Raw genomic sequence first — 144,179 nt, 5'->3', positions numbered from 1 at the left:
GAAGATCCGATGACGAGATGGCGACAGTGCGGTGTCCATGACACTAGCTCTGTAAGACTGAGAAGGTTAAACTCCACTGCTGTTTTGGGAGAGAGTTAGTTGAGAGTATGAGACACTGTGTTGAGAAGGGAATTAGAATTCAAAGGGGTAAGGGAAGGGGAATTAGGGTTCAGAAAGGAGGATTTTGGATTGAGGAGGGGGGAAGTGCATTGGGGATGGGAGATTAGGGGGAGGGAAGGATTAGGGTTGGGGAGGGGGGAGAGTGCATTCAGGAAAGGGGAGGGGGAAGGAGAAGGAGAAGTGCGTTGGAAAGGAAGAAAGGAAGAAAGGAAGTAGGGTGGAGGGGGGTTTGCCATGTCATCAAAATGTAGTGGCCATGTCAGCACTGTACTTGCCGGAGATGTGCTCCGACGAACTCGTGGGTATGCTTGTCAAATTTTAAAATCTTTTAAGGACCATTTTGTCAATAACAATAGTGAGGTAACAAAATGTCAGCGTTTGAATCTTTCGAGTACTGATTTGGTCATTACCTCTTTCTTTTTTGTTTTGAGAGCTGAAGTTCTTGAGATAATTTTATTCTTATCTGCCTATAATATACATTTGCAAATTCTGTCCAGAGATATTTATTGATGAGCAGAGACATTTAATTCAAACTTTCTGGGGCTATATGCATCAAGCCAAGTCTACTTTGGTCGATCCTTCAGCTTCTGCCTCAGCCTTATGATAAGAAACATGTTGGTTGATGTTCTTTCTCCATTCTCAGCATTAGGAGTAGTTTAATCAAGTGTCTGTTTGTCAGTCTTTAGACAATCATAACCACTGAAGTCTTTTATTTCTGATGAGCTTTCAACCAAGCTGAAAAGTTTTCCTTCAGCAGCATCTTTTGTTTTCGAATCTGATGAGCTTTCAACCAGGCTAGGACCTTTTCCTTCAGCAACATCTTTTATTTCTGGTTCATGTCCATCCTATTTTTTAGTGACAGGGAAAGAGTAAAAAGTATCCCAATCATCTTTGCCAAATTGTTATGAGAATTATTTGCAAACATGAATATATGTATTTGAAACGCTACCTAAACTTAATTAGTAGAATTTTATTATTTATTAAGGTTTTGTCTTTTTTTTTTTATTGTGCACAAATTTATTTAATCTATATATATACACACAAAAGTAACTCTATTGTGAATTTTCATGCCAAAAGCAACCCTTTTAAGTGTTTTATATTTTTCCAAAAAAACAACGCTTTCAATGGTTGCATAGTTAGACCAAGAGGCAACACCTTTTATGGGTTGCATATTTCGAAGAATAGCCAACACTTTAACAGGTTGAAGACTTAAATTAATAGGCAACACTTCAACATGTTGCATATTCAAAACTATAGTCAACACTTTAATGGGGTTGCGAAATCAAAAGAAGAGGCAACATTTTTTTGCTAGTGCGCGGCTGAATCATTGTCTGTTTTTAAGAAAAGGCAACGCTTCCAAAGGGTAGCTTTCAAAAGCATTACTTTTAAAACAAAAAAGCGTGGTTTCTTATCAAAAGCATTGCTTTAGGTTTTAAAGTGTTATTAGGATCAAGGCAACTTTTTATCAAATTTTAAGTAACACTTTTTAAATGTTGTCTCTGTTTAAAAATTTTATACTGTGATTCTTAATATTAATTTGATTTATACTCTATCATGGATATGTGTAAGTTTCACAAGTATCTCAATTTTGACTATTAATAAATTTACTCAAAATGTCAATCCACTTTAGAAGTAATATTGTTTTACCTACTGTCAGTATAATATGAAGTCACCTTAGAAGGAAAAACATAGATATAAACAAAACACAATTGTTTTCTATATTTATTTTAGAGTTTGTTTGGATATATTTAACTTATTAAAAAAAATAATGAATTTTTTTTAGTATGTGTTTGATAAATTTTTAATAATAAAAATAAAATACTAGAAATATTAGATTTGATATTAAAATAAAAAATAGAAACAATGAATAAAAATATGAAATTTAAAATCAAAATATTTAAGATCCAAAATGAAATGAAGAGTAATTTTTAGTAAACAACGACTCAAACATTAATATGATAATAAATTTAAATTAATTAAATTAAATAACTGAAATAATAAATTAATTATACTTATTTGGCTCAATAAAATAAGTTAAATAAATAAAATCATCTTATAAATATGTCAGGCAAAAACTATAACACTTTTAAAAACTATTATCAAAATACATAAGACAAAAAAATTAACACAAATTAAAATAAAATAATTTATTTATTTCAGTCAAATTAAATAATTAATATAATTGATTAATTATAATTAATTTAGTCAAACAAAATATTATATATTTAATATTTATCTCAATCAAATCAAATAAATAATTATTATAATACTTTTAAAAATTATTAATCAAAAGATATAAGACAAAAAATTAATGCAAATTAAAAAAATTAATTCATTTATTTCAGTCAAATCAAATAATTAATGTAATTTATTAGTTATAATTAATATAATCCAAAAAATATTAAATAATTTGATATTTATCTCAATCAAATTAAATAATTAATTAACATATTTAAATAAATCAAATAAAAAAATCAAAAAATACATTTAAGAACATATTTAAAAAAAAGTGAGCCATTAGATGAAATCTCACACCAATCTTATATCATTAAAACCATTATTGATGGCTATTTGATAGTTACAAATCACAAAAATTGCTGGCCTAGCATTTTTCTTATTTTAGTTTAGATTTGATTAGATTGAATTGGATCGGCCCATTTGTGATTTTGATCTTGGATTGAAGCCGGGTCAAAGATCCATCAAGATGTTAATTATGATATTGAAACATGAAAAACCTAAATAGAATAGAACAGTGGAATAGATGGACACACACATGCAGATCATGAATAAGGAAGCGAAGAGGAATGCGTGGAGAGGGCTGGAACTGGTCAGTTGCTCCAGGGCAAGAACGCGGCAGCTGGCAGACCTTTCGGAGGAGATGATAATGGAAATCTTGCTGAGGCTTCCGACAAGGACGCTTGCTTCCCTAAAGAGCGTGTGCAGGTCATGGAGAAACCTCATTTCAACCCCTGACTTCACCCGCAACCACCTTCGTCGTTCATGCTTACGCGATTCAAGCCTGACTCCGCCACGGATTGTTTATTGCACTCACGATGGTTGGTATGGTGGTATCGAATCTTTCTACGAGCAGTCAATGTTGGACAATAATCCTTCGGAACCTACTAAAGTCGCTCGCTTCAGTAGGGGAGGCTACAGAATCGTTGGTTCTTGCCATGGACTGTTATGCTTCTTTGATAGGAATGCTAATGACCACATGCATGCCATCTTGTGGAACCCCTGTACCGGATTCATATTCGAATCACCGAAAATCAACGGCAAAGCCTGCTTTTCTGGCTTTGGTTACGACCATCTCAGTGACACCTATAAATTTTATGCAACGATAACGAAGAAAGTGCCATCTGGTGTTGAATATAGTGCCAGAATTTATACATTTGGACCAACTTCGTCTTGGAGAAGAATTGATGACACTCCATCTATCCTACTTTGTTCCCGAACAGCTTACGGTCCTTGTATGGCTGATAATTTGAAAGGGGTATTTTTAAGTAGTGGCAAAGCATGCACTATTAATTGGTGTGTTTATGATGTGGTTCTTTATTTTGACTTGGGTAAGGAGACTTATGGTAGTTTTACCCTGCCTGATAGGGATTCAAATGGTTATCCTTGGACTCACTGCACCAGCTTATATGTCTTGAGAGACTGCCTTTCTGCTTGTTATAAGCATAGGAAAAAACAACGTTGGATTGTGTGGCAGATGAAGGAATACGGAGAAGCTAAATCTTGGACTACATTGGTAACGATTCCCTTTCATCCGCAACAGTATGATCCTTTACAACCTCTCTACATCTCAGAAAGCAATGTGCTTTTTGTCATGTCTCGATCTTTTAAATTAGTCTTCTTGTGTAACTTAAACGATGACAGCAGAGATTTTTCCATGATTGACAGCTGCTCTAATGGCATGGAGTACTGTCTTTATCTTTCTCAATATTCAAGTTCTAGAATAATGGCTTATATTTTCCATGAAAGCTTAGTTTCACCCAATGGTCTTCAAAGTAACTCATCCAAAATGGTGCTGCACTTCATCAAGTCTAAACCCAAAGCCAAACCCAATCTTAGTTTCACTTGATGAAGCCTTTCTCGCACTACCAAATTTGTTATTAATGTTATCAAATTTATTTATCTCAGTACTATGTTTATGTTTCAATTGGAATTTACTGCTTTAAGATAATTGGTTTGATCTTTTTCCTTTTCTAGTTAAATAATTTTCTGAACACTTTGTGCACTGATGAGAAATTGTATTTGCTCTTGCTTGTTATCATTATTTATCCTTGAAAACCATCGATCATAATAATTTTACATCAATATACCACTGTTTTGTGGAGAAATAGGGATGCCCAAGATGGATTTCCAGAAATCACCATCATTTACTGGCCTGGTTTCAGTTTGTTAATTTAAGGGGAAAAAGAATAGTTCCTTAAGTATTATGGTAAAAACTAGTATAAAGTTGCACCTTGATGATTTCTAATAACAAATCCAAACTATCTTTACTGTACTACTAGTATAAAGTTGCCACTGAATTTTTCCGGAGAAATTAGCACTTTCCATAATACTAGAGAGAGCCTTGGAGAAATTGCGCAATCCACACAATTTGCCTCTCAAGCGTATCCACCTTGTCGTTCACCATTGATGGCAAAAGATCAACTTGCATTTGAAGGACAAAATAGTATTTAAAATGCTAAAGCACATTATAGTACCTGAAATACATCATTGCATTGAGGCGTGTTTCCCCTTCCTCATTAAAGATGAGCTCAAGAGCATGCTGCCTGCAGAAACTGTCTCTGAGGCGATCAACTTCCCGCTGGAGTCTCTTCTTCAATTCGCGCTGTTCAGGAAGCCTTTGTTGCACCTTTGTTGCTGTGTGAAAGCTTCACAACGGCACGAGGGATTAATTCATCTGCTAGCAATATTGCATTGGCTAGCACTGCTATCTGTTGTGCTTCAGTCTCAGCAATCTTCACAATTTTATGAACTGATGTACCTTCCAGGTTCTCAGTTTCTACCGAACCTGGTAATGCATTTATCAGCACCCGTAGAAGGCCTTCATATGCAAGACCATCTAACTATAAGATTTCAAGAGGTTCTACATCTTCAAAAACTTCCTACACAAACAATCAAACGAAAGAGTTATTCATTTAGATATAAACGACCAGCTCAATTTAGGAATCTACCTTTCCAAGTACTAACACAAGTCTTAACCTGGTCAATGTTGTTACGATTATGCTAGCTAACCAATGATTTTTTTGAACAACATGAATAATTATTAATCAAATAAAAACACACTATATCTCAAAATTACCCACCTAAATTTTAATATTAGAATAACTATTAGCAAAATGTTTATTTATGATCATTTTCCCCTCCCTGATATGGATTTAGATGACTATCTTCACTGTACTACTTGTGGTGATCGATTAAGTAATTTAATTAATGTCCGAAATATTTGTTGTTAAGACAATGATATCAAAGCAGCAGAATGATATATGGCCTGTTCCCTATTATGTGTCCTGTCTTATTCAATTTACCTAATGACATTCAGCTCAATATTCAGGTGATGAGATCTTTTGGGACTTGGCTTTGGGTTAAGTTGGTAAAAACATTAATTCATAGTTGGTAATGTTATGCTCATGCATTCAAGATTCTTAGGTTTTAGAATAAAAACACTCCATTATGTTAAATTGTTTCTGACTGATTGTATTCAGGATTATTGTTGTTTGGAATAAAAGAAAGGAATAGATTAATGTATTATGTCTTCATCCTTTTAAACTTGTCTATTTTTTTCCATTCATGTCCGGCCAACATTTATTAAGTTCGCTTATTAAACTCAGTATAAGTAACATCTACAAAATTGGTGACAAGGCTGTTTAGACTTTAGAGAATGGTCTGTGTGCCAGAATAATTAATGATCATTCATTCATGGGAAACAATGACATGTAAATATGGAATCTTCAAGTTGCCAAAGTCTCATGAGGTTTCGAAGCATTATACTGTTCAGATACTGCATTTCAAGTTGTAAGTGCTTATGTTATAGTTAGATTCTGAGTAATAATAGTAAAAGAAGACAAGATGGCATTTGATTTCATTAAAGCTTGGACTATAAACATATGCAAATTTAAGCATGGGAACCAACATGTTGTTTCGATTTTTCATTTTATTAAAGAGATTAAGGACTACTGATTTGACCCGTTATTCTTTTGTAACACATGATTCGGATTTTTTGCATTTAGTATGTTGCAAGGTCCTTGTGTAGAGTCCAAACGTGGCGAATGCCACTCCCTCTAGGTGTGTGGCTTAACATTTATTCATTCATTGTTCAATGATTAAGAAAGTGCAATTGTTCTGACTTCTCCGATTATTTATGTATTTATTTGTTTTGACTTCTCAGTTATTGCTTTGTTGAATAGCTGAAGAGTCAAGGGAATTTTTTTTTACATGGTGGTTATATCTACTAGTTGTTCTTCTTCTTCCTATACAAGGGTTCCAATTAGTATTTCTTTTGGCGGTTTTCATGGAAAGCAGTTTTTATTTTTATGCTTTTTCCTTCATCCTTCTATGCTTTTTCAGACCTGGTCTAAATTATTAGAGTTAATTAGGGGGTTGAAGAACATATCTCCGTTTATGTTAGTTGGTGTGTGTAAGAACTCTTTCTATAAATATATTTAACAAAATTGTACAGTTACTATTACCAGACTATTTTCATCCTTATTTTCACTAGTATTTTTTGTATTTAGATTTTGTATTTTGTTATTCTGTTTTGTGTTTGTTGTGTTTCGGAGTGTTTAGTTGCCAATTTTTGAACACACGCATCTTATGTCTCTCTTTTTCTAGAGTTTATTGTAATTAACTAACAAATACATCAAATCTCACTAGTTTTTGTAGTTTGTACTCTCTCCATAACTATCAAATTTCTCAAACAATTCATCCAAACTACTTCTTCATCAAAATTATTCTTACTATTCTTGCTACAATATTCAAGTCCATATACTAAACCAACTTCTAACTATTTTATAAAACTAGAGTAAAGTATTGTTTTTGTCCCCAACATTTGGAATAAATTCTATTTGTGTCCCTAACGTTTAAATTGTCCTATTTGTATCCCTAACGTTTGTAAAAGTGATTCAATGTTATCCTACCGTCAATTATATATCATGAGCGCTTTAGTTTGAGTTTTAAAAATCTCTTCTTGAAGTTAGAATACAAATATCTGGGATTGAATCGATGATCTACTCAAAAAAATAGCTCATCAAATGTTGAAACTAATTCTTACAACATTTACATAATTCACTTTTCTAGAGACATAATTGAATCTAAACACAAATAATGGGTATAATATTAAAATTGACCACATCCAAGTGAGACCTAATTGAGAATGAATACATCCAAGTGAGAATAATTGAAAAATATAATCTGATTTGTTAGTATAATTGATAGTATGATAACATTGAATCACTTTTATAAACGTTAAGGATATAAATAGGACGATTTAAACGTTAGGGACACAAATAGGACTTACCCCAAACATTGGAGACAAAAACGATACTTTACTCATAAAACTAACAGTGGTACCAGAGTTACGTTCGATCATCTACTTAGCGTAGAATCTTTCTTCCTAATCTAACAACTATACATATCCACCACATTATAACCCACTCAAACAAATTTTTTCATAACTATGATTATTTTAACTATAAATATTTCCATGCTCATATTGGCAGAAAACAATTATGACTGGCATTCTCAAATAAAAATTTTTCTGCAAGCACAAGATATGTGGGATGTTGTCTACAAAGGGTTCACCATGCCAGAAAATCAAGCAACACTTTTCGCTACAGAAAAGAAGAAATTGAAAGAAGAGCAACAAAGAAATTACATTGCTATATGCTTCCTCCAACAAGTTGTAATGAAGACAATTTTCTCAAAGATAAGAGGAATATCATCAGCTAAGGAAGTATGGAAAAATTTGAAGCAAGAATTCAGAGGCGACACAAAGGTACACACAATCCTCCTCTAATCTCTAAGGAAGTAATATACAAATATGAAAATAAAAGATTTTGAGAAAATAAAAAATTATGATACAATATTAGTGAGCTTAGTAACTCAAATGAAAGCTTATAAAGAGGACTTATGCCCTGATAAAAACATAGTGAAAAATTAAGTGAGTAAAGAATATAATTTAAATATTGAGAAGACTCAATATGTGAAGAATTGTGGTAAATTAACTTGTATAAAATAAAAATGATAAAATTTATAATAAAAAATTATAAAAACTTAAATAATAGGAACAAAATAAAAAATATAAGAAGTATAGTACAATAATGAAAAATAATATTTTATAGTTTATAAAAAAATCAAAGAGTAAAAATAATACACCATGGAAGAAAAAAAGTACTATAGAATGAAAGATAAATTTATAAAAAAAAAATGAGATTCTCTTTTAGCATATATAACTTTTTACGGTGAATAAGTTATAAAATACAAGAATAGGTAAAATAAAAAAGAAAGAAATGAATTTATGTTTTTTTTAATAAATTGAAAAAATATTCACAACTAAATAATTAATGGTAGAAATATAACTACTAGACAATAAAATTACAATGACACATTAATAGAAATATTAGATTTGATATTAAAATAAAAATATAAACAATAAATATAAATTTGAAATTAAAATATTTTTTATCAATGAATGAAATGTAGAAAAACTTCTGATAAATAATAACTCAAGCATTAACGTGATATGTAATATCCTACCACACAGAGCTTTATGCTTAAGCCGTAAAACATAGGTGGTATGATATTACGACCTCTAAAATAAACTAGGAGCTTTGAAGAACAGGTGAAATAAAAGTCGCGAAATAAAAGCACAGAAAACGAGTTAACTTGCGTGCTAAGAAAGTCATAGCTAACAAGTATAAGATAACAAAAAAATAGGAATAGAGGGCCAAAGATACAAAATACCAAGCTCCTACCTCAGCCTACGAAGTCAAGACTGGCCGAGAATATTTACACATATATATACATATCCAAAACCCAAATTTACAAAAACAAAACCCTGCTCAGAGCGCGGGCACATGGGTGTGCGTGCGGACACATACCGAAAATTCTGGTTCTGCCAGAACTTAAAAAAAATAGCTTTTTGTTCAATTTTTCGATGCCTATAATTTTTTTGTTTTAAAACATTTTTCATCTGTTTTTCGAACGGCATAAACTTCACGAACCCAATTTTCATTTAAAATAAGTTTGAGACAATTTGAGAGTTCGGAAATCAAATTATAGCTCGCTAAATTTCGGCCAAAAACCAATTTTTTACCAAACTCTTAAACCTCCATTTTTTTACCAAAATCAATTCCAATCAACATTTTAAGATCTCCAACCATTCATCAGCACATCACATCATATCCATACTATCTCTACAACTTACTATAATCAATTATGGCCCAATTTGGATAAACAACTTAAATAAGTTATTTTGGAAAAAGAGCTTAACGTATAAGGACTTTTATTAATAGCAGCTTATAAATAAGTTATATTGTATTTGGATTTTTAGTTATAAAAGTACTTATTTTAAAGCTGTAGCGTTTGGATAAATAACTCAAGAACTTGTTATAACTAACTATAAAAATAATAACAAGCTATATAAAAATAAAATCACATGTAAAAAAGTAAAATTAAAACTAAGATTTCATATCACACACAATGTTAAATACAAATTTAATAATAAAAATAGAGTGGTAAAATGATAAAAAAATAACTGAAAAAATATATTAAATAGGTGATTCAGATGCAATATTGTTTTAAAATGGTGTTGGAAGGTCAATACTTTCAGCAGATGAATCATTACGTAAAATGGTAGTGGATGGCCAATACTTCCAGCAGATGAAACATTGAGTGAAAATAATGATGGAAGGTTCGTGCTTCTAACAGATGGAACTTTGCGTAAAAATAGTGGTGCAGAAACAGGAAACATTTTCAAAGAGCCAAAGATAAGAGTGGATTTTTTTTGTTTTAAAGTTAATTTTTGTAGAAAAATGATAGAATGACTTATCGAAAAGAAGAAGTCATATATATTTCTATTTCTTCAAAAAACTGTGAATTAACTTTTCGAAAAGTTAAAAGCTTTTTTTAAATGATGCCAAACACTCGTATTGTGACTTTTCATAATTCAAAAGTAAAAAAAAGTAGCTTTCGCTGTTTCCAAACGGGCTCTATATCTCATTCTTACATAAATCCCAAACATAAACTTCACAACTATAACGACAATTCATCAATAATTCTTCACTTAAACATAATCATCTTTTTCAACATATCAAACACCATTAATCCATCACAAACACCCATCTACCCTCAAACCTTATCAAACATTATCAATTCATCATCAACATCAACATCAACAACAAATTCAAACTCAACCTCATTCATCATATTTCACTAAACAATTTCACATACATATGCATTCAAATCCTATCCTATGGTCATCTAACCTAAATTTTCACAGAATATTATGTATTAAATGCAAAAAACCTAAATCATACCTTAGCCGATTTCAACGTATTAACCAAGACAATTCACAAAGCAAAGAGGGCAAAGCTTCAATCACCAAAACTCAACTCTAATCCCCCACCAAGTTCTTAAGTCAAGCTTCCAATTGTTCCAAGGACTCCATATCATTCATATATACATGCCTAACATATACATAACACATATATACCCAAAATTTAATTCTCAATACACTAAATCAAGGAATTAGATAGGATTAATGATACTTGCCGCATCCTAAGACCGAATAAACCAAACTCAATGAGTTTCGCGAGCTAAAACGAACCTAGAATACCAAAATCAATAAAATCTCAATGTGAATTCTCACCAATTTTCGAAATTTAAGGAGTAGAGAAACTGAGGTGAGTTTGTGGCTTAACTATGAAATTGTTCCGGTAGAATCGTAAAGCTCGACGCGGTGGTCGCGTGGCCGCAAACGGTTGAGTTCTTCTTCTCCCCTTCCCTGTCTATTTCAGCGTTATGCTGAATGGGGAGGAAGAAGATGAGCTTATGCTCATTTAAGTGTTGAGCGGTTGGGCTCATGGGCCCAGTTTAATCGGTTCGGTCCGTTCGGTCTAATCTTAGGTCGAATTCTTTGAAATTAGTGTCAAAATTCTCATTTTGATGAGCTTTATCCTAATTTAATATAATATTCATATTTCTAATTTTTTTTATTAAAATTTAATTTATTAACTAATTATTTACTAATTTAACGGAGTTTACATGATAATAAAATTGAATCAAATAACATATATTTAAACTAATTAAATTAAATAATTAATATAATAAATTAATTATGATTGTTTGGATCAATAAAATAAGTTAAATAAATAAAAAATATATACCATGTAAAAATTATAACACTTTTAAAAATTATTAATCAAAATACATAAAATAAAAAAAGTTAATGCAAATTAAAAACATATTTATTTATTCTAGTCAAGTCAAATAATTAATATAATTAATTCATTATAGTTATTTTGGTCAAATAAAATATTAAATATTTGATATTTATCTCAATTAAATTAAATAATTAATTAATTATATCGCTTTTAAAAATCAGTAATCAACATATATAAGATGAAAAATCAATGCAAATTAAAATAAAATTAATTTATTTATTTTAATTAAATTAAATAATTAATATAATTAATTAGTCATAATTAATATGGTCCAAAAAATATTAAGTAATTTAGTATTTATCTCAATCAAATTAATGAATATATTTAAATAAATCAGATAAAATAAATAAAAAAATACATTGCAACTTAAACATTTGTTAAAAAATTGAAATTTCAAATCCTTTTAGTTTCAAATTTCGAAACTAATTTCAAATTTTAAAATCGAGATTGTTTTAGGTGATATTAAAAAAATAAATTAAATACGTAAAATATAAAATTATAATATAAGATTTAAATTATAAAATTATTTAATTTAATAAAATTTTATTAAATTAATTAATTTATTTAAAATTATAATATTAAAATATTCTAAAAATTAAATCAAGATCAAGCCAAAATTTTCAATCAATTTTTGCTATAAATTTGTTCATTTTTAATGTTTGTCTAATTATATATATTTAGATAGCGTTTGGTGGAAAGACAAAGACGAAAAGACTGAAACTGAGAAATAGAGACTAACAGACAGAGATTGAAATAAATTTCAGTATTCTGTGTAAAATGGGAGACAGAAATTGAAACAAGAATGAAACTCTAATTTAATTTGCACAAAAGATAAAATTGGAATTAATTAATTAAAATGATGGTATTTTAAGTATAAAATGTTATTAAAATTTCAGTCTCCATCTCTATAAATTTTTAGGCTATAGAATAACAATACCACATTATGTTAAATTGTTTATCATTGATTGTATTCAAGATTGTTGTTTGGAATAAAAGAAAGGAATAGATTAATGTATTATGTCTCCATCCTTTTAAACTAGTCTATTATTTTCCATTCATGTCCCGCCAACATTTATTAAATCCGCTTATTAGTTGTCTTTAGTTTCTACTTTCTATACTTGTTTGATATTTTTTGTAACATTAAAAAATAAAACTGTTTACATATTTGTTGTTGATGCAATTAGCATTTTTTAGCTTTCCAATTTCTTCCTCGGTAATTCGGTATAATTTAGATATTACCCCACCCCCAATTCTTCTTAAACTCATTTATGTATACAGAATAATTAATGACCATCTTCAAGTTGCGAAAATTTCATGAGAATGTGAAGCATTATATAGAGGCTATTGAATGCTGATCACGATTTCTCTTTTGTTCAAATACTGCATTTCAAGTTATAGGTGCTTATGTTATAGTTAGATTCTGAGTTGCTGTATAAAAATAATAATAAAAGAAGACAAGATTGCACTTGATTTAATTAAAGCTTCTACAATAAATACATAGAAGTTTAAGAATAGTTTCCAACGTTCTGTTTTGTAGTTAGATTCATCCTTTTGTCTTTAAATTTATGTTTCAACACTGGTTTTCTAATTATGGTATTCTCATGTCTGTAGAGCCAGTAGAGTGAGGTAGTAATTCGAATTAAATTGTATAGAATTTAGATTATACAAGGATGTCTCACATACATAAACTTTTTAGAGACTTTATTCTTGATAAATGTGAGACTTGTAAAAATTTGAATATTAAGGTATGTGTGGTTCAAATATTACTTTGTTACTCAGATTTTATTTCTATAGAAATCAAATATACTTAAGAAAAAATGGTGATATTTTGATTCCCTGAAATTAAATTTTTTGAGAATAACTTTTTAAATTTGAACCAAACATAAAAATATGATAGTTCCATCTTAAAGTTTTAAAAAATTATTTATAATTTTCTAACCACACACACTCTTAGGGTGCACTCATATTTTACATATGATTCTTTTTTTTTTTTGTCTTTTTTAAGTCGAGCTTTATTTACAAAATTATCAAAATCAAGATTTTTGTCGTTCATGCCTTTGTTAATTTTACTGCTTTTTTTTATTTATATTTTGTTTTAAAGCTACTTTTTATATGTTTTCTTGATTCCTTTTGTACTTGATCTTTTTTGTTGTCTATTTGTTTCTAAGGTTAACTCAGTTTTGATTTTAAATTTTTGTCTCTCTCAATTGCTTTTGTGATTTGTGTGGAGAATGGGAAGCAACGTGGTGCTTCAATTTTTCATTTTTATTAAAAAGAGATTAAGGACTACTGATGATTTGAATCCATTATTCTATTGTAACACATGGTTCAAATGTACCCTGACAAAAAAATCCGGTGGGATCTTTGCTTTTGTGAATTGAAAGAGTAATGTTACATAACTAGTAAATATTATTATTATTATTAGCCAACAATAATTTATACATATATTTACAGATATTTTGTATACAAAAAATATATAATTTATATTTATATTTATTAAAATATTATATACATAAAGCAATATAATTTGTATCTACGTTTTTTTCAGAATTTAAATATATAAATTAATAAAATTTATTTGTTAAAGATAATTTAGTGTTTATGTTAGTTAAATAATGACAAAAAATACTAAAAGTTGTTAGCCTTCAAAAATTTTTCATATTGAAAAGCCATTTGCTTCCCTCAAAATGCTTTTCCCTCGTTTACATTTATGCATGGCAACGATTTAGGCACATATGAATTGTTGTTTAATCTTGATAAAAAATAAAGAATAAAATTTTTTTCTTTGGATACATTTAGGCACACCTAAAAATTATTACGTGTTAACGTGTCCAGTATTATTGTTAACATATATTCTTAAAATGAATTTAAAAATAATATATATTATTTTTTAAAACAAAAAATATTTTAAATATTATATATATATATAATAGAGTGAAATTAATTAAGATAATAAATGACTTATATTTTAACTAAGAAGTCTTGATTTAAATTTTAAACATATCATAAAAGAGAGCTACTCAAATAAAGACGTCTAAAACGTTTTTTTTTAAAGATATTTTTTAATAATTAAAATTCAATATATATAACTGATTAAACTGTGTTATTTTTACCTATATTAGATCAAATAAATTAATTTGGCCAAAAAAATCAGTGAATCAAATCTTAAACCGGTCTAAAGTAATATTTTTTTATAGAAAATGACTACAATACCCTTATTATAGAAAATAACTAAAATATATATATTTTGATAACCCTAAATCCTAACCCTTCTATTCTTTCTACATCGTCATGAGGTTAAGATTTAAAGTTTTTAAATATATATATATAAAATATGAGTATTTTAGTCTTTTTTCTATAATAGAAATATTATAGTTATTTTTTATAAAAAAAATATTAATTTAGATCGGTTTAAGATTTGGTTCATTAATTTTTCGACCAAATCAGTTTGTCCGATCTAATTACGACAGAAATAATATAATTTAATTGATCACATATATTAAATTTTATTTATTAAAAAAACATCTTAAAAAAAAAAAGACGTTTTAGATATCTTCATTTAAGTGGCTCCCATCATAAAAAAAAAAAAATGTAACTTTATAAATTTAAAAATTATACCATTTGAACTATAATTAATGAAATATAACCTATCATCTAAAAGAAAAAGCTACTTTTAAAGAAAATTTACTCTATGCCCAAGAAGCTAAGATAGATGAATTCAGATAAGAAGTACGAGCATGTCTCAAACTAGTTTGATTGTACAGGAAATTCGAAAGCCGGCCTAATAGGCCCGTCAATATGCTAATGACGTTACTGATCGTAATAATGATGCGGAGTGGAAGGCCGCGAGAGGGCTGGAACTGGTCAGTCGTCCCACGGCAAGAACGCGGCCTCTGGCAGAGCTTTCGGAAGAGATGATTATGGAAATCTTACTGAGGCTTCCGGCAAGGACGCTTCTTTTCCCTAAGGAGCGTCTGCACTTCATGGAGAAATCTAATCTCTTCCCCTGACTTCACCTGCAACCACTCTCGCCGTTCATGCTTACGCGATCCAATCTTGACTCCGCTACGAATTGCTTACTACAACAGTTCCTTCAGACACTGTGGTGTCGGTGTCGGACACGACAGTATTGGAGTTGTCTCCGTACAGTCAATAATAGACAACTCTTCTGAACCTACTAAAGTCGATTACTTCAGTGGACAACATTTGGTTTTAGTACCAGAATTTATACATTTGGACCAACTTTGTCCTGGAAAAGAATTGATGATATCCCATTTAGCCCACTTGGTGTCTCAATTTACGGCTCTTTTATGGCTGACAATAAGAAAGGGGTATTTTTTGGTAGTAACAGAGCATGTACTATAAATCTTGTTTTCATCCTGTGGTTGTTTATTTTGACTTTGGGTAAAGAAATTTTTTTTTGAAACAAAGAAGCTCAACACAAACGTGGAGCGAGTAAGCAAGAAAACAACAAAACAACACCTGTTGTACATCCTATATAGAATCTAAAATAATAATTTATCCCAGTGTTATCTCCGACATTGCTATCAACAACTAAAGGGATCTTCACACCTCCACTCCCTGTAATTGATGATGTCGACAAGTTGGGTAAAGAAATTTTTTGTCAGTTTCCCCTGCCTGCTAGGAATTCAGATGATGATGATCCGTGGAATCTGACCATTCACTTATGTGTCTTGAGGAACTGCCTTTCCTGTCTGTTATGAGCATAGAAAAATACAACATTGGATTCTGTGGTAGATGAAGGAATACGGAAATGCTCAATCTTGGGCTCAAATTTTGGCTATTTCTCCGTCTTTCAAAATAGCTTTGTGTAACTTAATCGATGGCAGCGTAGATTTTTCTGTGATTGACAGCTCCGGTGATAGCATGGAGTATTGTCTTTCTCTTTCTCAATATTCAGGTTCTAGGGTGGCTTATATCTACTATGAAAGCTTAGTTTCACCAAATGGTCTTCAAAGCAACTCATCTGAAATGCATTATCTCTTAAAGCATGTGTGTACCTTGTCTTGGTGATGCCCTTCTAGCAGACTAGCACTACCAATTAACTTTGTTATTAATGTTATTAAATTTATTTATCTGAGGACTTTGTTTATGTTTCCATTGGAATTTATTGCTTTAAGATTGTACTTGCTCTTGGTACCATTGTTCCTCCCTGCAAATCATCGATTATAATAATTTTACATCAATATGCGGAGAAATAGGGATGCCCAGGATAGATTTGCAGTAATGAAAACGGATATATGCGGAAATTATCCTACAAGAAATGAGAATAGAGATTTTTGCCTAGTCCCACGAGAATGGGGATCCCACCAACAACAGCGCTCATTGTAACTTGGTATGTCTGTGTGTCATACTGTCATATGCCATAAACAGTGCCTACCATGGTGTAGTGAATATGTTCATGTGTCCAACTCATCTTTTTCCTAAAGCAATATTTTAATTCAGAAATAAAAATGAAAAATTGCAAGACAATGCAATTAATCATACTGATAAATGATATGTTAATCTTATTCAGCATACTTATTTTCTTTTCTGTTTTATAATTTTATCATTTTTCTAAAGTTTAGGTTTAATGATAATCAAAAATCATTTTATTCATTTCGAAAGATATTTTAATAATATATCACAAAGGTTTAAAGTGAGTCAAATTGAGATAAGTTTGGCTAAGTTCAAACTTATCTCATGAAAATTGAAATCGTTCATAGTTTAACTAATTAACTGTCAAAACATATTTATAAAACTTAAACTCAAATTATCAAAAAGTTACTAGCTGGTTCAAATAGTATGAATATAAGTTATATATAACTTTTTATAACCTACATATAAAAAAAGGGTCACTCTATGATATAGATATTAATTGATACAGATTTATAGGTGCCATCTACTGTAAAGATGCATCTTTACAGATTTTTGTCTTTTATGGCAAAAAAGCGTGTCACTAAAAAGTGTTGCTTAAAGAAAAAGTGTTACCCTTAATCGTTAACTTGGCTCTGATACCAATTTTTACCATTTCTATCTAATTTTTTACTAGTCCTTGATGTATATTGTGATTTCATTTTTATAGTTTTCAATCTTGTTTTAGTTTATAATATTCTTTTTTGCATGGATTATTGTATATAAAATCTTTTATCTGTTTGTCTTTTTCTTTAATATAATTTCTCAAATCCTCAAAAACTTCTTTTATTTCTACACTTTCTGTTGTTTCTAAATACCTTCTTAATTTTTCGACTTCATTCTCCATTTTTTTCTTTCAACAGTTTTAATTCTTTTAAGTCATAATATGGTTTTCCAGACATTTATAAATTTTTTAAATTTAATTCTAACTTGTTTATATTTATTCTTATTTCTATCCTTTTTATTATAAGGTCATTAATTTCGATCTGAAGGTTATTTAATTCCCTTTTATACTCTTTTATTTTATTTTTTAATTTTTCCGCCCTTTTTCTTTTTATTTTATTTTCTGGTTTTTCAATCTTTTTATGCTTCATTTAAAATTTCTGCAAACTCTATCATCGATTCATCACTATTTTCTAGAGATTCTATTAATTTTTCTAGCTCTTCAACTTCTCTTCTTAACTTGTCATAGATTATTTTTAGAGCTTCAAATGCTCTTTGATTTATTTCAGAAAACTGTAAATAATTCAAACGATTTTCTCTTTCAAAGAGCTCTTGTTTTTTGTCTTGATAAGTTACATATATTTCTTCTTTATTTATTGTCATAATTTAGTGTTTAGGGTTTCATTTAATTTTTCGACCTTTTTTGTTAATTCTTTTATTTCAGAATTTTCTTCTTTAATCTTTAACTTAGATAAACTTAAAGGGCTATTAATTTTAGATTCTCTTATTTGAAAATTCGATGAAAATAATTTTCCTGATGGTTCTTTTAATAATAGAACTGGGTTTTCAATAGCTTTATATTTTGGTATTTCTGTTTTTACAATTTTTTGAAATAATTCATCGACATAAATTCTTTCTCTGTTTTTAAATATTATACTATGATGGCTATTTGTTAAAGCATAATTTATTGCATATGTAATTGAAAATGGTTCATCGTCTTGTTCCATTAGATTCTTTCTGTGAAATTTATAAGCCAAACTTATAGATCTTCCAAGATTTTCAGTTGATAAAGGTATAGCATATCCAAGATGGGCATTGAATTTAACATTTACGTTTGCCAAGTTTCCATGAACAATTCCAAGTAATTCTCTTGTCACAGATTGCTAAGCTTATTGGTGAATTAATTCCTTTCATATATGTAGATTTGATTAAGACTTGTATAGTACTAATATGAATCTATCCAATTTTAGATCTTTTTTGTTGATCCTTAATTTTTTCAATCTATTTACTTAATTCTTCATCATTTATCAAAGCTATTTCAAGTTCTCCATTGGCAGATTTTATCTTTATAGGGGCTTCAAGTTGAATTTTTCCATAGTATGTTATATTTTTTTTATTAAAAACTTCTTTTAAAAGGTTCTGTTTATTAAAATTTTCATTTGATTTGAGATTTAATTCTGTTTTTAGAACAGCCTGTTTTTCATTATCTAATAAAGCAGTTAATCTATAATAATCAGATTCTTCTGTTAATTCTAAACTTTCTAAATAATTCATAAATGAAAGACTAGGATGAAGATGTACCTTTCTAGAGAAAAACTTCCTTTATTTAGTATATTTTACATAAGGTGTTCTTATCTCCAGAGGGGAGATTGTAAATACTAACTCCAGAGGGGAGTTTAGAACTATTTTTCCTAAAGGAATTCTTCCTCAGACCATAGAATCGCCTCGGCAGCTTCCTCCTTGCTCTCCTAGCATGTGAGTATTCTTTGCCTCCTGCTTTCTATTTTCTGATGATCTTTACAATTGCCTAAGCAACCTATTTATAATAGTTGGGTTTGATGGACAATTTTCATCCTTACCCTTCTTATGACGTCATTGCTTACGTCATTGTTTGTTCTCTTGCACCAGCTACATTGTTGGTGCTCTATGACCTAAGTGCTTACGTCACTATGCAATAATGTTGAGAGATGCTTCAGATGCACTGTCCTCCTCTTTTATCATGTGACCCTCTGATGCATTGTCTCCTTCCTTCATCATGTGAGTTGATTCCGTTTCATTATTGCTTTCTTCAGATATCTCTGAGGCACATAGCTGGCACTTGTGGTCTTCTCTGTCTTTTATCAAATAGCAAAGATTCCTCTTTATCCCTTCAGGGAGCTTTTCTAAAAGTCCAGATAAGTTGTAGAATACTGATTCAAATTCCACCAAGAGTCTCATCTCTCTTTCTTCAATTTCATTTCTTTTACTAGACACAAGCAGAGTATTTCTACTTTTATAATTAATCCTTGTGTGGGATTCCTTCGTTATTTTTTGAGTTCTTTCAAAGACCCTTGCTAATGTGCTGGCTAACCTTCCTTCATGACTGTAAATTGTTAAGTCTTGAATCTGATCAATTAGTTAAAAATTTCCTGGGAAGACGGACATGAATATTACTTGGTGTGCTGGAACCAAGCATTCTTCTTCTTCATTAAAAATAGGTTGACTGTTTGTAAATTTTAGGGATATATCCCTTGGATTTACATTGTCAATCATATTTTTAAATCTCTTGACTGCATCAACGAATCCTGCAGGAAACTCACTAATAATTTTTAGATCATTAAAAATTAAAATTGTATCAATTAATCCATATTGGAAAAACTGATAGGTGTCAGATGGGGAAGCATCTGGAAATATAACCAGTTTTGTTAGCTGTTCTTTGGCAATAGGATAATATCCCAAAATTGCCCTTTTTTCTTCAGTCCAATTCAGGACTATGTTAAGGGTTTCTCTGAGATTTGATCTACAGACCCTTTTCTTTTCCTTGATTTCAGCCCTTGTAGGAATGTTTCTTATTATCCCTGTTCTCTAGGTTTGAATTGGAGCTTTATCTGCTCTTTTTAGAGTTTGCTCTGGATGGAGAGCTTCATATTCCCTGAAGGATTCCTTTGCCTCTTCCAGTGTTAGAAACCCTCCTTTATGAATTATCCTTGATTGATGCGTAAATGGTGCTGCTTTTTCCCAGGCATCATATACTCCTTTCATGGGGTCGTTATAAATTACATAATATTTTTTATCTTGGGTGGATTTTTTAATGATTTCAGCAATTGTTTTATTTTCTAAAATTTTTTCTTCACCTGATTTGTCTTCTGAAATTTTTTCTTCACCTGATTTGTCCACCATGCTTAGCTTGCTAAACTCTGATGGTTTTGCTTGTTGTGTTGATTTCATTGCTTCAATAGCCTTCTTGAGAGATTGGATCTGTGTCCTTATTTGCTGACAATGCTCGCATTTTTCGAGCTCTTGCTCATATTTTTGAATTTCTTGATCTAATGCGTTGTAGACGAACTCCATTCTCTTGTTAATGTCTCTGCAATAACATTTTTGTCACCCTTAATATATTCAATTTTTATTGGATATTGTAACAAAAATAATTGCCATCTTACCAATCGTCCATGATTATAATCAACTTTTAAATTATATCGTATGAAACCTGTTAGGTAACTTGAATCTGTCCTTAAAGTAAATTCTCTGGGTAGTAAATCAATTTTCCATTTCTTAAGAGATTTAATTGCTGCTAGAGTTTTCTTTTCATGAGTGGTATATCTCTGTTCTGTTGGAGTAAAAGTCCCTGAAATATACCTGCAAAGTAATTCCTTTGGGGAATCTTTAGAATCTAGTGATTCTTTTTCTTGTTCCAAACTTTTTATAGCTTTCTTAGCTTTTAGACATCCTGACCAGGTTATGTCTGAAGCATCTGTTTCTACTATTAAGTAGTCATTTTCTTCTGGAATATAAAGTTCTGGAAGTTTTTCACGTAATTCTTTAATCTTTTGAATATGCATACTATCTTTTTCATCCCATTTCCATTCTTTTTTAGTACTTATTTTTGGAAATAAGCTTTTAGTGTATTCTGTTATATTCTTTAAAAATCCTTGATCAGAAATATAATTTATACACCCTAAAAATCTTTGTAATTATTTTCTATCTTCTATTTTATTAGGAAATAAATTTACCTTTTCTAGGACATTTGGCTGAAGTTTTAGCTTTCCTTGAGTGGATAGAATTAATCCAAGAAACTCTATTTCTTGTTTTGCTATTCTTGCTTTCTTTTTGCTAAGAACTAATCCTTTTTCTTTACATCTTTCTAAAACTATTAATAGTTTTTAAAGATGATCTTTTCTGTCCTGTTTTGTAAAAATTAGTATATCATCAATGTACACTAAAACAAATTCATTTAAATCTTTTAGATTTTCTTCCATAAATCTTTGATAAATACCTGGGGCTTGTTTTAATCCGAATGGTAATACATTCCATTCATAGAGCAACACACTTGTTGATTCTTTTGTTGGGCAAGTAAAAGCAGTTAATTTCTTTGTTTCTTCGTCTAAACGAAGTTGCCAATATCCTGATTTTGCATCAAGAGATGAAAACCAAGTTGCTCCTTTGATTTTTTCTAAAATAGAATCTTTTCTTGGAAGTTTATGAGCATCACCAATAGTTGCTTCATTCATCTTCTTATAGTTAATAACCATTCTTCGTTTTCCCCTTTTAATTTCATTATTGTTTTCGACATAAAAGGCTGGAGCCGCATGAGGACTTTTACTTAATCTTATAATTCCTTTTTTCAAAAGATCTCTACATTCTAGTGAAAACTCTTCTCTATCTCTTGCGGAATAAGGAATTTTATTTGGAACATTTATCTCTTTTATAGGATCTTTTAATTTAATACTTACTAATTCGTTATTTGTATTTTTAATATCTAAAGAATTTTCAGCACAAATTTCATCCAAGAGTTGTTCTATCTTTATTTCAAGATTATTTTTTGGGATATTTATCTGAAAGTATAAATTTAAATAACATGTCTCTAATATAGAAAATATTTTGAATTTTAAGATCTTATCTATAGTAGTAGTTGGTATTTTTATACGTTTTGATTTTTGATTTATTGAAGAATCGTGTGGAGCTTTTAAAACTATATATGTTAATTCTTGAATGAATGGATGATATAGCTTTAAAAAATTATTTCCTATGATAAAATCCATTCCAGAATCTAACATATATATAGATGGAACAATGAACCTATAATTTTGAATAAAAATTTCAACCATTTCTGCTTTTTGGTCAATTTTATGTATTGATTTGTCAGCTATTCTAACTCTTAATAGTTTCTTTAATTTTTTCCAATCAAGTTTTATATTTGAACTAGCAAAGCATTGTGTTGCTCCAGAATCTATGAAAACATTTATAAACTTTTCTGTTATTTTTATAGTAATAAATGTAGCATTATTACTCAGTCTCTGAGTCTGTTTCCGAGACATATTCAAAAATATAATCTAAGTTATCATCAGATTCCTCTAAGGGTTCCATGAAACAAGACTTAGCAATTTCTATTTGTTTAGTAAGATCCTTTTTATCCTTCTTTTTCGGACATTCATTTGCATAGTGTCCTTCTTCTTGGCAATACCAACATTTACAATTTTCTTTTTTATTCGGGCAATAGTTATTTCTTTGTCTTTTATTTTTATTATTATTTTCCTTTCTAAAATATCTCTTTTTTCTCCAATTTGGATAGTATTTTCTTTTTCTAAATTGATATTTTCTTTTTCTTTGAAAAATTTTTATTAAGACCATATTTTTGAGGTATCTCTTCATTATCTTGACAGCAAATTCTAATTATATTTGCAAATCTTTTTTGAGTTGCTTCTTGCATACAACGTTCTTTTATTTCCTCTCTTATTGCGGAGGTTGCTCCACCAAAATTATTTTCAATTGTCCCTCTGTTTATTTCTCTTATAAATCTTCCCATTATAAATTCATTAGCAGGATATGGAAGTTTTGTTATATACATACTAAGATAATGATTTTTATCTTCTTCTTTTAATTTGTAATAATGTATTCTATATTCACATATATAGGATTCCACATTACATAGATCATATATCTGAATATTAGCTAAATGGTTTTTTGCTTCTTGATATTCTTTATTATAGACTTCTTGTCTATGATCTATAATATTTTTTCCAAAAAATTCTTTATATAGAATCATCATTATATATAATATCTTATCATAAACTGTTGTTTTTGTTGTTAAATCTTCTATTATTTGATTTTCTACTGATGTTATATAATCTCTTATAGTTCCTTTAGTATGAAACCCTATGTAATTCCAAATATCTCTTCCAGACAATTCACTAAGCTTTGGATTAGTAAAAGCTTCTAATAAAAAGGAATTCAACCAATTTTCGAAAATTTCTTTTTCATTCTTTTTACAGTCTAAATCGAGCATTCTATCTCCTTCCATTTCCTGGATTTTAGGAACGTATTTTGATGGTATTTTTGTATATTTTGAATCTTTATTTATAAACCCTTTTTTAAAAGCATAATTGTCAAAACCTGTTTCCATTTAAATTGAGATTGATTATCCTTAGATGTTCCAGCTTCATTTTTTACTTGTATTGGAATTGCTGGTTCTTCGTCACTTGAATAATCTAGGATGTGTTCTTCATTTTCTATATTTTCAGGGTTTACTAATTCGTCTTCTATTTGAAATCATTGTTCCATAATATTATTTTCTTGAGCCATCTTTAATTGTTTAAAAAGCATTGTAACTTCTTCTAATTTTTCTTCAATATTCATAATTTTAGTGGTGGTTTTACTTTTAAATCTGTTATGTTGATTATATTGTGAAATTTTTCTTCTTTGGGATTCTCTTTTTCCTTATTTCTTTGAAATTTTATAGATACTAATATTTCTTCAAGCATGTCTACTATAGAATTTAATTGTGGGTTAAAGGTATGATAAAAATGTGGTGAATCATTTCCATGGTAACATTTTTTAGAAATTCCATGTGAAAAATAAGTTTTTTCAGGTTTTTGAAGTCCTTCAATAAAACTTATAGTAAAATAGAGATTTTGAGAAAAATAATTTTGTATTGATTTTAAGAATTCAGTGTCATTACAGTTAACATTAGTTAAAATCATTAATTTTTGATCTATTAATTTTGATAACTTAATTATTTCTTCTCTTAAATCTTCTAATTTACTTTTTTCCATTAAGTGACGCTTTTGTGAAGAGTTACGATTTTAAGTAAAAAAGTGTGGTTTTAGAATGTGTGGTTTAAATTTTACCACCTAAGCACATCTTTAAATTTTGCTCTTTACCTTATATTTCACTAAATTTATAAAGATTATTTTTTGTTTGACACGTGTTATAACTGGGTGCAAAATTTGAGGAATGAGAAAAGTGGAATTATGACTTGGTTGTGGCTTAGGCTACTCTTAGTCTCTTACAAAAAATAATAAAAATTGGCATAGTTGGGTTCCCTTTATAAGATCGGGGTATTATGAACTTTATTAGAGAGTACGCGGATCTTAATCTTTTTAATTCATTTATTTTGCATTATAATTTATAAGCTGAGTAAATGTGAAGTCCAAAAAAAAAAATTTGTATCATATGCTGAAGAAATTTGACTCAAAAAAAAAAAAACAACGTATGTTTAAAATCACACAATATACTAGGCAAACACCTACCATTACATAAAACGTGACAAGTTGAACGTATATGATTAGTATTAACTATCAATTAAAAATATATCCAAGTATATGGAATAAGAATAATAATAATAATAATAATAATAATAATAATAATAATAATAATAATAATAATAATAATAATATACAAACTGGTAGTAGTAGTAATAATAATAAAAAAATAAAAATTATTATTTAAAATGTTAAAGAATTGGAAGTAATTTTAAAAAGGCTAAAATATTTTTTTAAAATTAATTTTGTTTACTTGTACTAAAAATTGAAAATTTTGAAATTCAATTTTATAATTTGGAATGACTATGATATATTAATAATAGAATAGAATTAAATTTAAAAAGTGTGTGAATAAATTTGGAAATTAGATTTTTTTTGCTCTAATTTATAAATGAAGAAAAAATAAAAATTAGAATTCTCAAAAGAATTCAACTCTTGAGTGAATTATAGTTCCTAATATTTCAAATAAGTTCTAATACTTTTGCACATTTAATTAGCATTAAATAAGTATTTTAACATTAAAAAAAACTCTAATTTTATGTCAACTTGACAATGAATATATAGTAATTTTTTAAAAAACGAGTCTTTGTTAAGAACAATCTTCCACCATTAATAAGTGAAATAGATATATTGGTAATAAATTAGTCACAATATTAATGTAAATTTATCTATAACCGTATATTATTTTTGATAAAATTTAATTATGAAAAATATGCTACAAATTGACAATCATTATTTATCAATGTTTCTAAAACTTGTGTTAAATATATTCTACTTCAAGACTTGTTCTTATTTGCTAATTTTAAACCTATGTTACATATAGCTACTCATTTCTAGCGAAAATCTTGAAAAAATATTTTGGGAGGCAAATATCATATAATGCCATCTAAATTAAAACTACAAAGAAAATTTGCACAAAATTAATTTTTTTTATACTTTTTTAATATAATTTTAGATGTGACAAATGTAATGTGGAAAAAATCAATGAGATTCACAATTTAGTTTGATCAAAATAAGAGAGGGTAAGAGTTGGTGTCTAAATAATTTTTTTAATATGTAAAAGGTAATGTTAATGGGGGTATGGTTCGCCAAATTTTTTATAAAAAAATTAGTAGTAATTTTTTAAAAAATAAAAAATAATTTAATTAGTTTAAATATTTTATTATGATTTAAGATACTCAGATTCAATCTTTGTCATAGTTTTTAGTTTTAAACATTAAAAATGTTGAATTCACTATTTTTGTTAGCAGCTTCTCTATTCAACAAGTTTAAATATAAAAAATTAGATATTTTTTATTTATTTAATTTAATATTATTTTATAATTTACTGTTTATTTAATTTAATTTTTTATATGATAAAAAATATTAGAATATTTAATAAATATTGATATTATTATATTTGTATAAATTGATAAAAAAATTCAATAAATATTATAAATTGCTGAAAAATTTAGTTCTGATTCAATTATTGAAGATTTTAAGTCACTAAAAACTCGAAAAATACCATTATAAACTATTTTATATTTGTAAAATTATTTATTTATTATTTTATTAGTAACAAACTTAAAAAAATAATTATATATATAAATTTTATTTTAATATAAATATTATTATTAAATTTTTACGTTAAATTTTTTCTCCAAAATTTTGTTTCGACCTCCACCACTAGTCATGTGGTTGTTTGCATAAATATAATTTCTTTAAAGTAATTAGTTCAAGATTATATTGGTCTTTTTTATTTTTGTCGTGTCCCATAAAATTAAAAAAGGAATCCCTTCTTTTTGTCTTTAAAATATTAGTTCCATCAGTATAGTTATTGGGTTATATGAAACGAAGCCTAACAGGTTGGCAGCTACTCACATCAGTTTGAATGCGACTCGGCTGGATAATACATGCTGCGCTTGTGCGCCAGACTCTACCAAGATGTTGTCTATCAAACAGTATACTACCAGATATCTTCATGGCCTTCATCCATTGAAAATATCTCTATGAGGATATCTGTACGCTATAACTGGCCATAAAAAAACTATCACTTATGTATATTATCTATCTATCAATTATGATATATCTCTTATATTCTATATAAATTTTATATGCGAATGTAAAAATTATATATTATTACTATAAATTAAAAATATAAAATTTACAATATATTATTTATATAAATAATTATAATAAATAATATATAATTAAATTAATTCGATCTCAACTCATTTAGCTCATGAGTTTAGCTTTAAATTTGACTCACAAGTTCATTTATTTAATTATTAACAAATTAAATTCGAACTAATACACAAGTTGATTTAACTCATTTTTAACTTTAGTTACAACCAAAGTTTAAAATAAATACATTAGAGACATAAATTTTTTATATTTTTAATAAAAAATATTTAAATTTGTAAACTTAATATGGTCTTTAAGACACAAAATAAATAAATCTATTTTTTAAACATTATTTTTAATTTTTTTGAAAGTAAAATAACAAATGTTCAGGTATTCTCTATATAAATGCTACAGTTACCTATCAGCGATTCAGCGTACCAAATTATTAAATGCATATTTATGATCTTTCCAATTTTCAAACCCTAAACAATTGTTAATAATTTAAAATTTCAAAATCGTATCAGTTTTAAAATTGATTTCTATTAACAATTAATTACCAATGATGAGTGATGACACATGTTTTCATTAATCGTGAAAATAGAAAATAAGAAAAATAAACACATTACCAATAATTATAAAATGGTAAAAAAGGGTTTCTTTGCAAAATACTGAAAAATTCAGATTTTAGGTGACCTTAAAAAAATAAATTAAATATGTAAAATATAAAATATAAAATTATGATAAAATTTAAGTTGTAAAATTAATTGTCATAATAAAATTTTTATCAAATCAGTTCATTTATTTAAAAATGTAATATTAAAAGATTGTAAAAATTAAATCAAGATTCTAAACAGATTTTTTAAAATCGTTCCTTATCATAAATTTTTCCACTTTAATGTTTGTGTAGTTATATATTTATTGTCTATTAAGTATATCGGCATTATAAAACTTTTGACATATAAATAAATATAAATTATTTGATATTATTCTATTGTATTGCATGAGTATGAAACTCCAGTCCTTTGAGATTTAAATTTAATTGGATCAATTTAAAAAATTAATCCAAAACCCTGTCAAATCCATGCCCTTCAATTGTGTAGAAACTAGAAAAAGTATATAAAAAATGGGATCCAATTTATATAATTTATTTGAAACAGATTCAACTCAAATCTTTTATGATTATGATCAATATATTATTTTAATTTAGAAGATTTGATTAGATTCAATTAATTGGCCGTTTGTGATTTTGAACTTATATTGAAAGTTTGAAACCGTCTATACCATTGAGATGCTAACGATAATATTGAAACATGAAAACCTTCCTATAAATAGAATACATATACTTTCCCTATTAGAATAGATGGTAGATCGATCTAGTATAGTCATCTAGCAACGCAAACTCAAACTGAAACGATGACGTTACTGATCGTAATTATGAATGACGCGGAGAAGAACGCGTCGAGAGGGCTGGTACTGCTCCGTCGTTACGCGGCCACCGCAAGAACGCCGCCGCTGACAGACCTTCCGGAGGAGTTGATCATGGAAATCTTGCTGAGGCTTCCGGCAAGGAAGCTTGTTTCCCTAAGGAGCGTGTGCAGTTCATGGAGAAACCTAATTTCCGCCCCTGATTTCATCCGCAACCACCTTCGTCGTTCATGCTTACGCGATCCAAGCCTGACTTCGCTACGAATTGCTTGTTACAACAGTTTGCCCCTCAGCGGCAATGGTGTCAGATACGACAGTTTTGGAATTCTGTCCGTACGGTCAATAATGGAGAAACCTTTTGAACTTCCTAGAGTCGATTACTTCAGTGGACAACGCTACAACAGAATCGTTGGTTCTTGCCATGGATTGTTATGCTTTTTTCATGAAGATGGCGACCAGAATACGCATGGCATGTTGTGGAATCCCTGTACCGGATTCACATTCCAGTCACCGGAAATCAGCGGTCAAGCCAGCCTTTGTGGCTTTGGTTACGATCATCTCAGTGATAGCTACAAGCTCTTTGGAATTTTAAGGAAGAAAGGGCCATCTGGTTTGGAATTTAGTACCAGAATTTATACTTTTGGTCCAACTTCTTCCTGGAGAAGAATTGATGATATCCCATTATTTGTCCCAACTGACGACCCTTTTATGCCTGATAATATGGAAGGGGTATTTTTTGGCAGTAGCCGGGCATGCACTATTAATTGGAGTGTTAATCATCAGGTGGTTGTTTATTTTGATTTGGGTAAAGAGACTTATGGTCATTTTTCTCTGCCTTATATCGATTCAGATGATTATTTCCAGAGGATGGGCACTTATTTATGTATCTTGGGAAACTGTCTTTCTGTTTGTTATGAGCATTTGAACGCACAATGCTGGTTTGTGTGGCAGATGAAGGAATATGGAGATGCTCAATCTTGGACTAAATTGGCAATTATTCCCTTCCATTCCCAACTCGTCAATTTGGGTTCTCCTTTACAATCTCTTTACATCTCAGAAAGTGGTGAACTTTTGGCCATTTCTCCATCTTTAAGAATATTTTTGTATGATTTAAAGAATGGTAGCATAAATTTACCTGACAGCATAAATTTAAAGGAGAACTATCCTAATCTTTCTCAAAGTATAGGTTTTAGAATGGCTTATATCTACCATGAAAGCTTGGTTTCACCAAATGGTCTTCAAAGCAACTCATCCAAAATGCTGCTGCAAAAATCCAAGTTTATTGTCTCTTAAAAGCCTGTATCCACTTTCATTTGGTGAAGCCTTTGTAGCACTAGTCCACTACTAACTTTGTAATTAATAATGTTACCAAATTTATTTAAGGTTTCGCAAAGTTACCAACAATATTTCTGTTAATTAACTTCTGCCAATTCTTATTTATAATTGTGTTTAATGGAAAGTGGATGTATCTAATAAAAATGTCTTTTCTATGACTGTGTTTAATAGAAGTATCTTTATAGATATATTTTCTAGATGTGTCTTTTTATATATGTGTTTAAAATATAATAATTAATTATTATTGGCAATAAGTTGGTAGCTTATACTTTTCTATTTATTTATCCCAGTACTATATTTATTTGTGTACTGATGAGGAATTGTACTTGTTTGGTATCATGCTTTCATTTGACAATTTTGCATTTAATTAAAAAAAATCCTAAAAAAATAATTCTCCACTCCATTAGAAAAACTTCATACTACCCTATACTCTCAACTTAATACTTGCATATTTATTTGTTAAACATGTTTAGGAAACTTTGATATTATCTTAACAATATGATTCGATTATATCTATTTAAGATGATGATGTTTTATCTTTTATGTTTCTGTAAGTGAATATGTTCCTATAAAAAAATTAAATTTCTACTCATAGAATATTTTAAACTAATAATGTACATTAAAATAAATTCAATTCAATTTAATTGTATTTTTTTCATTTTAAAATTTATTTAAATTTTGGATTAAATTAAATGTTGCAAGCATAATCTTCGTTACTATTTATTGTTAAATATAACCAAAGAGAGAAATTTAGGATCAAATTTGTTTGTGTTATTTAAAACTTTAACATTGAGAGTAAAAATTTTAAGTACACATTAGAAGTTTAGGAAAATTAACACTCTTCTTTAATTTTTTAATTCCAAGTTTACTCGTAATTTCTATATTTATCTTAAATCAAACATAATATTGAGATATAATTCAATTCAATATAAATACAATACAAAAATTTAATTTAGTTTTTGTCTTTCGATTTTAGTCTCTCTTTCAAACACAACCTTTAAATTTTAGTAACTCACTGATTTCTCAAAAAATACTTGACATCCTAACTTTTTTCTACTTTTAGAACTGCTCATAATGAATTTTTTTTTTAACAAAACTTGTAAACAGCATTAAAAAGAGAGAACACAGTGGGGGAGATAAACTTGTAAATATCATTAGAAAAATAGAACACATTAGTGGTAGAAATTAGATGCAAATGTATATAGTAGAATACATTAGTGATCCTAAGCATGTAAATTCTGTTGAAGCAATTGGATTTTCAACCAGTAATTGTGTGAATACATTAGTGAGTAATTAATTCATATATAATTTAATTAATGTAAAAATAAATTATATTAGATAGACATATAATATTACTATTTTTGTTTTGAGTATTACCTATCCACACTTTTTAGATTCAATACATATACACATATATAAATATATGCGGTTAATGTAAAAAAAATATAGTACTATATATTTATCTAATAAATTCATTAGTTGTTCAAATGCACAATAATAAAATATTGCTGGATATATTTATTTATTGAATATTATTATAATTTTTAGTACTTTTATTTTTATTTTATTTTTCCGTTGTTTAATTAAGTATATTAATAATATTTAATATGTTTTATTGAAATAATTATAATTAAATTAGATTAAATATAGAAAAGGATCAACTACCAATTTAATACCAAAAAACTCAGCCGCTAAAAATTTTTTTTAAATGATTTAAAAATGCAACAAAAATAATTAATAATTATTATATTTTTATAAGTGACAAAAAAATTTTATATTTAACAAATACCTTATCCATTTGATCTGAATTTTTATAATAATATTTGAACAAATATTTAAAATATACACAAAAGAATTCAAAACAAAATTTGATCTTTAGATTTTTTTATTTTTCAAAAAAATGTGATAATTCACAATAAAAAATTAAAAATTCAAGTGACATAAAATTTTTAATTTTTAAAATTTTAAAGATAAAAAATTTTATTTTCTAATAATAATTGTCAAAATTTGTATCACTTAAATATATATATTTAATATCTAATTCTTTGATCATGTTTTTAAATATTTCAAAAATTTATTTATAATTATCATTTTTTTATCACGTTTTTAAATATGTCATGATATTCCTAATAAAAAACACGAACGTTTGGAAGATTTGGCAGCACATTTGATCAGATCCTTCTATGCCATGATGGTAAAAATATAAACAATATGTAAAGCAGCTTGGTTTGGACTCTTCAACAAGGCTTCATAAGAATTCAGACAACCTGATCAGAATTTCTAATCATCTGCTACACGTGTCCTTCAACTATGTACTGTAAATCTATACCAGAGTGACCCAAACAATAATAATAAGGCTGTGTTTGTTTTTGGAGACAGGATAAAACATGACATTAAAACAGAAACAATAAAACGAAGATACTAAAAATTATTTTTTGTATATTATTTTTAGATACGATAGACAAGACACTAATGTAATGTCCTGTATTATATTTGGATATAAATGGACAAAACTAAGATATTATGCGAAATGACTAAAATAGTCATGTGATTCCAAATTTTTTACATCAAGTACAAATTAATTTAATAAAAAATAAGAGTATGTAGGAATACAGAAAATTACAAGAAAAATTGATCTATAAACCAATAAGATAAAAATGGTATTAAAATAACAAAATTAAGAATAAATAAAATAACATAAAGTAGAAAAGTGAATTAAGTTTCTATTAATACAACATGCCATAGAGAAGAGAATGAACGATAAAAAGAAATAAATTAATTATCCAGTCAAGTAAGAAATTCTACCAAAAAGAGAGTATCTGAAAAAAAAAGAACGGAGAGAAAGAAGAACTACTAGGATGCAGAGAAGAAGCTAAAATTAGGAGAAATAAAGAGATAATAGTAGAATAATAAAAAATATTTATGAATAGAAAGGAAAAAAATTTTAATAAAAAAGTTCGTGTCCATCATTGTCCTTAGTAAAAGAGTGGATACAAAAATATAAAACAGTGTCTAGAGACAATATGTTTCGTGTCCATGTCTCGGCTTCCAAACACGTTTTAAACATTCGTTATCCATATGTCTGTGTCCTGTCTCCGAAAACAAACGCTACCTAAGGTATCATATTATAACAGTACATTAAAAAGAAAAGACAAGCGTTAACTCTATTATTATATTTGTAGATTGAGAACATTGTCTTTTCATACTTATTTAGAAGTCACGAGTTCGAGTCTTTCTATCTTTAAAAACAAAAAAAAAAAAAGATCAAGAACATTGTCTCTGCAATTCAAGCTCTACATCAATTAAAATTGGACTTGGTACATTAAAATGTTCAAGGCTTAACATAACAAGTGTAAAGTGCAACTTACCTTTCTAAAATTTTCAGTAAACATGTCTAAAATTTTTATTTTGTTTTCTTTTGCATAAGCAGCAAGTAATGTGCTTCTTCTATTGAAACAGATACATGGATATTCCTGAAATTAAAATCACAATTCACAACTTAAATACTTTTCTAAATTTCTTAGGATCCTCTAGCTTCTCAAGACACATAAGTGAGTGTACTGCCTCCGGGGATAATCATCGGAATCCATATCAGGCAGGGGAAAATGACCATGTCTCTTTGTCCAAATCAAAATAAAGAATCACATGATAAACACTCCAATTAATAGAAGGCATGACCACTGATTTGCAGTGATTGGAATGTGAATCCGGTATAGGATTTCCACAACATGACATGCTTCTTCTAGTAGGCATGTTCTTCAAACAAGCATCACAATTTATGGTGCACTAATTTAGGCTCATTAAGAAAGTACACTTCACCTCAACTTATAAATCCAAACCACTCCTTTTAAATCTGTCTGCATGCCTTTATATATATAATAGTTTATGAAATTCGAAAAATCTTAGGGGCAGCAATTTTTACCAATTTTGGCGAAGACAAATACCAAATTTTTTTTAATATTGACTTATGTGTGTAAACTTTAGTAAATATTAATGTAAATTGTATTAACTTATGTATGTAAATTTTGGTAAATATAAATGCAAATTATGTATTTTATGTGTAAAATAATAATATTTATTGACCTTGTAGTACTGCTGAAAAAAGAAAATCATATATAAAAAATCAGTGAATATTATACTAACATACAGTTTAATTCGAATTACCACCTCACTCCACGTACATGGGAATACTATAGAAAATTAGGGATGAAAACATAAATTAAAAGACAAAGGTTGAATCAAACTATAAAACAGAACATTGAAAACATCTTTCTATTATTAAACTTTCATATATTTATAGTCCAACTTAAGCTTTAATGAAATCAAGTGCAATCTTGTCTTTCATTATTATTTGTATACAACCACCCAGAATTTAACAATAACATAAGTACCTACAACTTGAAATGCAGTATTTGAACAGCTCATGATCAACATTCAGATCACCTCTATTTAATAGTTTTGTTACCTTGGCATGTTTATATTCGAATCAATAGTCTCTGTATAATACTTGAAGATTCCATTTTTTACGTGTCGTAATTTCCCATGAATTGAATAGTCATTAATTATTTTAACAAAGAGACCTTTCTCTAAACAGCCTTGTCATAAATTTTTTTATACATTACCTATAATGAGTTTAAAAAGAATGGGAGTGGGGTAATCACTATATTATATTGAGGAAGAAATTGGAAAGCTAAAAAATGCTAATTGTTATATCAACAACCAAATTTCCATGAATTTTTTTTTAAATTCAGCTTTGCTATCTTAAACCCAGTACAATTTGTCATCAGTGCAAAAAAAGTGTTAAAAGAAATATTTTACGAGAACAGGAAGAAGATAAAATAAAAAGAAGGTGAAATTGGAATTGAAAATAAACATAGTACTGAGATAAATAATTGATAGCATTAATAACAAAGTTGGCAGTGTTAGAAAGACTTCACCAAGAGAAGGTGGAAACATGCTTTTAAGAGTCAATAGGCTTGGGTTTTAAAGTAGAACCTGCTCTAAATACCTAGAAGCTTCAGCAGCGGTTCAACAGGTAAAGGAGGCTTGGAGTGCGGAGGTGAGAGCTACCTGAATAGGATGCAGAACAGAACAAAAAGAAAATTCAAATCAAAAGGCAACCAAACCTGAACCAAATCAAAACAAACCAAACCATCCATGAAACCAACATTACTGAACGTTCTAAGAAGCTTCTCAAACCTCTCGGTCAATGACACACATAAATTGATACAGGCCCATTAACAACAGCTGCTATTTTCGACCCAATACAAGAAGCTGAAAGCGATGAAGAGGTAATTGGGCCAGATAAAATGTTAGCAAAGCAAAGAAACAAGCTTGTGAAAAAGCAACCAACTTGGATGAAGGACTACTAGCTATGAAATAGAGGTGCTATAGAGTAATAAAATTAGAGGTAGTATCAAGTTAGTTACTTAACAACTTAGAAAGAGAAAAAGCTTAAAAAGGAAGGCAAAGAACCAGAAAATGGTAAAATATGAATTGTTATCATTGAGGAGTGCTTCTCTCACTCGAAAGGAGAAATTATTGTTCATTCCATTTCAGATTATATACGCACACTCATATTTGATTTTACTCAATTCATCGCTGCATGATCTTCTTCTTATTTTGTGGTTGTTATACCTTTGCTTGAGCTTGAATTATTGAACAGGCTATCAATTAGTGCTCTTGTTGAGAGAAGTCCATGATGACTGATGAATTTATATTTGATGATAATTTTTTTGCTTGAAATGAGTGAATTTTATCATATAAACTTGCATTTATTCATTGCAATAACATGATTTTGTGAATTCTCTCTTAATTATGCTCAATTGTTAAAAACATCTTTTTTGTATTGTCAAATTAATTTCACCTTTATTATATTCAATGCCTTGATATATTTGTTGAGTGTTTTCAAGACTAATAGGCAAGGATGACTTGAAAAAGTAGAAGAAAAAACATGCAAAGTGGAAGAATTCATGAAGAAACAAAGAAGAAGGACATTCGGATTTATGCGTATGCACAAGTGAAAAATTGGCTAGTGTGCGTACGTACAAGTCTGGATGCATGTCTCATTTAAAAAGTCACGTGATTCGCGAATTGGAGGTTGTCTTGGCATATTTTTTATGTCTTGAAGTCATATTGAAGCTCAATTTTTGGAGGGGACACACCACACACCATCAAATCATCATATTACATTTTTTTTTGCTAAGTTTTTTATAGTTTTTTTTAGAGAGAGAAACCCTCACTTCTCTCTAGGTTTTATTAGGGTTTAAGCAATTTATGCCTTAGTTTGGATTATAACTTGTTTTAACTGTAAGTTGCTCTTAATTGTCTTATCCTTTACACTATCCTTGTTTTATCCCTTGGATTAGTGATTGAGGAACTAGGATCCTAGAATCATTAATGTCCAACATTGAATGGTAGCTTTGGGTTGTTAATTGATCTTATTTCTACTAACACTAGCCTTTTATTAAACTTAATTAGTAAGTTGGCTAGAATTTGTGGATTAAGACCAATTATACCTACTTGGCTTTCTCCATTATTTAGGGATTAACTAAATGGAATTAACTCATTGCAATTGCCATGGTTGTGGTTATGACAAGGATATGAATCCTTTAACTCTCAATCACTAATCAAGACCCTTTTTATACATTTGAATTACATTCTTCATTAGTTTATTGCTTTGATCTTTCATAGTTTAATTTAATTGTCTTTTAATATAGTTTTAGTCCAATCATTGCTCTTAATTCATGCTTTCTTAGTTAATTGTTTTGCTTGCCTATTAATTCTATTTCTTTGCCATTTAATTGTTGTTGACTCATTTAACTTCTAGTCTCTTTAATTTCCATTTTTATGCGTGAAAACCCCCGAATTTATAACTATTGATGTGCACTTAATTGCTAGTTCAAGGGAGAACGACCTGAAATTAACATTCTCGGTTATTTGTTTGTAACTTTGTGACGCTCTTGTTTAAACTTTGATTCGAGTTGATTATTGGTTTGGAGCTATACTTATAACGAATCCACTCTTTCAATTAGCAAATTTCTAAACCGACATTTGCCTCGCATCAATGACCGAAGGAACTTGATTAACTCGATTAGAAGAATTAACACTCTCCAATAAGCATGAGGTAGCGACATTGAGCCGTGGTTTAGTGGATGCGAACGAACGTATAGCATAGACGCATGCAACAGCAGCTTACAATCACTACAAGAAAAAAGGCCTATCGGCACCTTTTTTCTTGCCACGCTTTTGTGAGAGTGGCCACTGATTTGTGATTTGGCCACGCTTTTTTTTGCCACGCTTGAAAAACGTGGCCATAGAAAGAAATCGGCACGCTTTTACGAGAGTGGCTACTAATTTGTGATTTGGCCACGCTTTTTTTTATCACACTTTAAAAGCGTGCCCATAGAAAGAAATCGGCACGCTTTAAAAGCGCAGCTAATTTGTCTTCTAACTGTTACATTTTTAAAGCGTACCCATATGCTGAGTTTATTTAGACACCTTACAAAAGCGTGCCCAAAATTTAATTTCCCTCCCTTTTTTTCCACACTTAACTTTTTTTTCTAAGTTAACTTTCCTATAGAAGCCCAAACAAGCCCTACTTCACTTTTATTTCCAAATTCACTTTTAATTAACCTAGAAGATAACCTAGAAGCCGTGCACCCAGCAAGCCTTCACATCACTGCCGATCACCAAGACCGTCGCACCACCCAGCTCGCCGTCGTGTTCATCTAACCCTCATACCCAGCCCTTCATCTAACCCTCACACCCAGCCCTCTCTCTGTCGCACCCAACCCTCGTACCATCAAACGGTCTCTCGCACGCACCAGCTGTTTTTCAACGGTCATTCGCACCCAACCCTCGCACCATCAACGCAACACTCGTTGGATTCGGAACCCTCCAGCGTTGCTGCTCCGTCCATGCACCCTCAGTGGTCTCTGTGTAGGTGTGCCCTACTACTCCCTCAGTGGTCTCTGTCTCGCAAACCCTCGTTGGATTTGAAACCCTCAATCGTTGCTGTCTCTCCCTCAATCGGCACTGTAAACATTGGTAAGTCTTTCTTCCCTCTGTTTCTCTGTTCCTCTATTTCTTCTCTATTCTGGACTAATTAACAAAAAGAAAACATTGAAGAAATAAATGATTTTTTATTAGTTTTATCTACTCGATTGTCTCTGCTCTCTATTTGCTCTATTTTATTGTGTTGTGTTTTTTTTTTTTCTGTGAAAAGTAAATAAATAAACACAGAAAAGATTCAAACTGGTCCACATTTTGAAGGGGGGTTAAAATGATGGATCCCAACATGCTCTTAAAAGAAGAATCAATGGACTTTGCTTTTATCTTTGTTCACGTTAAAGTGAAAGAGAATGATATAAATAACTGATAAGGCTATAAGTTTAGAGCACTGTGCTATTATTCTTATGATGAAATTGTAACTAAGCATCACTCCTTTGCATTTAGTATGTCAATCTGGTGACAGTGAAGAAAACATCACAGTTTTATTTGACTTGCTTGTAACCTGTCCAGATTCTATTGAAGATGTTAATGTGAGAAATGAGACTGCTGGCTGCCCAGCATTGACGGAGTCTGCCCACGTATGTAAGATTGTTTATTTGTCTCTTTTCTGTTTTCTTAATTTATAGAATGCCAATTAATTTTTGTCAAAAAGATGCTGTACTGTTATCTTCATTGTGGAATCAGCCCAAGTATTAATGGCTAATCATGGTTTCAATGTTTTGTAGTGCTGGTTATTCAATAATGTAGGGATAGGAACATGTATGGATCAGATTTCTTTTGTTTTGAGTTTTGACACTTAGTTTACCTTTGCTGAAAGTTTTTTTCTTGTATCAAGATGAGTGTGATTATTAGTTCAACTTGCGTGAGATATTTTGATTTTTTTCCCTCTCAATTGTGCTTTTTACTGCTTTGTAGAAACATCATTGCTACTGATTAATTTTTCAAATCATTGCATTGCTCTCTGTATTGAAAAACAAGTGTGAAGAATCTTTACTTTACACAAGCTTCCATCTAAGTGTTGGTGTTTTCCTTTTCCATCTTTTGAAGCCAGAAAATGAGCATAAAGCTGAGCCTTTTCATATTTGTTTTCATGATCATTGGAGCAATGTTCTTTGGTGCTGAGGCTGAACCATTGGAAGATGAACAAGCTTTCCTTGATTTCTTTCACAAAATTGATCACTCAGAGCATCTCAATTGGGGTTACAAGACTTCTCTATGCAATGCAAGAGCTGGACAGTAGTAAAATTGGTCACTGGTTCAATTCCTCATGTCATCTTCTTACAATGGATATGACACCTCCAACTTGCAATAAGTAAACAACTAAACTATTCCTGGTTTTACCATTCTTGTGACTGTTGCTCTAGAATATTACATTACAATTTGCAATTCAGTGTAGTACCACTAACCTTTAGCTCAAGGAATTATCTTTTGTAGGTAAAAAAGTTCACAAATGTTCCAGAAACAATTATGTATGATCTAAGGGAAGAAGTTTAAGAGGGCTAGAGGAAGGAGGAACAGCAAAGGAAATAGAATTTAAGTTGTATTGTTTCTGTATTTTTTTCAGTTTAGTTTTGAAATTCGAACTCGAGATTTATTTTCACTAATTATTGTTTGATTTATCTTGTATGAAAAATTTCATACTATATTTGTACGTTTGGTAATAAAAAAGGATTGAAAATTTAACTTTGCAGCGGTTAAGGTAAAAATAAGAAAAAGGTTTTTTTTTTTTTTTTTTAATTTTACAAGCCTATTGCCACGCTTTTAAAGCATGGCCGTATCACTGGTTATCGCCACGTTTTAAAAAGTGTAGCCATATCTTTTCTTATCGGCACGCTTTTAAAGAGTACCTCAAACAAACATTCTGGGACGTTTTAAAAGCGTGGCGACATGTGCACCTTTCGGTACGCTTTTTAAGTGTACCTATAGGTTAAGACCTATGGCCACGCTTTTAAAGCGTGGCAAGAGATGAAAGCGTGCCAACAAAAAAAGCGTGCCGATAGCTCCAAAAAACCGTGCTGATAGAGCAACCGGCACGCTCGCAAATGTGGTGAATGATGGATTCATCACTGCGTGCTATTTTAAAGCTGCTTCGTGAGGGTCTAAATCACAAGGCAGCTAGTGGCGATCCCAGTTTTACGATAGATGATGTGGTGGAAGGATCTAGATCGGGGTCTGTGAATTTGAATGGAGAACCACAATGGCCATGGAAATTGAAGGTGGCTAACCTTCCCATGTTCAAAGGAGATGGAGTAGAGGATTGGGTTTTTCGGGCAAGGCAATACTTGGAGACATTCAACATTCCAATTAAATAAAGGATTCGAGTATTATCCTTCCATCTTATGGGTGTAGCCTATGCCTGGTACCGCTGGAGAGTCAACAACAATATTACTTACACCTAGGACTCATTCCTTGATGCTTTGAATGTTTGTTTTGGCAAGAACATGTTCTATGATCCATGAACAACTCTCAAGAAATTGAAGTAGGGTGGTTCCATAGAAGAGTATCAGTGTCAATTCGAAGAACTGAACAACTGTGTGACAGGGCTGAGTTAAGAGTGGATTGTGGCCCTATTTATAGCTGGGCTCCAAGAGCACCTGAAGTGTGAGCTGCTATTGGCTCGCCCCAATTCCTATATCTAAGCTGTCTCTCTTGCCAAACTGCATGAGCAGTAACATTGGGCCTCACCAAAAACAATGGCAACAAACCAAGCTCCTCATTTGGGCAGCCGAATCGGTTTGCACCCAACTAGACCCTACACCCAGTTTTCCAACTTCAGAAACTCATCACTCACACCAACACCTCCTCAACCCATTCTTCTCCCCCCACCTCTTCAACCCATTCTTCCTCACTCGCACAACCATCGCCGGTCAAGAAACTCACCAGCACCGATATACGTGCGCATCGGGAAAAGGGACTTTGTTATTACTACGACGACAAGTATACCCCTGGTTAGCATTGCAAGTCGTCATTGCAACTCTTAGTAGGAAAAGAGGAATTACGAAAATTGATGCAAGAGCCTCAAACGGCAGTCGTTGAACCAGAGTCCAATTCCGATGACACTGGGAAAGGGGATGAACAACCACCCAAGATTATCTTGAATGCACTCGAAGGGGAGTTTCACCCAGAAATGCTTAGAGTTCGTGGTACCCACTTTAATCGACAAGTGATGATCCTCGTTGATGGTGGGAGTACTCATAATTTTGTGAAAGGGTATGTGGCTAGCTTAACCTTAAATTTAGCACATGAATTTAACCTTAAATTTGACTCACAAGCTTATCTTATTAAATTGTTAACAAATTAAACTCGAACTAATTTACAAGCTGATTTAATTCACTTTAAACTTTAGTTAGAACCAAACTTTTAACAAATATGCCAATGAGTAATAGCTCAAATAGTATAGTCTCCCCATACTCAATTAAGAGGTTGCGAGTTTGAGTCTCCTATCTTTGGTAAAAAAAAAAATGTTTAAAACAAATATATTAGAGACTTAAAATTTTTATATTTTTAATGAATTTTTTTTTATTTGTAAACTTAATATAGTCTTTAAAACACAAAATAGATAAATTTATTTTTTTAAAGCATTATTTTTAATTTTTTTGAAAGTAAAATATCAAATGTTCAGGTATTCTCTATATAAATGCTACGGTTACCTATCAGCGTACTATACCAAATTATTAAATGCATATTTATGATCTTTCCAATTTTCAAACCCTAAACAATCGTTAATAATTTAAAATTTCAAAACCTTATCAGTTTCAAAATTGATTTCTATTAACAATTAATTACCAATGATGACACATTTTTTCATTAATCCTGAAAATAGAAAATAAGAAAAATAAACACATTACCAATAATTATAAAATGGTAAAAAAAGGGTTTCTTTGCAAAATACTGAAAAATTGAGATTTTAGGTGACCTTAAAAAATAAATTAAATATGTAAAATATAAAATATAAAATTATGATAAAATTTAAATTGTAAAATTGATTGTCATAATAAATCTTTTATCAAATCAGTTCATTTCTTTAAAAATGTAATATTAAAAGATTGTAAAAATTAAATCAAGATTCTAATCAGATTTTTTAAAAGGGGAATGCTAGGTTCCACTTTAATGTTTGTGTAGTTATATATTTATTGTCTATTAAGCATAGTAGCTAGAATCTCGATTTAACTCTTAAAATCTTTCGATATTACGATTTTAAATAAGTTTATCGATTTTACGAAATTTGTACTAAGTCTGACGATTTTACGATTTAAATCTTATTAAGATTTTACGTTTTACGTTTTTTATTTACTTTTTCGATTTCACGTAAAATCTCGATTTTCTCTACCTTATTAAGTATATCAGCATTATAAAATTTTTGACATATAAATATAAATATAAATTATTTGATATTATTATGAAACTCCAGTCCTTTGAGATTTAAATTTAATTTAATTGGATCAATTTAAAAAATTTATCCAAAACCCTGTCAAATTCATGCCCTTCAATTATGATCCAATTTATATAATTTATTTGAAACAAATTCAACTCAAATCTTTTATGATTATGATCAATATATTATTTTAATAATTTAATTTAGAAGATTTGATTAGATTCAATTGGATCGGTTTGTGATTTTGATCTCATATTGAAACCGTCCCTAGATCCATTGAGATGATATTGAAACATGAAAACCCTAATATTCAAAAACTGAAACGATGACGTTACTGATCGTAATTATGAATGACGCGGAGAAGAACGCGTCGAGAGGACTGGTACTGCGCCGTCGTCACACGGCCACCGCAAGAACGCCGCCGCTGACAGACCTTCCGGAGGAGTTGATCATGGAAATCTTGCTGAGGCTTCCGGCAAGGACGCTTGTTTCCCTAAGGAGCGTGTGCAGGTTATGGAGAAACCTAATTTCCGCCCCTGATTTCACCCGCAACCACCTTCGTCGTCGTTCATGCTTACGCGATCCAAGCCTGACTTCGCTACGGATTGCTTGTTACAACAGTTTGCCCCTCGGAGGCAATGGTGTCAGATACGACAGTTTTGGAATTCTGTCCGTACGGTCAATAATGGAGAAACCTTTTGAACCTCCTAAAGTCGATTACTTCAGTGGACAACGCTACAACAGAATCGTTGGTTCTTGCCATGGATTGTTATGCTTTTTTTATGAAGATGGCGACCAGAATACGCATGGCATGTTGTGGAATCCCTGTACTGGATTCACATTCCAGTCACCGGAAATCAGCGGTCAAGCCAGCCTTTGTGGCTTTGGTTACGATCATCTCAGTGACAGCTACAAACTCTTTGGAATTTTAAGGAAGAAAGGGCCTTCTGGTTTGGAATTTAGTACCAGAATTTATACTTTTGGACCAACTTCTTCCTGGAGAAGAATTGATGATATCCCATTATTTGTCCCAACTGACGACCCTTTCATGCCTGATAACATGGAAGGGGTATTTTTTGGCAGTAGCCGAGCATGCACTATTAATTGGAGTGTGAATCAACAGGTGGTTGTTTATTTTGATTTGGATAAAGAGACTTATGGCCATTTTTCTCTGCCTTATACCGATTCAGATGATTATTTTCAGAGGATGGGCACTTATTTATGTATCTTGGGAAACTGTCTTTCTGTTTGTTATGAGCATTTGAACGCACAATGCTGGTTTGTGTGGCAGATGAAGGAATACGGAGATGCTCAATCTTGGACTAAATTGGCAATTATTCCCTTCCATCCCCAACTCGTCAATTTGGGTTCTCCTTTACAATCTCTTTACATCTCGGAAAGTGGTGAACTTTTAGCCATTTCTCCATCTTTAAGAATAGTTTTGTATGATTTAAAGAATGGTAGCATAAATTCACCTGACAGCATAAATTTAAAGGAGAACTATCCTAATCTTTCTCAAAGTATAGGTTTTAGAATGGCTTATATCTACCATGAAAGCTTAGTTTCACCAAAGGGCCTTCAAAGCAACTCATCCAAAATGCTGCTGCAAAAACCTAAGTCTATTGTTTCTTAAAGCCTGTATGCACCTTCATTTGGTGAAGCCTTTTTAGCACTAGTCCACTACCAACTTTGTAATTAATAATGTTATCAAATTTATTTATCCAAGTACTATGTTTATTTGTGTACTGATGAGGAATTGTACTTACTTAGTATCATCCTTTCATTTGGCAATTTTGCATTGGAAAAACTTCATTCTACCCTACTCTCAACTTAATACTTGCATATTTATTTGCTAAACATGCTTAGGAAACTTTGATATTATCTTAACAATATGGTTCGATTATATCTATTTAAGATGATGATGTTTTATCTTTTATGTTTCTGTAATTGAATATGTTCCTATCAAAAAATTAAATTTCTACTCATAAAATATTTTAAACTAGTAATGTACATTAAAATAAATTCAATTCAATTTAATTATATTTTTTATTTTAAAATTTATTTAAATTTTGGATTAAATAAATGTTGCCAGCATAACGTTCGTTACTATTTATTGTTAAATATAACCAAAGAGAGAAATTTAGGATCACATTTGTTTGTGTTATTTAAAACTTTAACGTTAAGAGTAAAAATTTTAAGTACACATCAGAAGTTTAGGATTAACACTCTCTTTTAATTTTTTAACTTCAAAGTTTATTCTTGGTTTCTATATTTATCTTAAATCAAACATGATATTGAGACATAATTCAGTTCAATATAAATACAATACAAAAATTTAATTTAATTTTTGTCTTTCGATTTTAGTTAATCTTTCAAACGCAACCTTTAAATATTAGTAACTCACTAATTTCTCAAAAAATTCTTAACATCCTAACTTTTTTTCTATTTTTAGAACTGTTCATAATGAGTATTTTTTTTTTTTTAACAAAACTTGTAAACATACATCATTAAAAAGAGAGAACACAGTGGGGGAGATAAACTTGTAAATATCATTAGAAAAATAGAACACATTAGTGGTAGAAATTAGATGCAAATGTATATAGTAGAATACATTAGTGATCCTAAGCATGTAAATTCTGTTGAAGCAATTGGATTTTCAACCAGTAATTGTGTGAATACATTAGTGAGTAATTAATTCATATATAATTTAATTAATATAAAAATAAATTATATTAGATAGACATATAATATTACTATTTTTGTTTTGAGTATTATCTATCTACACTTTTTAGATTCAATACATATACACATGTATAAATATACGTGGTTAATGTAAAAAAAATATAGTACAATATATTTATCTAATAAATTCATTAGTTGTTCAAATGCACAATAATAAAATATTGCTGGATATATTTATTTATTGGATATTATTATAATTTTTAGTACTTTTATTTTTATTTTATTTTTTTTATTGTTTAATTAAGTATATTAATAATATTTAATATGTTTTATTGAAATAATTATAATTAAATTAGATTAAATATAGAAAAGGGATCAACTACCAATTTAATACCAAAATATTCAGCCGCTGAGAAAAAAAATCTCTGAATGATTTAAAAATACAACAAAAATAATTAATAATTATTATATTTTTATAAGTGACAAAAAAATTATATATTTAACAAATAATTTAGAGTAATTCTTGGCATACTTATACAAGCGATTAAGGCTTGTAAGCCTTACAAGTTCAATTAAAACTAACGCTCAAAACACGCTTCGAACCATTCTTCTTCCTCTTCGTCTTCTTCTTCTTTCTTGCCTTCTCTTTCTCCTTCTTCTTCTTCTTCTTGCTGCACGTTCTTCTTCCTCTTACTCTTCTTCTTCTTCTCCTTTTCTTTCGTTTCTGCACGTTCTTCTTCATCGTCTTCCTCTTCTTCTTCATTTACGTTCTTTCTCTCTGTTTTATCTTTTTTTTTTTCTATTTTTCATGGTGAAATCGTTTTTGAAGAAGAAGAAGCAGTAGAAGATGAGGAGGAGAAAGAGAAAGAGTTCTGAATTATGCATAAAATGTATTTTAACAAATTTTAGGTGTATTTCTTTAAATCCTTTGGGTGTATTTTCTGTAATCCTTTGGGTGTATTTCTATAATCGTTTGGGTAAATTCTTGTAACCGTTTGGGTGTATTTTTGTAATCATTTTGGGTGTACTTCTGTAATCGTTTGGGTGTATTTCTGAAGTTCCATTATCTTCAAAAGGATTACAGAAATACACTCAAAGGATTACAAAAAATACACCCAAAATTCGTTGCATAATTCAGAACTCTTTCTCTTTCTTCTCATCTTCTGCTGCTTCTTCTTCTTCAAAACGATTTCAAAGCTTGATTTCAGAAACTATGAAAATCGAAAAAAAAAAAACGAAGAGGAAGAGGAAGAGGAAGAGGAAGAGGAAGAGAAGAAGAGGAAGAGGAAGAGGAAGAAGAAGAGGAAGAAGAAGAAGAACCGTTCTGAGTGTAGTGCTTTGAAAATAGGAAACGTTGAATAACGCATTAAAAGGTCTAGTAACTTGTAAGACTTGTAAGTCAAAAAGACTTGTATGTGTAGCACTCCTCAATAATTTATTCATTTGATCTGAATTTTTGTAACAATATTTGAATAAATATTTAAAATATACACAAAAAAATTCAGAATAAAATTTGATTTCTAGATTTTTTTATTTTTTAAAAAATGTGGTAATTCACAATAAAAAAATAAAAAATTTAAGTGATATGAAATTTTTAATTTTTTAAATTTTAAAAATTAAAAATCTTATTTTTTTAATAATGATTATCAAAATTTGTATCACTTAGTATATATATTTAATATCTAATTCTTTTATCACGTTTTTAAATATTTCAAAAACTTATTTATATTTATCATTCTTTTGGTCATGTTTTTAAATATGTCATAATATTCCTAATAAAAAACACGAACGTTTGGAAGATTTGGCAGCACATTTGATCAGACCCTTTTATGCCATGATGGTAAAAATATAAACAATATGTAAAGCGGCTTGGCTTGGACTCTTCAACAAGGCTTCATAAAAATTCAGACAATCTGATCAGAATTCCTAATCATTTGCTACACGTGTCCTTCAATTATGTAAATCTGTAAATCGGTATGAAATTGTATTTGTACACTGAGTGACCCAAACAACAATAATAAAGTATATGTTATAACTTATAACAGTACATTAAAAAGAAAAGATAAACCTTAACTCTATTATTATATTCATAATACACCAGAATATTTTATAAATTACGAGAATATTGTCTCTCCATATTCACCTAGAGATCACGAGTTCGAGTCTTTCTATCTTTAAAAAAAAAATCAAAAACATTGTTTCTGCAATTCAAGCTATACATCAATTAAAATTGGACTTGGTACATTAAAATGTGCAAGGCTTAACATAAGTGTAAAGTGCAACTTACCTTTCTAAAATTTCCGGTAAACGTGTCTAAAATTTTTATTTTGTTTTCTTTTGCATAAGCAGCAAGTAATGTGCTTCTTCTATTGAAACAGATACATGGATATTCCTGAAATTAAAATCACAATTCACAACTTAAATACTTTTCTAAATTTCTTAGGATCCTCTAGCTTCTCAAGACACATAAGTGAGTGTACTGCCTCCGGGGATAATCATCGGAATCCATATCAGGCAGGGGAAAATGACCATGTCTCTTTGTCCAAATCAAAATAAAGAATCACATGATAAACACTCCAATTAATAGAAGGCATGACCGCTGATTTACAGTGATTGGAATGTGAATCCGGTATAGGATTTCCACAACATGGCATGCTTCTTCTAGTAGGCATGTTCTTCAAACAAGCATCACAATTTATGGTGCACTAATTTAGGCTCACTAAGAAAGTACACTTCACCTCAACTTATAAATCCAAACCACTCCTTTTAAATCTGTCTGCATGTCTTTATATATATAATAGTTTATGAAATTCGAAAAATCTTAGGGGCAGCAATTTTTACCAATTTTGGCGAAGATAAATACCAAATTTTCTTTAATATTGACTTATGTATGTAAACTTTAGTAAATATTAATGTAAATTGTATTATCTTATGTATGTAATTTTTGGTAAATATAAGTGCAAATTATGTATTTTATGTGTAAAATAATAATATTTATTGACCTTATAGTACTACTGAAAAAAGAAAATCATATATAAAAAATCAGTGAATATTATACTAACATACAGTTTAATTCGAATTACCACCTCACTCCACATACATGGGAATACTATAGAAAATTAGGGATGAAAACATAAATTAAAAGACAAAGGTTGAATCAAACTATAAAACAGAACGTTAAAAACATCTTTTTATTATTAAACTTTCATATATTTGTAGTCCAACTTAAGCTTTAATGAAATCAAGTGCAATCTTGTTTTTCATTAATTATTATTTTTATACAACCACCCAGAATTTAACAATAACATAAGCACCTACAACTTGAAATGCAGTATTTGAACAGCTCATGATCAACATTCAGATCACCTCTATTTAATAGTTTTGTTACCTTGGCATGTTTATATTCGAATCAATAGTCTCTGTATAATACTTGAAGATTCCATTTTTTACGTGCCGTAATTTCCCATGAATTGAATAGTCATTAATTATTTTAACAAAGAGACCTTTCTCTAAACAGCCTTGTCATAAATTTTTTTATACATTACCTATAATGAGTTTAAAAAGAATGGGAGTGGGGTAATCACTATATTATATTGAGGAAGAAATTGGAAAGCTAAAAAATGCTAATTGTTATATCAACAACCAAATTTCCATGAATTTTTTTTTAAATTCAGCTTTGCTATCTTAAACCCAGTACAATTTGTCATCAGTGCAAAAAAAGTGTTAAAAGAAATATTTTACGAGAACAGGAAGAAGATAAAACAAAAAGAAGGTGGAATTGGAATTGAAAATAAACATAGTACTGAGATAAATAATTGATAGCATTAATAACAAAGTTGGCAGTGTTAGAAAGACTTCACCAAGAGAAGGTGGAAACATGCTTTTAAGAGTCAATAGGCTTGGGTTTTAAAGTAGAACCTGCTCTAAATACCTAGAAGCTTCAGCAGCGGTTCAACAGGTAAAGGAGGCTTGGAGTGCGGAGGTGAGAGCTACCTGAATAGGATGCAGAACAGAACAAAAAGAAAATTCAAATCAAAAGGCAACCAAACCTCCTGAACCAAATCAAAACAAACCAAACCATCCATGAAACCAACCTTACTGAACGTTCTAAGAAGCTTCTCAAACCTCTCGGTCAATGACACACATAAATTGATACGGGCCCATTAACAACAGCTGCTATTTTCGACCCAATACAAGAAGCTGAAAGCGATGAGGAGGTAATTGGGCCAGATAAAATGTTAGCAAAGCAGAGAAACAAGTTTGTGAAAAAGCAACCAACTTGGATGAAGGACTACTAGCTATGAAATAGAGGCGCTATAGAGTAATAAAATTAGAGGTAGTATCAAGTTAGTTACTTAACAACTTAGAAAGAGAAAAAGCTTAAAAAGGAAGGCAAAGAACCAGAAAATGGTAAAATATGAATTGTTATCATTGAGGAGTGCTTCTCTCACTCGAAAGGAGAAATTATTGTTCATTCCATTTCAGATTATATACGCACACTCATATTTGATTTTACTCAATTCATCGCTGCACGATCTTCTTCTTATTTTGTGGTTGTTATACCTTTGCTTGAGCTTGAATTATTGAACAGGCTATCAATTAGTGCTCTTGTTGAGAGAAGTCCATGATGACTGATGAATTTATATTTGATGATAATTTTTTTTGCTTGAAATGAGTGAATTTTATCATATAAACTTGCATTTATTCATTGAAATAACATGATTTTGTGAATTCTCTCTTAATTATGCTCAATTGTTAAAAACATCTTTTTTGTATTGTCAAATTAATTTCACCTTTATTATATTCAATGCCTTGATATATTTGTTGAGTGATTTCAAGACTAATAGGCAAGGATGACTTGAAATAGTAGAAGAAAAAACATGCAAAGTGGAAGAATTCATGAAGAAACAAAAAAGAAGAACATTCGAATTTGTGCGTATGCACAAGTGAAAAATTGGCTAGTGTGCGTACGTACAAGTCTAGATGCGTGTCTCATTTAAAAAGTCACGTGATTCGCGAATTGGAGATTGTCTTGGCATATTTTTTATGTCTTGAAGTCATATTGAAGCTCAATTTTTGGAGGGGACACACCACACACCATCAAATCATCATATTACGTTTTTTTTTTTGCTAAGTTTTTTATAGTTTTTTTTAGAAAGAGAAACCCTCACTTCTCTCTAGGTTTTATTAGGGTTTAAGCAATTTATGCCTTAGTTTGGATTATAACTTGTTTTAACTGTAAGTTGCTCTTAATTGTCTTATCGTTTACACTATCCTTGTTTTATCCCTTGGATTAGTGATTGAGGAACTAGGATCCTAGAATCATTAATGTCCAACATTGAATGGTAGCTTTGGGTTGTTAATTGTTCTTATTTCTACTAACGCTAGCCTTTTATTAAACTTAATTAGTAAGTTGGCTAGAATTTGTGGATTAAGACCAATTATACCTACTTGGCTTTCTCCATTGTTTAGGGATTAACTAAGTGGAATTAACTCATTGTAATTGCCATGGTTGTGGTTATGACAAGGATATGAATCCTTTAACTCTCAATCACTAATCAAGACCCTTTTTATACATTTGAATTACATTCTTCATTAGTTTATTGCTTTGATCTTTCATAGTTTAATTTAATTGTCTTATAATATAGTTTTAGTCCAATCATTGCTCTTAATTCATGCTTTCTTAGTTAATTGTTTTGCTTGCCTATTAATTCTATTTCTTTGCCATTTAATTGTTGTTGACTCATTTAACTTCTAGTCTCTTTAATTTCCTTTTTATGCGTGAAAACCCCCGAATTTATAACTATTGATGTGCACTTAATTGCTAGTTCAAGGGAGAACGACCTGAAATTAACATTCTCGGTTATTTGTTTGTAACTTTGTGACGCTCTTGTTTAAATTTTGATTCGAGTTGATTATTGGTTTGGAGCTATACTTATAACGAATCCACTCTTTCAATTAGCAAATTTCTAAACCGACATTTGCCTCGCATCAATGACCAAAGGAACTTGATTAACTCGATTAGAAGAATTAACACTCTCCAATAAGCATGAGGTAGTGACATTGAGCCGTGGTTTAGTGGATGCGAACGAACGTATAGCATAGACGCATGCAACAACAGCTTACAATGATGGATTCATCACTGCGTGCTATTGAAAAGCTGCTTCGTGAGGGTCTAAAACACAAGGCAGCTAGTGGCGATCCCAGTTTTACGAGAGATGATGTAGTGGAAGGATCTAGATCGGGGTCTGTGAATTTGAATGGAGAACCACAATGGCCATGGAAATTGAAGGTGGCTAACCTTCCCATGTTCAAAGGAGATGGAGTAGAGGATTGGGTTTTCCGGGCAAGGCAATACTTGGAGACATTCAACATTCCAATTGAATAAAGGATTCGAGTATTATCCTTCCATCTTATGGGTGTAGCCTATGCCTGGTACCGCTGGAAAGTCAACAACAATATTACTTACACCTAGGACTCATTCCTTGATGCTTGGAATGTTTGTTTTGGCAAGAACATGTTCTATGATCCATGAACAACTCTCAAGAAATTGAAGTAGGGTGGTTCCATAGAAGAGTATCAGTGTCAATTCGAAGAACTGAACAACTGTGTGACAGGGCTGAGTGAAGAGTGGATTGTGGCCCTATTTATAGCTGGGCTCCAAGAGCACCTGAAGTGTGAGCTGCTACTGGCTCGCCCCAATTCCTATATCCAAGCTGTCTTTCTTGCCAAACTGCATGAGTAGTAACATTGGGCCTCACCAAAAACAATGGCAACAAACCAAGCTCCTCATTTGGGCAGCCGAATCGGTTTGCACCCAACCAGACCCTACACCCAGTTTTCCAACTTCAGAAACTCATCACTCACACCAACACCTCCTCAACCATTCTTCTCCCCCCACCTCTTCAACCCATTCTTTCTCACTCGCACAACCATCGCCGGTCAAGAAACTCACCAGCACCGATATACGTGCGCATCGGAAAAAGGGACTTTGTTATTACTACGACGACAAGTATACCCCTGGTTAGCGTTGCAAGTCGTCATTGCAACTCTTAGTAGGGAAAGAGAAATTATGAAAATTGATGCAAGAGCCTCAAATGGCAGTCGTTGAACCAGAGTCCAATTCCGATGACACTGGGGAAGGGGATGAACAACCACCCAAGATTATCTTGAATGCACTCGAAGGGGAGTTTCACCCAGAAATGCTTAGAGTTCGTGGTACCCACTTTAATCGACAAGTGATGATCCTCGTTGATGGTGGGAGTACTCATAATTTTGTGAAAGGGTATGTGGCTAGCTTAACCTTAAATTTAGCACATGAATTTAACCTTAAATTTGACTCACAAGCTTATCTTATTAAATTGTTAACAAATTAAACTCGAACTAATTTACAAGCTGATTTAATTCACTTTAAACTTTAGTTAGAACCAAACTTTTAACAAATATGCCAATGAGTAATAGCTCAAATAGTATAGTCTCCCCATACTCAATTAAGAGGTTGCGAGTTTGAGTCTCCTATCTTTGGTAAAAAAAAAAATGTTTAAAACAAATATATTAGAGACTTAAAATTTTTATATTTTTAATGAATTTTTTTTTATTTGTAAACTTAATATAGTCTTTAAAACACAAAATAGATAAATTTATTTTTTTAAAGCATTATTTTTAATTTTTTTGAAAGTAAAATATCAAATGTTCAGGTATTCTCTATATAAATGCTACGGTTACCTATCAGCGTACTATACCAAATTATTAAATGCATATTTATGATCTTTCCAATTTTCAAACCCTAAACAATCGTTAATAATTTAAAATTTCAAAACCTTATCAGTTTCAAAATTGATTTCTATTAACAATTAATTACCAATGATGACACATTTTTTCATTAATCCTGAAAATAGAAAATAAGAAAAATAAACACATTACCAATAATTATAAAATGGTAAAAAAAAGGGTTTCTTTGCAAAATACTGAAAAATTGAGATTTTAGGTGACCTTAAAAAATAAATTAAATATGTAAAATATAAAATATAAAATTATGATAAAATTTAAATTGTAAAATTGATTGTCATAATAAATTTTTTATCAAATCAGTTCATTTATTTAAAAATGTAATATTAAAAGATTGTAAAAATTAAATCAAGATTCTAATCAGATTTTTTAAAAGGGGAATGCTAGATTCCACTTTAATGTTTGTGTAGTTATATATTTAGGGGAATGCTAGGGGAACAATGAAAATTTTGAACAACATGAACAACTACCAATCAAATGAAAATATACTATACTTTAATTTAATGCTACTAATTAAATTTACTCTTTTAACTCTATTAATTCACATTGTTTACACATTGTTCAAAAATCTTATTGGTTACCTATACTTTTCCATATATTTATTGTCTATTAAGTATATCGGCATTATAAAATTTTTGACATATAAATATAAATATAAATTATTTGATTTATTATGAAACTCCAGTCCTTTGTGATTTAAATTTAATTTAATTGGATCAATTTAAAAAATTTATCCAAAATCCTGTCAAATTATGCCCTTCAATTGTGTAGAAAAAGTATATAAAAAATGGGATCCAATTTATATAATTTATTTGAAACAAATTCAACTCAAATCTTTTATGATTATGATCAATATATTATTTTAATTTAGAAGATTTGATTAGATTCAATTAATTGGCCGTTTGTGATTTTGAACTTATATTGAAAGTTTGAAACCGTCTATACCATTGAGATGCTAATCATAATATTGAAACATGAAAACCTTCCTATAAATAGAAAGCAATAGAACATTAGAATAGACGATCCATCTAGTATAGTCATCTAGCAACGCAAACTCAAACTGAAACCATGACGTTACTGATCGTAATTATGAATGACGCGGAGAAGAACGCGTCGAGAGGGATGGTACTGCTCCGTCGTTACACGGCCACCGCAAGAACGCCGCCGCTGACAGACCTTCCGGAGGAGTTGATCATGGAAATCTTGCTGAGGCTTCCGGCAAGGACGCTTGTTTCCCTAAGGAGCGTGTGCAGGTTATGGAGAAACCTAATTTCCGCCCCTGATTTCATCCGCAACCACGTTCGTCGTTCATGCTTACGCGATCCAAGCCTCACTTCGCTACGAATTGCTTGTTACAACAGTTTGCCCCTCAGCGACAATGGTGTCATATACGACAGTTTTGGAATTCTGTCCGTACGGTCAATAATGGAGAAACCTTTTGAACCTCCTAAAGTCGATTACTTCAGTGGACAACGCTACAACAGAATCGTTGGTTCTTGCCATGGATTATTATGCTTTTTTTATGAAGATGGCGACCAGAATACGCATGGCATGTTGTGGAATCCCTGTACCGGATTCACATTCCAGTCACCGGAAATCAGCGGTCAAGCCAGCCTTTGTGGCTTTGGTTACGATCATCTCAGTGACAGCTACAAACTCTTTGGAATTTTAAGGAAGAAAGGGCCTTCTGGTTTGGAATTTAGTACCAGAATTTATACATTTGGACCAACTTCTTCCTGGAGAAGAATTGATGATATCCCATTTGGCCAATCTGGTGTCCCAACTGACGACCCTTTCATGCCTGATAACATGGAAGGGGTATTTTTTGGCAGTAGCCGAGCATGCACTATTAATTGGAGTGTTAATCAACAGGTGGTTGTTTATTTTGATTTGGGTAAAGAGACTTATGGTCATTTTTCTCTGCCTGATACCGATTCAGATGATTATTTTCAGAGGATGGGCACTTATTTATGTATCTTGGGAAACTGTCTTTCTGTTTGTTATGAGCATTTGAACGCACAATGCTGGTTTGTGTGGCAGATGAAGGAATATGGAGATGTTCAATCTTGGACTAAATTGGCAATTATTCCCTTCCATCCCCAACTCGTCAATTTGGGTTCTCCTTTACAATCTCTTTACATCTCGGAAAGTGGTGAACTTTTGGCCATTTCTCCATCTTTAAGAATAGTTTTGTATGATTTAAAGAATGGTAGCATAAATTTACCTGACAGCATAAATTTAAAGGAGAACTATCCTAATCTTTCTCAAAGTATAGGTTTTAGAATGGCTTATATCTACCATGAAAGTTTGGTTTCACCAAATGGTCTTCAAAGCAACTCATCCAAAATGCTGCTGCAAAAATCCAAGTTTATTGTCTCTTAAAGCCTGTATGCACCTTCATTTGGTGAAGCCTTTCTAGCACTAGTCCACCACCAACTTTGTAATTAATAATATTATCAAATTTATTTGTGTACTATGAGGAATTGTACTTGTTTGGTATCATGCTTTTATTTGACAATTTTGCATTTAATTAAAAAAAAAATCCTAAAAAAATAATTCCCCACTCCATTAGAAAAACTTCATACTACCCTATACTCTCAACTTAATACTTGCATATTTATTTGCTAAACATGCTTAGGAAACTTTGATATTATCTTAACAATATGGTTCGATTATATCTATTTAAGATGATGATGTTTTATCTTTTATGTTTCTGTAATTGAATATGTTCCTATCAAAAAATTAAATTTCTACTCATAAAATAATTTAAACTAGTAATGTACATTAAAATAAATTCAATTCAATTTAATTGTATTTTTTTCCATTTTAAAATTTATTTAAATTTTGGATTAAATTAAATGTTGCAAGCATAATGTTCGTTACTATTTATTATTAAATATAACCAAAGAAAGAAATTTAGGATCAGATTTGTTTGTGTTATTTAAAACTTTAACATTGAGAGTAAAAATTTTAAGTACACATTAGAAATTTAGAAAGATTAACACTCTCCTTTAATTTTTTAATTCCAAGTTTACTCCTGATTTTTATATTTATCTTAAATCAAATATGATATTAAGACATAATTCATTTTAGTATAAATACAATACAAAAATTTAATTTAGTTTTTGTCTTTCAATCTTAGTCTTTCTTTCAAACGCAACTTTTAAATTTTAGTAACTTACCGATTTCTCAAAAAATACTTGACATCCTAATTTTTTTTTTTTTTTACTTTTAGAACTGCTCATAATGAGTATTTTTTTTTTTTTTTAACAAAACTTGTAAACAGCATTAAAAAGAGAGAACACAGTGGGGGAGATAAACTTGTAAATATCATTAGAAAAATAGAACACTTTAGTGGTAGAAATTAGATGCAAATGTATATAGTAGAATACATTAGTGATCCTAAGCATGTAAATTCTGTTGAAGCAATTGGATTTTCAACCAGTAATTGTGTGAATACATTAGTGAGTAATTAATTCATATATAATTTAATTAATGTAAAAATAAATTATATTAGATAGACATAATATTACTGTTTTTGTTTTGAGTATTACCTATCCACACTTTTTAGATTCAATACATATACACATATATAAATATATGTGGTTAATGTAAAAAAAAATATAGTACTATATATTTATCTAATAAATTCATTAGTTGTTCAAATGCACAATAATAAAATATTGCTGGATATGTTTATTTATTTATGAAAAAGCCTAGGGCCCAACAATTTTTGTGTTTTGTGGCCAGCACTTAACTATCAAAAGAAAAGTGAGTGATCTCCTACCATTGAATATAATCTCACACCATTAAAAATACTATTGATGGTCAATTGATGGTTACAAAATACAAAAATTGCTAGCCCCATAACACTCCTCTTTATTGAATATTATTATAATTTTTAATACTTTTATTTTTAGTTTATTTTTCCATTGTTTAATTAAGTATACTAATAATATTTAATGTGTTTTATTGAAATAATTATAATTAAATTAGATTAAATATAGAAAAGGGTCGACTACTAATTTAATATAAAAAAATTCATCTGCTAAGAAAAAAAATCTTTGAATAATTTAAAAATGCAACAAAAATAATTAATAATTATTATATTTTTATAAGTGATAAAAAATTTGTATATTTAATAAATATCTTATCCATTTGATCTGAATTTTTTAATAATATTTGAACAAATATTTAAAATGTACACAAAAGAATTCAGAACAAAATCTGATCTCTAAATTTTTTTATTTTTCAAAAAATTGTGATAATTCACAATAAAAAAAATTAAAAATTCAAGTGACATAAAATTTTTAATTTTTTAAATTTTAAAGATAAAAAATTTTATTTTCTAATAATAATTGCCAAAATTTGTATCACTTAGTATATATATTTAATATCTAATTCTTTTATCATGTTTTTAAATATTTCAAAAACTTATTTATAATTATCATTTTTTATCACGTTTTTAAATATGTCATGAATCCCGCTAGGGAGCTAATGGGGTATTTGTACAATGTGTACAATGGGCTACTTATTTAGCCCAATATGAGTTAAAAATAAAAATTACCCACGAAATAATAAATTTAAAAACTCTTATTCAGTTATTTCACATCAAATTTTAAATTTCAAATTCTCTAATTTCAAATTTCAAATTTTTAAAAAATCCAGTTAGTTATTTCAAAAAAATAACTATATGAAATCTTCCAATACTCTCTTTTTTTTTAACCGCGGCCACCCCACCTTCATCAATAATCATCACATTTCACCGTCGCTACTTGACTTGCCACACGCCACTCACCCTTAATAAAAATAAGGGTTAAGTATGATTTTGGTCTCCAACGTAGAGGTCGAAAATCGGAATCGTCCCCAACTTTTTTTTTTCCTACGAAATAGTCCCCAAAGTTTCAGTTTATTTTAAAATCGTCCCTCGGACGAAAATACCCTTCTCCCTTCACCCCAAAATCAACCACCACCACCACCACCAGAACAGAAGCCTACGCCCAACCAGAACCACCACCACCACCATCAGTATCATCATGGTCATCTTCATCTTCATCAGAACTTTTTCCAAAATCAACCAAAATCAATCAGAAGTCCAAGCTGAACAAGAACCCACCACCACCCCCACCATTATCATCATGGCCTCATCATCATCATCATCAGAAAATTCAAGCAACATGCACTTTGAACAATAATCAACAAATTCAGCAGCAACAATATTCCAAATTTAAATTTCACTAACAACAATATTCCACAACAAATTTAAAAAAAAATCCAAAATTTAAAAAAAAATCCAATTCACTGGTGGTGGTGCGGTAGTGCGGTGCGGTGCGGCAGGACGGCAGGGCGGCAAGGCGGCAGGGCGGCGAAGAAGCTGGTGGTGGTGCAGCAGGCGGCAGGGCAGCAGCGCGGCAGGACGGTGGTGCGGTGGTGCGGCGATATGGCTGTCCCCCTTCTCTCCCCCCTCCTCCCCCCCTTTTCTCACGCCCCCTTCTCTCTCCCCCCACCCCCCGCTTATGTATCCCTTTATTTTTTTATTTTATATTTATTTTATTTTATAATTTTTTTACTGAGAGGTAATTTAGTAATAAAAAAATAAAATTGGTAAAAAGGATGATTTTAAAACAAACCGAAACTTTGGGGACTATTTTGTAGCAAAAAAAAGTTGGGGATGATTCTGATTTTCAACCTCTACGTTGGGGACCAAAATCACACTTTCATCTACTTAAGGATAAAAATAATCATCCGCATACCTAATAAATTGAACATCTAACATATTTTAATTATAAATAACTAAACTCAATCTAATCAAAATAATCATCTACATAAAAATAAAATAACTATCCGCATATCTACTAAAATGACCATCCTAAATTGACCATTAAAATAGAAGAAGATGAATAAACAGAAGAAACTATTATTGTGGTGAAACATAATTTTGAAGGACTAGTCATGACAAAAATGGCACTATTGTGAAGCATAGGGCTCAAATCATGAAAGAAGCTAACCATGCTTGGATCCGAAGAAGAAAAAGAAGAGCATGGTAGTATCATCGATGAGAAGAGGCTTGAAGGAATGGGAGAAAGCGAAGCTGGTTCGAAAGAGAGACACGAAAACAGCGGCAGCAACATTAGACTGAGCGTCGGAGGGCAAGGCGCATCGGGCTGACCGGCGGAGGTTAGGACAATGTCGGTGGGAAGATGTGGCGGCCTCTGTATGGCCGGCGAGAAATTCAGTGACGCGAGGTGAGAACCGGAGAAGATGACGGTAAGATTAGAAATAATCGTACATAGTGTGAATAGATTTAAATACTAATCTTAATTTTCAAATTTTAAAATTTGAAATTAGATAATTAATTAATGATCTAATTTTTAATTTTAATGTTACTATTTTTTAATTCATTGTACACATTGTACATGATTAATATTGGATCCCAATACTTTCTCTATTCCTAATAAAAAACACTAACGTTTGGAAGATGGGGCCACTTTAATAAAGACACAAAAAATGTCTTTTTTTAAAGACGTGTATACATGTCATAATATGATTGGACATATTTCTTAAACCGGTTAATAAGCTATTTTTTAATAAACCAGAACAAAATTGGTTTATTATAGCAAAAATAATAAACCCAATTGTCTATATTATAATTATTAGATTCGGTTTGTTCCGATGGATTTACACAATATAAATCGAATTATATTTAAATTTTTTTATAAAAAAATAAATATATCCTTAATTTTTTATTTTGCGAACATTTAAATCTCTAATAATTTAAAAATACAATTAAGTCCTTATAAAAAAAATTCTAACTCTAACCACTTATCCCTGCCCAAGCCCAAATTCAAGCCTAACCCCTTATTATCGTTTCATATTGAAATTGTTTCAATTGGTTAATTGAGCCTCAATACCTCTAATTTTTTAGGTTGTGACGAGTCGTGGATACGTGGAAGATGTGAGATTGAGCAACGTGAGGCTCTTAGTTGGAACCATAATCATCGTCATTGCTCTCTTCTTTCAATTTTATAAGAGAAGTTCCCTGAGAACAGTGATTTTCTCATTGCCTGCATCGGATTATATCCTCTTTTTTATGTAAACAACAAAAATTATGCATATATCTGTTTGATGAAATTACTGTGAGGAAAAATTTAGCTTCGTTTTGGTTTAGGGTTTGATCTGCACAGTCAAATTGAGAGTTAATACTTAAATTGGCCTCTGAAATTTAACACCCGACTCAATTTAACCCTCAGTTTCAATTGACTCTAATTGTACCCTGGAATTTTGTCCCGCGCCTCAATTTGACCCTTTTGTCGTTTTCCGTCACCGGATAGCTGACCTGGCAATTTTAAATGACACCTGACAGTCTCAAAACGACGCCGTTTTACTGTTGGCGCCGAAATCTTTAAAAACGACGTCGTTCACCTTAGAAAGGGGTTAAATGAAAATAAAAACATTAACCACTCCAAAGGTGAAACCTAGTTGACCCTTTCTCTTCCTCCTCTTCCCCTCGTTTTCCTTCCCGTCAGAGAAGCACTATGGATGTCGCAGTAATGGAGCTTTGAAGCTTTTCTTACTTGTTTCTACCCCATTGTGAAGATTAATTACGTGAGAGTCATCTTTTGAAAAACAGGTTAGTAACAAAATTGATGCTCTCAACTACCATGTTCTGTTTTTCTCAAACTCTACTTCATCAGTGAAAGTTTGGGAGAATGTGGTTGATTATGGTTGTTTAGAGTTTTTGTATGCTAGGGTTTAATTTTTTTGTATGTGTGTGACTGTGATCAACCGAATCGTTTAATTCTTTGTCCGTTTGAGCAGTCTTTGATTCTTCATATTCCATTTTAAAATAACAATTTTACTCCTTCATATTCCATTTTAATTTAATTGTTGATTGGGTAATTTCTTGTAAAAATAAAGTATTTTCTGTGCTGAACATTGTCTGCATCAATAACCACCATAAATGTTTTATTATGCATATGAAATTAAGTGATAATCATAAACATTGTCTGCATCAATTTTACTCCTTCAGTGCATTTATATATTAAAATGGGGGCCTTGAATCAATCATTATTCATGAATGAATATAAGAAATCCCTCAATATATTGCCTTCTCATTTATAGAGATGTCTTGTCACGGAAAATTTTGTATTTTGACCAGTCATTGCAGTGTATTTAACTTTTGATTAGTGTTTCGTTAAGAGAGTTTATGCTAATTTTTTCATTATGTTCGTCTTGTTCTAGATATTCCTTTCTTCCCTTACCCTGTCATAGTTTTTTACCGATCTTTATCACATTAAAAAAGGAGCTTGTTTCCATATTTTCATCTAATGTAGCATAACACATAAATTGCTAATATGGGACAATTCTTAAACTCGGTTGAACACCATTGTCAACTTATATTATGTTGATATAATTGTAGATTGTGGATGACGACCTCCCCAACCTAACACTTAATAATAGGGTGGAATATATGCATGTGTGAATTCCATGGATGAATCTGGTGTTTATCCTAGTATGTGCTTCATTAATATTAGTTGACTTCAACTCTTTGCATATCAATTTGTTAAATGGAAGAATGTGCTCTTTTGGTAAAAAAATATTTGAAGAAGTTTGAGTAAATAGAGATTATACCATATTTTTAACTTTCCTTCTTAATGTTCTAATTTGAATAGTTTCTCCCATTAATTAAACATAGATTAGATAGTGACTAGTTTGTATTCATTTAAGTGTTGTTATTTGTTTCACTATTTTTTATGTCTCTGGTGATTATTGTCTATTTAAATAGATTGTTGGATACTGTTTTATAACATCTGTCTTTGTAGGCATGCCATGTGTCCATGCATGTGCAGCCATCTCCAAAATAAATCGAAATCCTGAGGATTTTTGTTATCATTGGCTGACCATGAAAGCCTATAGAGATACCTATAAGCACTCTCTCAATCCAATACCAGGATAAGATCTTTGGGAGAGAAGTGAACAAAATAGGCCTCATGCACCTAAAATGAAGCGAAAGCCAGGGCCAATAACCCAAAAAAGACGGAATGATGCGGATGAAGAGTCATCTAGTGTTAAGAAGTCAAGAACTGAAACCAAGTTAAAGAGAAAATACAAAAAATTCACATGTACTTACTGTGGTACGAGAGGGCATACAAAGAGGAGTTGCGCTCATAGGAAAGTTGATGACCTTGCTAGTGCCCTTGTTAATGTAGCAGCGGCTGCTGTTGCAAAAGAAAAAGGTTATAAGGCTGGAGAGAATACAGATCCAGCAAATGCTGCTACTACTAACACTCAAGCTGTTGAGATTAATGAAAATACTCCATTAACACCAGGGCAAGCTGTTGATGATGCAAATGCTTCAGAGATTGTACTCACCCAACCCACTTACTCACAACCGGAAAATCAGGAACAGGTAATGATTGGTTTCTAATATTTGATTAAATGTCCACTGGTTTGTATTGGTTTATAATACACGAGTAAATGTTGGGTAGATCTAATTGATTGATACTATTTGATAATATATTGATTGGTTTTTATTGGGTTGTATTGGTCACTATTTCTGTTAACAATTTTACTAGGTCCCTCCATCAGACCCACCTCCACCTCCACAACAGGTGACAAGGCCTGATAAGTTGCAATCTAAGAGAAAAATAACTTTCAATGTGGACCCAGTGCAAGGAGCAAGTTCTAGGACAGCTATACGCTTGGTAGAGTTTATGACATTCGTCCCCACCCCAGGCTTCAAACCACCAACAACAAAATAAAAAATACTTTGCAATGTTGACTGGAAGTTGTGTAGAACATATTTTGTAGAGAGCATTTGATCAAACTATGCTCTTTTGATATTTTGTTACTATGTTATGTAGAGTAATCTGTTTTGGTTTAGGATATTTGAAACTATGTTATCTAGGGTATTTAAAGTATGATACAGATACTGCTATTGCTAATGCTATGATATTGACAATGATTAATGACTATGAATTACTTAATGAATTACTTATTTGTGGCTTTTCTGTCAAGTGCAAGAACCACAAAAAGTTTTATTAAATTTTCTTTTGTCATAACATCTCATCTATTTTTGTTTTCATGGGAACAAAGAAGATAATTATTGAGAGTCGAAGTTATTATTTTGTATTCAATGTTTTCACAAATGAACTATACACTTAAATTTATTCACTAATAGAAGTGCATACTACATATAAGTTATTAGAGCCAGCTCCTGATCTTGTCTTCATATACAGATTCATAACAGCTTCATATATAATCTCAGTTTTAAAGAATTTTTACAGGATATATCATTAGCAAGAGAACATAAAATTTCATTTCTATTTTGTCATTAAATACATAACAATGCTTTATTCACATAACTGATATACAGTTACATATATTTCATCCCACCTAATCCACAAGCTACAATCACAATTCCAAAAATAATAACAAACAGACAACATAATATTCCACATTTTTAATATTCTAATTTCAGCTTCAACTGCACTAATTTTCCATCTTAGAGATATTTTTCAATGGTCTTCACTAACTGAACTTTCATTTCTGCCAACTATGGCTTCTTCTTCTTCAACATCTGCTCATTTAAAAAAGCCACACCATCTCTTACTAGTAGTCTACAACACCAAAAATCCAAAAAAAAAAAATGAGAGGAGGAACAACTACAAAATCAACAAGCATTTGAGAAATAAGACACACAATTAACTTGCAACAATTCAACCAACTCATATTATAGTTAGAGCATCCATAGAATGGTCTTTCTGGATTGGAATCCGTCCCAGACCACCGAAGAATAGGACGCAACCCACAACCGCACCAATGTGGAACCTTTCCATCTCTGTCACGGTGTGCGTTCTTCACCAAGCCATCACGCGAATGAGCTCTACTAGAGCTACCTGAGCTTTAGCTACTACTTCCCAACATTCTTCTCACCTCTTGGCGACAACTCTTCGATTTGGAGAAATTGGGAGTTCTAGGTTTTATTTGAAATTTTTAGGGGTTAAATTGATGCCTTCAAACATTTTACCACGTCATCTAATTGCTAAGGTGTCAGGTGTCTACCAAAATTGCCAGCTCAACCTTTTGGTGACGAAAAACGACGAAAGGGCCAACTTGAGGCGTGGGGCAAAATTTCAGGGTACAATTAGAGTCAATTAAAACTTTGAGGGCTAAATTGAGTCGGGGGTCAAATTTCAGGGGCCAATTTGAGTATTAACTCTCAAATTGAGAATGAAATTTCCAAAGTTTAGGGCATTTGGATTTGGTTTTTTTTTTTATTATCTTGGTTGGGTTGAGGTAATGGCTAATGAAATTATAGGATTGATCTTTTTTAATGGCGTGGGATGCAGGAATTGTTTCAATCTGGAAGTTTCATAATTGTTTTAATGGTGGGTTTTGGAAAGTGGACCGGACCATTTTTCAAGCCGGTTCTCGGTTAAACCGGTTGGATCGGCCAGTCCGACCGATCTTTAAAATACTGATTATTGTTATAAAAAATCGGTTTTATTCGGATTAGTTAAAAAATTTTAAAAAATCAGTTTATTAAAACGTCTAATAATATGACGATACATAAGCGTCTTTAAAAAAAGATATTTTATGCAACTTTATGGGAGCATTCCCCTTGAAAGATTTGGCAGCACATTTGATCAGATCCTTTTATGCCATGATGGTAAAAATATAAACAATATGTAAAGCGGCTTGGCTTTGACTCTTCAACAAGGCTTCACAAGAATTCAGACAACCTGATCAGAATTTTTAATCATCTGCTACACGTGTCCTTCAATTATGTAAATCTATATGAAATTGTATCTGTACACTAGAGTGACCCAAACAATAATAATAAGGTATTATATTATAACAGTACATTAAAAAGAAAAGACAAGCCTTAATTAACTCTATTATTATATTCGTAGTACACCAGAATATTTTATAAATTACAACAAAAGGTCAAAAACATTGTCTCTCCATACTTATCTAGAGGTTACAAGTTCGAGTCTCTTTATCTTTAAAAACAAAAAAAAAAGATCGAGAACATTGTCTCTGCAATTCAAGCTCTACATCAATTAAAATTGGACTTGGTACATTAAAATGTTCAAGGCTTAACATAACAAGTGTAAAGTGCAACTTACCTTTCTAAAATTTCCAGTAAACATGTCTAAAATTTTTATTTTGTTTTCTTTTGCATAAGCAGCAAGTAATCTGCTTCTTCTATTGAAACAGATACATGGATATTCCTGAAATTAAAATCACAATTCACAACTTAAATACTTTTCTAAATTTCTTAGGATCCTCTAGCTTCTCAAGACACATAAGTGAGTGTACTGCCTCCGGGGATAATCATCTGAATCCATAGCAGGCAGGGGAAAATGACCATGTCTCTTTGTCCAAATCAAAATAAAGAATCACATGATAAACACTCCAATTAATAGAAGGCATGACCGCTGATTTGCAGTGATTGGAATGTGAATCCGGTATAGGATTTCCACAACATGGCATGCTTCTTCTAGTAGGCATATTCTTCAAACAAGCATCACAATTTATGGTGCACTAATTTAGGCTCATTAAGAAAGTACACTTCACCTCAACTTATAAATCCAAACCACTCCTTTTAAATCTATCTGCATGCCTTTATATATATATATATAATAGTTTATGAAATTCGAAAAATCTTAGGGGCAGCAATTTTTACCAATTTTGGCGAAGACAAATACCAAATTTTCTTTAATATTGACTTATGTGTGTAAACTTTAGTAAATATTAATGTAAATTGTATTAACTTATATATGTAAATTTTGATAAATATAAGTGCAAACTATGTATTTTATGTGTAAAATAATAATATTTATTGACCTTGTAGTACTGCTGAAAAGAGAAAATCATATATAAAAAAATCAGTAAATATTATACTAACATATAGTTTAATTCGAATTACCACCTCACTCCACGTACATGGGAATACTATAGAAAATTAGGGATGAAAACATAAATTAAAAGACAAAGGTTGAATCAAACTATAAAACAGAACATTGAAAACATCTTTCTATTATTAAACTTTCATATATTTATAGTCCAACTTAAGCTTTAATGAAATCAAGTACAATCTTGTCTTTCATTATTATTTTTATACAACCACCCAGAATTTAACAATAACATAAGTACCTACAACTTGAAATGCAGTATTTGAACAGCTCATGATCAGTATTCAGATCACCTCTATTTAATAGTTTTGTTATCTTGGCATGTTTATATTCGAATCAATAGCCTCTGTATAATATTAATACTTGAAGATTCCATTTTTTACATGCCGTAGTTTCCCATGAATGAATAGTCATTAATTATTTTAACAAAGAGACATTTCTTTAAACAGCCTTGTCATAAATTTTTTTAGCATTATCTATAATGAGTTTAAAAAGAATGGGAGTGGGGTAATCACTATATTATATTGAGGAAGAAATTGGATAGCTAAAAAATGCTAATTGTTACATCAACAACCAAATTTCCATCAATATTTTTTTTTAAATTCAGCTTTGCTATCTTAAACCCAGTACAATTTGTCATCAGTGCAAAAAAAGTGTTAAAAGAAATATTTTACGTGAACAGAGAGAAGATAAAACAAATTATCTTAAAGCAGTAAATTGGAATTGAAAATAAACATAGTACTGAGATAAATAATTGATAGCATTAATAACAAAATTGGCAGTGCTAGAAAGACTTCACCAAGAGAAGGTGGAAACATGCTTTTAAGAGTCAATAGGCTTGGATTTTAAAGTAGAACCTACTATAAATACCTAGAAGCTTCAGCGGCGGTTCAACAGGTAAAGGAGGCTTGGAGCGCGGAGGTGAGAGCTACCTGAATAGAATGGAGATCAGAACAAAAAGAAAATTCACATCAAAAGGCAACCAACCCTCAACCAAATCAAAATAAACCAAACCATCTATGAAACCAACATTAGTGAACTTTCTAAAAAGCTTCTCAAATCTCTCAGTCAATGACACACATAAATTGATATGAGCCTATTAACAATAGCTGCTATTTTCGGCCCAATACAAGAAGCTGAAAGTGATGAGGAGGCAATTGGACCAGATAAAATTAGAGGCGTGTGAAGAAGTAACCAACTTGGATGAAGGACTACGAGCTGTGAAATAGAGACGCTATAGAATAATAAAATTAGAAGTAGTATCAAGTTAGTTAAGTAACAACTTAGAAAGAGAAAAAAGATTAAAAGGGAAGGCAAAGAATGGTAAGAAATATAAATTGTTATTATTGAGGAATGCTTCTCTTACTCGAAAGGAAAAATTATTGTTCATTCCTTCAGATTATATACACACTCATATTTGATTTTATTCAATTCATCGATGCATGATCTTCTTGTTCTTATTTTGTGGTTGTTATACTGTTGCTTGAGCTTGAATTATTGAACAAGCTATTAATTGGTGCTCTTGTTGAGAGAAGTCCATGATGACTGATGAATTTATATTTGATGATAATGTTTGGCTTGAAATGAGTGAATTTTATCATATAAACTTGCACTTATTCATTGAAATAGCATGTTTTTATGAATTCTCTCTTAATTATGCTTAATTGTTAAAAACATATTTTTGTGCTCTAAATTGTCAAATTAATTTCACCTTTATTCTATTCAATGTCTTGATATATTTGTTGAGTGATTTCAAGACTAATAGGCAAGGATGACTTAAAGAAGTGGAAGCAAAAACATGCAAAGTGAAAGAATTCATGAAGAAACAAAGGAGAACGACATTCGGATTTGTGCGTATGCACACAACGCACAAGTAAAAAATTGGCTAGTGTGTGTACGCACACAATGGTGTATACACAGAAGTCTGGATGCGTGTTTCATTTAAAAAGTCACGTGATTCACGAATTGGAGGCTGTCTTGGCCCATTTTTTATGTCTTGAAGTCATACTAAAGCTCACTTTTTGGAGGGGACACACCACACACCATCGTATCATCATTTTAGATTTTTTTTGCTAAGCTTTTTCATAATTTTTCTAAAAAGAGAAACTCTCACTTCTCTCTAGGTTTTATTAAGGTTTAAGCAATTTATAACTTGTTTTAACTGTAAGTTGCTTTTAATTTTCTTATCCTTTACACTATACTTTACCTAAATTTTCTTGTAATTGAAGTTACTTTGTTAGTGTATGAACTGGTGAATTCTTGAATTTTACATTAATGAATTTGATGTTTTGAGGTTTATATATGCTTAGTTGAGTTGTTATTGTTGATTACTTGCATTGTTTAGTTATAGTTTTCATTAGTTTTTGCAATTTATTATGCTTTATTTCCATGCCTACTAAGTGTTTGATGAAATGTTTACTTTGAGTATGGAGTAGATTTTTATCTCTTGGATTAGGGATTGAGGAACTAGGATCCTAGAGTCATTAATGTCCAACATTGAATGGTAGCTTTGGGTTATTAGTTGATCTTGTTTCTACTAACGCTAGCCTTTTATTAAGCTTAATTAGTAAGTTGGCTAGAATTTGTGGATTATGACCAATTATGCCTACTTGCATTGGCTTTCTCCATTGTTTATATTAGGGGTTAACTAAGTGGGATGAACTCATTGCAATTGCCATGGTTGTGGTTATGACAAGGATATGAATCCTTAACTCTCAATCCCTAGTCAAGACCCTATTTATACATTTGAATTACAATCTTCATTAGTTTATTGCTTCAACCTTTCATAGTTTGATTTAATTGTCTTTTAATATAGTTTTAGTCTAATCATTGTTCTTCATTCATGCTTGCTTAGTTAATTGTTTTGCTTGCTTATTAATTCTAGTTCTTTGCTATTTAATTGTTGTTGACTCATTTAACTTCTAGTCTCTTTAATTTCCGTTTTTATGCGTGAAAACCCCCGAATTCATAACCATTGATGTGCACTTAATTGCTAGTTCAAGGAAGAACGACCCGGAATTAATACTCCCGGTTATTTGTTTGTAATTTTGTGACACTCTTGTTTAAACTTTGATTCGGGTTGTTTATTTGTTTGGAGCTATACTTATAATGAATCCACTCTTTCAATTAGCGAACTTTTAAACCGACATTCGCCTCGCATCAATGACTGAAGGAACTTGATTAGAAGAATTAACACTCTCCAATAAGCATGACATAGCGACAATGAGCCGTGGTTTAGTGGACGTAAACGAACGGATAACAGAGACACAACAGCAGCTTACAATGATGGATTCATCACTACGTGTTATTGAAAAGCTACTCCGTGAGGGTCTAAAACACAAGGCAGCTAGTGGTGATCCCAGTTTTGCAAGAGATGATGTGGTGGAAGGATCTAGATCGTGGTCTGTGAATTTGAATGGAGAACCGCAATGACCATGGAAATTGAAGGTGGCTAACCTTCCCATGTTCGAAGGAAATGGAGTAAAGGACTGGGTTTTTTGGGAAAGACAATACTTGGAGATATTCAACATTCCAATTGAATAAAGGATTCAGGTATTATCCTGCCAACTTGTGGGTGCAGTCTATGCGTGCTACCGCTGGGGAGTCAACAACAATATTACTTATACCTGGGACTCATTCCTTGATGCTTTGAATGTTCGTTTTGGCAAAAACGTGTTCTATCCAAGAACAGCTCTCAAGGAATTGAAGCAGGTTGGTTCTGTGTAAGAGTATCAGTGTCAATTTAAAGAACTGAGCAACAGTGTGACAGGGCTGAGTGAAGAGTGAATTGTGGTCCTATTTACAGCTGGGCTCCAAGAGCACCTGAAGTGTGAGCTGCTGCTAGCCCAGGCCAATTCTTATATCCAAGCTGTCTCTCTTGCCAAACTACATAAGCAGAAACATGCAGTAACATTGGGCCTCACAAAAAATAATGACAGTAAACCAAACTCCTCATTTGGGCCACCGAATTGGTTTGCACCCAACCGGACCCTACACCTAGTTTCCCAGCTTCAGAAACCCATCACTCCCCCCTCACATCCTCAACCCATTTTCCCCCCTCACCTTGTCAAACCATTCTTCCTCACTCGCACAACCACCGCTGGTCAAGAAACTCACCAGTGCCGATATACGTGCATGCCAGAAAAAAGGACTTTGTTATTACTGCGACGACAAGGATACCCCTGGTCACCGCTGCAAGTCGTCATTGCAACTCCTAGTAGGGGAAGAGGAATTACAAGAATTGATGCAATAGCCTCAAACAGTAGTCATCAAACCAAAGTCTGATTTCAATGACGCTAAGAAAGGAGATGAACAACCACCCAAGATTAGCTTGAATGCACTCGAAGGGGAGTTTCATCCAGAAACGCTCAGAGTTCGTGGTACCCACTCTAATCGGCAATTGATGATCCTTGTTGATGGTGGAAGTACTCATAATTTTGTGAAAGGGTCTGTGGTTAGGAAGTTGAATTTGTCGCTCAGACCAACCCCTGCTCTACAAGTGATGGTGGGTAATGGTGATTCCATCTATTGCGGAGCAATAAGCCAGAACTTAGCACTAACGATTCAAGAATATAATTTTGCGGTTGATACTTATGTAATAGACTTAAAGGGGGTATTGGCGTTGTCTTAGGGGCGTACTGGATGATGCGGTTAAGGACAATTAGGATCAACTACATGGAATTATTCATGAAATTTAAAATCATGGGTAAACGAGTAATGTTCCAAGGTGAGTGGCTGTTGAAAGATGCTAGTCTTAATTTCAGAAAGCTTAAGAAGCTAAATAAGAACAAAGCTATTGTCTTCATGTTTCATTTAAATGTTACCACCACTGATTCCACACCACAAGCTACTGTAGAAGATGAAAGTGTTCAAAGGATTCTTGTTGAATTTTTAGAAGTATTTGAAGAGCCCACTAAATTGCCGCCGTAATGCGAAATCGATCACCCTATTCATCTAGTTCCTGGCTCTGCACCAGTGAGTATACGACCGTACCGTTATCCCTACTTTCAGAAAGAAGAAATGGAGAGGCTTGTGGAAGAAATGCTAAGTACATGGATTATTCGCGATAATCCAAGTGCTTTCTCTAGTCCAGTACTGCTAGTCAAAAAGAAGGATAAAGGGCGTGGTATTTCTGCGTAGACTATCGAGCTTTCAATTCTATTACAGTAAAAGATAAGTTTTCGATTCCTACTATTGATGAAATTTTAGATGAATTGTATGGTGCTGTCTATTTCTCTAATATAGACTTGTTAGTCCAAAATAGTTTGCAATATTTTGTTCCTATTTCATCAAGATAAATAATAAAAATTTTACCAAAAGAAGATAGGATACAATTTATAATTATCCTTTATGCATAAGCACTATTATATATAATTGTTCATGATCTGTACAAAAAGGGAAGTAAGTTAAAAGGACGAAGAAGAGATGTACAATAGCTTTCATCTATGTTTTTTTACCATTGTATCCCCTAAATCAGAAAAGAAATTAAGTACATAAAGAATATAATTTAAATATTGAGAAGACTCAATATGTGAAGAGTTGTGATAAATTAACTTTGTATGAAATAAAAATGATAAAATTTATAATAAAAAATTATAACAACTTAAATAATAGGAACAAAATAAAAAATATAAAAAAGATAGTACAATAACAAAAAATAATATTTTATAGTTTATAAAAAATAAAAAAATAGAAATAATACATTCTAGGAGAAAAAAAGTATTATAAAATGAAAGATAAATTTATAAAAAAATGAAATTTTGTTTTAGCATATATAACTTTTTATAGTAAATAAGTTATAAATTATAAGAATAGGTAAAATAAAAAAGAAAGGAAGGAATTTGTGCCTTTTTTAATAAATTAAAAAAATATTCACAACTACATAATTAATGGTAAAAATATAACTATTAGACATTAAAATTGCAAGGACATATTAACAGAAATATTAGATTTGATATTAAAATAAAAATATAAACAATTAATATAAATCTAAAATTTAATTAAAATATTTTTTTAATCAAAAAATGAAATGAAGAGAAATTTCTAGTAAACAATAACTCAAACATTATCGTGACAATAAAATTGAATCAAATAACATATATTTAAATTAATTTAAATTAAATAATTAATATAATAAATTAATTATAATTATTTAGTTTAATAAAATAAGTTAAATAAATAAAAAATATATGTCATGTAAAAATTATAACACTTTTAAAAATATTAATCAAAATACACAAGGCAAAAAAAATAATACAAATTTAAAAAATATTTATTTATTTTAGTCAAATCAAATAATTAATATAATTAATTAGTATAGTTAATTTGGTCAAATAAAATATTAAATATTTGATATTTATCTCAGTTAAATTAAATAAATAATTAATTATACTGCTTTTAAAAAATCAGTAATCAACATATATAAGATGGAAAAATCAATGTAAATTAAAATAAAAATTTATTTATTTTAATCAAATCAAATAATTAATGTAATCAATTAATCATAGTTAATATGGTCCAAAAACTATTAAATAATTTAATATTTATCTCAATCAAATTAATAAATATATTTAAATAAATTAAATACAAAATACATTCAAGAGCATGCAACTTAAACATTTGTTAATAATTTGAAATTTCAATTTTTTTTAGTTTCAAATTTCAAAACTAATTTTAAATTTGAAAATTGAGATTCTTTTAGGTGATATCAAAAAAATAAATTAAATACATAAAATATAAAATTATAATATAAGATTTAAATTATAAAATTATTTAATCTAATAAAGATTTTATAAAATTAGTTGATTTATTTAAAATTATACTATTAAAAAATTCTAAAATTAAATCAAGAATTAAGCCAAAATTTTTAATAAATTCTTATCATAATTATCAGATTCGGTTTAATTCGGTCGGTTCGATTGAAAATTCGGTTATTCAATCACTTGATCGGGCCGAATCACTTGTAAAATCGGAAGTGTAACGGATCCGGTCGAACCCGGTTTAACCAGGCGAGTTTTTCATAAAACCGATAATTTGGCCGGTTAATTTAACCCGGTCCGGCTCGTGTTTTTTTTCCTAATACCTGAAACGGTGTCGTTTCAGACACCCCCTCCACTTTCCCTTTGGATGAAACCCTAATGCCCAAATGCCAAATCTGAGAGTCTGAGTGGAACCCCCCTAACCCAGCCAGTCTCTGTGCTCTCTCCGCCTCTTCCCGTCACCCTCACCCTCACCTCGTCACTCTCTCGTCTCTCCCCTCACCTCGACAGTCGTCACTCTCAGTTTCTCACGGCCTCACCTCGTCGCTCTCTCAGTCTCTCACCTCGTACCCTCACCTCGGTCGTCGTCGCGGTCCCGTGCCCTTGCCCTCGCTTCGCCGGCGGCAGAAGCAGACGGAACCGGATCTGGTCCCTTGGGTGGTGGTGGTGGTCGTCTTCTTGCTTCAAACGGTCTCTGTCTCGCACCTGGTGTCGACCTCTCCCTTCCCTGCGCTCTTCGTCGCCGGTAGCAGAGGCAACAGATCCCGGTGGGCTGGTCTTCGTTGTCGTCTTCTTGCTTCTCGCCTTGCCGTCAGCTTCTCCCTCGCCATCAGCTTCCTTCGTGCAACCCGATTTGGTGAGTTCCCCTGTTCTTTGTGTTTCCATTTTGTTGCTGCATCACTGCACTTTGATTTTGTTGCCAAAATAATTTGTTGCTGAAAGTGTTGATTGTGTTGCTGAAATTTGTCATTGATTATCATGAACCTTGAATTTGTTGGTGAGTTTCCCCTGTTCCTTCTGTTTCAATTTTCTTGTTTTTTTGTTGCTGCCTGAAAGTTATCATAGTTAAGTTTTTGATGCTGCCTGGAAGTTATCATAGTTATCATAGCTGAATTTGTTGCTAGAACTCTAGAAGTAGAATTTGTTGTTAGCTGTAAGTTGAATTTGATGTTGAACATATCATAAATGTGGTTGTTGCTGGAAGTAGAATTTGTTGCTGGATAACTGAGTTGAGTTGAATTTGTTAATGAACCTTGTTGTTGTGTTGCTTAAAAAATGCTAAATCTTTTGTTGGTGTATGTTAAGGGATAAGAGATAAGAGTGTTGGTCAATAACAAAATCAGTTTGGTACAGTTAGTCAGGGTTTGTTATTCTGATATCTGATCTTTCTCTTTTCCAACTCTGTTATAAATGAAGCTCTTGCATCCCTCTAAGAGGTGTGTAGAATTGATTCATTGATGGAAGAATAAGATGAAGTTAATTCAGTTCACTAGTTTCTTGTACCTCTCTCTTCAAACTCTTCTTTCTTTGTTTCTGATGTTATGCATAATGCCGTGTTTCTTATGGAAGATATAGATGCAAATCAAAATGAGGAAAATGTTGATCAAGCTCCAAATTTATCCTATGAAGATATAGATGTCGATTTTAATTTTTAAGATCACTTGGACTTTATTTATCGATTGTGTTATCTTTTGCTTGCTCTTGTTTGTTTAAATGGAGAAAGTATTTTGTACTAGAAACTAGTTTATTATCTCTTTTTACATCATTAGTTATGTCTAAAAATTAAGAGTGAATATCCCATCCGGTCCCTGACAATTATCTCGAAAGGACAACGAGGCCCCTAAGAAAAAAAACACCCAACCTGGCCCCTGATCTTGTTTTTTTGGGACTGATTAGCCTCTGTGCCAAAAAAAACATTGATTTTTTTTGGCACAGGGGCTAATCAGTCCCATAAAAGTAAATCTCAGGGGCCGGGTTGGTATTTTTTTTTGTCAAGGGCCTCGTTGTCTTTTGAGGTAATTGTCAGGGGCTATTTTGGGTTTTTTTCAAAAAATGAATTAATATTTTATTATTATTATTATGTTTGTTCAGACTTGCATTTTAAGTTTTAATACATAATTTTAATTTTATTTATATAATTTATATTTTTTTAAATTATGGACCGGGTCAACTAGGTGAATTAGTGACCCACCAGTTGAACCAGTGACCCAGTGACCCGGTCATATGATCAGGTTGATTGTCGGTTCGTTTCTGATAACTATGATTCTTACTGTAAATTTGTTCACTTTTAATGTTTGTCTAATTATATATTTATTGTCTACTAAGTATATCGGTATTATAAAATTTGACCTATAAATATATTTGATTTGGTCTTATTTTCGTGTATTGCACGAGTATAAAAACTTGTGATTTTGATCAATATATTATTTTGTTTAGATTTGATTAGATTATTGGAGGGGCCGTTTATGATTTTTATCTTATATTATTGAAGCCGGGCCAAAGATCCATGGAGATGCTAATGATGATATTGAAACATGTAACCTAAATATAAATAGAATATAAGAGAATACCCAAAATCAAACTGAAACAGCAGCTAGCTATGCTGACTGACCATAATGATGCGGAGACGAAGGCAGGGACGGAACTGGTCAGTTGCCCCACGGCAAGAACGCGGAAGCTGGCAGATGTTTCGGATGAGAATATGATGGAAATCTTGCTGAGGTTTCCGGCAAGGACGCTTGCTTCCTTAAGGAGCGTGTGCACTTCATGGAGAAACCTAATTTCCTCCCCTCCTTTCACCTGTAACCACCTTCGTCGTTCATGCTTACTTGATCCAACTTTGACTACGCTACGAATTGCTTATTGCACTTGGGCTTACAGAAATGACGTCAGATGCGGTACTATCGGACTTCTCTCCGTACACTCAATCTTGGACAATCCTTCCGAGCCTACTCAAGTCGATTGCTTCAGGGAACAACGCTACTACGGAATCATTGGTTCTTGCAATGGATTGTTATGCTTGGTTGATGAACATGCCTACAAATACATGCATGCCATCTTGTGGAACCCCTGTACGGGATTCACATTCGAATCACCGGAAATCAGCGGCGAAGTCCGCTTTTGTGGCTTTGGTTACGATTATCTCAGTGACAGTTACAAAATTTTTGCAACTATAAGGACGGAAGGGCCATCTAATTTTGAGTTTAGTACCAGAATTTATACATTTGGGCCAACTTCGTCATGGAGAAAAATTGATGATATCCCAGTAGCCCTATTTGGTGTCCCAAGTGACAATCCTAGTTGGGATGTTAATAGGGAAGGGGAATTTTTCGGTAGTAGCAGATTATGCACTCTTAATTGGTGTGTTAATTACGTGGTTCTTTATTTTGATTTGGGTAAAGAGACTTATGGTCATTTTTCTCTGCCTGATAGTGAAATAGATTTAGATCATCCTTATTATTTTTCAAGGGGGTGCACTCACTTATGTGTCTTGAGAAATTGCCTTTCTCTTTGTTACGGGCATAAGAGTACATACGAGTGGATTGTGTGGCAGATGAAGGAATACGGAGATGCTCAATCTTGGACTAAATTGGCAGTGATTCCGGTCTATGAAAAATTCACTTATCCAGATCCTTGTCGTTGTTTTCAACCTCTTTACATCTCGGAAAGTGATGTTCTTTTGGCATTTTGTCCATTTTTCGGCATAGTTTTGTGTAACTTAAATGATGGGAGCGTAGATTTTCCTGAGATTGACAACTCTGGCATGGGGAACCATCCTGCTTTTTCTCAATGTGTCGGGTATAGGATGGCTTGTATCTACCATGACAGCTTAGTTTCACCAAATGGTCTTCAAAGCAACTCATCCAAAATGCTGCTGCGCTTCATCAAACCCAAACTCAAGCCTATTGACTCTTAAAGCCTGTTTGCGCCTTCTCTTGGTGAAGCCTTTCTAGCACTACCAACTTTGTTATTAATGTTATCGAATTTATTTATCTCAGTATTATGTTCTTGTTTCAATTGGAATTTACGGCTTTATGATAATTCATTTGATCTTCTTCATATTCTTGTCAAATAATTCATAAGAAATTGTATTTGCTCTTGGTATCGTTATTTCTTCTTGTAAATCATTGATTAGGTAAAAAAATTAGTATACAGTTGCACCTTATGATTTTCGATAATAAATCTATTATCACATTAATTTTATTTATTCATACTGAATTGAAATACTACTATTATGACATTAATTTCTGCTGCCCATATGAATATGCTATTGTACCAGCATATTGTTTCTGCAATCTTGTTTCAATCAATTTATAAGGAAACTTATGGAATTCAATTTACTTAATGACATTCAGCTCAATATTCAGGTGATGAGATTTTTGTTGGGTTCTCCTAACTCTTGGGTCAAGTTGGTAAAATCATTGATTCATATATAGTTGGTAATGTTATGCTCATGCTTTCAAGATTTTTAGGCTTTAGAATAAAAATACCACATTATGTTAAATTGTTTATCATTGATTGTATTCAAGATTGTTGTTTGGAATAAAAGAAGGGAATAGATTAATGTATTATGTCTTCATCCTTTTAAACTTGTCTATTATTTTCCACTCATGTCCCTCCAACATTTATTAAGTCCGCTTATTAGTTGTTTTTAGATTCTATACTTGTTTGATATTTTTTTATGACATTAAAAAATAAAATTGTTTACATATTTGTTGTTGATGCAATTAGCATTTTTTAGCTTTCCAATTTCTTCTTCGATAATTTAGATATTACCCCACCCCCCAATTCTTCTTAAACTCATATAAGTAATGTATACAAAATTGATGACAAGGCTGTTTAGACTTTATAGAATGGTCTGTGTATCAGAATAATTAATGACCATCTTCAAGTTGCGAAAGTTTCATGAGATTTTGAAGCATTATATAGAGGCTATTGAATGCTGATCACGATTTCTCCTTTGTTCAAAACTGCATTTCAAGTTATAGGTGCTTATGTTATAGTTAGATTCTGAGTTGCTGTATAAAAATAATAATAAAAGAAGATAAGATTGCACTTGATTTAATTAAAGCTTCTACAATAAATACATGGACTTTAAGAACAATTTCCAACGTTCTGTTTTGTAGTTAGATTCATCCTTTGTCTTTAAATTTATGTTTCAACACTAGTTTCCTAATTATGGTATTCTCATGTCTGTAGAGACAGTAGAGTGAGGTAGTAATTCGAATTATATTGTATAGAATTTAGATTATACAAGGATGTCTCATGTAATGTTTAGTGTACTGATCTTTTACATATGATTCTCTTTTTCTTTCTTTTCTGAGTCGAGCTTTATTTACAAAAGAGTAATGCTAGGAACCAAAAGGGTATTAGCCAAAAACCAGCCAAATACGTTTGGGTGAATTCAAAATTTCTACGAGTTAATATATATAGATGTTTCTTCTGCTAAGTATCAGAATGTTTCTTTTTCATACTAAATGGATGTTCTTTTATATATTTTTCGAATTTTTTTGTATTACAAATGTGAATGTCTCTATTTCTTTAAAATTTTATAATTTTTTTTAAATTATAACTGGATATTTCTTTTGTTAAATATTAAGATATTTCTTTTTTCCATATTAAATGTATTTTTTTATATTTATGTAATTATTTAAAAATTTCTTTTGACTAAGATCAAGTGTGTAATTTGTAGTCAACACCCTTCTCTTCAACTACCCGTTCATCCTTTCAAAACCACATCTGAAACCAAATCCCCACTCCAACCGAGAGCCTCCCCTCCTCTGTCCGTCCACCTCCCTTCATCTCTTATACTTCTTTTTTTGTTTAGTCCAGCTAAAAAAAAAAACAGAAACAAAAAAAAGAAAAATTTAGCATTACTTTTTATTTTCTTTTATTTAAATTTCTGCATCTCTTTCTTGGTTGCTGGCGGTGTCCGGGAGCACACAGTTGCAGTGCTGGCAGCAAGTTCTATAGGCTCTGCGGTAGAGATTTGAACGAGATGATAACCGGCACCTTGCAGCACATACTCCGTTACAGAGGAGTGAGTTTCAGTGAGGAGGCAGAGAGAATCTGAGAGAGAGAGAGAGAGGAATTTGTGTGTGTGATTGTTGGAGGTGAGTAGGTTAATATGAGAAAGAAAAGGAAGATTTTTATAGTTTTAATTAGGTTTTAATTAAATTTTAAATTTTGAATTTAAAAAATTTAAAATTAATTAATTATTAATATAAATTAATGTGGTTTTGTTTAGTTTTTGGCTCGCATCTACTTTTCCTTTACAAAATTATCAAAATCAAGAGTTTGTTGTTCATGCTTTTGTTGATTTTAGTGAGGCCTTTTTTTATTTATATTTTGTTTTGAAGCTGCTTTTTATATGTTGTTTTGATTCCCTTTTGTACTTGATTTTGTTGTTGTCTATTTGTTTCTAAGGTTACTCAGTTTAGATTTTAATTTTTTGTCTCTCTCAATTGCTTTTGTGATTTGTGTGGAGCATGGGAAGCAACATGTTTCTTCAATTTTTCATTTTATTAAAAAGAGATTAAGGACTTCTGATGATTTGAACCCATTATTCTATTGTAACACATGGTTCAAATGTACCTTGACAAAAAGAATCCGGTAGGGATCTTTGCTTTTGTGAATTGAATATTGAATGAGCAATGCTACATGTGTCATATGGTCAATAAATATTATTATTTTTAGTTAGTAATAATTTATTTCCTTATTTATAGATATTTTGTGCACAAAAAATATAAAATTTGTATTTATATTTATTAAAATTTTGTATACATAAAATAAAACGATTTGCATCTACACTTTTTCAGAATTTACATATATAAATTAGTAAAATTTATTTATTAAAGATAATTTAGTATTTATGTTGGTCAAATAATGACAAAAAATACTAAAAGTTATTGGCCTCAAAAACTCTCATTGAAAAGCCGTTTGCTTCCGTCAAATCTTTTTTCCTTGTTACATTTATGTATGGCAACGATTTTGATTTCTATGAAGTTACATTTAGCTTTGAGAGGATGTGGTGCTTATTTACGTGACGAATGCCACTCCCTCCAGAGGTTAGGCCTGACATTTATTAATTCATTGCTTCTCAATATTAATTTGATTATCAATAAGTATAAATATGGTTTAATAATTTTTTTAATTCTTATTTAATATTTGTTTAAGTATTAATGTATTAAAAAAATTTTAAGTAATAATAAGTAAATTACGAAAATATAAATTTAAAATCTATATTTAAAGTCAAATAACTTTAGAAGCAAAATCTGAGTAAATAAGCTATTTTAGAAGCAGATTGCATTATGGTAGTACATCTCAAAATCAACGTTCTTGTTTCATGTGCAAAATAGCTTAAAGCTAAGGCTAAAATGAGGAGTTACTGTAATAAATAAACTGGGATACAATATTATCAGATTACACAAAATGTAAAATAGATATTAAAATGCATTTTTTTTTTATAATCTATGTAAATCGTGACAGAGATTCCATGGTTTATAAATACACGTAATTCACTATAGGAGTATTACAGTTTACGTTCTAGGCCAAAATTAACATAATCTGTGATAGGGGTCTAACGGTTTATGCGTTAATGAGCAGTTTGCATAAATACAAAATAAAGTAAGTGTATAGTAAACAAAAACATACATAACACAAACACAAGTCCATGGAAATAAACTAAGTACCGTCATACAATACAAAAGTACACGACAAATCTGACATACATAGGTATCATGAATGAAAACATGAAATAAACAGCTACGGCTCCTACCTGTCCTCATCCTCCTCGTGAGAGTCATGTCCAAATGCGCCTAAAAGATGCGACCCTGTACCACATCGAGCGGTTGGTCTCACTCTGGCTGGCCTCTGGCGCTGCTGTGCTCGAGGATCGACGGGCATGCCACGCCAAATGCAGATGGAGGCGTCCCTCCCATGCCCAACCAACTGTCATACGGGCTGATAGCAGGCTCATTCAGGTCTACATGAAACTGGGGCTGGTACCCCTGAGGATCAGACATGTGGGACTGGACATGTGGGACTGGTACCGCTGCATATCCTCCATATCTGAGCGATACCCCTGTGCAACGTCCATCTGGGGCTGAGTTTCCGGCACCTGATCCTATGGGGTATGGTGCTGAAAATGCGGAGGGTCGTCGTTCCGGATGAGATCTGCAAAGTCGGAATAGAACTGTGAACTTCTGACCTCGTGGTCCATATCCATCGTGAAAGTCGGGCTCGCCAAGTCATCATACATCTATCCATGGATCTCATGGTATATCTGGGAACTCGAAACATGTGTAAGAGGAACCTCCTGGGACCCCTCCCCTGCCTGCTCAGTGGGTCTGTCACTAGGAACACTAGATGCGACCCTGATGTACCACCCTGACACTGAGGACGGCCACACCGGACACGGTGATCGGCATGTCCGACTCCGTCGCCACCAAATCTGTCATCCTGAATCATGTCATCCAGCCATCGCCACTCCCGGTCTGTAGCCCGGGTACCAATGCGTCGTTGCTGCTCGACGCGCCTGTTATCAGGCATGTCCGGCATCGGAACCCTAGAAGGCACCTGTGACGACCCTCTCTGAACAACATCCTGACTGATCCCCTCGATCCTAGGATCGGCAATCAAGGAATCTGGCGACAGAAACCTATGGACCACTTTGTACCACCATCGCAGAAAGTCTACGGACGGCCTGGGATCAGGCACCCGGGAAATACTCAGAACAGCATCAACCCTGTTCTGTCAACTAAGGTGCCATACCTAATAGTAGCTCGGGAACCATCTGTCCCCACCCTCCCATCCTTGGCATGGAGCCAGTCTATATTCGAGGCCGGCTCAGGCTCGTGCTGAACGTCACCCAGCTGTGGCAGCACCCTATCCACCTGGTGTCACTCAATGACGGCGAAGTATATCAAGCAAGTACATGCGCGCCATAACCGACTATGCTCCTCTGTGAGAATCTCTGGATGAACAACAGCTATCACGTCGAGCGAAGTATAAGGCTCCCAAACAATCTACAAACGTTGACAGAACACATTTATTAGTCCATTAACTAACAAATATATAGTTAATTACTAGATAAAAATGGAAACTAAATGAATAAACTTACATCTCGATCACCTAAGCGGTCCAATGCTAGGCGACACTGGATAACTCTCTCCTCCTTTGTGATCGGATGTTGGCAAGTAGGTGGCCCACCTAAACGAACACAATATTATACACATGTATAAATTGCTAATGACGTAGTTAACAGGTAGAACCATAATAAAAAAAAAAGTTACAGTTCAAGTCCAACTGTACAGATATGTATACCTGGATGCCAATGGGAAGGAATAGGTGTCGTATCCCCGCGGCCTGAGGCTAGGAAACCGCCAGAAAATCCATGAGTGCAGTAGCTGCAGGGGGCCTGCCATGTTTGTCACGTTTTTGTTGGCCACCCGACACATGCAACGATATAGCCAAGCCAACGCTGCCGACCCCCAACTATAACTACCCATATCATCAAGCCTCGCCACAAAGGGCAACCACCGTATATGAACCCGATTTTCACTCTTGTCACCGAACAACTGAGTGGAAAGTAGCATCATAATAAAAGTCCGTGCATATATGCGTGCGATCTCCTCCGTAGCATCATCCGGCAGCACCCTGAACCTCTCATGAAACCAGGTGAAGTGGACTGTATATCGCTTTACCTTATTTTGTGGTGGAAGCTCCCCAAACAGTTCCTGAAACCACTCCCAAGCCGGTTTGCCTTCTTCCATAAGCTTTTCAAAATCTGTTAGGCACCCGGATATAGGTAAACCATCCATGGGCAGCCGCAGCTGGTATGCTACATCCTGCAGTGTGATAGTGTACTCTCCAAAAGGCATATGAAAGGTATGCGTCTCAGGACGCCACCTCTCAATGAAAGCGCTGACTATGGGCTCGTCCAACCAGAACCACCGGACGTTGAGCCTCGCCAGGTGGTACAAACCAGCCCTCTCCAGATAGGGTACGATCCTGTCATGCAAAGGCATGTTCTGCTGCCTCCGGACACTATAAATACACTTAGTCGGCTGGAACATGTGACAGAAGAAACAAAACATATAAAAAATCCAACATTAATTTAAAGTAATCTAACACTAAAAACAAAATATTAAAGTTTAAACAGGTAACATACAGTTCCTGTTTTCTAATCACAAAATTCAATGAAAGGCATAAACGATTCAAGACCTTAATCTAAATTTAAATATCTAAATCACATTAGAAAAATATTATACGAAATACATTAACTAAAAATAACCAAACTAACCTCTTCGTTTATGCTGCCAGCAACGTGCGCAACGCCGTTGAGCTTGTAAAGACTGCGTGCCTCCGCTATAGTCCTGGCCCGATCTCAACTTAACCAACCCCACTTTTCTCTCTTTTCCTCTTTCTAGAAATCCTCTCATTATCTCTCTAAAAAACCTTACAACCACCACAAATGTAATCCGCGAGATCCCTAAAGGGTATTTATACTAACGCATAAACTGCTAGATTCATGTCGCGGTTTATGCACACTCGTCATTCACACATAAACTGCCATACCCCTGTTGCGGATTATGTTAATTTTGGCCTAGAATGTAAACCGCGACACCCCTGTAGCGGATTACATGTATTTGTAAACCGCAGGACCCCTGTCGCGGTTTACATAAATTATGAGAAAAATGCATTTTGGTATTTATTTTGCATTTTGTGTAATCTAGTAATATTGGATGCCAGTTTATTTATTATAGTAAATTGTCCCTAAAATAAATACTTACATTAGAACTGCGTCCAAACAAAACTTGTGTTTTAAATCCAAATCAGCATACTCAATAAATTAAATCATTTTAAAAGTAGTTTCTTTACTTCACTGGTGGTCAACCTCTTCTCTTTCTCGTTGTTCCTCTTCTCTTCCTTGTCATTTTCTCTTCTCTTCCTTGGCATTCCTCAACAGCCTCCTCCGTCGTGGTTAATCACCACTCATCTCCTCTGTCATCGTCGCCTGGCCGCTTTGTCCATCGCAATCACGCCGCCTTACTGTCTTTGTTCTGCCGGTTCTTTGCTTTCTGTTCTCGTTAGGTTTGCGTTCGCATTCTGTAGCTCATGGTTCATCGTTCTTATATAGGATTCTGCAGTTCTAGCATTCTGTTTCTACAATTCTACTTTGGCATATTTTCTTCTGCTTTTACTATTAAAAAATTATTGTTATATATTATATTTGATTTCTGGTTGATTGTTTTTCTCAATTGTTGTTTTAAATTTTGGTTCTAGTTGATTAAATTTGATATTGCTAGATATTCAATTTTTTCTTTCAAATTCTGGCTGGTTCATTAATTTTTCAAAATTTTTAACTTCGTTTCTTGAAGTGAAGTCATGTTCTTCGTTCTTAGTTAGAGTTCTAAAAATTTCTGCAATTTCTAGAGGAAAAAGTATAAGTAGACAATGAGATTACTAAATAATATGAATAATGGATATATTGGATGTTCAATTCAATAGATATGCAGATGATTATATTCATTATTTTTAATTGGATGGTTATTTCTTTTGATTCGATTTACTCATGCACAGTTAACAATGACTGGATGTTCAATTCACTAGATATGCATATGGTTATCCTAATGTTAATATTTAAGAGGTAATTTGAAGGTAGAGTATTTTTTTACTTTATTAGGTCAATTCTAGACTATTATTCACATTATTTACAAAAGTCATTGTCTATCTAATAAAACCATTTCTAGAGATAGGTTTAATTTTACTTAATAATTTAATTTTAAAAAGATTTTATCTTATCTTACAACAAATTATCACGTTACTCATAGTAATAATCCTATTTTGGACCCAAAACATTACACATATGCAATTTTGCTTTGGGAAGATGAATGTGTCCATCCAAAAAAAAAATTGTAGGTATATATGATTCCTTAAATAATTTAGACGTAATTATAACTACCGTGTAATATTCAGATATATTTTTATCCATTCTTTTTAAAAAGTAACATTTTTCGTACTTACATATTGGCTAACTTTTGAAAAAAAAAAAAAAAAAACAATTCTATGGTCTATTTACTTGGAAGATTTTGTGGTACTGTCTGCACCATGGGATGTGGTTTGTATTTGGCATAATCTCAAAGTGACGCGTGTATGGCATGGCTTGCTAAAGGGAGTGCGAGTAAAAGAATACCGTTACTGATTTTTTTTTCGTTTTCCCGTTTCTGATGTGTTTAATTAAGTGTTAATGAAAATTTGTTGAAACATATAGAATTTTTATATGATTGATTGTGAGAATTTGTTGATATTGTAGATGGATATATCATATAGGAAAGTTTTCAAATAGTCCAGAGCACTTTACTGGATCTCTGATGATCCAATGCTAGTGGCTGTCGGATTTAACAATTAAATAAACATACGGTACTGATTTATCTAGATTTTTCTAATGTGATTCATAAAATATTGAGCCTACCATATGAGGTGACCTGATGGTGAGGTTGTCTACTGGTAGGGGGTATATATGGAAGCTGGGGTCATTGTTGCCCTTTTATGGCTCAAGCCAGCTAACATATAGAACGAGTTGCTGAAAGTGTATGGGCCAGGATGGTAATATTATGGGCCGGGTTTTTGTTGTTGGATCCGATTAGCTTAAAAAACCATTACCCCACCCCCAGTAGAAAACCTATTTCTCCTAAGTTGTAACCTAGCGCAGCCACTGTAAAAGAGGGGAGAAACCCCAGTACCCCAACGCGAAACCCAACTCCAGGCAGCCCACCCCGCGCCTCCCAGCCCCTCACAGTCGCGCCGAAGAAGCGCCGAACAAGCACCTCCTAGCCACTCCCAGTCCAAGGAACCTGCGCGGCCTAACCCCCTTCGGGTCTCGCAGAACGAGCGCCTCCTAGTAGCGCCGGACAGTGACGAAGCAGCGCAGACCATCCCCTCTGAAGAGTGTCAAACCGGCAAACCCAACCCCTCTGACACCAAGTATGGAGCCTCAATCTCAGGTATTAATTTGACCAATTTCTTTTCTTTGTTGTGTAATTGAGTCTATTTCTGTTTGAAATTGCTTATTATTTGTCGTTAACAGTATTTGCAATTGAAACTTAATACCTGGCAGATGTAGAAGCTCCGGCTGCATGCATCATATTGATAGAAACGATTTCCTTTAACACACATGCATAATTTAATTGGTCCTGCCATTATTTATGTCTAATATTTTGCATGTTGAGCTTATACAAACGTATTATAAATTTACAGATTTTGGAACTTTCTATTTTGATGGGGAAACTATTGGTGGGCATGAGCATAAGGATTCCCTTTCCATGACCTCTTCAGTTGTTCCATGGGTAACTGCATTTGCTGCTACAGTTTGTGGAGAAATAAATGTATGTCGAGTATATGTGATTACTGTCCATTTTTTTTAAAGAAAAAAGTTTCGAAAAATAAAATTTTTGTGTTTTGCCTTTGCATTTAGCAGCTTCTAGTTGATAAAAGATTGTCTTTAGCGAAGTTTCTATTGGGCATTGGAGTCCCAGGGGATGCTATAGAGTAATTCAATCAAGTAGAACTGTTTGGTCTTTAGCTGTTTTGCACTTTGTTTAGGGCAACTTTATGGTCTGTATTGTTCTTTTCAGTTGATATTTTTTTAGAGTTGCAAACTTGTCTGAAATGTTAACACTTTTAACTGAAATGTGTCACTTGCAAGACAGGTGGATGCTGAAGGCAGTTCTCCAATTCATCACAGAATGTTCAATCTATAAAAGAAATGTCTGTTTCCTATAAATGTAACAACCCGGTTGCCATGAATTTATTTGTATTTGGACTTGGCTTCAAGGAAGAAATACAATGTCAATCGGATGCATGAATGTCAATAATGTAACCATCATTGAAGTGCACTACTAGTATTTTAAGTTGGACAATTCTTGTCATGCCATTCCTATTCCTCATGACCATTTCATCAAGTCTCGTTTTCTACTTCCTAGTAGGGCTGAGACATCAATTAAACTTCTTAATGTAGTTTGTGCTAGGCATTTTCATGTCTCTTTTAGCAAGTGAAGCAATTATGTTTGTCATGGAAGTTGTTTATGGTTTTGTTGTGTTCATTTTATTATGCAGATAAATATGTCTGCTTATTAGATGTAGGTGTGAGAGAGTCGGTACAGATTTTAGTATTTTTTTTGGCTTACTTGCATCGTTGCATTGTATTAACTTATTTTTTTTGCATTTTGCATTTCCTATATCCGTTATCAGTTTATAATGAATTTTTGTAGCTGTATGTGTTTCGTGAAATTATTATCATTAATTAAATGTGTGTCATTCTCAATCCCCAATTGCACCAGATGATAAGATTGTTGTGGTTTTTTCTTGTTACTTACATTGGGCAAGTTAGTTTGTTTATATAAAAACAAATATTTTTTTTTTTACAAAACGTGTATCACGTTTTGGCTTTTTTATAATAAAAAAATATATATTATTCACAACGACGTTTTGTCTTATTATATTTTTAGAAAATATTTGTCTTACAAAACCTCAGTAACGTTATGTACTATCATAATAAGAATGTAAAATATCAAAATGAACAAAAATTATCGTATCTGACATTAAATTTGTCTATATGTAAATATCTTAGCATGCATGTACCGTATGTGTTGAGATGCCGTAAACAGATGAGGAGGGTAAATGGATTAACGGATTAATGTGCTAAAATCACGTTTGAATAATTAGACATCGCTGAGTTAATAACAGATACGCTGGAATAATAAGGTGATGTTATGCGTGAAGTGAACATTAGATTAATTATTACAATAGAATATACGTTAAAAAGTAAACAATGGAAGACAGTGAAATGTAAGACTGCTACAAGGCTGGAAACACATGGTGGTAGGTGCTGTTATAACTAAGGTTAAGAGGAGCCTACTTCCTAACCAGAGTTAAGTATAGGACGAACATGGTAACGAAGCTAAATAGGATACACGGGTAGGGATTTCGTTGCCGGCGCCTCTGGTTGGATCGGTTGGGTTGACGGACAGTTGAGTGGTTCTCCCCTCCTTCAATTTGACGTTGCTCCTGTCTGCCTTCGTCGAAAGGGAGTAGTTGGTCAGGAATGGGTGATGGGTTCTGGCAAATGGATGTTGCATGAATTTGTTGCGCTAGAGGACCATTGTTGGTGAGCTGAGTCTCTAATCGTCTGGCAGATACGAATTGTTCGAACGCCATGCGAGCTTCATCTAAGGTTTCGTAAGACTTATGGAGGTTGCCGCTAAATTCGTTAACTTGGCTATGACAGGCCGGCCAGGAACTATAGATACCAGGAACCCTCCCTACGAAAACAACATAGTATTTCTTCTTGGCACGGACCATTTTGACATTCCAAGGGAGAGTTGTGTGGAGTATGTTTAAGCTGTGAGGTTGGTTTTGGTGGTTTTTAAAGGCAACGAGTATGGCTACTGTGATTTGAATAGGAAATTGAAATTGTGCAACTGTAATATTTCCAACGGTTGGAAATGTTATCGAATGTGGGGCTCACATGTGTCGTTTACCAAGGAGCATAAACTAGGCTAATTTTGGTTTGCTTAAGGACATGGTTCTGGTTGAAATAAAATATTATGAAATATAATACAAATTTCAATACTTAATTTTAACAAATGAAATATAAAACAAGTACGTAATTCAATTGTATCGACTCATTTGTTTAACGTTTAATATACAGGTTTTATTTAAATTGTATTAACTCATGGGAGGTTGACGAAGGCTTGCAGGTCGTAGTCTGCGCGACACTGGATGCAGGGGATATGAGCGGCCCCTCCGAAAGCATGGACGGAGTTTCGCTCCGCTGCACGTCTGCGATAGTCATACAGAAGAGGCATGTGGCCCCTCGTGAAGCACGTAGGTGAGGCACAGACGGTGTGTTGTTCTTGTATGTGTGGCATTTGGACCTCACCTGACCACAAGATTATCAGAATTGAAAAGCACCTTACGTTACAATCAGCGAGTGAACCAGCCGCATCAAGCTGGCGATACAGTTCCAGCCCTTTTTGTTTTCCGACGTTGTCGTCCGTGCGAAGCAGCAACGTCATGCTCAGTGCGTATTTGGCTGCTGCATGGCCTGTACTTGTTGCACTATTCAGCATCTGGAGGCCAACGTTTTCGTTACGTCTGATGAAGAGTTCCCGAAGTGCCTCTCGAAACAGAAGTTCTGGATGGCCAGCTACCATGCAGCGATCAAAGAATCTCTTTGACTCTGGGTTGATGCACCACCACCACGGCGTGGCATGCGGCGGTGGGATGGAAACACTCCGGCGAACAATATCGGTGTCTCCCGCATTGCGTGCAGCCTTACAGGTCATTCTGAGACTGCACAGGTCGCGAATGGAGTGTGACGCAACTTTAATGGTTATTGCTACCCAGATGTCGTTCGGAATGAAAGCGATTTTTGAAAAACAGTCGATTGTCATCTTCAGTTTGTTCCTGTTGGTTCCTATTTCGATGGGGATGGGGATACGTGTTTAGAGTATGGGGTTTGGAGTGTGGCATAGTAGTGTAGCCTCCATATTTATAAGTCCACCGATCCCGTTAGAAACCTAAAGTTGATTGTGTCACATACATTCTGAGTTATGCATGCGTAATATTAAACGTTAGAGTAAGCGTAACTATATTATGGTGAAAAATGAAAACTGTATGGGAAATGATATTATTAATTATTGGAAAATAATACATTACCAAGAAGATTTTTGAACAATGTTCCCCTACCACTCTCCTAATTAAATTTACTCTATTAATGTTATTATAATACATTTTTCAGACGTTGTTAAACAATAGTTGTTAGTTAGCTACACTTTTCTAAACCTGTAGTAGTATACATTATTCCACGTGCACTCAGAAGATTGTTAAAGGTTCGGGCATATTCTTAGCCGTTTAATTTATGAATAGTTAATAGTTAATTTTTAATGTTATCTGCGTAGTTTTGGGTACTTTAATATCATGGCTGTGACTTTTGTGTTTTTCAATTTTGTTTCGTGTATCACATAGAGAGGAGATTAAATGTGACGCGTTTAAAATGAGATAATAAAGCGTTGAACATATGGTGGAAGGTGGGAAAAACGGATAGGTGAGGTTAATACATTTATTATCGAATTTAAAGCCATGGGGAAGCGGTGTGACTGTCCACTGAGATAACTTTGTATACATAATTGGAATGGAGAATGTGATGAGGCATGTCATATATAAATATCAATAAGTTTGATGTTTGAGATTACTTCGCTGAGGAATTTGTTAATAAGATTGAAGGTTGTTACATCCTTTTGTGAGTGAATCGCTGTTCATTGGGTTGAAACAATGTCGAGCCCCACCGTTGGTGATGGAAGTGGTTCTTCCGGAGGAACTCGCCCTGGCGCCCCTCTCCGCGACGACGGTAGGGGGTTTCACATTATCTTTTTTCCCTGTTAACCTTTACGTTTACTCATTGTTATTGTTTTTTCTGGTTTGAAAGTGTAGAGGTTGTCCCCACGGTGAATCCTGACCAGTTTGTCATCATGGAAGACCTTGAGCAAATGCTGCGCAGGGCATGTGACGCCCTTAAGACAGACCCTCCAGTGTTTGAGCCCCACGATTGCGTTTACGTTCATGGCGACCGCTACTATGGGTTTGTTGTGCATGTGGGGGGCCCACCGGACGGAATCAACTTTATGGCCAACGGTAGGTTCTCAGCCGATGAACGCATGGCCAGGCAAGATGCCGCTTTATCATCCCTGCAAGCGGTTGTTGGAGAGTCTGGGAAGGAGATCCTCGACTACAATCACTACGTCGCTCAAAGTTGCAGGGAACGTCTTATGGATTTGGAGCGAATATCTAGTCTGTCCGTCGACTCCCGTGTCGCTGAACTGGAGGCTGAGAACGCTCGGCTTAGGGAGCGGCTGGCTTATTGGGAAACCTTGAACGGCCGTGGATAATGTTTGTTTGGTCTTGTGCTGACGGTTTACTGTTTCTGGGGTTTGGGGTTTGTTGGTTAGGGTTCATGGTTGATGGTTTTAGGGTTTGTGGTGAAGGGTTTATTATCCATCTTTTTGTGTGGTAACTCTAACATTTATCTTCTTATTACGTTATTATGTAATACTGACAATGTATTTCTTTATGCGTGGTTTACAATGGCTGGCACAAAGAAAAAATTGAAAAAACCCGTTACATGCAGCTTCGAATATGATATATTATTTTTATTGCATAGATAGTCATGCAGGTATGTGTTATTTTGTTCTAAATTAAGGTGCATTGCATGCAATTGAAGTTAAATTTAAAGTCTTCCGACGTGTGGTTGAAAGTTTTTTGTAGATGGAAGTGTAACATCTAATACGGAGTAAATGGAAGAGCACAGAAGTTGCTATCATAAATGTGGTAGCCGAAAGGGTAGAAAGTGTTTGGTATTTAATAATGTAGAATGTACTAGCATAATGAACATAATTAGGTTTGTGGCCTTCCTTGTTATTTGATTTATAATTATTTTAAATAGATGGATACTATTGATAGTTGATATTTTGTATCCATGAAGGAAATAAGGATACAATGAATTTTTTTTATTAAATTTTCTTAGCTATAATAATAATAATAATAAGCATAATATTCATAATATTCATCATAATAATCATAACAATAAAAATATTAATAATAATAAAAGTACATTCAAAGTAAGTTATTGTTGAACTTATTTTTTTCGAAATTCTGAAATTTATTTTCTTTTTAATAGAAGATAAATTTTATTGTAATTATAATAAAATATAACTATTATTTAAAATTTTAAAAACTATGACTCGAAAATAATAATTTAAAATCAAATGTTTAAATTAGCTAAACAACCATGAAAATTAAATATCGAACATCGTTAGGAAGTGTCTTTACAAATTTAAAAATTAACGGTTTAAGCATATGACTTAAAATTTAAAAAATACCAACCTAACCAAATAACTTAAATTTTAAAAATGACAACCTCAAAAATTGTATCGAAATTTAAATGAAAAAATTTCAAAAAAAAGTTAAATTTAAAGCAAGGAACAATCTAAGCAAATAACGCAAATTAATATTAGAATTTTGTTGTTTGTGCATACGTCTGCCAAAGAAAATGGATGAAATAAAATAATTTATGACTGAATTAATTTTATCTAAATAGTGAAAACAATAAACATACAAACCAAATATGTGTAATCAAACCCATGAGTATTCAGGTACAGTTTGGGTAACCAACTAAATTAATCTCCTTTTGATAAAATAACTTAAACAATAAATTACTCTGATAGAGGTAAATTACAAATAAGTTATTTTGTGATTGGATTCTTAACTCTAGAAGTACATATTTTATACGACCGCGATGAAAAGTAGAAGTATTCATTTTTACTAACTTCTCTATAAGATCCTAAATAGCTTCTTAGAAAGTTGCAATTAGGTTTTGAAAATTGCACCAGACATTAATACTACTTCTTTTAACAAGTCCAAAGTTAAAAAAAGTTACTTCTAAAGTTTTCCAAACGGGCAGAGTGTCAAAATTCTAAAGGTTAAATCTATATTGTACGATACTTAAGGATTCCAAAAAATATTTGCATATCGGTACGTTGGTTTAAATCTATACTAGATAAATATTACGTGAATTTCTTCTTATTTAGAAAACTATAATTTATTTGTCTTTTATTTAATTAAAAGGTTAATTATTATATAATAGGAGTTAAATGTAACTATAATATAAGAATTAAAAAATGACCCACATAATGAGTTTAATTATAAATAAAATTTTTAATTACATCTATAATATTACAAAGAGTAATTACCGAATAACGTAATAAAACGCACTTCAAAAATAAAAAATGACGATATAAGAAAATAATAAATTTTAATTTATAAATTGCATTTTAAAAATGTGAGTGGGAACCACTTAATAAAGTTTTCTGGCCCATGAGGCACGAAACCGAATGCCTTCCAGAAGAAGACTATATATCGAGGGCTGATGGCACATTCTTCTAAGTACTGCAATTCTGATTACGTTACTTCAATTAATGAATTAGATAAGATTCACCCTTGATATCTGCTGGATCCACACGTTATCCACTCTGTACGTTTTCTTTTACCTCAAATTATCCCCTTCTTCTTCTGTGTTGGTGCCGTGAGGAACAAATGGCCGAACAATACGCCAAAGGCGACACCGTTAGGGCTATCAAAGCGGCAGGAGAGCCGTCGCGGCCCATGGTAGGTTAACGATTCCGCTTCTTTTGTTGCGATTATTTGTCACTCTACTCTCCGCATTTTGTTTTACCTCTCACGCCGACTCCTCGTGTGCCGTTATATGCAGCGTCTGCCATTACCGAATGGTCTCCTCCCCAAAGGTAGCAATCATCTGTATGTCACGGTGGCCGATGGCTCAAACCATACTTACAAGATTGCATGCAGCCCCAAGGGGTGGAAAAAGATCACACTCGGCAGGGGATGGCAAAGGTTCTATCATGAATACAAGCTACAACCATCTAACATTCTATTGTTCAAGCACAAGGGCAGAGACGACTTCAGCGTTCGCATATTTCAGTCACCGGGTGTGGAAAGGACGTATGATGTGTCCGGTGATGACTCTGGCGACGTCACACCGCCCAGAGTGCCAAGGAACCGTACACCCGCTACTCAAGCGCCCCGGCGTCGACTGGGGTGTATCAATGTCCCTAGGAGCGCAGCTGCGGCTGAGGTGGAGCAGACATTTCAGTCCGAGCACCCCTTCTTCATCATGCACATCACAAAAAGGCTTTTGGGCATACACTTCCTGGTAATTGCTTTCCCTCTGCACGATATATAGACCTGTTTCTTTGGTTACAATTGGGGACCACATTATATGTTTTGTTCCCCTGCCGTTCCCTTTATTGAAAGTAATCTGCGTGGCAACCTGGTCCGCACCAACTGTGCTTCTGTTGATGGTACTTACTTTGTTTGCCAATGTGCCATTCTACGTGGGCCATATGTTGTGTCTTGTGCTGTTGCTTAGTTGTTAATCGTTGGCTATGTGCTGGAGCAGTTTTTGACTTCAAATTGATTACGGATATATGCTGGGAATGTCTGTTGTTGTTAAACTCTTAAATTCCATTGTCTAGGGAAACAAGCACCCAATTGCACGCTAACTGTTTATAGTGCCGTCATCAGTAGTTGCCGTTTGTATAATTTTGAATTCATGCACATTGCATTCACGTTACAACTGCCTCTTCGAACTTCTCCTTCTCGTTTTTTGTTTGAATTTCATTACAGAATCAGCGCAACGCATGCTAATTGTTCATAATGCCATCATCAGTGGTAGTGGTTTCATTCTGTTTCATTTCATGGACAGTGCAATGTTGTTACACATCCCCTTAAGTCCATATGATTCTATATCTTTTTTTGGCCAGCCGAATGTGCCGCACTTTGGAGACGACGTCAACGATGATGTGATGGTCACTCTGACTTCAGGGGAGATCTCCGTCCGGGCCGTCTACGCAAGATACGTCGGCCAAAGAAGGCGCAATTGCGGAAGCATTAGCCAAGGGTGGGCGAAATTCTTGACCAAGTGCAACATAACTGTGCCCAAGCTGGCCGTGTTTGAGATCTCCCGTACCCAGCCAGACGTGCAGCTATTGGTCCAATTTGTTGATTTTGAATGAATCCAAGTGGTGTGAATAACATCCTGACTATGTTATTTTTGGATTGGCTATTTCGATTTGTCAACAACTTTATGTGCTGTGTTGCGAATCCTGATTTCTTGCAACAGCGACATTTAACTGATTTTGTTCATGATACAATGTTCTGTCCATTAATTAAGTAGTTTAGACACAATCTATGTGCCTTAGATTATTATACAAGTTCAATTCGCACAACACCATGGATGCTATGTACATTGAATTTAATGTGACTCTCCTTTTCCCTCCGTAGATTGTTTTACCGAAGTTGTTGCGCAATTTTTTTAACTGTTGTGTCATGTTTTTTGCACTTTAACCTTTATTAGCGTTACACAAATGTTGCATTTATCTGCATTATTTTGGCTTGGTTCTTCACTGTCAGTATGTAACACAGGTAAAAGAGGAATATTTTCATCTTTCTCAGTGGTTTTTGTTCTTTCACATTCCTGGAAGGTGCAAGTTTCGTAATTTCTTGTGCTTATGTGACCATATCTGCACTGGAAAAGAGAACATTTGTTTGTTGAATTGTTTACTAGAAGGAAAACAGCTGGTTTGTTTGGCTGCCTGGAATAAATGTTTCGCTTCAAATATTTATTGTTTATGGTTTTGCTGATTTCATTTTATTATGCATAAAATCATCTCTGCCTATTTGTTGTTGGTGTCCCATATTGGTTTCAGAATTGAATAGCTGAGAGGGCAAACATGCATCGTTGCATTGAATTGTTTATTCATACATTATCAAACATTACGAAAAAGAGATTTTTTTTGCAACCCAAAACTGCAAGTTGGAGCAATTAATAAGATTTTAGCCGGATAAAATAAAGGTACCGGTATATGTTGGTTCACAGCATGATCGTATCGCTATTTAAGCTGGCCAAATAAATATCAAATTAACCATCTCTTTTAGCTGTTTGCCTGTTTCCTAGTCTCATTTCATCAGGACATAGAACACAAGTAATGAGAAACCAAATTTTTCAACCAAAATAGTCTTTACATCTCTGCCTAAACCTTCTCATAGAGACACGGAAATTACAGATTTTAGAAAACCAAGGGATTAGAAGCAAGAAACATACGTTTATATCTGGTTAGTTGCCATGAGTTTAACTTTAACCTACGGGGTAATGCAATCGAGGCTATTGTCGCAAATAGATTCAAGCATGTGTATCTTAGACTCCAGCCTGGTTATCTCCTCCAAAAGATGCGCGTTTTCCCTCTGCAAAGACTTTGCACGAAGATAGTTGAAGTCTCTGACCTCATTACCCGTCTTTTCTAAAAGAACCCACAACATGCTGAACGCAGCGTCCTCCCTCGCGTCATCCTCCAGGACCGTGTAACGACCCTTCGCCCGTAGGTTTGATCCGAACGGATTTCCAGGGATTATAACATTGAATGCATAAATAGGACCCAGATCGTGGTGGAATTTTTCCTCACGAAAGAAACAAGGGGTGGGTATTTTAGTGTCGTAGTAATACATCGATAGCCAGAGCTCCATGCTGTTGCTAAGGGCGAAGTTATGCGACGCACACTCATCTTCTGGAATCATTGGTGCTCCTGTAAATGAAAACATTATAATTTGACCATGGTAGTGTTTGGTCTCTCAACAATGCATGCGTTGTTTGTTAATATGCTAATTGTGAATATAGTGACATACATGGAAAGGTAAATCAGAACTTTACCGCCAACAACAGAAGCAACGCGTCCGTCGAATGTTGGGAGGGTTCGCGGTGTTCGCGGCGGTGATTCCAATGTGCCTGTCTCCAACATGATTTCCGCAGTTGCCTCCCTGTCCGCCAATAGCGTCTCTATCCTTGATTTGTAGGCGTGCAGTGCCAAGACGTAACTATTGTAGCCGGTGTACTCCGGTTCGGGGTGATTCAGAATCTGCTTGTTGGCTTCTTCAAAGGAGATGTATACTCCCGTGTTGTGTCCCTTCGTGACAACGAAAAATGTGAACTGGTTCATGGTCGGCTCCATTGGGCTCGGACAAGGGTGCTGAGTTAGTAAATCTTGGGTTTTTTACGGTGGAAGGATTCGGGGATTGAATTTTTTATTGGTTTTTCTTCTGCCCCTCTCACCACAAATAAAGTCTTTGTATGGTTAAGGAGACTTCCAGGGGAAGCTATGAAAGTGGTATTTTCGATAACAACACCCTAAAAAACATGAAAACACGGTCTACTCTCTTCAATCGCGTCACATCAATATCTTTATCTGAATGATGTGTCTGCCGTTATTCGACAAACTTGCCCTATCCGGATCATTTAATTTTAGGCAAGTGGATACAACAGTATCTGCTGACGTGTAATGAAATCCAAGTCCTAGGGCTCCGGCTCCTGTATAGTTCCGGGTTGGTTTCAGGCATGGGCCACTAGCTTGGTGAAGGTAATGAGAGATAAATTACATGAATGGGGGCTACGGTATGTGACTACACGCGTTGCATGCTTGGAAAGCCATGGTCACTGCTGGGCCACGGACTCGAGCTAGGAGGAGGGATTTTGGTTCAAATCCCGTTAATGTATCGATGTCAGGAGCCACTTCATCATTGGAAATATAAGGATGTGACATGAGGAGATCGTATCGGTGTGTCCACTTGAAGACGTCTATTGAACATCGATTTTTCTTTTACATTAACCATACCAACGTGAAAGAATATCGGTGGCAAGCGAAATTTGTTGTCGCAATTGTTTGTTATAGCAAAATTTCATAGTGTTTTGTCTTAGGAAATGGCAGATTTATATTTATTCTTACGAAAATGCTAAGGCCCAGTTTCGGTGATCAACTTAATTAGGCTCATTTTCATAAATTAACTTAAACAATAAATGATTTTTTTTAAAAATAACTTATAAATAATTTATTTTGTGTTTGGATTTTTAACTCTAAAAGTCCTTAGTTTATAGAAAATGTAATGAAAAGTAGAAGTATTATGAGAGAAGTCATTTTTTTTAACTTATCTATAAGCTCCAAAATAGCTTTTTAAAAAGCTGCAGTTTGGTTTTGAAAATTGCACCAGACATTAATACTACTACTTTTCATAAGTCAACAGTTAAAAAAACTAAATTCTAGAGTATCCCAAACGGGTACTCATGGGTATCTTTTAAATTTCAGATTTTATTCCGCCTTTAAATATAAAAAATATTAATTATCGAATAAATGTAGTTAAAAGACACTCATTATTTGTAGCAAATAATGTTGGTAATTAAAAATAATTTAAACTTCAGATACTTGAATTTTCTCTAACTTCCTATCTACTTCATAAAATATCTGAGAAACACATCAGAAATCATAAATCAGATAATTCAATTTCAACGTTAATTAAAAAATAACATTTTTTGCTATTAATCTAAAAATACACGTCTAATTTCTTCTTAATTCTTTTATTAACTTTTTATTTATTGCAACGAGTAATTAAGCCCAATTTTTTAGGATTTTATTCGATGAAAGTATTCTTAACATATTAGTATCATACATGATATTTTTTAGGGACTTTACATGTGTAGGTTAATAATTAAAACCCTTAGTATTTATTTTTTATAATTCTAAACTGAAAATCTTCAATTTTACTTAATCAATTTTTCGACAATATAGTTTAATTATAATCCGTTAATAGTTAAAAATGCTAAAACTATATTTTTTAAATTTTGATGTTGAATTCTTAAATTTTACATATAAGTTTTATTTACTTTATCCTTTGGATGTATATATAATGTTAAAAAGACACGAAATCTATTTAGATATATGTCTTTTAACTAATTTTTAAAATATTGTAATAAATGGCTGATTAAAGGACCAGTTTTAAAGGAAACTTAGTCGGACTATTCTTTTTAATACCACTAAGAGGGCATTGATTGTAATTCAATCGAAACAAATGTTGTCTTCATTACTATAACGGAAATTTATTTTTAAGCGGAGCGAAAATATTAAGGGCGAAAAATGCCAGCTTGCAACCTGGGCTCTGCTTGGCCTGGCCTGCTGCTGGGGTGTTATAAAATAGGTACAGCCCCAGGCACCTTTAAAAGCCTTAATACGTTAATAGGCCAGGCGCAGTCCAATTAACTGTTTAACAACCCAGGCCTGTTCAGAGCAATGTCTGCCCTTGCCTAACCTGTTTCCACCCTTAAGCGCAGTTGGCATTAATGGCATAGCTAGTCCGGTCGTAGTATCTAACCACAGTAGGGAACAAAGCTGTGCGAACCGGTAAAAGTCGATGGAGACTGGTCAATACTATTCGATGGCGGTATGCATTTTTCAACATTGGTAGCACCATATAACCGGCCAGTTTCATCGGTTTCTCTCTCGTGCTGCCCGCGTTTAATCGGTTTGAATATGTAAAAAACATTGGCAAAAGTACACCCGACTTTTCGCACGGTGCCTGGTCAATACTCATCAATTTTTAAACGAGTCATTTGCACACAAAAATATAAAATTCCATTGTCAATTCTACCCTTTAGTGGTATGAGTAATTTTTCCGGCGGTGGTGGAGAGCAAGTGTCATCGTATTGTGCGATATGGCCAATTTGGAGTAGCATAATAGAAAATATAAATATTTTACTATGAAATTTGTTGAAATATTATTATAAGAAAATGTCACAAGGAAACCACTGTTCGTCTTATTCCTTCTCCAGCTGCTTCGAACCCTAACACAGGGTCGGAAAAAACCAACCATAGTTGCAATAAAACGAATAAGCAAGCATATCCCAATTCTGCTCATACAACTCAATCAATGCAATAACCCCAAATCGCAAACGTCAACCGAAACACGCTGCACGAGGAAAAGTGAAGCAGAGTTCTCACCTCCTAATGGTTCCCAGCAAGAAGTTCAGAATGACGTGCCCACCCAACAATCTAAAAACAATCAGAAGAACAGAAGATCATCGTATAAGAGGCCAGCATCGACTGGTCAAAGGTTTGTGCAAGGAGGAAGGAATGAGTTTACCCAAGATTTTTGTTTCTCGTGTGGACCCGGATTCCTCTCATTCATAAACAAAATCAGAATTCACATACCTAAACGAAGAAACAATCTTTTAGGGTCCCACTCTGTAGTAGACTAAAGCACGACTGCGTCAAGTCCATACAGACACTTCCCATTATTGTTGTCGAACTTCTTCTTCTTCCCATTTTTAAGGCAGAAGACAAGACACCACACCCACTGGCACAAGAATGACGTTTATTATTCCTTCTTTGAAAGTGCGATATTTTGATAAATTAGAGTTCACAAATCCCCATTATAATAGACAGGAAGAAAATGGACAGAAGAAAATCAACAGAATGACTGAAGACTTTATTTTCGTCCTGTTTTTAGGGTTCGTAGGGTTCGAATGGTTTGGCAGAGGAAGAAGATGAAAAGTGATTTCATTGTGCCATTTTCTCAAATTTATTACAATAAATTTGATAATGTAAAAAATCTTGTTTCTACCGTGTCACTCCAAATTGGCCACATCACACAAACCCGTGCTACCTAGCCTCCACAACCGCAGCAAAGGTTCTTCCGAGCCGAGCAGACCAAAGGTTCATCGATTTTCGGACCGAATACGCCCATGCCGTCCCGTTATTACAAATATGGTTCCATTTATGTCGTTGCATTTATCGAGTTATCTATAATCGACAGTACCTTATGAACGAGTAAGGCCTCTGTATGGAAAAATCTAAGATGTGCTATTGAAATTATCCGAAGTTCATGCAAAATTGATGAAGTACCACATCATGAAACCGGTAAAGGTTTATTTGTAACTATGGTGAATACTTCTATCTGGAATTCATTGAATATTAGACGTTGTATGTACTGATTAATGTAGATACAAATTAACTTTTACTTCAGTTCGATTACCTTTTAAACTGTCGTGCATCATTCGTTTGAAGGTCTTCAAATCCAAACAGAGCCAAATGTAACCGCTCATCGTATCCAATCCAAACCGAAACCGATTAAAACCGCACTAGTTTCGACTTTATTAGATTTTCTTTTTAACGGACAGTTTGATCGTAATGCGATTTCGGATATACTTTTCATATCGGATCCAATCCAATCCAAACCGCAAAATGTGCTATAATGTTTTTAATTTATTATTATATTTATGATTATACTGATAAATGTTAAATTCATAATACTAATTTTTTGATTATTCGTTTGTTGTGATTGTTTAATAAATAGTTTATGTGCAAAATGTTATTTATTATTTATTATAACAAACTGATAAATTTATTTTTATGTTAGTTTGTGGTTGCCTTTTTAAGATATTCTTGAGACTTGTTATGCCATTGTTGATTATTTTACATTTTATGTTGAGATTTGTTATATGTATTTAAATAATATAATTTACGGAAACATCAAATCCAATCCAATCCACACCGCCTAACATTGTATCCGATCGTGTGGGGTTTTTTGTTAGGAAAATCATCCAAACCAAACCGAACCGAAGACAGAACTAGTGTTCGGACCCTCTGAATTTTTGGCTCAAAACCGGTCCAAACCGTACCGCGAACATCGGCACATACGTGCAACTAAAGGATGGCTTATTAGTGTGTATTAAACCTGGTGGAAATGCGAACCGCTAAAAGGCAAGACTGTTCATTTTGTTTGCAAATGCAAGTGATTCAAGGAGTATATTGTGAACAATAACGAGTATTTCCACATAGATTGTCATGGGGTGGGTAGCACAGGACTAGGTGGGTCAACCTGAAAGGGTCACATCAATCAATGTTGGCACCCTTTCTTCACTCATTGGATCTCTATAAAAGCAAATCTTAGCTGAAGCAAGAGAGGAGCACACAAGCTAAAGGAAGCCTAACCCCGGTACTCCAACCAATTACCAAAGGCAGACGCTACCCTCAAAGAGCAAATGGCGGGAATGGAGGATATTGAGCATCAGCTGGAAGAGTCCCAGCAGCCTGAAACCAATGATGCGTAAGTTACATTTTGATTCGTCTATATTGCTTCTCCGCCGTGGGTCTTTACAAGCGCACATCTTCTTCGGCCTAATCGGGTTGTCAAAATATTGTATTTGTACCTGTTTATGCAGTTTGTTTAATTTACTAACAATTTTCACCTTGACTTCCAGTGTTGTACCCACGATAGATATGGGAACCCTTGGAGGCGTCTCGAACGCAGATGGAACCTCGACGCTTAATCTAGAGCTAACGATGAACGTGGTACGAATGACACTTCCCTTTATTCTTGTAGCCTGTTATCTTTGTACGAAACGCGAGATGCTTATTATGATTTGTCTAACTCGATTTATGGCCCAGAGCCCTAATGGGGGTCGGGGTGAAAACCTAACTGAAGATCCAAAGTCCCAACATGATGGACTACTGCTCCTCGCAGTGAAGCTGCTCGAGGTACGTGAGCCAATTGATATTTCAAGAAACATTAATCAAACTATGCACCTAGAGAGATTAATGAAATGTGCCTGGGTTTGGAACAAAAGCAGCACCTTTTGTAACAAATATTTCACATGCCCTGTGTTACTGAACATGTGGTGATCCCTTTATCGTCCACACCTTTTTATGTCTATTGTTTGACCCTGCGAAAATTTTTTTTCCACGTCACCATGTCTTACCAATCCCGCATTTGACCGGTTCTAACATGATGGTTAGCTTCATAAGTCGTATTGATATGTGATATTGTTTGTTGTTTGTGTTTTTTGGTTTGTTGACTGAGTACGCAGAAGATCGATGCTCGGACAGTTGCTTTGGAGGATCGCATGTCGGAATTGGAGCGACCTATGTACCACACAGGGAAGTCCGTAACTGAGATCCAGTCACTACTAACCAGCCAACGGGGGAGTCAAGCTGCAGCAGCCACTATACCATCCACAGCTGCCGCGACAATGCCTAGTGATGGTTACGTCGGTACTAAAACCAACATAATAGGGCAAAGGCAAAGTATAGCAGCAATTACTAACGATATTGGATCACCAGCAGAAACATTGAAAACCTTGGAGAAAGGAAAGGGGTTGGCAATGTCGAATGTTATTTCCTCCCTAGACGTAATCGTGCCAAATTCTCCTGGGTATGACGACGACGTCATCATAGACGAGGCACTTTCAACTCCTCGCCTTATTAAGGGAATTAAGGGCATGAACACTTCAGGCCAGCCAAAGCGAACACTTGCGCAGTACTGGTGCTCTGGTGTGCCTAAAAGGACCACCCACTCTGGGACCATTACACATGACTCAGTTGACAGAGTCTGTGAAAAAGTAAGCTACAGCCTTCATAGCTTCACTAACAGCCTTGGTTTGTCTTTTCAATAAATGACTTATAAATGATACCTCCGATGTGCAGATTTACAAGGACCTACCCAGCATGTCTAACCTTGACTGCACAATAAAAGTATGTGAGATGTTCTCTCTTCCAGAAACATGCGACATTCCACTGAAAATACCAAAATTGGAGCCAATCGATTCTAACCAAAACCTCGTGGAAGAACAGCCGGACTGTACCAGGCTTGCAACCACTCAGCAGAATAGCCTGACGAATGTTAATGTTTCTTCGATACGGGGTGGGAGTGCATTCAAACCGTATGGAATGCTGAACGTAATGGAGTCTCCGGTGCTATTAATTCCACTGGCAAGTCTCCCCACCATTGAATGCTCAGTATATAACTCGTTACGCAATTAATTTGTTAGTACCATATTTCCGGTGAGTAACTAACATTGTATTCCTTTTTCTGAAGGGATTCCAAATGGTTTTTAGGCCAACCGTTCACATGGACCTGACACTTGACGAATGCAAGATGGCCGCGTACATTTATGGAAAAAATGATCAATATTTGTAGGGATAATTTGTGATTATTAAATTCTTTACAATGTGCCCAATATTTATTCGTAGAAAAGGTTGTAGTGAGTGTCAATGTTGTTTCCTAAATTCCAGGGAAATGCTGTTCAAGTTCTCAACATTGGAGGTCCCAAGAGCAGGATTCCACTCGTTATCGCCGGTTTATACGCCCAATGTTGACGTGAGTTTAAACCGACGGTGGCGTTAATTTTAGTAATATGATATATATAACAACGATGACACATTTGTTTTCCTCTGTGCACAGATAATGAACATAATCCTTATGAGTGCGTCCATGCGAGCCTGCTGCGTTCTGCCACCTCGCGTTTGGTACACACCTTCCGTCTTTGCCGACGACGTCCTAGCCATGAGGCCATTCGAGGTCATTAGAAGAAAATACATGAACAGATAGATGCCGGCAACTAGTCGTCTCGAACATGTTGTTAACGTAACCTTTAACTCCACAATTGCACATTTTTCATTTAAGTTATAACCTATCATTCATATCACTCTCTTGACAGGTTTTCGTCCCGGTGTGCGAACCAACATACACCTGGTTCCTGATGGTGGTGGACGTAAAGCATGGGAGGGTGTACTGCCTAGATGTGACGAGAGCTCCGGAGCACAAGGAACGGAGAGAACGGAACATGCAAACCATTGTAAGTGTAACACAATTTGCACAACATTTCACCTCACTGAAATAGTCCATAAGTTTGACAGCTCTAAATGCGGTTATCATTCCGTGCGATGTGACAACTCTGCTATTCTTGCATGCAGCTACTAATGCTCGGCCAGTTTTTCAACCTGGAACCTAACATGCTGAGCTTTTCCCATGTTAGTTCTGATCCGACCACTTGGGGAGCAATTAAGTATCCCGATGGAGTCCCAAGTTACCCGGAATGGTAATTCTTTATTTTTAAAGTGTCATCTGTCCAACCCGAAGGGATTTGTCATTGAAATGCCATGTTCCGAATTTGCAGCAACGATTCATGTCTGTGGATTTTGAACTGGATCCAAACAGAGGGCAAATTCAAGGTTTCCAACCTTCCTTGGCAGGTTCGTCATCCCTTATCTAACCATGTTGTGTCTGTACGAAGGAGTACATGCATTTTAACCATTTATGTTCGTTACAAGCAGATGGACCGGCTGAAATTAAGGATGAAAACCGCAACAAAGATTTTCCTTTTGGATTGTAACGAGGTGAGGGCAACAGTGGTCTCGAAGGCAGATGCAGCGTGGAGGAAGCTTATTCGCATGAAGGAGTGAAAAACTTTCCAACTCTGGCCAAAAGACAGAACTCTAGTGCATTTTGTTGTAGATTAACGTATGATTACAAGCCGAAAACTGTGATCTAAGTACAATTTGTATTAGTTGTTTCGTTAACTTCTATTTCGTAATGTGTAGTATGTGTATGTCTGCTTCTATATGTGTATCATGCCTACTTTTGTGTGTGGATACTAGTGGTCCTGTCGACAGACTAGAGCACAATATCCACACCCCCAAGCTACGACAACTGTCATTGAAAGGGGGTATATGGCCAATACGTATTTGTACCTAGGTTGTGGCAATTTGGTTTCCCTTGATGCCATATATGGCTGACTGCTTTTGGTTGGAAGACTATGTCAACCATATGAAGTTTATTAATGAATGAAGTTCTAGCTAGTGTTAAAGTAATAGCAGGAGCTGTCCCCATTTTCCCTTTCTTACATGTTGATTGAACAAGAAAAGGGATAAAATTTTTCAATTAATTTTGGTCATGTTAATTAAGATAAGCTATAACAATGATATCTAATTGTTGCTATATCCACTGTGCAGAAATATTAGGGTATGGGATGAAATGAAAATCATAAAAATAGTTTGGGAGCAAATCTTAGTTGTAATTATAAATTGTGAAGTGATTCGTTCAGAATAAGAATTGGTTTATTATGTTAGAACTTAAATCTTTTATTGTGTTAGAACCTAAAACTTGGTTGTAAAAAACTTCTATAATTTCCACTCGTTAATCTTTAGAAAACAGCATACTTAGGAGTATTCATTATATCAATATTATTTACGAAACAATATAGATAACTTTACTATAAATAATGATAGCATATTTTGTTTAATTAAATAACAAAATAAGTTCAACCTATGTTACATAAAATATTTTTTGTTCTCATAAAATTGTTAGCTTTCAATTTCAGTGATTTGAGACCATAAACTGTTATGAAATTTAACAATAACGAAGACTCCTAGAACAATACACAAGCTATGGGAACACATCATGGTTTACATTACCTAAATGAATAGCTTCGTGCATCAATTCTCAACGCAGAACGTCAAAATCATTCCGTAACTACACGTAAAATCCAACTAATCGGCATAATCCCGTCCATAAAGGAATTTATAATTCCAATGCACAAGGGAGCTTGTGTTCTTACCAATAAAAGACAGTAGGAGCAGAATCTAACATTGTGGCCATCAAATAACATGCAAATTAGAGTTATGAGTTTATTATTAACAATATCCCTATGTGCAAACATAAGAAGTTAGATAAAAATTGGTTTCAGGCTAACATGTTCTCCTTAACATCATAGTTGGAATAACAGGTCACAACTAAGTCGACCGCCATCATGGGTCTGCAAGCGAAAAGTGTTCCCATTTGTCGCTTCCGGCTTGACATGCATTTTCAGGCTGACAATTATCTCGGACAACGACGGGTACCTGCTGCATTAACAAGAACGTCAAACCACACACCTGTTTACACCAACATTATGCAATGATAACGGATCGCCTTGCAGCATCAACATTGTAGTGGCTAAATCATGCTTATGCACACAATAATTAGCATGAACGATTTCGAAAGATTCTGCCTTAATAAAAGCCCAGTTGTATGTTCTGAGTTTAATTTTGTTACGACGAGGACTGCTTCTTCCCCATCGTCAACACCATAGCATATACCGGCAAAACAAGTAACATGTTAACATACACTTCTATGAGAATCAGAAAATTAACACATCAGGAATGCCGTGCGTGCATTAAAGACTAACTGTATTTTATTTACCCACACACTTAAAGTGCTAAATTTTTTAACAAATAAATATTGAGGCACATAATACTGAAATAACTACTGGACCTCCAAAACAGCATGTAGTTAAGTTCAAAGATTTAAGTGCCATTAATATTGAACCGCTGGATAGAGTTAGTTTTATTGGTCACGTCGCAAACTAAACACTCCATGCAGGAATTAGTTAGGTGGTAACCTTTGATCGCTTGCGTTTGTTTCTTCCACCATGTGATTCATTGATCCTCGTTGAAGCTTGCGCGGCTCCATTGGGGCATCTAGTCCTTCGGTGCCCTAGCTTCCCGCATGTGCTGCACTTTCTTTTAGTTTTCGGCGCAGAACCGCCTGCTTGGCTCATCCGACCAGTGCCTTTTGTTCTGACACGAATGGGGTCTTTCACCCCGCAATCATTTGCTGTTGTGATATCATCCGTTGATGGTCTTAAGCCATACTTTATTTCAAGGAAGAGAGCATCGCTCAGAAGCTTCTTTGAGTAAAGCTTGAAGTCTTCATCACTCATGCAAGCAACGCGCCCTAAACGCTTACACAGCTGGGAGAAAGCACCCAATCGTGTCCTATAGGTCACACTTGGGTCAGCAGTCTGTTGCTCAACACATTGGTTATGTATCTCCAATTTGGCTGCCTTAGACCACCTACGCAGCACAAGGCTTTCAGGGATTTCCACCAAGTCTAGCATAACACAGACGGAAAGGATATGCACACAAGGAATGCCAAACGACTCCATACGCATGCAGCTGCAGCTAAATCTGTTCGAGATATGGTCCCTATAAACCTTCCAATTCATCTCAGGCCTCCGATACTTCTGGAGAGTATATGTATGAGGGTTCTCACTGTCATTAAATTCACATATTCTAACACGAACACACCGTTTCAGGCTATCCCGGAATCTGACAAACATTTCGCGGGTGAACACAGTCCATCCAGACTTTTCCAGCTCAACAAACTCTGTTTGTAGCACAGGTGTTCCGTACCATGAACGAAAGTCTAGCTCGTCCTCCGTGTCACGAAGAAAATCCACACACCTTTGAAAATTTCTGACAAATTCTAACACCCCATACCTGCTCTCAACAAACCTACCTAGTTTGGCATGCAGTGACTCGCACCTAGAGGTTGTCCGTACTCCAGCAAAAAATCTACCACGAATGTATGCGGTTGCCCAAGCGTGCTTTTTGCTGTACAACTCCTTAACCCACTCAACCTCCCTAACACCGCACTCGTTGAGCATTGACTCCCAATGCGCTTCGAACTCCTCGATTTCCATATCTGCCAGCATGCAGTGTCTAAACATTTGTGTGAATCTCGGGTCGCTTATGTTAACAGTCGCGTTCCTCAGCAGATGCCAGGCACACAAACGATGATGTGCCTCAGGAAAAACGGACCGGATTGCTATCCGCATGGCCGGGTCGCCATCCGTGATGACTGAATGCGGTGCCTTACCTTGCATGCATTCCAGGAACTGGCGAAGAACCCAAATATATGACTCCTGCGATTCGCATGAGACCATTGCTGTTCCGAATACGCATGTCTGGTTGTGGTGGTTTACTCCGGAAAAGACTACAACAGGTAGGTTGTACTTGTTGCGGCCATAGGTAGCATCGAATGCTAGCACATCGCCGAATATCCCATAATCTTCCTGACAACGACTGTCGCTCCAAAACAAGTTGCATAGGTGTTGCCCTGCCCCCAACTTGTACCGCCAAAACATTTTCCCATCCATGCGTGCCAGACCTTCCAAGTACCTAATAGCTGCACTTACGTCTCCGCCTTGCAGACCTCTCTGTTTCCGTATCTCATTATACATATCTTGCTTTGTGAATGTTACCAGATTAAAGCCCCCTAGTTGTGCTGCGAAAGACTCATAAATCTTAGGTATGCTAATCCCAATCTCCCTCATGCTTGTTAGCTGAGCAACTTCTACCTCAGATATCTTCCTGTGTGACCGCAGATAATCAACAAGCTTCCCATACGCAAGTTCGTGGTTATGCTCCTCGACAAAACGCGACACATACCACCTCCCACTACCCTCTTTCCTCTTTATCCTCATCTCCGCCATGCATCCGCATCGGGTTACAACCTTATGCTCCCTTTTGCGATCAACCTTTTCCAACCATTTCTTCTCTCGAAATCCTTGCCTATTACAAACAAACGTGTACCACACTATCTCTCCGGCAGTGTTTCTAACCGTCTTGCCTCGCCTTGATGCAAACCGCTTTAGTCGGCTGTAATTGTTATAGAAGCCGCTTGCCTCCTGAGGTGAAGAAAACTCCATTTCAAGCACATCTTCTGCTTGCAACCCATCCAAACCCAAAAAAACGGGCAACATTGAAGCCCCCCTTCCTTCCCAATCGGATAACTCAGCGTCTTCCTCCACTCTCGTATCATACATTGTGTCCTGAAACAATAAGACAAACATTTCGCCACCAGCTGGCATTATGTGGAATGCGTTGTGTTTAAATATTGCATATCCATGCATATTAAAACTAGATAACATCAAATCCTTGCATTTTCAATTAGTCTCAATGTATATTTTGCAGATGCAATGTTCATACGCGCTAATATGGTTATTAATTCAACCCAGATAACTTGAACTGAAAAACTCCTTTCAGGATTATTATTTTCATTTAATAAACATTATCATGTTATAATTTAACATACAGTTTACCCAATCATCATAATGGTTGGCCACTACAACATGTTCATGCCAATCTATTTAATAAAGGATTTGCTTCTTGAGGCTCATTATCACAGATGCAAGTGGTGCATATTTCTTTAAAATGTGAAACTTCATAAATGAAAACTTAACAAATACTACAGCCACGGCTAACTTAACAACAAAACACAAATCTATAATTTCTTCTACGCATCACACTCGTCACATCATTGTCACCACATAGAATATAACTTCTCACAGCATAACCCTCACACCTGCTAAGAGTGCAACCAACTCCATGAACAACACCACCGAAATGGTGTAACAGACCATTCCCATCGAATTCGATCCCACTCACACACAATAAATACAGATTGGCACCTATACCAGTCGTACCTGAGAATTCGACACACCACCCTTGCCCTCCATCCAGTTGTCCGCAAGAGGCTCATTCCACATACACGCATCCTTGCAAAACTTGCTACTTGATGCCATTATTACCTGAAATACAAACATGTCAAACTATAACAAACAATAAACTAGGGATTGCACAAACTTCTTTGCCACAGTTACTATAATCAACTTGCCCGCCTCAAAACTGTCTCACCCGATCAATGAAAAAATATGCCACTTACATACATCACAAACCCTTACTTTACCACCTCATCTACTATCCAACATCCTCACAGCCTCCACTTGCCTACTACATACACAAAATTCCAAAAATACCACATTCAATACAACTACGACACAAACAAGCAAACACATTCGCCATTACATCCTAATTGCTACCAATACAGGTACAAAGGAATTTGTAACAAAATAAATACCCAACGCTTTTACAGAAAAAAACAAAGCAGAATAACGCATTCTTTGGAGCAGCAAATTCAACGCTTTCTTACGGGATTAAGCAACAAACTCAATTACCTCTACTTTTTTCAGAACACACTTTATGCTCAATCATCTCATTAGATCAACGACGCGGTTAAACCAACATTAACACATCACACACATTTTCAACAAGATCATATAATATTTTTCATATTTCTCAAGAACAACAACAACATCAAAATTAGAGTAGTAAAAAAATCCGTTATTTCAGAGACAGGTTAAAATTTCAGCCACATCCTCACCATGGAGAAATTAAATTGAAAACAAAACGGAAATTGGCAGATTGAGTCTCACCCGTCGACGGACTTACACAGGGCGATGGGACCACCGCGTCGACGAACAAAATTGCGCGATGTCCACCACCTGTTACTAAGACGAGCTGCGATCTATGGTGCCAACTCGTGCGATCGGGCGGGTAAGATAAACAAGGCCTCCGCGATGACCGTTTACTTCGATTCCAACCTCCGACGTTATCAGGGATCCAGAAGTTGAAGGCCACAGTCACTTTAAGTACATACACAAACAACACAAACGATGACCGATGAGGACGGCCTCCAAGCCTCCATGGGTGAGAGGACAATATCAGATTAGGGCATCTGGGGTTTTCCATGACGACACCGTATTTCAGCCCAAGCACTCTTAAACCAGCTAGCTGAGGGGCTACTCGGCTTCATTTTTTCTTTGAGCTGATCACTTTACCTGCCCTCATTTTTGCCTTTCTTCAGGGACATTCTCGATATTTCACATTTGACTACAGGACAAATTAAAAAAGCGTGACCGGCCGTACATGGAACATCAGAGATCCAGTAAAGTGGACTGGAGCATGGGAAAAGTTTCCTATCATATATGGCACACTATAATTAATAAGAGATATTTTGCAGTATAATTAATATATAACACGGTAATTAAAAATTCTAAATTTAAAATTTGAATGAAATATTAACAAATATTTTAATTGGATAGTTGGATTAAGAAAAAATTCAAAATGATATTATTAAAATACGTTAGTGTAACCGTTTTAAGATATTAGTAATTAACTGCATATTCAAATAATATTAATATCTCATTCATTTTAAATAATAACAAAATATATTAAATTTTGAATCGATCCAAATTAAATTATTAATATTTTTATTATTTTAATAAATTATATTTGTATGTATATTTATAAAAATTATATTTTTATATTTTTAAATATCATATTTCGTTCACAGCTTAAAATTTATGTCTTGTACATAAAATTTACTCATAATTTTTGGTGACTCAAATTTACTCATAATTAATTCATTTATATTGTAAATAAAATAAATAATAAAATATAAAATTCGTAAATTATATCCAAATTATCTATGCCAGTAACTAAAACGTTTAAATTATTTATTTAAAAGAATCCGTTATTAATTTTTTATTACTATTTTATAATTACAAATTATTAATTCAATATTCATAGTCACAAAAAAAAATTCAATATTCATGTCACTAAATAATCGATTTATTTATTTAAATTTTGTACTAATTGACTGTAAAGTAGATAACATTCAATAGACAACTAATCATAGTGAATAAAAATGAATTAAAAATTATGATTTATATCCTCTATTATAATTATATATAAAATTTATTTGCAAACGTAAAATTATATATCATTTCTATGAATTAAAAATATAAAATTCATAATATATTATTTATATCAATAATTATAATAAATAATATATAATTGAATTAGCTTAATACAAATTCGAGTTCAACTCATTTAGCACATAAATTAAACTCAAACTAAATGACGAGTGCCCTTAACTCACTTTTAACCTTAGTCACCGTTAAATTGATTTAGGATTTAGTTATAGAACACATGATAAGCCTATTAGTGAAAAATTTAAAGGTTTTTTTTTTTCACCAAAGGTATCATTTATTTCATTAATTAGAAATACAAGGAGTCCATAATTTAGGACAAAATAAAAAGATGGTAGGGGCTTCCCATCAATTCACTTAAAAGTGAGAAATAGAATAGAAATAAGGAAAGGTAAAGTAGCATAAGTTTAAGGCAAGGAAAAACAGAGCTCATCTTCCACACTGAAAAACTAGCAACTTTGAAGCTCCATGGATGACTATTTCCGGTGGTTGCAGCTTGCCTTCCAAATTTTTCAGCAGAGACAAGCTACCAGTTCCATCTTCTTTGTCATTTTCGGATTCTGATGAGTTGCTAAAGGACTCCTTTGCCATACTTGTTGTGCTTCACAGTAGCTGATTAATGCATGTGTGACTGTTTCAGGTTCTTTCTGCTGGTTTGATTGACAGAATTCGATTACTAATTTGAAGAGGAAAAAGCTGATCTATCAGGATTTGTCTGCATTCATAAGGTCTTTTACCCAGCAAACATGAGGGGGAGGGGGTTGAGATGGATGTTTCCAGGTACCCAGAGTTCAGAAGCAATTTTGATGGAGCTTTCACTCCTAACTCTCCAGTTCAAATCTGAATTCTTTACCTTTTAATAGTTTGCTCAGTAGAGAGTCTCCAAAATTGGTTGCCTAGGAGGGCTATATTTTAAATCAATTCTGAGTTTGTTTTGCTGGTTCTTTGATTTTTTGAGCCAATTGATACATAGTCAAACCCTCAACATGGGATTTAAAACGCCTTTTGGACCTCTCGACATTGATCGTATAGAGGCAGCAATATAGAATTTAGAATGCTTAATAATTTTAACAGAAATACCTTCCTTCCATGCCAATCAGATTCCACCCTTTGTCTGGCTATGTCTTTTAATTTAATTATTCGAGTACTCCTTTGTCCACCTGTATTTGATCATTATTTTCAAATTTCAACAATTAACCTCCACTCCAACTTTAACAATTAACCGGCAGGCCTTCCCCAAATTGCTCGTAATGCGCTGTCTATGGTTCCCACTGAGACTTTTTGAACAGCCATTCAAACCCTTTGAGAAGTCTTTCTCCTCCACCCAGATCACATTCTCATCATCTTCATGCCTCCGTGTGTGTTGTTGAGGATTATTCTGCATTGCTTCCATTCAGTTTCTGATCTTGACCAGCACTTGAAGCGGTCAATATTTCTCGTCAACAATCTTCTAGGATTTGAAAATTTGAAAAAACCCAAAAGAGTCGCCAAAAGTCCTAACGAGCACTGAAAACAACCTAGGCGGGCCACATAAGTTTTAATTTTTTAAATGTTTTCATTTAATGAATACAAAATAAATGTATTAAAAACTTAAATTTTTTTATATTTTTAATAATTTTTTTTAATTTATAAAGTTAATATGTGTCTTTAAAATTTATAAAATTGATAAATTTATTTTTTAACTTTTTTTGAAAGTAAAATAACAAATGTTCAGGTATTCTCTATATACCAAAGTAAATGCTACAGTTACCAATCAGCTTACTATACCAAATTAAATGCATATTATGATCTTTTTAATTTTCAAACCCTAAACATTTGTTAATAATTTAAAATTTCAAAACCTTATTATCAGTTTCAAAACTGACTTCGTTAGTTCGTTAACAATTAATTACCAATGATGACACATTTTTCCATTAATCGTGAAAATAGAAAATAAGAAAAATAAACACATTACCAACAATTATAAAATGGTAAAAAAAATGGTTTCTTTGCAAAATACTGAAAATTGAGATTTTAGGTGACTTTAAAAAAAATAAATTAAATATGTAAAACATAAAATATAAAATTATGATAAAATTTAAATTATAAAATTGTATATTATAGTAAAATTTTCATCAAATCAGTTCACTTATTTAAAATCGTAATATTAAAAGATTTTAAATATTAAATCAAGATTCTAATAAGATTTTTTAAAATCGTTCCTTATCATAAATTTTTCCACTTTAATGTTTGTGTAGTTATATAATTAATTATTTATTGTCTATTAGGTATATCGGTATTATAAAAATTGACATATAAATATAAATTATTTGATCTTATTCTATTGTATTGCATGAGTATGAAACTCCAGTCCTTTGAGATTTAAATTTAATCAAAACCCTGTCAAATTCATTCCCTTCAATTGTGCAGAAAAAGTATATAAAAAATGGGATCCAATTTATATAATTTATTTGAAATTTGAAACAAATTCAACTCAAATCTTTTATGATTATAAAAAATGGGATCCAATTTATATAATTTATTTGATTAGATTCGATTGGATCGGCGGTTTGTGATTTTGATCTCATATTGAAACATGAAAACCCTAATATAAATAGAATACAAGGCAAACTCAAACTGAAACGATGACGTTACCGATCGTAATTATGAATGACGCGGAGAAGAACGCGTCGAGAGGGCTGGTACTTCTCCATCGTCACACGGCCACCGCAAGAACGCCGCCGCTGCCAGACCTTCCGGAGGAGTTGATAATTGAAATCTTGCTGAGGCTTCCGGCAAGGACGCTTGTTTCCCTAAGGAGCGTGTGCAGTTCATGGAGAAACCTAATTTCATCCCCTGACTTCACCGACAAGCACCTTCGTCGTTCATGCTTACGCGATCCAAGCCTGTCTTCGCTACGAATTGCTTGTTACAACAGTTTGCCCTCCAGAGGCCATGGTGTCTACGACAGTATTGGAGTTCTCTCCGTACAGTCAATAATGGACAACCCTTCTGAACCTACTAAAGTCGATTACTTCAGTGGAAAAAGCTACAACAGAATCGTTGGTTCTTGCCATGGATTGTTATGCTTTTTTGAATATGACGGCCAGAATACACATGGCATCTTGTGGAACCCCTGTACCGGATTTATATTCCAATCACCGCAAATCAGCGGTGAAGCCATCCATATTTGTGGCTTTGGTTACGATCATTTCAGTGACAGCTACAAGCTCTTGGGATTTATAATGGAGAAAGTGCGGCCATATGGTTTGGAATTTAGTACCAGAATTTATACATTTGGACCAACTTCTTCTTGGAGAAGAATTGATGATACCCCATTTGACCAATCTGATGACCTAACTGTCGAGCCTTTTATACCTGATAATATGGAAGGGGTATTTTTTGGTAGTACCCGAGCATGCACTATTAATTGGAGTGTTAATCGTCGGGTGGTTGTTTATTTTGACTTGAGTAAAGAGACTTATGGTCAATTTCTCCTGCCTTATACCGATTCAAATGATTATTCTCGGGAGAAGAGTACTTATTTATGTATTTTGAGAAACTGTCTTTCTGTTTGTTATGAGCATTTGAACGCAAAACATTGGATTGTGTGGCAGATGAAGGAATACGGAGATGCTCAATCTTGGAATAAATTGGTAAGTATTTCCTTCCGCTGGAAACTCGAAAATTTGGGTTTTTCTTTACAATCTCTTTACATCTCGAAAAATGATGTACTTTTGGCCATTTCTCCATCTTTAAGAATATTTTTGTGTAATTTAAAAGATGGTAGCATAGATTTACCTGACAGCATAAATTTACGAAAAAACTATCGTCATTTTCCTCAAAGCATAGGTTCTAAGATAGCTTATATCTACCATGAAAGTTTAGTTTCACCAAATGGTCTTCAAAGCAATTCATCCAAAATGGTGCTGCAAAAACCCTAATCTATTGTCTCTTAATAGTTAATAGCCTGTATGCACCTTCATTTGGTGAAACTTTTCTAGCACTAGTAGTCCACCACCAAATTTATTTATCTGAGTATTATTTTTATTTTTCAGTTAGATTTATGATAATTCATTTGATGTTTTTCCTATTTTTGTTAGATATTTCTTTTAACATTTTGTGTACTGATGAAAAATTATACTTGCTTGATAATCATGCTTTCATTGGGCAATTTTGTATTTAATAAAAGAAAAATCCTCAGAATAATTTATTTGCTAACCAGGCTTAGGAAACTTTGATATTATCTTAACAATACGATTGAATTATGTCTATTTAAGATGATGATGTTTTATCTTTTATGTTTCTGTAATTATTGAATGTGTTCCTATAAAAAAATATAAATTTCTACGCATAAAATATTTTAAACTAGTAATGTACATTAAAATAAATTCAATTCAATTTAATTGCATTCTTTTTTATTTTAAAATTCATTTAAATTTTGGATTAAATTAGATGTTACAAGCATAATGTTCTTTAGTATTTATTGTTAAATATAACCAAAGAAAGAAATTTAAGATCAGATTTGTTTGTGTTATTAAAACTTTAAAATTGAGAGTAAAGATTTCAAGTACATGTTAGAAGTTTAGGAAGATTAACACTTTCATTTAATTTTTTAATTTTAAATTTATTTTTAATTTTTATATTTATTTTAAATCAAATATGATATCAAGATATAATTCAATTTCGTAAAATTTAATTTAGTTTTTGTCTTTCGAGCTTAATCTCTCTTTCAAACGCAACACTTAGATCTTAGTAACTCACTAATTTCTCAAAAAATACTTAACGTCTTAATTTTTTTTCTCCTTTTAGAGCTGCTCATAATGAGTATTTTTTTTTTTTTATACAAACTTATAAATAGCATTAAAAAGAGAGAACACAGTGGGGGAGATAAACTTGTAAATATCATTAAAAAAATAGAACACATTAGTGGTAGAAGTTAGATGCAAATGCATATAGTAGAATACATTAGTGATCCTAAGCATGTAAATTCTGTTGAAGCAATTGGATTTTCAACCAGTAATTGTGTGAATACATTAGTGAGTAATTAATTCATATATAATTCAATTAATATAAAAATAAATTATATGATCTTTTTGTCACGTTTTTAAATATGTCATAATATTCCTAATAAAAAATACAGTACTGAACGTTTGGAAGATTTCACAGCACATTTAATTTGAATCAGAACCTTCTATGCCATGATGGTAAAAATATAAACAATAATAATAAGGTACCATGTTATTATAACAGTACCTTAAAAAGAAAAGACAAGCCTTAACTCTATTATTATATTCATAGTACACCAGAATATTTTATAAATTACAACAAAATTAAAGATTGAGAACATTGTCTCTGCGATTCAAGCTCTACATCAATTAAAATTGGACTTGGTACATTAAAATGTTCAAGGCCTAACATAACAAGTGTAAAGTTCAACTAACTTACCTTTCTAAAATTTTTATTTTATTTTTATTTTGTTTTCTTTTGCATAAGCAGCAAGTAATGTGCTTCTTCTATTGAAAGTTTGAAACAGATACATGGATATTCCTGAAAATAAAATTACATTTCACAACTTAAATGCCTTTATAAAATTTTTAGGACCCCCTAACTTCTCAAAACACGTAAGTGAGTGTACTGTCTCCGGGAATAATCATCTGAATCCATATCAGGCAAGAAAAATGACCATGTCTCTTTATCCAAATTAAAATAAAGAATTGCATGATAAACACTCCAATTAATAGAAGGCATGACCGCTGATTTGCAGTGATTGGAATGTGAATCCGGTATAGGAGTTCCACAACATGGCATGCATCTTCTAGTAGGCATGTTCATCAAACAAGCATCACAATTTATGGTGCACTAATCTAGGCTCATTAAGAAAGTACACTTCACCTCATCTTATAAATCCAAACAACTCCTTTTAAATCTTTCTACATGCCTTTATATATATAATAGTTTATGAAATTCGAAAAATCTTTAAGGGCAGCAATTTTTACCAATTTTGGCGAAAATAAATACCAACTTTTCTTTAGTATTGATTTATGTGTATAAACTTTGATAAATATTAATGTAAATTGTATTGACTTATGTAAATTGTATTTTATACGTGTAAAATAATAATATTTATTAACCTTGTAGCGCTGCAGAAAAAGAGAAATATGTAAAAGATAAGTCCAGTGAACATTACACTAACATACTGTTTAATTCGAATTACCACCTCACTCCACATGACTAAATTTTTATTTTGGTCCCTGAAATTCACGCGATTACTCATTTTGGTCCTTGAAATTCAAAATTACTTATACTGATCCTCCAGATTCAAGTTCCAGCACCAATGTGGTCCCTCGAATCTTTCTGGCAATGACTAGACAAACGAAATGCTGAAATGGCATCCTTCCTGCTACGCTGGATGATGAGTAAACAACGTTGTTTACCCTTGTCATCCAAACAAGTCAGAAATATCGTCACTTTGTATATAAAGGGAGAAGAAATGATGAAGACCCAAAATAAAGTATTATTCTTCTCCTCTACCTCCACTATTCTTCATTTCTGACTTGTTTGGGCACCAAAGGTAAACGACATCGTTTACTCATCATCCACCGTAATAGGGAAGGTGCTATATCAGCACTTCGTTTGCCTAGTCATCACCGGAAAGAGTCGAGGGACCATATAGGTGCCTGAATTTAAATTTGGAGGACTATTATAGGTAATTTTGAATTTTAGGAACCAAATTAAATAATCGCGTGAATCTCAGGGACCAAAATGGGTATTTAGTCCACTCCACATACATGGAAATACCATAAGAAATTAAGGATGAAAACATAAATTAAAAGACAAGATTGCACTTAATTTCATTAAAGCTTGGACTATAAATATATGAAAGTTTAAGAATAGAAGATGTTTTCAACGTTGATTTCATTAAAGCTTGGACTATAAATATATGAAAGTTTAAAAATAGAAAGATGTTTTCAACGTTCTGTTTTATAGTTTGATTCATCCTTTGTCTTTCATTATTATTTTTATACAACCACCAAGAATTTAATAATAACATAAGCATCTACAACTTAAAATGCAGTATTTGTTGGGAATAAAGAGTATGACCACAATACAATTAATCATGTGTCAAATAATTTGTTAATGTTATTATATTAAAATGTTAATATAATAAAATTCTTGATTAAATTTAGAGATTTATCATTATGATAGTGATCATAATATTGAGAGATAAATTTTTTATAATTTAATCTAAATTGTTCTTAGTCATAGGATTATTAAAAAAGAACATTAATAATCTGGAAAGATCAATATATATAAAGGTCTTCATTGGATAAAGATTAATAGATCTCATTTATTAAATTATATATATATATATATATTGTGCATATAGAGTCAGAGATATGACCATTGAACTGACTCACTTTAAGAGTTCCTAATGGTTATAATTATCGTATATTGGTCAATAGGATATTCTCAAGATGAACATGATAATAGAGTTTCCTTTGACTTGCAACTGTCATAGTAATTAACAATGTATTTATTATACTTTGATTCCGGACACTTAATACCCTATGGTGCTAGTTGAATAGATATTGGGTATAATTTAAATACTTGTAGAATTAATGATTAGACAATAAGGAATCCATCAACTCTCGATAAAGAGTTTGAGCTCTATGATTATAATGACTGAGATGAATAAAACCTTGGCCAAGGGGATTGAATGAATGAAGAAATGAGTTTCTTGAGTCATTCACAATTCATTATAGTAATGGTAACAAATTAGAGTTTGATAATTAAACCATACTCTAAGGGTTAACCAAGAGCTGGAAAGATGGAAGGAATTATACTTTGTTCTTCTAAGGTTCTTAGTAAAAATATATTACTTCATACTATCGGGTCGTTGAAGAGTGTTGCTAGACGCCAGCCTTGATTAATAAATTTAGTATGACTAATTTACTACCCGCTTAGTATTGAACCTAAAGGGTCACACACTAACGAGTGTTCTAATATTTGCTATAGAATTATTTAATTATTATTTTGATTTGATCAAATAAATAATTATATTAATTCAAAATGGAATATTAGTATATTCTTTACTAGCACCAAGAATATAATAATAATATGATAATTGAGAATATTAAATGAGATTTGAGAATAATTAGTTATTCTATTTCTAAATTTGGATGAGATCCTAACTGATTTTGTTTCAAATTGAGTTATGATATAATTCATAAATTTTAAAGATTCAAGTTTAGAATAGTAAGATATGATTCAAATTTGAATTGAGATTCAAATTTAAAATCAGTAACAAATCTCATACTATATATATGTATGCCAAGAGTACAGGACAAATATGAGAATAAACACAAGGGTTTTATTTCTTTACCTCTACACACATAAACGTATGAGCCTTGGAGAAGAATTTTATGGTGTGCAAAGAGTTGCAAGAGGTTTCTCAATTTAGATTAGATGTCCATTGGTCAAGGGGTTGACAGCAAATGTTGGTCTCGGTGTGGATACGCATAGCGCCTTCGTACTATCGAAGGAGAAAAAAAATTTTACTAGCGTACTCAGGTATTTAGATCTGATCTACTATATATTTATTATTGAAATAAAGTTTAAGTACAAAATAAATCTTTATAATTACTTTCTTTTCTTACGCTGCATGTTATGAACACATGGTAATCCTTCAAATAATTGATAGCATTAATAACAAAGTTGGCAGTGCTAGAAAGACTTCACCAAGAGAAGGTGGAAACATGCTTTTAAGAGTCAATAGGCTTGGGTTTTAAAGTAGAACCTACTCTAAATACCTAGAAGCTTCAGCGGCGGTTCAGCAGGTAAAAGAAGCTTGGAGTACGGAGGTGAGAACGACCTGGAATTAACACTCCCAGAATTAACATTTTCGGTTATTTGTTTGTAACTTTGTGACGCTTTTATTTAAACTTTGATTCGGGTTGTTTATTGGTTTGGAGCTATACTTATAACGAATCCACTCTTTCAATTAGCGAATTTCTAAACTGACATTCGCCTTGCATCAATGATCGAAGGAACTCGATTAACTCGATTAGAAGAATTAACACTCTCCAATAAGCATGAGGTAGTAACAATGAGCCGTGGTTTAGTGGACGTGAACGAACGGATAGCATAGACGCATGCAACGGCAACTATGGATTCATCACTCTGTGCTATAGAAAAGCTGCTCCGTGAGGGTCTAAAACACAAGACAGCTAGTGGCGATCCCAGTTTTGCGAGAGATGATGTGGTGGAAGGATCTGGATGGGGTCTGTGAATTTGAATGGAGAACCGCAATGGCCATGGAAATTGAAGGTGGCCAACCTTCCCATGTTCGAAGGAGATGGAGTAGAGGATTGGGTTTTCCAGGCAAGGCAATACTTGGAGACATTCAACATTCCAATTGAATAAAGGATTCGGGTATTATCCTTCCATCTTGTGGGTGCAGCCTATGCGTGGTACCACGGGAGAGTCAACAATAATATTACTTACACCTGGGACTCATTTCTTGATGCTTTGAATGTTTGTTTTGGCAAGAACGTGTTCTATGATCTAAGAACAACTCTCAAGAAATTGAAGCATGATGGTTCCATAGAAGAGTATCAGTGTTAATTCGAAGAACTGAGCAACTGTGTGACAGGACTGAGTGAAGAGTGGATTGTAGCCTTGTTTACAGTTGGGCTCCAAGAGCACCTGAAGTGTGAGCTACTACTGGCCCGTCCCAATTCCTATATCCAAGTTGTCTCTCTTGCCAAACTGCATGAGCAGTAACATTGGGCCTCACTAAAAACAATGACAGCAAATCAAGCTCCTCATTTGGGCCGCCGAATCGGTTTGCACCCAACTAGACCCTACATCCAATTTTCCAACTTCAGAAATTCATCACTCACACCAACACTTCCTCAACCCATTCTTCTCCCCCCCAACCTCCTCAAATCATTCTTCCTCACTCGCACAACCACTGCCGGTCAAGAAACTCACCAGCACTGATATACGTGTGCGTCAGGAAAAGAGACTTTGTTATTACTGCGGCGATAAGTATATCCCTGGTCACCGCTGCAAGTTGTCATTGTAACTCTTAGTAAGGGAAGAGGAATTACAAGAATTGATGCAAGAGCTTCAAGTGGCAGTCGTTGAACCAGAGTCCAATTTCGATGATGCTGGGGAAGGGGATGAACAACCACCCAAGATTAGCTTGAATGCACTCGAAGGGGAGTTTCACCCATAAATGCTCCGTGTTTATGGTACCCACTTTAATCGGTAAGTGATGATCCTCGTTGATGGTGGAAGTACTCATAATTTTGTGAAAGGGTATGTGACTAGGAAGTTGAATTTGTCGCTCAGACCAACCCGTGCTCTACAAGTGATGGTGGGTAATGCTAATTTCATCCATTGCGGAGCAATATGTCAAAACTTAGCACTAACAATTCAAGGGTATAATTTTGTGGTTGATACTTATATATTAGACTTAAAGAGGATACTGAAAGTGTCTTAGGGGTATACTAGATGATGCGGTTAAGGACAATTAGGATCAACTACATGGAATTATTCATGAAATTTAAAATCATGGGTAAATGGGTAATGTTCCAAGGTGAGCAGCTGTTGAAAGATGCTAGTCTAAATTTCAGAAAGCTTAAAAAGTTAAATAAGAGCAAAGCTATTGTCTTCATGTTTCATTTAGATATTACCACCACTGATTCTATACCACAAGCTACTGTAGAAGGTGAAAGTTTTCAAGGGATTCTTGCTGAATTTTTAGAAATCTTTGAAGAGCCCACTAAATTGCCACCGCAATGCGAAATCGATCACCCTGAGTTTTCAAGGGATTCTTGCTGAATTTTTAGAAATCTTTGAAGAGCACACTAAATTGCCACCGCAATGCGAAATCGATCACCCTATTCATCTAGTTCTTGGCTCTGCACCAGTGAGTATACGACCGTACCGTTATCTCTACTTCCAGAAAGAAGAAATGGAGAGGCTTTGTGGAAGAAATGCTAAGTACAGGGATTATTTGCGATAATCAAAGTGCTTTCTCTAGTTCAATACTGCTAGTCAAAAAGAATGATAGGGAGTGGTATTTTTGCGTAGACTATTGAGCTTTCAATTCTATTACAGTAAAATATAAGTTTTCTATCCCTACTATTAATCAAATCTTAGATGAACTGCATGGTACTGTCTATTTCTCTAATATAAACCTGTTGGTCTAAAATAATTTACAATATTTTGTTCCTATTTCATCTAGATAGATAATAAAAATTTTATCAAAAGAAGATATGATACAATTTATAATTATTCTTTATGCATAAGCACTATTATATATAATTATTCATGATCCGTACAAAAAAAATAAGTAAGTTAAAAAGACGAAAAAAGGGACGCACAATAGTTGTCATCTATGTTTTTTTTACCTTTGTCTCCCCTAAATCAGAAAAAAAATTAAATATTTAAAGAATATAATTTAAATATTAAGAAGACTCAATATGTGAAGAGTTGTGATAAATTAACTTTGTACGAAATAAAAATAATAAAATTTATAATAAAAAATAATAAAAACTTAAATAGTATGAACAAAATAAAAAATATAAGAAATATAGTATAATAAAAAATATTTTATAGTTTATAAAAAAATTAAAGAGTAGAAATAATACATTCTAAGAGAAAAAAAAGTATTATAGAATGAAAGATAAATTTATAAAAAAAAAATAAAATTCTATTTTAGCATAAATGACAGTGAATAAGTTATAAAATATAAGAATAGGTAAAACAAAAAAAAAGAAATTTGTGCTTTTTTTTTAATAAATTGAAGAAATATTCACAACCACATAATTAATAATAAAAATATAACTATTAGATAATAAAATTACAAGGACATATTAATAGAAATATTAGATTTGATATTAAAATAAAAATATAAACAATTAATATAAATTTAAAATTTAATTAAAATATTTTTTTATCAAGAAATGAAATAAAGAGAAATTTCTGGTAAACAATAACTCAAGCATTATCGTGACAATAAAATTGTATAAAATAATATATATTTAAACTAATTTAAATTAAATAATTAATATAATAAATTAATTATAATTATTTGATTCAATAAAATAAATTAAATAAATAAAAAATATATGTCATGTAAAAATTATAACATTTTTAAAAATTATTAATCAAAATACATAGGACAAAAAAATTAATATAAATTAAAAAAATATTTATTTATTCTAGTCAAATCAAATAATTAATATAATTAATTAGTTATAATTAATTTGGTCAAATAAAATATTAAATATTTGATATTTATTTCAATTAAATAAAATAAATAACTAATTATACTGCTTTTAAAAATCAATAATCAATATATATATAAGATAGAAAAATCAATGCAAATTAAAATAAAATTAATTTATTTATTTTAGTCAAATCAAATAATTAATGTAATTAATTAATCATAGTTAATATTATCCAAAAAATATTAAATAATTTAATATTTATCTCAATTAAATTAATAAATATATTTAAATAAATTAAATAAAAAAATACATTCAAGAGCATGCAACTTAAATATTTGTTTGCCAAAAAACAATAGCTCAAATGACATAGTTTTTCAATACTCAATTAAGAGGTTGCCAGTTTGAGTTTTCATATTTTCGGTAAAAAAAAAAAAAAAAAAAACTTAAATATTTGTTTAGATTATTTAGTTTAGATTTGATTAGATTATTGAATGGGCCGTTTATAAATTTTATCTTATATTATTGAAGCCGGACCAGAGATCCATGGAGATGCTAATGATGATATTGAAACATGTAACCTAAATATAAATAGAGTACAAGAGAATACACAAAATCAAACTGAAACAGCAGCTAGCTATGCCCACTGACGATAATGATGCGGAGACGAAGGCGGCCACAGGGACGGAACTGGTCAGTTGCCCCACGGCAAGAACGCGGCAGCTGTCAGATGTTTCGGATGAGATTATGATGGAAATCTTGCTGAGGTTTCCGGTAAGGACGCTTGCTTCCTTAAGGAGCGTGTGCACTTCATGGAGAAACCTAATTTCCTCCCCTCCTTTCACCTGTAACCACCTTCGTCGTTCATGCTTACTTGATCCAACTTTGACTACGCTACGAATTGCTTATTGCACTTGGGCCTACAGAAATGACGTCAGATGCGGCACTATCGGACTTCTCTCCGTACACTCAATCTTGGACAATCCTTCCGAACCTACTCAAGTCGATTGCTTCAGGGAACAACGCTACTACGGAATCATTGGTTCTTGCAACGGATTGTTATGCTTGGTTGATGAACATGCCTTCAAATACATGCATGCCATCTTGTGGAACCCCTGTACCGGATTCACATTTGAATCTCCGGAAATCAGCGGCGAAGTCCGCTTTTGTGGCTTTGGTTACGATCATCTCAGTGACAGTTACAAAATTTTTGCAACTATAAGGACGGAAGGGCCATCTGATTTTGAGTTTAGTACCAGAATTTATACATTTGGGCCAACTTCGTCTTGGAGAAAAATTGATGATATCCCAGTAGCCCTATTTGGTGTCCCAATTGACAACCCTAGTTGGGCTGTTAATAGGGAAGGGGAATTTTTTGGTAGTAGCATATTATGCACTCTTAATTGGTGTGTTAATCACGTCGTTCTTTATTTTGACTTGGGTAAAGAGACTTATGGTCATTTTCCTCTGCCTGATAGTGATATAAACTTAGATCGTCATTATTTTCCAAGGCTGTGCACTCACTTATGTGTCTTGAGAAACTGCCTTTCTGTTTGCTACGGGGATAAGAGTACATACGGGTGCTTTTTATACGATTGGAATGTGTGGCAGATGAAGGAATACGGAGATGCTCAATCTTGGACTAAATTGGCAGTGATTCCGGTCTATGAAAATTTCACTTATTCAGATCCTTGTCGTTGTTTTCAACCTCTTTACATATCGGAAAGTGATGTTCTTTTGGCATTTTGTCCATTTTTCGGCATAGTTTTGTGTAACTTAAATGATGGGAGCGTAGATTTTCCTGAGATTGACAACTCTGGCATGGGGAACCATCCTGCTTTTTCTCAATGTGTCGGGTATAGGATGGCTTGTATCTACCATGACAGCTTAGTTTCACCAAATGGTCTTCGAAGCAACTCATCCAAAATGCTGCTGCGCTTCATCAAACCCAAACTCAAGCTTATTGACTCTTAAAGCCTGTTTGTGCCTTCTCTTGGTGAAGCCTTTCTAGCCCTACCAACTTTGTTATTAATGTTATCGAATTTATTTATCTCAGATTTATGTTCTTGTTTCAATTGGAATTTACTGCTTTATGATAATTCATTTGATCTTCTTCCTATTCTTGTCAAATAATTCATAAGAAATTGTATTTGCTCTTGGTATCATTATTTCTTCTTGCAAATCATTGCAAATCATTGATTAGGTAAAAAAAATTAGTATACAGTTGCACCTTGATGATTTTCGATAACAAATCTATTATCACATTAATTTTATTTATTCATACTGAATTGAAATACTACTATTATCACATTATATGAATATGCTATTGTACCAGCATAGTGTTTCTGCAATATTGTTTCAATCAATTTATAAGGAAACTTATGGAATTCAATTTACCTAATGACATTCAGCTCAATATTCAGGTGATGAGATCTTCTGGGACTTGTCTTTGGCTGGTTCTCCTAACTAACTCTTGGGTCAAGTTGGTAAAAATCATTGATTCATATATAGTTGGTAATGTTATGCTCATGCTTTCAAGATTCTTAGGCTATAGAAACAAAAATACCACATTATGTTAAATTGTTTATCATTGATTGTATTCATCCTTTTAAATTTATCTATTATTTTCCATTCATGTCCCGCCAACACTTATTAAGTCCGCTTATTAGTTGTCTTTAGATTCTATACTTGTTTGATATTTTTTTATAACATTAAAAAGTAAAACTGTTTACATATTTGTTGTTGATGCAATTAGCATTATTTAGCTTTCCAATTTCTTCTTTGGTAATTCGGTATAATTTAGATATTACCCCACCCCCAATTCTTCTTAAACTCATATAAGTAATGCATACAAAATTGATGACAAGGCTGTTTAGACTTTAGAGAATGGTCTCTGTGTCAGAATAATTAATGACCATTTTCAAGTTGCGAAAGTTTCATGAGATTTTGAAGCATTATATAGAGGCTATTGAATGCTGATCACGATTTCTCCTTTGTTCAAATACTGCATTTCAAGTTACAAGTGCTTATGTTATAGTTAGATTCTTAGTTGCTGTATCAAAATAATAATAAAAGAAGACAAGATTGCACTTGATTTAATTAAAGCTTCTACAATAAATATATGGAAGTTTAAGAACAGAGAGATGTTTCCAACGTTCTGTTTTGTAGTTAGATTCATCCTTGGTCTTTAAATTTATGTTTCAACACTAGTTTCCTAATCATGGTATTCTCATGTATGTAGAGACAGTAGAGTGAGGTAGTAATTCGAATTAAATTGTATAGAATTTAGATTATACAAGGATGTCTCACATACATAAACTTTTTACAGACTTTATTCTCGATAAATGTAAGACTTGTAAAAATTGAATCTTAGTGTAATGTTCAGTACACTGATCTTTTACATATGATTCTTTTTTTTTTCCTTTTCTGAGTCGAGCTTTATTTACAAAATTATCAAAATCAAGAGTGTTGTTGTTCTTGCCTTTGTTAATTTTAGTGAGGCTTTTTTTTATTTATATTTTGTTTTGAAGCTGCTTTTTATATGTTGTCTTGATTCCTTTTGTGCTTGATTTTTTTTTTGTTGTCCATTTATTTCTAAGGTTACTCGTTTAGATTTTAAATTTTTGTCTCTCTCAATTGCTTTTGTGATTTGTGTGGAGCATGGGAAGCAACATGGTGCTTCAATTTTTCATTTTATTCAAAAGAGAGATTAAGGACTACTGATGATTTGAACCCATTATTCTATTGTAACACATGATTCAAATGTACCTTGACAAAAAAAATCGGGTAGGGATCTTTGCTTATGAGTCAAATATTGAAGTAACAATGTTACACTTACATAGTCATCAAATATTATTAATTTTTTGTCAGCAATAATTTGTACTTATATTTATAGACGTTTTTCACACGAGAAGTATATAATTTATACTTATATTTATCAAAATTTTGAATACATAAAATAATACAATTTACATCTACGTTTCTCAAAATTTATATATATGAATTAGTAAAATTTATTTGTTAAAAATAATTTAATATTGATATTAGCCAAATAATAACAAAAAATATTAAAAGTTGTTGGTGTCCAAAAATTTCTCATTAAAAAGCCATTTGCTTCCGTCAAATCTTTTTTCCTCGTTTACATTTATTTATGGCAACGATTTTTATATCTATGAAGTTACATTTGGCATCCAGGGAATGTGGTGCTGATTTTTTGCATATTTGGTATGTTGCAAGGTCTTTGTTTTGAACGTGACGAATGCCACTCCCTCCAGAAGTTAGACCTGACATTTATTCATTCATTGCTTCTCAATATTAATTTGATGATCAATAAGTATAAATAGGCCAATGCTATGGTATAGAAAATAGAAGTGAAAAAGTTTCTACATATGAGAAACTTGGCGTGACTTGTGTTGAGAGACAACAAATGTCCTCTTTTACTTTTTTGGCCATAATTTTTTACTGTGTATTAGAAGAATGAATTAAAATTAGGGAAAAAGATAAATAGGTTCCTGACTTTTTAAACTTTTGACAAATACATCCCTGACAAAATTTAAATACAAAAAAGTTCCTGACTTTAACAAATGGAGGACAATTTAGTCCTTCCGTCTATTTGCCTCTCATACACCAAACGGAACTGGCTGACGTGACTGAAACGGTGTCCAGGTGTCCGTACGGTGCCACGTTGGAAGGAGAATAAAGTTTGAAAGACAAATAAGTCCTTGACGTAATTTTGCAAATAAAGTTCGAAGGACAAATAGGTCCTTGAGAATTTTTTTTTCATTATACTTCTATTATGCTTTTATTATGAGAATTTAGTTTATGTAGGCTAAAAGTTGGTTTTTTTTTTATAAAAAAAATTATTTCGTATAGGTCGAATTGAGTATTTATTTTATATGGGCGCCTATCCAAAAATGGATTAGCACTATAGCTTTCAATTTAAATGGTTTCAATTTCAACCAATTTGTAGTTGATAGTCAAGGTCGTGTAATTAACACCTGGGCTGATATTCTTAATATCAATCCCGGTATCATATAAAAAAATTGAATAATACTTTTAGCATTTCCAAGAAGTAATTGATTAAATATTTGAAATAGTTATAATTCCATTCACTATCTTAACTGAAAAAAAATCTATAAGACTGAATTACCTGGGAAGCTTGCGCCCATAAGAAATCGCGGAGCCACCCATTAATGGTAATGGAACTCTGCAATTTAAATTATAGATTGAAATAATATTCAAATTAGATCTATATTATAATGTAAAAAAATATTTATGTTATAGATTGAATAAACTGCTTGTATTTTGAAATCTAGTTAACTTGTTGTATTCTATAATTTAAATTATTTGTATTAAAATTACAGAAATTAGGCTTGTTCTGTTTCTACTTTTTTTTTCTTAAATTGCATTAGTTCAGTTTTAGTGCATTTGTGTATTATATTAGAATATGTTAAATTGCATTAGTTCAGTTTTCATCATACCAGTGGCATTAGTTAGCATGAGTTCATTTATGCATCAAGTTAGCATTAGTTCATTTGTGCATCATTCATGTATTAAGTTAGCATTAGTGCATTTGTGTATTATATTAGAACTAGTATTTTTATCCATAATAATATTACGAGAATAATTTTTTTGTTAAATTATTTATAATTAATTTTAACATTTGTTATCTAAAATTTAAAATAATTTAATGTGTATACTTTTACATTTAAAATATTTTAATTGTAAAAAAATATCGAATGACATATTTTAATTTGTCAAATTACTAATATAAAATATAATTATATATAGAGTAAAAATAGTAGAGAGAAATATAAAAATAGAGAGAGGTAGATGAGAGAATTTAGGAAAGAAGTTTATTAATTTTGAAAAAAAAAATTCTCAAGGACCTATTTGTCCTTCGAACTTTATTTGTAAAATGACGTCAAGGACTTATTTGTCCTTCGAACTTTATTCCCCTTCCAGCGTGGCACCGTAACGGACACCTGGACACCGTTTCAGCCACGTCAGCCAGTTCCGTTTGGTGTATGAGAGGCAAATAGACGGAAGGACTAAATTGTCTTCCGTTTGTTAAAGTCAGGGACTTTTTTGTATTTAAATTTTGTGAGGGATGTATTTGTCAAAAAATTGAAAAGTCAGGGACCTATTTGTCTTTTTCCCTTAAAATTAAGCTAGTTTGTTAATTTTTTTTAACCTTGGGCCTAAAATTTTGAACAACATGAAAAAGAAAGAGCAACTGGAATTGAAAGGAGCAACCATTTCTGACCAAAACAAAAAAAGGAGCAACAATCACAAAACCCGTTAAAATACGGAAATGGATTCTCTCAAAAGTGTGATCTCTCACCATTAGTTTTATAAGTGAGACCAAAAGTAAATATGATAGAAAACAATAAATGGTTAAATTAAACAATTAACACCATTCATTTTTTTTTTCACTAAATAGGATCCACTCTCCTAAAATACTATTACCCATAAAAAGCTCATCTATTAATGAATCTGTAACATGGTAATGTATGCAATTACTACTAATTAATCAAACCAACCCCACCATATATTTACAGTATTTTATTAATTTTTCATGAAAAAAATATACCATAGGAAATATTAAAATAATTTTGAAGAAACAAAAAATTGGTATATTTTTTTCTTAATTGAAAGTAAATATAAATTTGAAGAAATCTTATTTTAGTGAATATATATTATTTTGAATGCTATTAAATATAAATTCTTTTATATACTTTATAGTTTATTATATTTATGATAATTTTCTTCTCAAATACTTTAAGGTTATAATTTAAAATTTAGAATAAAAAATTTATGATTTAAAGTCTGAAATTTGAGATAAATAAAATAAATTAAAAAAATAACTAATGTTGGCTGTTTGGTTATCTAACATTAAAATTGACAAATTTGCTTTTTATCAACTATAATGAAAGTATCTTTCCAAAAAAAAAATATAATGAAAGCATGGTAATCAATAACACTATAAATGAGGGGATAAGGTTTGTAAAAAAATTTATACTCCTTGCTTCAATCTAATAGGTATTTTCCAACTCATTTTCTCTTAATTAATACGTTAATCTATTTATTTATTCTAAATATTTCACATTTTTTTTCAATAGATTTAGATTTTTTAAATTTTGAATTTCATTTTAGAAGGTAAAGTATGATCTATTACTATTTATTTTATATGTGGGATCAAGAAAAAACATGAGAGAGAAAATATTCAATAGTAAAAAATCACACTTTATTCTCTAAAGTGAAAATCTAAAGTTTAGAGGATCTAAATTCTAAAAGCAATACTTATATTAGAACTGCGTCCAAACAAAACTTGTGTTTTGAATCCAGATAAGCATACTTAATAAATTAAATCATTTTAAAAGTAGCTTTTTTTTTTTACTTTATTTATGGCATGTACAGTATGAAACTACTTTAAGGTATTATTTGGATGCAAGATGAAAAATAAGAGAAAAAAAAATGAAAGGAAAGAAAATAAGAAGAAAGAAAATGAAAGAAAAAATAGAGTTTTGTGTGTGTTGTTTGGATAAAGAGAAAATGAATGAAAAAAATAGGAGAAAATTTTTCTTTTATTTGAATAGAAGAAAAAGTAGAAAGAAAAAAGATTATACAAGAATACAATTACATTAATATCTTTATTTATATTATATATAAATTACAATTTATTAATATATTTAAGTCATTTTTTTAAAGAAAAAAACAATCATTCAAATTAGTTTTCAAAATTTTAATATATTATTTTTATTAACAAAAATATTTTTTTAAAATTAGATAACATGAAAAATGTGTTTTGAAATTTTAAAGAGACTAAATTTAGAAAATTTACTATTTCTATTAAATAAAGGGCAAAGTTGTTATTTTGACATTATTAACACATTGTTCATCCATTTTCATCTCATGAATAAAGAGAAAAGAGTTATATGGGCTCACACCACTTTTTTTTTTCTTTTCTTTTCATTTTCTCTTATAAACTAAACAACAAAAAATTTAATTTTTTATCTACTTTTTTTCCACTCATATTCCTTCAAACCAAACAATGTGTAAAAATAAAATACTCAGATACAAGCGAAACATGTGTTCAAACAGAACGTGTATTTTGAATTTAAATGAGTACACTCAACAAATCAAGCCACTTTAAAAGAAGGAAGAATTGATAAAAGTAAATTTAAAAGTTTACACCATGGTCATAATTATATTTAAATTATTTAATGAATTATTATTGGTACATATAATTTATTTGTTTTAATGGACACATTTATCTTTCTGCCAATAGATATTTGTCTCTATTAACAAAAATGTACCTGTGTAATGTTTTATGCCCTGCATGATATTATTACTATGAGTGATGTTGTCATGTAAATATTTTTTTTTAAAATTAAATTAATTAAACTTAAACTCTCTATTTCCAGAAATTGTAAAAATTTCTAAAATCTTAATAAAGAACGAAGATCATGACTTCACTTAGGATTTTTCTACAACCAAATAAAAGTTTTTTTTCTTCAATTACAAACTCTTTTAGTTCTCTCCTCTTTTCTGCTATTTCTCTAACACTACCTACAAGTTTGTCGATCCCTAAATCTGAAAATCCAAAAATTTTTCTCTTCTTTCGGCACACTCAGTCTCACTTCACTTTCTCCTCTCACTTTTTAGAAGTCGCACACCATCGTCGTCCATTCTTTGCACCACCAGGTGGAGCCAGACGGTTCGTCATTAGCCAGGAACAGAGCTAGATCAATTCTTAAGAGGGGCCAATATAAAAATATAACTTTAGAAAAAGAAAAAATTAAAATTAAGGGGACTAATATAAAAATTAGTAATCTTTATACATTAAAATTTTTTATTTGGAGGACCATTGTTCCTTTTCCCAACACTAGCCTCTGCCCTTGTGGCTGGTGGTCAACTACTTCTCTTCCTTACTGTTCCTCTTCTTTTCCTTGTCATTTTCTCTTCTCTTCCTTGGCATTTCTAATAGCCTCCTTCATCGTGGTGCCGCTCATCGCCTTTGTCATCGTCGCCTGGCCGCTTTGTTCATCGTAATCACGCTGCCTCACTGTCTCTAAAAAGCTTTCTAAAACCATCCATAAAACCAACATTAGTAAGCTTTCTAAAAAGCTTCTCAAACCTCACACATAAATTGATACGAGCCTATTAATAACAACTGCTACTTTCGGCCCAATACAAGAAGTTGAAAGCAATGAGGAGGCAATTAGGCCATATAAAATGTTAGCAGAGCAGAGAACAAGTGTGTGAAGAAGCAACCAGCTTGGATGAAGGACTACGAGCTGTGAAATAGAGGCGCTATAAAATAATAAAATCGGAGGTAGTATCAAGTTAGTTACGTAACAACTTAGAGAGAAAAAGAGGTTAAAAGAGAAGGCAGAGAACCATTAAGTGATAAAAAATATGAATTGTTATCATTGAGGAGTGCTTCTCTCACTCGAAAGGGAAGATTATTGTTCATTCCATTTCAGATTATATACACACTCATATTTGATTTTTACTCAATTCATCGCTGCATGATCTTCTTATTCTTATTTTGTGGTTGTTATACTGTTGCTTGAGCTTGAATTATTGAACAGGGCTATCAATTGGTGCTCTCGTTGAGAGAATTTCATGATGACGGAAGGAACTCGATTAGAAGAATTAACACTCCCTAAAAAACATGAGGTAGCATGTTGAGCCATGGTTTAGTGGAGGCACACAAACGGATAGCGGAGACGCAACAACAGCTTACAACGATAGATTCATCACTGCGTGCAATTGAAAAGCTGCTCCGTGAGGGTTTGAAACACAAGGCAGCTAGTGGCGATCCAAGTTTTGCCGGAGATGATGTGGTGGAAGGATCTGGATTGGGGTCTGTGAATTTGAATGGAGAATTGCAATGGCCACGAAAATTGAAGGTGGCTGACCTTCCCATATTCGAAGGAGATGAAGTAGAGGATTGGGTTTTTCGGGCAAGGCAATACTTTGGAGGGCGACGACTCTGGTGACTTTGTTCACGGTGACTATAGATGGCTAGGTGTTGACCTACCAATAAAAATACGACAGCTGTAAGGTTTCACAAGGTCATTATCTAGGTACTTATAAGGTAAATCATATTACCCATAGTCAAAGGATAATTATAAAAAAAATTTATTGCAGAAATAAATAAGGAATTTTTAAAAATGGGTAAAGCTAAAAGGGTAATTGCATGTTGGATTAAATTGCTTCCACGATACAAGTGGTGTGGAAGCAATTGTTCATTGTCGGCAGCAGTTTTGAGGTGCACAAACACAAGCCACAAATACAGAAAAATGGATGTAATATACTGCATGATGTTGCAAATTGTTGTTTTGGTTCTCTACCTCAACTTGAAATTCTATGTGTTGGAGGTGCAGGTAAAATTGTGTAGCAAAGAGAGTGTGAAATTGTATAGCCTTGGAAGCAATTGTTCATCGTATTAAAAAAAAGGGTATGTGTTGCTTGATGGGCTTTACTTGTGTAGGAAAGATTGACATTTTGAAAGTGCAGTAGAAAAATTTTCAGCGACGAGATTGCTGGGACAGTTTTATTGAAGGGGGTTAGTTGTTAATTTCATACAAGTGTAAGACTCGTTATTGTGGCCGAAAATGAGCATGGATTCGGCAGTGTAGTTGGATGAGAAGAGAGATCATTGCTAGGATAAGGAGCGGAGAAATGACAGAGAAGAGGACCGACAGAGAGTTATTAGGTGGCGGTGGTGGAGGAAGAGACAACCAGTTTAGGGTGCCAATAAGCAGAGCAAACTAGTGTGGTTGGTTCCAGCAATTCCACTCTCAACGAGCCGCCACGAGCTCCAAACCAAAGCCTTCCAAGTCTGGCAGTGGCAACAAATGGAACCCAAAAAATGATTTTCTTAATTTTTATTTTTACTTTGATTTTTTTTTCAATTTGTCTTTTTTAATGTTTATTACTTAACTACAAATAAAACTAAACAATTACTATATCGTGTTAATAATTTCACTGCATCTTAACCCAGTCAAGGAATGCTCAACACCAAAACTAGCTTCCACGTGTCTCTCTCTCGTAGGTGTATTTGATGTGTCCAGCTTAGCTACCGTAAACCCAATGCCACCAGAGAATGCACCTGCTTGGAGACATTCAACATTCCAATTGAATAAAGATCGGGTATTATCCTTCCATCTTGTGGGTGTAGCCTATGCATAGTACCGTTGGGGAGTCAACAACAATATTACATATACCTGGGATTCATTACTTGATGCTTTGCATGTTCATTTTGGCAAGAACGTGTTCTATGATCCAAGAACAACTCTCAAGGCATTGAAGTAGAGTGGTTCTGTAGAAGGTATCAATGTCAATTCGAAGAACTGAGCAACTGTATGACAGGGCTGAGTGAAGAGTAGATTGTGGCCATGTTTATAGCTGGACTCTAAGAGCACCTGAAGTGTGAGCTGCTGCTGGCCCGACCCAATTCCTATATCCAAGCTGTCTCTCTTGCCAAACTACATGAGCAGAAACATGTAGAAACATTGGGCCTCACCAAAAACAATGGCAGCAAACTAAACTCCTTGTTTGGCCCACTTAACCGGTTTGCACCCCTACACCCAATTTCCCAACTTAAAAAATCCATCACTCACACCATCACTCTTCAACCCATTCTCCCCCACCTCTTCAAACCATTCTTCCTCAACCGTACAACCACTGCCGGTCAAGAAACTCACCAGCACCGATTTACATGCATGCCGAAAAAATGGACTTTGTTATTACTGCGATGACAAGTATACCCCTGGTCACCACTGCAAGTCGTCATTGCAACTCCTAGTAGGGGAAGAGGAATTATAAGAATTGATGCAAGAGCCTCAAATGGCAGTCGTTGAACCAGAGTCCAACTCCGATGATGCTGGAAAGGCAATGAAAAACCACCCAAGATTAGCTTGAATGCACTCGAAGGGGAGTTTCAACCCGAAATACTCAGAGTTCATGATACCCACTCTAATCGGCAATTGATGATCTTAATTGATGGTGGAAGTATTCATAATTTTGTGAAAGGGTCCATGGCTAGGAAGTTGAATTTATCGCTCAGACCAACCCCTGCTCTACATGTGATAGTGGGTAATGGTGATTCCATCCATTGGGGAGCAATGTGCCAAAACTTAGCACTAATGGTTCAAGGGTATAATTTTGCAGTTGATACTTATGTATTAGACTTAAAGGATGCTGACATTGTCTTAGGGGTGCACTGGATGATGCGGTTAGGGACAATTAGGATCACTTACATGGAATTATTCATAAAATTTAAAATCATGGGTAAATGGGTAGTGTTCCAAGGTGAGCGGCTGTTGAAAGATGCTAGTCTTAATTTCAGAGAGCTTAAGAAGCTAAATGAGAGAAAATTTATTGTCCACATATTTCATTTAGATGTTACCACCATTGATTCCACACCACAAGCTACCGTAGAAGATGAAAGTATTCAAGGGGTTCTTGCTGAATTTTCAAAAGTCTTTGAGGAGCCCATTAAATTACTGCCACAACGCGAAATCGATTACCCTATTCATCTAGTTCCTGGCTCTGCAACAGTGAGTATACGACCGTACCGTTATCCCCACTTCTAGAAAGAAAAAATAAAGAGGCTTGTGGAAGAAATTCTAGGTACATGGATTATTCACAATAGTTAAAGTGCTTTCTCTAGTCCAATACTGCTAGTCAAGAAGAAGGTTGCAAGGTGGTGTTTTTGCATAGACTATCGAGCTCTCAATTCTATTACTGTAAAAGATAAGTTTTCTATCTCTACTATTGATGAAATCTTAGATGAACTGCATGGTGCTGTTTATTTCTATAATATTGACTTGTGTAGTGGCTACTACCAAATTCGAATGAAGGAGGAGGACATTAATAAGACTGCCTTTCGAACACACATTGGACATTACGAGTTTGTAGTGATGTCGTTCGGACTTATGAATGTGCATTCCACCTTTCAAGCAACCATGAATCGTATTTTCCAATCATTCTTGAGGCATTTCGTGGCAGTATTTTTTTTATGACATACTGGTGTATAGCCGGAGTAAAGAGGAACATCTAGAACAATTGTCCCTCACTTTACAAGTGCTGCGTAAGAACCAGCTCTTTGCTAAACAATCCAAATGTTCCTTTGCCCAGCAACAGGTGGAATACTTGGGTCATGTGATCACAGGGCAAGGGGTGAAGTAGACCTAACTAAGATTGAAGCTATTCTTGCTTGGCCGGAATCAAAGAATCTGAAATAATTGTGCGGCTTCTTGGGGTTGACAGGGTATTATCGAAAGTTTGTGGTAGAATATGCCCAGTTAGCTTTTCCACTAAAGGAGTTGTTGAAAAAGAATGCTTTCCAGTGGACAGTTACTGCAGATCAAGCATTTCATTAGTTGAAAAATATTATGACACATAATCCCGTATTCGCACTCCCTAATTTTTCCAAGGAATTTGTGGTGGAAACTGATGCGTCAGGCCGGGATTAGGAGCAGTTCTATCACAAGGAGGCCATCCTATAGCGTATTTCAGCAAGAAAATGGGGTTGCGCATGGCACAGGCTTTGGCTTATGTGCGAGAGCTATATGCAGTGACACAGAGCATTATCTTTTAGGCCGCAAATTCACTATTAAGACAGACTATCAAGGTCTTGACAAATGAATTTTTGCCGGTATAGAAATTATCAATTGATCAATCGTAGTATAGTCTAAACCGACGCAAAATCCTTCATCAAACAAATCTACAATCTATATCCGAGAGTACTATTCTCCCGAGTCGTTCTCCCTTGGAATTGCCAAAGTGTGCATCTTATTGGTTTAGTAAGCCTTGTTGGAATTCTTTGAGGGTTTTTAGCAAAGTAATGAGGGACAAACAATCAATTATCAAAAGACTTGGCTTAGGGTTGGCATTAGAAATTCTATCCTTATAGTCTATTCAATGTTGACGACAATTAGGCCTTGCTTCATTTAGTTATCCCCTAGGTATAGAGGGAAGTCAAATGAGAGCAATCAACTTGAGTCACAAGTCCTAGCTTCACCTTATGGGAATCTAGCTTTAGTGCACTCCAAGCCAACTAGCAATCCCTAATTCCAAACCAACTATTGATACAACTATTCAACTTCTTCCAAGGACCAAACCCTATGCCAAGTGTGAAAATTCTACTCCATAACTAGTGTTGTCATTTTATCAAACATGTGATGAGCAAGAAGGCAAGTCATAGTGAAATGAGAGGGAAAGTCAAATTGAAAGTATTGCAACACAAAGATCTAACAACAAATCTCAAAGAGTAGCAATGAAAATCCAAAATAGAGATGAAATCCAAAATTACAAAGTTGAATTCTAGATCTATGAGAATTGATCAATTGTATCTACTACTTGAAATTGGAGAAGAAAATCTATGACATGAACAAAGTGGAGTGAGAATTGCAATGGATCTCACCAAAAAGTCATTGAAAATTCAGAAATTAGATGAGGATGAACCCTAGTGAAGCTTGGAATCTCCCTCTTCTTCTCCCAAAAAAAGTGTAACTAACTCTCCTCTCTCCCCCAAAATATCTAGATCTAGAAAATGAACTAAAGTGTCCTTAACCCTTGTTCCTTTGGTCTTCTTAAGCTTTTCCCGCCAAGGTGTTTCTCCAAGAGTGGGATCCTTAACTGCCTCCACGCCTAAGTCACGTGACTTCTTAAAAAATCATATTCGCAAATCGGCGCGCACGCGCAAGGCACGCGCACGCGCCGTTGAGACGTCTTGTAATGTGCGCGGAGGCGTGATGTACGCGTGCGCGCCCATGAAGATCCTGGCTTAGCCGCTTCTCAAGCCGGCTCTTGGCTTTGGCTTCACGTTGCCCTATCCGTGCGGGCGCGCAAGGTGCGTGCACGCGCCCATGCGGAAACCTCCAAAGCTTAATCCTCATGCTTCCTTCCTTTGTACCCATCTTCCTTCTCTCTTTCGGTCCATTCCCACTCTATATCCTGAAACCACTTAACACACAAGTCACGGCATCGAATGGCATCAAGAGAAGATTAGAAATGTATCTATTTTAGTGCGAAATAAGCATGTTTTCATTCATGAGGCGAAACTAGGAAAGGGCTGCAAAATCTTGTATTTTCATATAGAAAGTGTGTGGAATCATTGATAAAACCCCTGAAATCAGCACAAGATAAACCCTCAAATTGGGGTTTGTCAACCTCCCCACACTTAGATTCTAGCATGTCCTCATGCTTAGAGAAATGCAAAGAAACACAGAAGACCGAGGGATTGCAAAAGTATAAGACTCATGAAGTGCAACCTACTTATATGCATGCAACTATGACTAGTGCCACTATCCACTTGGTTGGGAGCAAATTAGCCTTCTTAGGACATATGCGAGCACATGGGGTACAATGATGGTCAAAGCATAGGACTTGCCACTTTCTAAGCATCAAATGCAATGTGTGCAACCTTGCATGAGGAATGCTCGCGAGAGCCGGGAATCAAAGGATTGAGCATCGAACCCTCGGCGGAAGTGTTTGCACTCTAATCACTCGGTGTTTGGGGTTTATTCTCTCAATTCTCCCCTAATCATGTTTTCCAAGAATTGTTTTTCATCTAACAATCAACAATTATTCAATGCATGCATACAATTATCATGAGGTCTTTTCCTTAGGTTGTAATGGGGTTAGGGTCAAGGTAGGGTCATATATGGCTAGTGGACTTAGGATTTGAATCTTTGATTAACTTAAACTTTCCCACCTAACCTATATAATGACCTATACAATTAAGTACTATCCTAACTACCCATTCCTCACTTTTCCACATACTCATGCATTTTCTCTTCGTTTCACAATACTTATGCATTGATTCCTCTTGAGCTTCACTTTGGGGCATTTTGTCCCCTTTTTATTATTATTATTATTATTTTTTCTATTTTTCTTTTCTTTTCCATATTGTTCTTCTTTTTCTTTTGTTCTTTTGTTTTTCGCATTTTTTTTCTATATAAGAGCGTCAGTGCATAAGGTTTTACATTTGATCAATACATGAGTATGTACCCGATTCCTAATATTTTCAATAATAATACAAAATACCCTTTTATTCACCCAATGTCCCAAGGTTCCCACACTTGAATGATACTCACACACACTAGCCTAAGCTAATCAAAGATCCAAATAAGGACTTTTATTGTTTTTCACCTTAAGGCTTGTAATGTGCTAAATTAAGAACAAAGTGGGTTAATCGTAGGCTCAAATTTGGCTAACAAAGGGAGATAGAAGGTAAGGCCATTTGGGTGAGTGAGCTAATGAAATGATGGCCTCAATCATATAAATGCATGAATACACTAAATAGTGGACATAAAGAATCAAACAAATCAAAGATCACAATCATAGGAGGAGAATAATGCACACAAGAAGGAAAAATAAGTGGTTATAAGATGTAACCACACCATTAGGCTCAAATCTCACAAGCTTGTGTTCTTAACTTCAAACCCATGTTCCAAAATATAATTCTTCATGCAATTTTGGCATCAAAGCATTTAAGATTTGCAACGCCATGGTTGCCCCAAAGTGTTGGTTTCCTAAGAGAGAATTTCATTGTTCCAACCAAGCAGGCTTATCATGCGAATGGTGCCAACTAAGACCTAATCATGCAACCTATCCTAATTTATTCAGATGTTACCTACGGAGATCGGTCGGCCGACCTCCCCACACTTAAAACTTGGCACGGTCCTCCGTGCTAGAGGTTAGGCGCACAGGTTGATTGAGCTCCGAGTGTGCCACATCTCCAATGCCATTGCTATCCCCGCTTGAAGTTGTGGTGGAGGTGGAGATATCGGGTTCCTCCATAGGTGGGGTGATTATGCTTAGAAGCCTCTTCACATGAGCATAGCGGCGTTGGTTACGCCTCTCATAACGGTCTAATTTGTTGTGAAGGTCCTCAAGGCGTTGGGCGGTCGATTTTTGTGATGTAGATGAAGTGGTAGCGTGGCCAGTTGGTGTGGGCAGTTCAATGTCCATGGTGACTTCCGGAGGCTTGAGGCATCTCTTGGTTGGAATGATATCACCATCAACCGGTATTGAGGTTCGCCTATCTTTAGTCTCCCGGTTGACGCCGGCTTTCGCAACTAATGCCGTCACTAAAGCGGGGAATGGTAGATTTCCCTTGGCATGAATGCGCCCCATGGATTGGCGGATGGCACGCGGAACGTCGACCGGTTTCTCGGTCAAGATGCACCATATCAATAAGGCAAGCTCGGCGGTGATGGATGACCCATGCGTGCTCGGGAGCACGTAGTGAGCTAGAATTTGGGCCCATGCCGTGGCTTCTTGAGTGAGGTGGCGGACATCTAAACCCTTGGGTCTTCGCTTTATGGTCCCCCGAATCCAATATGCGTCGGGTAAAGCAATGACGTGGAGGATCGCGCTCCAATCGAATGCGCAGTCAACGCATGTAGCCAAGACTTCTTGGTAGGCGTCATATGCATCCGTTGATGGTTCAATCCCAAGGACTTCTCGGATGGTATCCACTGTGACCGACACTTGTTTTCGGCGCACAAATATTGATGTGAGATGAGGTGAGTGGAAGTTGGAGTAGAATTCTACCACCCAAGAGAGATTGGCCTCCGTTGGTTGCCTCAAGAGGAACCTCCAATGCCTCCGGTCAATGTGTGGCATCACAATCGGACTGAGGTGAGCCGGTAAGACTAGGAGGGGTTCCGGATGGTAATTTCTTTCAATCATTCTGGAGTAGACAAGTTCGCAGTAACGGTTGGGAAACTTGTTTGAATCCTTAGGAGGGTTGTCCTTCTCTAGAACGTCAACGGGGCCCTTATTCTTCTTCAGGAGGGGCTTGGCCGTTAGTTCTTGGCGCACTTTATTGGAAACTGGCTTCTTGGGGCCTTTCCCCTTGTCCTTTTTGATGACCATCCTGTGGAAGCAAGAAAGGAAAAATATCAAACCCAAAGAAGTGGAGATACATGAGCTCTATGTAATGAAAGTTATGCCATAGAATATGGGTATCTTCGTTACATGACAGCTGCAACATGTAACTAGGATAATGTGTGAAGAGCAAGGCAAATAATTTTCATGTGGTGCAAGGGTAGTTTAAGCATGCAAGGAAGAAGCATGAGAAGCACACACCCTTAGGGACCATAAATGGAAGGCAAGCGAAGAAAATGGGGATGAATGGTTTGTGGAAAGTGGGGATGCACTCAAAAGTGATTGGTTGAGAGGCAAGGTAGTCACAATAAGTCCAAAATTCAAGTGTGCCTTTCATCGAACACTTGGCGTGCATCCATGAAGTAGTATTTGATTATGTGAAAGAGGGAGCAATGTAACATTCCACAATCCATTATTAATGATTATAGTGCATATTAATTGCAAGAAAATAAAGCAACACCATTCATCTATGCATGTAAGTTAGTTTGAGACCCAAATGCTCATGAAGAATTGGATTGAGAGAGAAGAGGGAGCAGAGACATCCCAAGGGAGCAACTAGAGAAGGAGGGAAGAGAGAAGAAAAAGAAGAAAGAAGCTACCTAAAAGATGGTGCAACTAAATGAGAGATTAATGGACTAAGAGGGAGTCTAGTATAATACCTTGTGAGATGGAGAAGGATATGGAAGAAGAAGAGAAGTGGAATGAGAATGAAGGGATGAGTGTGCCCTTCTTAAAGATGGCGTTGATCACCGGCGCGTGCGCGTGCAGTGCGCGCTCGCGCGGGAAGTGAGGTGGACTAGGGGCGCGCGAGCGCACAGTGCGCGTGCGCGTCCATACGCTTGGGCTGGCGGCGCAGGAGAGGCACAGGGGTGGCATAACTCTCTGGACGAAGTACCAGAGATGGCTTCAGCGCTTTTTGGCGCGCGCGCGCGCGTCCTCGTGGTTGTGCCCCAGGCATGAGAGGGGCCTGGAGGGGGCTCAACTCTCTGTGAATTGGCCCAGAGAGGGGTGTAGAAGAAAGGGGCGCGTGCGCGGCTGCGGCGCGCGCGCGCATTTCGTGCTTGCCTTATGTGGACGCGTGCGCGCCAGGTGCGCGCACGCGGCAAAGGTGCTGGGCTGGTGGCTTAGTGTAGGCTTGAGAGAGGCTTAACTTTCTGTAGAATGTACTAGGAGGGCAGCAGGGCAATCGGCGCGGACGCGCACAGTGCGCTTGCGCGCTGATTGGCAGATTTCGCCCATGTGCGCGGACGCGCCAAGTGCGCGCATGCGCAGAGGGGTGGTGTTTTCTAAATTTGCAAGTGTTTACACCAGTTTTGACATTTCAAAAACCCCCCCATACAGCCACTTAAGCACTATAGCAGGGCATTTTGCTTGGTAAACTATCAGGGAAGTCAACAAATGAAGTGAAGTATCTATGTACAAACATGAAGTCAAGTGTTTATGTACAAATCTCAAAGGAAGATCTTACCATGGTGGGGTGTCTCCCACCTAGCACTTTTGTTTAACGTCCTTAAGTTGGACTTTCAGTAGCTTATAGTGTTTGTTCAAGAGTTGCATCCCTCAAGAGGAACACTTCAAATTCCTTGGCGTTCTTTCTTTGCTCACCATGATACAATTTGAGACGGTGCCCGTTTACCTTGAAGATGTTCGGGCTTGATGGGTGGCGCAAGTGGTAGACTCCATAAGGTTCTACTTTCTCCACTTGGTAGGGCCCATCCCACCTTGATCTAAGCTTTCCGGGTAGTAATCTCAACCTTGAATTGTAGAGAAGGACTAGGTCACCGGGTCCGAATTCCCTTCTCCTAATGTTCTTGTCATGGATGGCTTTCAACTTTTTCTTATAAAGTCTGGAGTTGTCGTAAGCTTCCAATCTCATACATTCTAATTCTGCCAATTGAAGCTTTCTCTCTACTCCGGCCCCACCCAAGCTCATATTACACTCCTTTATGGCCCAATAAGCTTTATGTTCAATCTCCACCGGTAGGTGACATGCTTTGCCATATACAAGCCGGAAGGGGCTCATGCCAATGGGTGTCTTGTAAGCCGTTCGATAGGCCCATAGTGCATCGGAGAGTTTAATGCTCCAATCTTTCCTATTCGGCTTTACAATCCTTTCTAACACATGCTTGATTTCCCGGTTGGAGACTTCGGCTTGGCCGTTTGTCTGAAGGTGGTAAGCCGTGGCGACTTTGTGGATGATGCCATATTTTCTCATGAGGCCGTCTATTCTTTTGTTGCAAAAGTGGGATCCTTGGTCACTTATGATTGCTCTTGGGGCGCCAAAGCGACAAATGATGTTGTTCCTCACAAAAGAATACACAACATTAGCGTCATCCGTTCGGGTGGGGATTGCCTCAACCCATTTTGACACATAATCGACGGCTAACAAGATGTAGAGAAAGCCATTGGAATTTGGAAATGGTCCCATGAAGTCGATTCCCCATACGTCAAAGATTTCGCAAAAAAGCATATTTTGTTGGGGAATTTCGTCCTTCTTGGAAATATCTCCAAACCTAATACATTGGGGACAAGATTTGAAATAGAGAGAAGCATCTTTGAGAAGAGTTGGCCACCAAAATCCGCAATCAAGGATTTTTCTTGCCGTTCTTTGGGGCCCATAGTGACCACCTCCTTCGGAAGCATGGCAAGCGTCCAAGATTGCTTGGAATTCGGTTTGAGGTATGCACCGTCGCATTATTTGGTCCGCTCCACACCTCCACAAATAGGGATCATCCCAAATATAGTATTTGGATTCGCTTTTCAGCTTATCCTTTTTGTTTTTGTCGAGATTGGGAGGGAAAGTACGT

At 33.5% G+C, this 144,179-nt stretch overlaps 11 protein-coding genes and 1 pseudogene across 12 annotated transcripts; 9 read left to right on the top strand and 3 right to left on the bottom strand.

Moving 5' to 3' along the window:
* Nucleotides 1–2,881: 2,881 nt before the first annotated feature.
* Nucleotides 2,882–4,204, top strand: LOC107611679 (F-box/kelch-repeat protein At3g23880-like). The gene has a single exon (XM_016313580.1). It carries the CDS (start codon nt 2,882–2,884, stop codon nt 4,202–4,204), a length of 1,323 nt encoding a protein of 440 aa, XP_016169066.1.
* Nucleotides 4,205–28,687: 24,483 nt separating this feature from the next.
* Nucleotides 28,688–29,992, top strand: LOC107611678 (F-box/kelch-repeat protein At3g23880-like). The gene has a single exon (XM_016313579.1). The coding sequence runs from the start codon at nt 28,688–28,690 to the stop codon at nt 29,990–29,992; it is 1,305 nt and encodes a 434-aa protein (XP_016169065.1).
* A 7,665-nt stretch (nt 29,993–37,657) lies between these two features.
* On the top strand, nt 37,658–39,712 carry LOC110266111 (uncharacterized). Its single transcript, XM_021110030.2, has 4 exons — nt 37,658–38,083; nt 38,558–38,625; nt 39,099–39,359; nt 39,482–39,712. Exons 1-3 carry the CDS (start codon nt 37,954–37,956, stop codon nt 39,285–39,287), a joined length of 387 nt encoding a protein of 128 aa, XP_020965689.1. The 5' UTR covers nt 37,658–37,953; the 3' UTR covers nt 39,288–39,359; nt 39,482–39,712.
* A 3,035-nt stretch (nt 39,713–42,747) lies between these two features.
* LOC107611677 (F-box/kelch-repeat protein At3g23880-like) lies at nt 42,748–44,055 on the top strand. The gene has a single exon (XM_021109023.2). It carries the CDS (start codon nt 42,748–42,750, stop codon nt 44,053–44,055), a length of 1,308 nt encoding a protein of 435 aa, XP_020964682.1.
* A 9,905-nt stretch (nt 44,056–53,960) lies between these two features.
* On the top strand, nt 53,961–59,789 carry LOC107611675 (F-box/kelch-repeat protein At3g23880-like). Its single transcript, XM_016313578.3, has 2 exons — nt 53,961–55,265; nt 59,730–59,789. Exons 1-2 carry the CDS (start codon nt 53,961–53,963, stop codon nt 59,787–59,789), a joined length of 1,365 nt encoding a protein of 454 aa, XP_016169064.3.
* Nucleotides 59,790–72,924: 13,135 nt separating this feature from the next.
* LOC107613867 (F-box/kelch-repeat protein At3g23880) lies at nt 72,925–76,781 on the top strand. 2 transcript variants are annotated; one of them, XM_016316043.3, is made up of 2 exons: nt 72,925–73,426; nt 75,062–76,781. In XM_016316043.3, exon 2 carries the CDS (start codon nt 75,170–75,172, stop codon nt 76,484–76,486), a length of 1,317 nt encoding a protein of 438 aa, XP_016171529.1. In that variant the 5' UTR covers nt 72,925–73,426; nt 75,062–75,169; the 3' UTR covers nt 76,487–76,781. The 2 variants fall into 2 exon arrangements, with proteins under 2 accessions (XP_016171529.1, XP_016171528.1); XM_016316042.3 differs by having other exon boundaries at nt 75,007–76,781.
* Nucleotides 76,782–80,554: 3,773 nt separating this feature from the next.
* On the bottom strand, nt 80,555–81,129 carry LOC148549966 (uncharacterized; annotated as a pseudogene).
* Nucleotides 81,130–88,304: 7,175 nt separating this feature from the next.
* On the bottom strand, nt 88,305–89,027 carry LOC107611674 (putative F-box protein At1g67623). Its single transcript, XM_016313577.1, has one exon. It carries the CDS (start codon nt 89,025–89,027, stop codon nt 88,305–88,307), a length of 723 nt encoding a protein of 240 aa, XP_016169063.1.
* A 16,584-nt stretch (nt 89,028–105,611) lies between these two features.
* LOC107611673 (protein FAR1-RELATED SEQUENCE 5-like) lies at nt 105,612–108,454 on the bottom strand. Its single transcript, XM_016313576.2, has 2 exons — nt 106,244–108,454; nt 105,612–105,737 (listed from the first exon to the last, which is right to left on the bottom strand). Exons 1-2 carry the CDS (start codon nt 108,449–108,451, stop codon nt 105,612–105,614), a joined length of 2,334 nt encoding a protein of 777 aa, XP_016169062.2. The 5' UTR covers nt 108,452–108,454.
* Nucleotides 108,455–113,862: 5,408 nt separating this feature from the next.
* LOC107611672 (F-box/kelch-repeat protein At3g23880-like) lies at nt 113,863–115,161 on the top strand. Its single transcript, XM_016313575.3, has one exon. It carries the CDS (start codon nt 113,863–113,865, stop codon nt 115,159–115,161), a length of 1,299 nt encoding a protein of 432 aa, XP_016169061.1.
* An 8,922-nt stretch (nt 115,162–124,083) lies between these two features.
* On the top strand, nt 124,084–126,190 carry LOC107611671 (F-box/kelch-repeat protein At3g23880-like). Its single transcript, XM_021110028.2, has 2 exons — nt 124,084–125,455; nt 125,883–126,190. Exon 1 carries the CDS (start codon nt 124,099–124,101, stop codon nt 125,431–125,433), a length of 1,335 nt encoding a protein of 444 aa, XP_020965687.1. The 5' UTR covers nt 124,084–124,098; the 3' UTR covers nt 125,434–125,455; nt 125,883–126,190.
* Nucleotides 126,191–135,509: 9,319 nt separating this feature from the next.
* On the top strand, nt 135,510–136,067 carry LOC148549965 (uncharacterized). Its single transcript, XM_088495878.1, has one exon. It carries the CDS (start codon nt 135,510–135,512, stop codon nt 136,065–136,067), a length of 558 nt encoding a protein of 185 aa, XP_088352004.1.
* The last annotated feature ends 8,112 nt before the right edge of the window (nt 136,068–144,179 follow it).

The sequence above is a fragment of the Arachis ipaensis genome, chromosome B8 (genome assembly GCF_059453495.1).
Source record: "Arachis ipaensis isolate K30076 ecotype BB chromosome B8, ASM5945349v1, whole genome shotgun sequence".
NCBI lineage: Eukaryota > Viridiplantae > Streptophyta > Magnoliopsida > Fabales > Fabaceae > Arachis > Arachis ipaensis.
Note: the sequence above shows the minus strand (reverse complement) of the source record. Positions and strands in the feature narration are given on the sequence as shown.

Excerpts from the sequence above, each read along its gene's own strand:
- LOC107611679 (XM_016313580.1), top strand. The coding sequence starts at position 2,882 with ATGGACACACACATGCAGATCATGAATAAGGAAGCGAAGAGGAATGCG.
- LOC107611678 (XM_016313579.1), top strand. The coding sequence starts at position 28,688 with ATGACGTTACTGATCGTAATTATGAATGACGCGGAGAAGAACGCGTCG.
- LOC110266111 (XM_021110030.2), top strand. The coding sequence starts at position 37,954 with ATGCACCCTCAGTGGTCTCTGTGTAGGTGTGCCCTACTACTCCCTCAG. Across the intron at positions 38,084-38,557 it reads AATCGGCACTGTAAACATTG|ATTCTATTGAAGATGTTAAT; the intron begins GTAAGTCTTTCT and ends TAACCTGTCCAG. Across the intron at positions 38,626-39,098 it reads CATTGACGGAGTCTGCCCAC|AAAATGAGCATAAAGCTGAG; the intron begins GTATGTAAGATT and ends TTTTGAAGCCAG.
- LOC107611677 (XM_021109023.2), top strand. The coding sequence starts at position 42,748 with ATGACGTTACTGATCGTAATTATGAATGACGCGGAGAAGAACGCGTCG.
- LOC107611675 (XM_016313578.3), top strand. The coding sequence starts at position 53,961 with ATGACGTTACTGATCGTAATTATGAATGACGCGGAGAAGAACGCGTCG. Across the intron at positions 55,266-59,729 it reads TGCAAAAATCCAAGTTTATT|CCCAAATTCAAGCCTAACCC; the intron begins GTCTCTTAAAGC and ends TCCCTGCCCAAG.
- LOC107613867 (XM_016316043.3), top strand. The coding sequence starts at position 75,170 with ATGCTGACTGACCATAATGATGCGGAGACGAAGGCAGGGACGGAACTG.
- LOC107611674 (XM_016313577.1), bottom strand. The coding sequence starts at position 89,027 with ATGACAATCGACTGTTTTTCAAAAATCGCTTTCATTCCGAACGACATC.
- LOC107611673 (XM_016313576.2), bottom strand. The coding sequence starts at position 108,451 with ATGTATGATACGAGAGTGGAGGAAGACGCTGAGTTATCCGATTGGGAA. Across the intron at positions 105,738-106,243 it reads ACAAACGCAAGCGATCAAAG|GTGTGTGGTTTGACGTTCTT; the intron begins GTTACCACCTAA and ends TGGTGTAAACAG.
- LOC107611672 (XM_016313575.3), top strand. The coding sequence starts at position 113,863 with ATGACGTTACCGATCGTAATTATGAATGACGCGGAGAAGAACGCGTCG.
- LOC107611671 (XM_021110028.2), top strand. The coding sequence starts at position 124,099 with ATGCCCACTGACGATAATGATGCGGAGACGAAGGCGGCCACAGGGACG.
- LOC148549965 (XM_088495878.1), top strand. The coding sequence starts at position 135,510 with ATGGCTAGGAAGTTGAATTTATCGCTCAGACCAACCCCTGCTCTACAT.